This window comes from Stegostoma tigrinum, unplaced genomic scaffold, assembly GCF_030684315.1.
Source record: "Stegostoma tigrinum isolate sSteTig4 unplaced genomic scaffold, sSteTig4.hap1 scaffold_281, whole genome shotgun sequence".
Classification (NCBI taxonomy): Eukaryota; Metazoa; Chordata; class Chondrichthyes; order Orectolobiformes; family Stegostomatidae; genus Stegostoma; species Stegostoma tigrinum.
This window is the reverse complement of record NW_026728209.1, coordinates 101,836-243,655: the sequence shown is the minus strand read 5'-3', so window position 1 is coordinate 243,655 and position 141,820 is coordinate 101,836. Positions and strand designations below refer to the sequence as shown.

General features: G+C 45.8%; 1 long non-coding RNA gene across 2 annotated transcripts; it reads right to left on the bottom strand.

Annotated features, from left to right (window-relative positions):
- Positions 1-21,215: 21,215 nt before the first annotated feature.
- LOC132208081 (uncharacterized) lies at positions 21,216-95,678 on the bottom strand. Of its 2 annotated transcripts, XR_009444175.1 has the most exons (9): positions 95,398-95,678; positions 94,954-95,120; positions 93,689-93,791; positions 81,993-82,261; positions 31,347-31,615; positions 27,916-28,115; positions 27,271-27,417; positions 23,303-23,444; positions 21,216-22,743 (listed from the first exon to the last, which is right to left on the bottom strand). It is a non-coding gene; the product is annotated as an uncharacterized LOC132208081 (long non-coding RNA). The 2 variants fall into 2 exon arrangements; XR_009444174.1 differs by lacking the exons at positions 81,993-82,261; positions 93,689-93,791; positions 94,954-95,120; positions 95,398-95,678 and adding an exon at positions 41,379-41,841.
- Between the last annotated feature and the right edge of the window lie 46,142 nt (positions 95,679-141,820).

Genomic DNA, 141,820 nt, shown 5'->3' with positions numbered 1-141,820 from the left:
AAGGAGGAGGGGTGGGGGGTAAAAGGAGGCAGGGTGGGGGGGGAAAGGAGGAGGGGGTGGGGGGGAAAAAGGAGGAGGGGGTGGGGGGGAAAAAGGAGGAGGGGGTGGGGGGGAAAGGAGGAGGGGGTGGGGGGGAAAAAGGAGGAGGGGGTGGGGGGGAAAAAGGAGGAGGGGGTGGGGGGGAAAGGAGGAGGGGGTGGGGGGGGAAAGGAGGAGGGGGTGGGGGGGGAAAGGAGGAGGGGGTGGGGGGGGAAAGGAGGAGGGGGTGGGGGGGGAAAGGAGGAAGGGGTGGGGGGGGAAAGGAGGAAGGGGTGGGGGGGGAAAGGAGGAGGGGGTGGGGGGGAAGGAGGAGGGGGTGGGGGGGAAAAAGGAGGAGGGGGAGGGGGGGAAAAAGGAGGAGGGGGGGAAAGGAGGAGGGTGTGGGGGGAAAGGAGGAGATGGGGGGAAAGAGGAGGAGGAGGAGGGGGTGGGGGGAGAGGATGAGGAGGGTGGGAGAGGAGGAGGGTGGGAGAGGAGGAGGGTGGGAGAGGAGGAGGGTGGGGGGAAAAGGAGGAGGGGGGTGGGGGGAAAAGGAGGAGGGGGGTGGGGGGGAAAAGGAGGAGGGGGGTGGGGGGGAAAAGGAGGAGGGGGGTGGGGAGAAAGGGAGGAGGGGGGTGGCGAGAAAAGGAGGAGGGGGGTGGCGAGAAAAGGAGGAGGGGGTTGGGGGGAAAAGGAGGAGGGGGTTGGGGGGAAAAGGAGGAGGGGGTGGGGGGAAAAGGAGGAGGGGGTGGGGGGGAAAAGGAGGAGGGGGTGGGGGGAAAAGGGGGTTGGGGGGAAATGAGGGTGGTGTGGGGGGAAAAGGAGGAGGGGGTGGGGGGAAAAGGAGGAGGGGGTGGGGGGAAAAGGAGGAGGGGGTGGGGCGAAAAGGAGGAGGGGGTGGGGGGATAAAGGAGGGGGGGTGGGGGGATAAAGGAGGGGGGGTGGGGGGGTAAAGGAGGGGGGGTGGGGGGGTAAAGGAGGGGGGTGGGGGGGTAAAGGAGGGGGGTGGGGGGGGAAAAGGAGGGGGGTGGGGGGGGAAAAGGAGGGGGTGGGGGGGAAGAGGAGGAGGAGGAGGGTGGGGGAAGAGGAGGAGGAGGGTGGGGGGGAAAGGAGGAGGCGGCGGTGCGGGAAAGGAGGACTGGGCTCGGGGGGGAAAGGAGGACGGGGGAAGGAGGAGGGGGGGAAGGAGGAGGGGGGAAGGAGGAATGGGGGAAGGAGGAGGGGGGAAGGAGGAGGGGGGAAGGAGGAGGGGGGGGAAGGAGGAGGGGGGGAAGGAGGAGGGGGGGAAGGAGGAGGGGGGAAGGAGGAGGGGGGAAGGAGGAGGGGGGAAGGAGGAGGGGGGGAAGGAGGGGGGGGGGAGGAGGGGGGGAGGAGGAGGGGGGGAGGAGGGGGGTGAAAGGAGGGCGGGGAAAGGAGGGGGGGAAAGGGGGGGGAGGGGGGGAAAGGGGGGGAAAGGGGGGGAAAGGGGGGGAAAGGGGGGGAAAGGGGGGGAAAGGGGGGGAAAGGGGGGGAAAGGGGGGGGAGAAGGAGGGGGGAGAAGGAGGGGGGAGAAGGAGGGGGGAGATGGGGGGGGAGATGGGGGGGGAGATGGGGGGGGAGATGGGGGGGGAGAAGGGGGGGGAGAAGGGGGGGGAGAAGGGGGGGGAGAAGGGGGGGAGAAGGGGGGGAGAAGGGGGGGAGAAGGGGGGGAGCGGGGGGCGGGGAGCGGGGGGCGGGGGGGGGAGCGGGGGGGGAGCGGGGGGGGGAGCGGGGGGGAGCAGGGGGGGGAGCGGGGGGGGGAGCGGGGGGGGGAGCGGGGGGGGGAGCGGGGGGGGGAGCGGGGGGGGGAGCGGGGGGGGGAGCGGGGGGGGGAGCGGGGGGGGGAGCGGGGGGGGGAGCGGGGGGGGAGCGGGGGGGGGAGCGGGGGGGGGAGCGGGGGGGGGGGAGCGGGGGGGGGAGCGGGGGGGGGAGCAGGGGGGGGGAGCAGGGGGGGGGAGCAGGGGGGGGGAGCAGGGGGGGGAGCAGGGGGGGGAGCAGGGGGGGGAGCAGGGGGGGGAGCAGGGGGGAAGGAGGGGGGAAGGAGGGGGGAAGGAGGGGGGAAGGAGGGGGGAAGGAGGGGGGAAGGAGGGGGGTGGGGGGGGAAGGATGGGGGTGGGGGGGGAAGGATGGGGGTGGGGGGGGAAGGAGGAGGAGGGTGGGGGAGGAGGAGGAGGGTGGAGGGAAAAGGAGGAGGAGGGAGGTGGGAGGAGGAGGAGGAGGGTGGGGGGGGTGTACTTTTAAACTCCAATTTTCCTTCGGTATTATTGGAGAGGTGAGCCTTTTTGCAAGCACGGAAAGTCTCCACCAGTTTATGCTAAAACTTGAGGAACTGTAAGTTTCACAAATATGTTCCTATTAAACACTCATTCCTATTGAAGCAGTATTAAGCTAAATTTGTTCAACTAGACAGCAGAAATGGTCAATATTTTAAAAGCAACTAAGTACTTTGAAGAGGAGTCACTCTTCGAACTAAATTCCATCTTGGTGTGAGAGAGTCCATAGGTTCCTCACGCTCACCGAACCATTCAAACTGTCATGCAATTACTGAAACGCACAGACAAAAAACATGAATGTTCACAGTCACCAAGATTTTGACAGTGATTTGGAATTTGTATTCAATACCTGCTGGGGGAAATCTGTTCCAATCTGGATCGTACTCACTTATCGCCATCCCACCTACCTTCCCCAGCACCTCCTCCCTCTCCACACTATTTGTTTCTGAGCTCCCTTCCACCCTCCATTTTGGAGGAAGGGTCCTAACCCAAACCCTCAACTTTCTTGAGCTTCTGATGCTGCCTGCCCTGTTGTCTTCCTCCAGCTCTACAATGTGTTATCTCAGACACAAACATTGGCAGTTCTGACTATCTGAATAGCTCATTCTCACCTTGTAACAAGTGATTTATATTCATTTTCTTTTCAGATTACACATGTACATGTATATACATAAATATACATGTGACACTTTTATGCCTGAACCACTAACCTAGAGGATATTTCAAAATATTCTCTTCAAATCTGCATGCAAGAGAAATCATCAAGGTCATAATTTTCATTTTAGGAATCACTTCAACGTTCAAAGTACTCAGTCAGTGTCCCATTTCCTTGACCAGTCAATTTGGTGCGAATATTTCTTGCAAGAGGAAACTATAACAGCAATTATATTTTATCATCAAGTTCTTCATTGCATCACCAATATTTCCTTGTCTGTTTGAAACCTAAGATAATGAAATAATCATGGACAGATTGGCCAACAATGTAATTTCATGTGTGTTATGGCAACTGAAAATCACCACCATTGAAGAGTGTTCTTTTAAATGTTGTTATCATACAAGAGCACTTTTGGAGATGCAGTGATGAATTTAATATATGCTTAATTAATTCCAAAGTATAACTTTACAATTAAAAAGAAGCGAAGAATCTCTTTACATCGTCATGCTTGTCAGATTGCTACCAGTCAATGGAAATCGTTCAGAACAATTATTTATTTCCAGATCAAAAGGAAGGGTGCACATTTCATTTTTACATCTCATCCAAGAGAGAAAAAAAAACACCTTTACCAATGCATTGTCAAACAACAAGACTCACTAAAAATGTCATTTGGCACATTGAATTTCCTCCACCATTCGGTGAAATCATGGTTGGTCTCATTGCATTTATTATTATACAACATTTCCACCAAAGCCTCCTTATACCTCATACATTCCAATCCAAGTAACATCCTGGTAAATCTCTGTTTCTGTGTCATGCCTTGTCTTTCTAATATTTTTGAGTCATCTACTAATTTAGCCACAGCACATTCACCTCTTTCCTCCAAGTCATTAATAAACAAGCTCAAGAGCTGTGGTTCCTTCAGCGCTACCTCATTTCTTACTGACAAGCCAACCCTGACATCTCTGTCCATTCGCCTGTTCTTTCTAGAGGGCATGTATCATTGGATATTTAGTTGCCAAAACGTATCCCCTAACAACCACCTCTCTGTGACACCCAGAACAATGTATCTGTCAATTTCAATCGGCACCACAAACTCATTCACTTTGTTTCATACACTCCCTGCAATTAAATACAAGACCTTCAGTCTGGCATTTCCAGAGTGGACACTCTTCTTGTTTGCTGCACCTGAAAGGAGACTCCTGACCATTTCCATACTTTTTGTCCTATTACTTGCTCTGGAAACTTTGCTGAGCACTTACCAGCTTCTAACTTTTTCCATAATTTTCCATGCAACTGAACTCACCCACTCCACACTTTTTACTTTAATGCCCTACCCCGAGACCTAGCTATGTCTTTTGCCAGGACACTTGTCCCAAAATGATTCTGGTCGAGTCTGTACCACCGGAACAACTTCCTCCTTGCCCAAAGCGATGCCAATGTCCCATGAATTCAAACACATTTCTGCCATGCCACCATTTGAACAATGCATTTACATCTTTAATTTTGTTCACACCGTGCCAAATTGCTCAGATAAGAATCCAGAGATTATAACCTTTCGGGTTCTGCTTTCTCACCTCAGTGCTCATAATCCCTCAGCAGAACCTCTTTCCTCTTTCTTCCATATCAATGGTACATGTGTGTACCACGATAGCTGGATTTCTACTCCTCCCACTTCAAGTTCCTTTGTTGCTGAGATGGAATACCCTGAACCTGGGCACCAGGCAGGCAACACTACTTTCGAGACTCTCGATCCTAGTCACAACGAACAGTGTTCATTCCCCTAACTATACTGCCTCTGATTATAACTACATAGAACATAGAAAAGCACAGCATAGTGCAGGCCCTTCAGCCCACGATGTTGTGCCGTGGAATATTCCTAATCCAAAAATAAAATAACCTAACCTACATTCCCCTCAATTCACTGCTGTCCACGTGCATGTCCAGGAGTTGCTTAAATGTCACTACCGACTCCGCTTCCACGACTACCACTGGTAAACTATTCCATGCGCTCACAACTCTCTGGGTGAAGAACCTCCCTCTGACGTCTCCTCTATACCTTCCTCCGACCACCTTCAAACTATGACCCCTCGAGGCAGGCAAACCTGGCCTGGGGAAAAGTCTCTGCCTATCGACTCTATCCATGCCTCTCATTATCTTGTGATCAGGTCACCTCTCTTCCTCCTTCTCTCCAGAGAGCAAAGTCCAAGCTCAGTCAACCTCTCCTCGTAAGACAAGCCCTCCAGTCCAGGCAGCTCCTGGAAAGCCTCCTTTGCATCCTCTCCAAAGCCTCCACATCTTTCCTATAACAGGACGACCAGAACTGGACACAATAATCCAAGTGTGGTCTCACCAGGGTTTTGTACAGCTGCAGCATAACCTCGCGGCTCTTAAACTCGATCCCCCTGTTAATGAAAGCCAAAACACCATATGCCTTCTTAACAACCTGATCCACTTGTGTGGCAACTTTGAGGGAGCTATGCACTTGAACACCAAGATCCCACTGTTTCTCCACAGCGCCGAGAATCCTGCCTTTAATCCTATATTCAGCATTTAAGTTCAACCTTCCAAAATGCATCACTTCGCATTTATCCAGGTTGAACTCCATCTGCCATTTGTCAGCCCACCTCTGCATACTGTCAATGTCTCGCTGAAGCCTGCAATCGCCCTCAATACTATCAACGGCACCTCCAACCTTTGTGTCATCAGCAAACATACTAACCCACCCCTCAACCTCCTCGTCCAAGTCATTCATACAAACTACAATCAGCAGAGGCCCAAGAACAGAGCCTTGCGGGACACCACTCAGCACTGACCTCCAGGCAGAATACTTACCATCTACAACCACTCTCTGCCTCCTGTCAGCCAACCAATTCTGAATCCAGACAGCCAAATCACCCTGTATCCCATACCTCCTGGCTTTATTAATGAGCCTGCCATGGGGAACCTGATCAAATACCTCGCTGAAGTCCATGTACACCACATCCACTGCTCGACCCTCGTCAACCTGTCTCGTGACTTCCTCAAAGAATGCAATAAGATTTGTAAGGCATGACCTGCCCCTCACAAAGCCATGCTGACTCCCTTTAATCATGCTAGGCTTTTCCAAATAGTCATCAATCCTATCCCTCAGAAATCTCTCCAAAATCTTGTTGACCACAGACCTAAGACTGACGACTGACTGGTCTGTAATTTTCAGGGATTTCCCTATTCCCTTTCTTGCAAAAAGGAACAACATTTGCCTCCTTCCAATCTTCCGATACGACTCCCATGGAGAATGAGCAAGCAAAGATCTTCGCCAGCGGCTTAGCAACCTCCTTTCTCGCTTCCCGGAGCAACCTAGGATAAATCTGATCTGGTCCTGGGGACTTATCAATCTTAATGTCGGCCAAAATTCCAGCACATCAACTTCCTCAATCTTGATCTGTTCAAGCCTGTTTTCCTGCTCCTCAAAGTTCTCATTCACAACAACGTCCCTTTCCTTAGTGAAAACCAAGGCAAAAAACTCATTTAGGGCTTCCACTATCTGCTCAGACTCCACGCACAAGTTCCCTACGCTATCCCTGATCGGCCCTACCTTCTCCCTGATCATTCTCTTATTCCTCACCTATGAGTAAAATGCCTTCGGGTTCTCCCTAATCCTTCCTGCCAAGCCTTTTTCCTGCCCCCTTCTGGCCCTCCTCAGCCACTTTGGAGCTCCTTCCGAGCAAGCCTGTAATCCTCTAAAGCTGTGCTGGACCCTTGCTTCCTCCACCTTACGAACGCTGCCTTTTGCTTTTTGACAAGAAGCACCTCTGTACCCGTCATCCAAGGTTCTTTAATCTTACCCCTTCTTACCTGTCTCAGAGGAACAAATTTATACATCACTCGCAACCACTGCTCCTTAAACCGCCTCCACATGTCTGCTGTGCCCTTTCTGTGTAACAATTGGTCCCAATCTCTACTTCCCAACTCCTGTCTGATAGCGTCATAGTTTCCTTTTCCCCCGTTAAATATCTTCCCCTGGTAACTGCTCCTTTCCCTTCCCATGGCTATGGTAAATGTCAGGCTGTTGTGGTCACTGTCGCCAAAGTGTTCTCCCACCACGAGATCTGACACCTGTCCTGGCTCATTGCCGAGCACCAAATCCAAAATGGCCTCCCCCATCGTCGGCCTGTCCACATACTGAGTAAGGAAACCCTCCTGAACACACCTGACAAAAACGGCTCCATCCAAACCATCTGCACGAAGGAGGTTCCAATCTACATTGGGAAAGTTGAAGTCACTCATAACAACAACCCTGCTACGTTTGCACTTTTCAACAATAGGCCGGCCAGTGAGGTCTTCGATCTCCCTACTGTGATTTGGGGGTCTGTAGAACACCCCCAGTGAGGTGGCTGCTCCCTTGCTGTTCCTAACTTCCATCCATACTGACTCAGTCGATAACCCTTCCTCGGCAACCTCAGTCCATACCACCTCAATAGACGAGTCCTCCTCAAAAGTTCTTTCAGCCACCGTTATACTGTCATAGAACATAGATCATTACAGCACAGCACAGGTCCTTTGGCCCTCGATGTTGTGACGACCTGTCATACCGATCTGAAACCCATCTAACCTACACTATTCCATGTACGTCCATATGCTTATCCAATGATGACTTAAATGTACCTGAAGTTGGCAAATCTATTACTGTTGCATGCAAAGCATTCCATTCCCTTACTACTATTATAGTATATACTATTAGGCGCCCTATTATAGGAAAGATGTGGATGCTTTGGAGAGGGTTCAGAGGAGGTTTACCAGGATGCTGCCTGGACTGGAGGGCTTATCTTATGAAGAGAGGTTGACTGAGCTCGGTCTCTTTTCATTGGAGAAAAGGAGGAGGAGAGGGGACCTAATTGAGGTATACAAGATAATGAGAGGCATAGATAGAGTTGATAGCCAGAGACTATTTCCCAGAGCAGAAATGGCTAGCACGAGGGGTCATAGTTTTAAGCTGGTTGGTGGAAAGTATAGAGGGGATGTCAGAGGCAGGTTCTTTACGCAGAGAGTTGTGAGAGCATGGAATGCGTTGCCAGCAGCAGTTGTGGAAGCAAGGTCATTGGGGTCATTTAAGAGACTGCTGGACATGTATATGGTCACAGAAATTTGAGGGTGCATACATGAGGATCAATGGTCGGCACAACATTGTGGGCTGAAGGGCCTGTTCTGTGCTGTACTGTTCTATGTTCTATGTTCTACTCTCTGAGTAAAGAAACTACCTCTGACATCTGTCCTATATCTTTCACCCCTCAATTTAAAGCTGTGCCCCCTCGTGCTCGCCGTCACCATCCTAGGAAAAACACTCTCATATCCACCCTATCTAACCCTCTGATTATTTTATATGTTTCAATTGTCACCTCTCAACCTTCTTCTCTCTAACGAAAACATCCTCAGGTCCCTCAGCCTTTCCTCCATACCAGGCAACATCCTAGTAAATCTCATCTGCACCCTTTCCAAAGCTTCCACATCCTTCTTATAATGCAGCGACCAGAACTGTACACAATACTCCAAGTGCGGCCGCACCAGAGTTTTGTACAGCTTCACCATAAGCTCTTGGTTCCGGAACTCGATCCCTCTGTCAATAAAAGGTAAAACACTGTATTCCTTCTTAACAGCCCTGTCAACCTGGGTGGCAACTTTCAAGGATCTGTGTACATGGACACCAAGATCTCTCTGCTCATCTACAATACAAAGAATCTTACCATTAGCCCAGAACTTTGCCTTTCGGTTACTCCTACCAAAGTGCATCATCTCACACTTGTCTGCATCAAACACCATTTGCCACCTCTCAGCCCAGCTCTGCAGCTTATCTATGTCTCTCTGCAACCTACAGCATCCTTCGTCACTATCCACAACTCCACCGACCTTAGTGTCGTCTGCAAATTTACTAACCCATCCTTCTGTGCCCTCATCCAGGTCATTTAAAAAAATGACAAACAGCGGTGGACCCAACACCGCCCCTTGCGGTACACCACGAGTAACTGGTCTCCAGGATGAACATTTCCCACCAACTGCAGCCCTCTGTCTTCTTTCAGCGAGCCAATTTCCGGTCCAAACTGCTATATCTCCCAAAATCCCATTCCTCTGCATTTTGTAAAATAGCCTACTGTGGGGAACCTTATCAAACGCCTTGCTGAAATCCATATACACGACATCAACCGGTTTACTCTGATCTGTTTTTCACCAACAAAGCCACACCTCCCCCTCTTTTACCACCTTCCCTTACCTTAATGAAAGATCTAAACCCTGGAACCTGCAACATCCATTCCTGACCCTGCTCCATCCATGTCTCTGAAATGGCCACAACATCGAAGTCGCTGACTTGGGAGCAGGTCAGGACTGCAGAGTCATGCTGCTGTGAGCGGGTCAGGGCTGGAGGGGCAGGTCGCTGTGAGCGGGTCAGGACTGCAGGGGCATGTCGCTGGGAGCGGGTCAGGACTGCAAGGGCATGTCGCTGGGAGCGGGTCAGGACTGCAAGGGCATGTCGCTGGGAGCGGGTCAGGACTGCAGGGGCATGTCGCTGGGAGCGGGTCAGGACTGCAGGGGCATGTCGCTGGGAGCGGGTCAGGACAGAGGGGGCAAGTCGCTGCAAGCGGGTCAGGACAGAGGGGGCAAGTCGCTGTGAGCGGGTCATGGCTGCAGGGCAAGTCGCTGTTAGTGGGTCAGGGCTGCAGGTGAAATTTGTTCAGGTGAATTCAAATATGAAATTATACGAAAGACTGCAAGGAATTTAAAGCATCAAGAGGAAAGGGATTTGGAATAGAGCATTAGTTCGTGGGGATGGAGCAGCGCTTGGAATATTGCCTTCAGTTTTGGTCGCTTCATTATAGGGAGGATGTGGAAGCTTTAGAGGGGGTGTAGCGGAGATTTAGCAGGATGCTGCATGGAATGGACGGCACGTCTTATGATGAAACATTGAGGGGGCGAGGACTTTTTCCATTGGAGCAAAGAAGAATGATAGGTGACTTGGTAGAGGTATGCAAGATGATGAGAGGCATAGCTGGAGTGGATAGTCAGAGATTTTTTCCCAGAGCAGAAATGACTATTACGAGGGGGAGAAATTTTAAGGTGACTGGAGGAAGGAATAAGGGAGATGTCAGACCTAAGTTCTTTACACAGAGAGTGGTGTGTGTGTGGAATGCACTGCTGGCAGTGGGAGTGGAGTCAGATACATTTAGAGACTCTTAAGCGACTCTTGGATAGGCACATGAAGGATAGTAAAATGAAGGGTATGCAGGGTAGTTTGATCTGAGTGGGATAATAGGTCGGCACAACATTGCGGGCTGAAGGGCCTGTACTGTTCTTTGTTCTACGTTCAGCCAAAGGTTCTTTTCTTTTGAGGAGAGGGCAATTGATTGTAGTTTTTAAAGACAGAACTGGAGGACAGAGAAAGATATCAAGGAAGGTTGCACGTTAGTGACAGTATCAACAAGTCCACAGCAGATGCACTCTGAGTAACTACACTGCTTTCAAGGCGAGAGGATCAATGATATCAGTTAAGCCCCCCTTGTTTTTGTATTGCGTACTTCTGATGTATGCGCAAATGGACAACCTCACTCTCCTGCTAAGCTGCAGAATGAATAATGCTGCAATATTTGTCAACCCCCAAATGGGCATTGATACATTCGTAAATCTCACATCAATAAACTTACATCTCAAGGTTCTCACCTTCTAGGACTGTTTGTAGTGGTAAATAACCCAAGCGAGGATGTTTGGCAAAGTACTTCTTTGATCTGAAGTTATTTTTCAGCACCTTGGTGAAATCACACACATCGTCACCTGATGTGGTCTAAAAATGTAATAGAAATCAAATTTAGTAAAGAATTAATAATGAAACAATCTACTCAACTCACTCTATAATCCACGCTATCCCTGCTAAATGTCTTTGAGGATGTAAAATTAAAGAGTCCAGGCGGAATATGAGTTGCTGTTCCTGCAACCTACGGGTGGCATCATTGTGGCACTGCAGGAGGCCCATGATGGACATGTCAACTAAAGAATGGGAGGGGGAGTGGAAATGGTTTGCGACTGGGAGGTGCATTGTGGTACTGCAGGAGGGAACCTGGGAACCCTGCAGCCTAATGGTATCAATGTGGACTTCACCAGTTTCAAAATCTCCCCTTCCCCCACCACATTCCTAAACCAGCCCAGTTCGTCCCCTCCCCCCACAGCACCACACAACCAGCCCAGCTCTTCCCCTCCACCCACTGCATCCCAAAACCAGTCCAACCTATCTCTGCCTCCCTAACCTGTTCTTCCTCTCACCCATCCCTTCCTCCCACCCCAAGCCGCACCCCCATCTACCTACTAACCTCATCCCACCTCCTTTGCCTGTCCGTCTTCCCTGGACTGACCTATCCCCTCACTACCTCTCCACCTATCTTCTTTTCTCTCCATCTTCGGTCCGCCTCCCCCTCTCTCCCTATTTATTCCAGAATCCTCACCCCATCCCCCTCTCTGAAGAAGGGTCAAGGCCCGAAACGTCAGCTTTTGTGCTCCTGAGATGCTGCTTGGCCTGCTGTGCTCATCCAGCCTGACATTTTATTATCTTGGATTCTCCAGCATCTGCAGTTCCCATTATCCTTGAAGATGGCAGGACAGGTTAACACGATGATTAAGAATGCAGACTCAGAACTTGCCTTTATCAGTCATGGCACAGATGGTTTCAGCTGGAAGGTTACGTTGGAATTGTATAGAACTTTGGTTAAGCCAAAGTTGGAATACTGTATGCAGTTCTCATCACCACACTGTTGGAAGGATGTGATTGAATTGGAGACGGTGCAGAGATTATTCACTCCGATATTGCCTGGGGCGGAGCACTTCAGCTATGAAGACTGGCTGGATAAGCTCAGTTTGTTGTCTTTAGAGCAGAGAAGGCTGAGGAGGGACGTGACTGAGGTGCAGAAGATTAGGAGGGGCAAGGTTAGCAAGCAGCTGTATCCTTAGTTGAAGGGTCAATAACAAGGAGACACAATTATGAGGTGAAGGGCAGGAGATGTAGAGGGGATTTGAGGAAAAATATTTTTACCCAGAGGGTGGTGGTAATCTGGAATGCACTACCCAGAAGGGTCATTGAGACAAGAGAGCTCACAACTTGTAAAAAAGTACTGGGATGAGCACATGAAATTAAAGGTTATTCTCCAAGTGCTGCAAAGTGGGATTAGTGCAGTTAAGTTTGCATAGACTTGATTGGCTGAAGGGCCTTCTGTATGCCATATTCCCAAATTCAAATCATGTATCTATCTCCAAAAATCAGTGTCCTAATACTTGGGAAACTGCTAATAGCGATCTTCTAATCTATTTATCATAACTTGCTGCTTCTGTCCTTCAGCCATCTTTTTTAACCAAATTTGATAGTGACCTATATATTCCATGAATCTCAATTTTATAAATCAATCAGTCTTTTATGTGCACCTTCCCCTCATCCTTATCTAGGAAAGATTGCACTGCTTCATGAAGGCAGGCTAAAGTAATTCAGCATTACAGCCATACTCTGGTAGTATAATGACAGCATCAGTGACAGTACAATAAGTGCCTTATATCAATTGTTTCAAAACTGGGTTCTACAGTAGACAGGTAATTGGAGATCTACAAACCAAATCATCTGTCATAACTTTAGATTAAATATATTGGAAAAAAGCATACTAACTAACGCGAGCTTCAATGGTGATAAATTAAATGTAACTAATTGGAACAGTAATATTCCTCATCCAACCTTGCTAAGCAATGCCTTTCTGCACTGATAGGCTGGAAAGCTGCAGTCAAGAACAGATATTCACTATTTATCATCAAGTCGAAACAATTCTGGAATGCTTTTATCTGTCATGAATGTTTAATTACTGCAGTTTGAAACTCTCAACTATATGTAAATCATGAATATGTGATGTGAAAAATATACAAAAGGATCCAGCCCTTTTCTTGATTTATCAGGCTAACAATAGAAGAGCATTTGGATCAAGTGGATATACATTATGAGTGCCCGTATCAAACACCAGTCCAGCGACTGACAGATATCACAGTTAGAAGCAAACACACACATCGGGGCAGCACAGTGGCTCAGCGGGTTAGCACTGCAGCCTCACAGCACCAAGTACCCGGGTTCGATTCCAGCCTCAAGTAACTGTCTGTGTGGAGTTTGCACATTCTCCCCGTGTCTGCGTGGGTTTCCTCCGGGTGCTCCGGTTTCCTTCCACAGTCCAAAGATGCGCTGACTCGGTGGATTGGGCATGCTAAATTTCCCATGGTGTTCAGGGTGGTGTGTCGGTGATAGGGGGATGGGTCTGGGTGGGATGCTGCAAGGGCCGGTGTGGACTTCTTAGGCTGAAGCGCCTGTTTCCACACTGTAGGGAATCTAATCTCATCTCCATGATAAGCGTCAGGAAGGAGCTTTTTAAAAAGATGATTGGAACACTTCTTTACACGTAGCCCTTTGTATTACGAATATGCAATTAATAATAGATAGGTTAGTGATTGCTATTAATAGGTAGGCATTCAATCAAAAAGGTTTGAGAACGATTGCCTACCTTAAAAGGTTAAACACTGGAAGGAGCTCACATTTAGAAGGTAGAAGGAACTCTGCAAAACCCATCAGATACTTGGAGAATCACCAAGCAATACAAAATATACACTGCTCCTCAAACGGATTCAAAGAGGAAATTGGTTAATATGTTAGAGCATGTACGGTCATAGCAACAAGGAGCAGGAATAGCAAGGACAGTATTTGCTGCCCATCCATAGTTCCTCCAAATTGTTTGATATTTCAGAGTGCAGTTAAGTGTCAACCACATTATTGTGGATCTGGAGTTATATGGAGGTGAGATCAAATAAGAATGGCAGAGCTGCTTTCTTAAAGAACATCAGTGAATGAGTCAAGTTTTTATAACGGTGAATAGTTTAACAGTGACAGTGTAACCATCACTGAGACCAGCTTTGTTTATGATTATATCAATTTCAGCATGTGTTGGATAACTGGCCCCCTCAAGCCTGCTTCACCATTCAAGAAGGTCGTGGCTGACTTGACTGCAATGTCAGCTCCACATTCCCAACTACCCCCAAAATTATATTGAACTGAATTCAAATTCCATCAGCTGTTACAGTGGAATTTAAGCCGATACTCTACAGCATTGTCCCAGGCCTCCGGATTACTAATCCTGTTACATTAATAGTGCTTCACTGACTACCCCAGCATGTCAATCCCCGTTCTGAGCATACTTCTTGGCTGAGGCGCCACATTTTCTGGAGTACAGAATTACAAAGTTCACCTCTCTGTGAGTGAAGAGGTTCCTCATCTATCGCTGTTGTTACATTTTATTCTGAGATTGATCTCAGGTTCTACAGCCTGATCTCTTAATTCAAATTACAATAACTTGGCTTTTCAAATGCCCTGTCACATTATCCTTGCCAAGAGATTGAATGTTAATGTTATATATACAGCAGAACAAATGTCCATGTTGATTTTTCTTCATTAAAGTGCCGTCAACAATCTTATAGTCACCAATCTTATACAAGTGCATTTTGTCATGGGAGAGGTTGAATGAGCAAAATCGGACCTTCATTTCTTCCCCACCCCAGCCTCAAAAAGTTTTGTCTTCATTTCAAATTTTTCACATCCAATGGATAATTCTGTACCTTTCTGGTCCCTTCAAGAAGTGCATCCTACCCAAATTGTCCCGAATGTCTCATCTTAAAAATCGGAATATTTTTTGATATCCTCACTCTCGAACCAATCCATTATATACTTAACATAGGATTCAGGTCAAGTTTGTTTTCCCCCCCACTGCTGTTTAACTTCCTGGCCAATGTCCCACGATTTCTCAAGAAACTATTAGTCTCTCTCTGTATCAGAACATTCTTCAAAAAACTAATACTTTCTCCAAATCTTGATATAACAACTGGCCAGTTTCGGTGCGAGATGAGTTCCACAGCGCAAACTCATACTTGAACCTTTTAGCCATATAAATCATTTGACAAGCAGATTCTAGGGAGTCAATCTGCAGGATCAAGTGACATCTGAAATGCTGTACATTTACTGCAAACAGTCAAGTTCAGTTTTTCTGGCTTCCACAAATCTTTGACAGCATGGCCGTGGGTGTGAATCACCGAGGTCTGGCCAAAATCAGTAAAATCCCTCTCCTTTTCTCATCTGAACACTGCCCCAGAGCAATATCATGTGAATGCACTGCACTTTCCACAGACATGGTGGCAATGCCCAGGTCTATCTCACCACCCCCTCATTCATTTCTTCCACTGTCTCTACAGAACCGGACAGTTTCCATCTATTAAATCTGGTACAGAACAAAGCCATTATCTTTGGTCCTTGAAAGGACGTCTGCTTGCTAGCTACTGGTTTTCGTTGTACCCTTTGTTATTTTGACCCAGAGTTTAAATTCCGGCCACATAGGCCTGATGTCACAAAGTCTACTTATTTTCACATCCACAACATTTGGCCCCAGGTTAAGTCCGTTAGTTTTGAAACCCGACCGCATTGATTAACTCTGAACATGACCATTCTGATGAATATCAAGTTGGCCTCCCAAGTTCTCCTTTTCTTTAACATGGCATCATTTAAAAGTCCATTGACTCTGTCTTAACACGCACCAAGTTCCATTCACCCATCTTTCTCTGCGCACTCTGATCTACAATGGCTCACAGTTAAGCAGTGCCTTGGTTTTCACATTGCTGTCCTGGCTTTCAAATCCCTCCCTGACCTGGCAACACCCATGCACATCCCCTGACAATGTCCAACTCATAGCCCCTCTAGGCACATTTACGCCTTTAATTCCAGCCTCTCAACACAATTTGTGCTGTTCCATCATCGACAGCTTTACATTCAACTTCTTGGAGCCTAAGCTTTATAGAATTACCTTGCTGAACCTCTGCATCGTTCTTTCCTCCTTCAAAACAGTCCTTAAAATCTACCTCTGATGTGGTTTTAATCATCTACCTTCGGATCTCTTTCAGTACTCAGTATCAAATTTTACTCTTTCAAGCTCCTATGACATGCTTTGGGATGTTTTATAAAGTCATGTCATAGAAGCTGTTGTGGCAATTGCTCAGAATATGGTTATATTCTGGGCTGAAATTCTCCATGACACTCATCATTAAAGTATTTTTCTGTTATAAAATGGGTAAATAGTACAGTGACTTCAGGCCAAGGGATGATGTGGTTAAACGCCAAAGTTGCACTCCGTGCTTTTGGCATCATGAAGACAGTGTCTCCCTTTCATTTGAAGAAATCTTCTGTATTTTCTCAAATACTTTCTTCATTGTACTTTTGTTGTTGATGGTTTCCAATGAACATAAACCATTACTTGCCTTTTCAATTTCAACCTTCCTCACGTTCTCTTAATTTCTTTTGCTGTACCTGATTTGAAACAAACCATTCCTCTTTTAATTCACTGTCCTCCTCAGTCCTTCATGTGGTTGTTTCCCAATCGTTAAGAAGACATCCTGTTGCTTTCCTCATTCACTCTAGTCTAAGATGCCTGGCTGCCCTTATCAGATTGCATTTTCAGCAACTTTATACACAAACGTCCTTTGAGTGGAAGGTTGTAAGGTCATGCCGAACTGATGTCTCAACAACTGCAAAACCAAGCCAATTGTAACCAATGACATCTGACAACAGGCAAGCAAGGAAGCTCACAACAAAACACAGCACGAGATTACAAATTCTGCAATGTGTGAATGTACTCACAACAGAGCGCTTTCTGGAGTCGGCGGATCTTCATTGCTGGCCGATAGGCAGAAAAACGCACGGTGTTTAAATCACCTGCATTCAAAAAAATCTTTAGATACATTTTTCCTAACTGTTAGTACAAACCATTTCAATTGGAACACATTCTCAACTACTCTGCAATGAATACAGGGGGATAAATATCTGCTGAAGAATACAAGGCACAGTAAAAGGAAATGATAACTACTAGGTTCAATTTATTTCCACATATTTTCAAGGATGGGAACATCACTGACAGGACCAGCATTTGTTACCCATTCCTCATGTAGGTGGTCAAAAGCTACATGAAATTCATGTCATAACTGGCAAACAGCATCTGGTGAATACAGTGGAACTCACGGAAGTCTCACTGTCAGCTTTATAGTAGGAGAGAAAAGATTCAGATAATCATGCTTGGTGTAAAGTCTGCAATCTCGCCGCCTGGTTTTTCAGGGCCACAAAGGGTTTTGAGATCTGAAATGGTATATATGACTCATGAGCACACATCAAATGCAAGTTGCCATGGATGCTATTCTGACAATTCTATGTTGCATGCAGCAAATACCTGATGAAAGGATGTCGAGGAGGCAAGATATTGCCAATACTGTGATATCAGAGCTCAATGCTTCAAGTCCCTCAATGACACATTGCTGAACGTATGATCACCAGGAACATAAATAACCCCTCTGCCAGAGTTATTTAAAGACACTGTCAGCTACTTGCAGATCAATTACTGATGGATTCATAGAGCATACAAACATACAACAGTACAGCACAGGACTGGCCCTTCAGCACACAGTGTTGTGCTGAGCTTTTACCCTCAACCTAACGTCGAGCTAACCTCCACCCTTACCTTATACTATCATCCATATGCCTGTCTAATAGCTGCTTAAATGCTCCTAATGAAGCTGACTCCACTCCCCTCTCTGGCAATGCATTCCACGCTTCTGCCACTCTCTGAGTAAAGAACCTACTTCTCACGTTTACCCGATATCTACCTCCACTTACTTTAAAACTATGCCTCCTCATAAGAGCTACATTCACCCTCGGAAAAAGTCTCTGGCTATCCACTCTCTATCGATGTTCATACCAGTCATTGCCAAAATGTATGTGTGTTGATATTTTTTAGACTTCTTTAAAGTTGCCAAGGTCCACATCTAAGTTCTGAAGGACTCTGTGAAAACTGCAAGGCTGCTACGCAAATCATTCACAGACATGGATGCAGTAATAGACATCTGCAAAAAACCATGTAGGTCAATGCTTCACATCCTGGCCAATGTCATAATGCTTTCAAGTTGCAAGTCTGCTTTGCCAGCCACTTTTGGCCATCAAAAAATTAAGGGGTAGCTACTGAGCTAAAGAGCCAAGCCACTAACAATTGGCTTCTGACTCTTACACGCAACATAGAACATAGAAAAGTATAGCACAGTACAGGCCCTTCGGCCCACCATGTTGTGCCGTGGAATAATCCCAATCCAAAAATAACCTAACCTAATTTACATTCACCTCAATTCACTGCTGTTCATGTGCATGTCCAGCAGTTGCTTAAATGTCACTAATGGCTCTGCTTCCACCATTACCACTGGCAAAGTATTCCATGCACTCACAACTCTCTGGGTGAAGAACCTCCCTCTGACATCTCCTCTATACCTTCCTCCTAACACCTTAAAACTATGCCTCGCGGCAGTCAATCCTGCCCTGGGGAAAAGTCTCTGGCTATCGACTCTATCCATTCCTCTCATTACCTTGTATACCTTGAGCAGGTCACCTCTCTTCCTCCTTCTCTCCAGAGAGCAAAGTCCAAGCTCAGTCAACCTTCTCAACCTGGTAAACCTCCTTTGCACCCTCTCCAAAGCCTCCACATCTTTCCTATAATAGGGCAACCGGAACTGGACACAATATTCCAGTGTGGTCTCACCAGGGTTTTGTAGAGCTGCAGCATAACCTCGCGGCACTTAAACTCGATCCCCCTGTTAATGAAAGCCAAAACACCATATGCTTTCTTAACAACCTTATCCACTTGTGTGGCAACTTTGAGGGAGCTATGCACTTGAACACCAAGATTCCGCTGTTCCTATACACTGCCGAGCATCTGCCTTTAATCCTAGATTCAGCATCTAAATTCGACCTTCCAAAATGCATCACCTCGCATTTATCCAGGTTGAACTCCATCTGCCATTTCTCAGCCCACCTCTGCATACTGTCAATGTCTCGCTGAAGCCTGCAATAGCCCTCAATACTATCAACGGCACCTCCAACCTTTGTGTCAGCAGCAAACATGCTAACCCACCCCTCAACCTCCACATCCAAGTCATTTCTAAAAACTACAAACAGCAGAGGCCCAAGAACAGAGCCCAGCGGGTCACCACTGAGCACTGACCTCCAGGCAGAATATTTACCATCTACAACCACTCTCTGCCTCCTGTCAGCCAACCAATTCTGAATCCAGACAGCCAAGTCACCCTGATTTCCATACCTCCTGACTTTATGAAAATGCCTGCCGTGGGGAACCTTATCAAATGCTTTGCTGATGTCCATGTACACCACATCCACTGCTCGCCCCTCGTCAACCTGTCTCATGACCTCCTCAAAGAACTCAATCAGATTTGTAAGGCATGTCCCGCCCATCACAAAGCCATGCTGACTCCCTTTAATCACGCTCTGTGCATGTGCAACAGCACATCCACATGAAATTTGACAGGGCATGTCCTCGTCTTCCTGAAACAAATTTTCTGCTGTCTGGATAACGCTGGGGAGGCTTCCAGCGCTTGGCAGGGGCAGCAATTGACAGAGTTGCATGATTGGGACTACAGTAGGTGAAAATAAAGGCATCACCTACTCACTAACACTCAGTTGGGTTTCTACCAGGGCCACCCAGCTCCTGGCCTCATTGATGCCCTGGTTCAAAAATGGACAAAAAAGAGGTGAGGGAGTGAGGGCGACAGTGATTGTTCTTGACATCAAGGCCACATTTGACCAAATGTGGCATCCAGGGAACTGAGCAAAACTGGTTTTAACGGGATTGGGGGGAAAGCTCCCTGCTCGTAGGAGTCAGATTGAGCGCAAAGAAGATGGATATGTTTGTCTGGAGTTAGAATCTTGGTGGCACACTGCATGGAAATAAGCCTTTCTGCCCAACACATTATGCATCCAGAGATTGTGACATTGAAGGCTCTGCTTCATGGTGCCAAATTCCTCATTACAACTATTCACAAACTCCTTTTTTGTCCTGCCTACAATGTCTGGATTCTCCACCTCCCACCGCAAGGTCTTTTCCCGTCTGAGCAAATAAGACCCTAAGATATATGAGCAGAATTAGGCCAGTCTGCACACTGAGTCTGCTCTGTCATTCAAGCACGGCTGACATACTTCTGAACCCCATTCTCCTGCCTTCTCCCCGTAACCCTTGATGCACTTACTAGTCCACAAACCTATTTATCTCTGTCTTAAATACACTCAATGACTTAGCCTTCGCAGTCTTCTGTGGCAATGGCTTCCACAGTTACAGACTCTCACTCTTTGCTGCACAGAATAGTGTCAATCCCACTGATTATACTACGTTGCGTTTATCAAGCCCCTTTGAAAGTGTGTTTTTTACCACAGTGCGATAGTCAATTTGCACATCCACCCTAAAGCTCATGCATTCTAGTTCCGCTAGCAGCCTCATTCAGTCACAGAAGAACATGGAAACTAGAAGCAGGAATAAGCCAATCAGCCCTTCAAGCCAAGTCCACCATTCAATAAGATCTGCCTTTAATCCTAGATTCAGCATCTAAATTCAACCTTCCAAAATGCATCACCTCGCATTTATCCAGGTTGAACTATATCATATCATATCATATCTCGATATCATATTCCCACTTTCCTGTATACTTATTGAATCTTTTAACATCTAAAAATCTATCACAAAATCAAAGAATCCCTACAATGCAAAATGTTTTCAGCTGATTAAGTCGACACTGACCCTTCGAAGTGCATCGTGTCCAAGACTGGCCCCTCCATCCTTGCTCCATAACTATGCATTTACCATGCCTTATCCACTTGGCCTGCATATTTTTGGACTGTGGGAAGAAACCGGAGCACCTGGTGGAAGCCCACACTGACACAGGGAGAATGTACAAACTCCACATGGATAGTTACCCAAGGGTGGAATCAAAACAGGTCACTGGCACTGTGAGGCAGCAGTGGTGAGCCACCGAGCCACCTTGTCTTGTTCTTGAATACATTCAGTGATGGCTCCCATGGTCTTCTGTGGTTGAAAATTTCACAGATTCACTCTGCTTGAATGACGAGATGTTGTCCTCATCCTAGTCCTAACTGATCTACCCCAAATTCTGAGACTGTGACCCCTGGTCCCAGCACCACAAACAGGGAAAATAGCTTCCCTGCATTGAGTTCATCTGGCTCAGTTCCAACTTTCTATATTTCAATCAGATCCCCACCTCATCTTTTTAAACTCTCATGAACACAGGCCCAGTTGAATCCATAACTCACCACAGGACAGTCCTACTTTCCCCAGTATTAGCGTAATGAACCTCCACCATCGACCTCTCCTGCGCCTGAAGACTGACCAAATCAGACAAACACAAACTTAAGGGCTGTGACTGCCTCTTGGTGCAAAGAATCCAGGTAACTTGCTCCCCTCCTGATGTGTCCCAGCATCCCTAGATCAGCCTCCAGCTCATAAACACAAGCTACTCAAACATTAAGTGCTTACAGCAAACATGCTTGCACCAGACCATACTGGAACACAGGAGCTCTTACATGTTGTAGCCGAGTTCTAATTAATGACTTTGCTATTTTTATTTAATTATATATATTTACTTATGTTTTCATAAAGCTTATTAACTTTACCATCAGTTGCATCATGTTAAACCTTGGGAATAGAATAAGCCACAGTCACCACTTCTTCTCTAGCACTGGGAGAATCAATTACTGAAGGCTGAGAAGTTAGAAAAGGCAATCGTAATTTTTTTTCTTGATTCAATCTCGTCGAGGGCGTCACTGGCGAGGCAGCATTTATTGCCCAGCCCTGATTACCCAGAGGGCAGTTAAAAGTCAACCACATTGCTGTGGGTCTGGAGTCACATGCAGACCAGGCCAGGTAAGGATGACAGTTTCCTTCCCTAAAAGGCATTCGTGAACCTGATGAGCTTTTCCAACAAGCAACAACAGATTCATGGTCATCATCAGATTGTGAATTCCGGATATTTATTGAATTCAAATTCCACCATCTGCCACAGCGGGATTTGAATCCAGGTCCCCAGAACATGATTTGTCTCTCTGGATGAACAGTCCAGTGACAATACCGTGAGGCCATCGCCTCCCCTAAGATGGATAATTTATACATCCCTAACACAAAAGGCTGAGTTAACTCAGTTGAGACTTGGGTTCATCAAGCCCAAACGCTCTTCAAAGGTGAATTTGTTAAAACTCCACTTAAAATTGGGAACTTCTGAACTTAAACTGCACAATTCAGTTATTGCTAATAAATTACAAATAAAATTAGGTTTGTCCAAAGGGTTAAGACTTTCTTACCCACAAACCACCTGTATTCAGTTCAGTGGATCTACATTCTGGCCAACACTTAGCATTCAATCAATATCACAAAGTAAGTGGTCATTTTTACAGTTCTGTTTGTGAAAGCCTTCTGCGCATATATTTGTTGCTGTGTTTCCGACATTACAAACATACTTCAAAAACTTACTTCATTGGTTATACAGTGCTTTTAGTTGTTTAGTGCCTGTCGAAGCTGAAATATGAACCAAAGTTCTTTGTTCTTGTTTTTCATTTAATGTCACAGATGTTGTCTGTCACTCCTAATTATACATTATTTCAAGTATTTTTAGCCTACATGAATGCATCTAAATAGATCTAAACACATAGGTATATTTGCCTAGAATCCAGAATTTACTTTGGTACCTTTTGGAGTCGCAATGATCTGACAGTGGCACAGAACCAGAGTCCTATTATCAATCTACTTACCTAATGAGTGAAAATGTTCAGTCATTTTTGGATGGTCCCAACAGGTACTCTGAGTCTGGTGGCTAGATAGAGGATGCACAGAACATAGAAGCTTCCACTATAACACTCTGAAAACATTTCTTATCAGAAGTATTATCTATTAATATATGAGATTCAATGGCAAGCCATTCAGAACTGAAATCAGGAAGCACTTTTATCTTAATACAAACAACAGTCAAGATCTCAAATACTCTCTCATAAAAGAATGTGGGTGCTGGATCAATAAGAATGAGTGTGACTGAAATTATTTTTGATAGCTAAGGCTATGAAAGGATATAGAAGAAAGGGAGGTAAACAGACTGACGACAAAAAATGCCGGAGACCACAGTAGGTCAGGCAGCAGCCATGGAGAGAAAGCAAGCTAATGTTTTCAGTCGACATGCCTTTTCAGCAGGTAAACAGAGTTGAAGCTCAGACTAGCTGTGGTTTAACTGAATGGTTTATGCACAGAACAGCAAAACCGATCTGCTTCTGCACCCATTTAGAATGGTTCCTTCTGTTTTATGTACTGTTTTTCGAACCAAACTTCACAATTTTCTGTATTACATTTAATCTACATCATCAACTGGTGCCTCTCCTCACCTTGACCTCCAACTTGCAGCCTCTCTCCACTCCCAAACCTCTGGGTTGTGCCCTCTCCTGCTTCTCAATCTCCAAGTAAGAGCCTCTTTTCCTTCCCTCCGTGACCTCAGGGTTGCAGTCTCTGCCTCCTCACCTCCTGCTGCTATTCAACAATAAATAAAACACAGAACACAGAACATTACAGCACAGTACAGGCCCTTGGGCCCTCGATGTTGTGTCGACCTGTCGTACCGATCTCAAGCCCATCTAACCAACACTATTCCATGTACGTCCATATGCTTATCCAACGACGACTTGAATGTACCTAAAGTTGGCAAATCTACTACCATTGCAGGCAAAGCGTCCCATTCCCTTACTACTCTCCGAGTCGAGAAACTACCTCTGACATCTGTCCTGTATCTTTCACCCCTCAATTTAAAGCTATGCCCCGTCGCGCTCGCCGTCACCATCCAGAAAAAAGGCTCTCCCTATCCACCCTATCTAACCCTCTGATTATTTTATATGTTTCAATTAAGTCACCTCTCAGCCTTCTTCTCTCGAATGAAAACAGCCTCAAGTCCCTCAGCCTTTCCTCGTAAGACCTCGTAATGTGGCAGGGGGATGGGAGCCAAATGCACAGGTTAGTGGGCAGTAACAAGATAATAACTACAGCCTGTAAGGAACTAGATAATGAAGTCAGTGTGACCAAGAGGAAGAGTAGACACAGAGCAGATGATGAATGCTGACGGACAGGTGGTCTGAGGTGCATTTGTTTCAATGCAAGAAGTGTGTAGTGAGCTATCAACGCAAGGTAGCTCAACTGTGGGGTCCTTACAAAAGTTATCTCAAAACTGAACGAGTTGAACTGCTGGGACAGGACAGATTTAGCAAATATCATGTGTGGCACAGCACAATTTTTGACAAAACAAATCTGAATTCTCAGACAAAAATGCATGAAAACTGATGCTATCATAAATCAGGAACTATATTCAGAATTCTCATAAAGCTCAATGATAAACTATGAAGAACTACAGTAATATTTATATTTTATTATCTACATTCTGATTTAACTATTTCACAAACAATGAAAACGCATATTTTTTCACATTTTTCATTTCAGTGGTTCAGCCAGTTATTTTCTAACCACCATCTTTATCAGGCCGGAAAGCCATAACTAGTGGAGTGCCACAGGGATCAGTCCAAGGACGAGAATTATTTACTCTCTATATTCATAACTTAGAGGAGGGGACAAGGCATAAATTCATCCAAATTTGCTGATGCTACAAAAATAGAGTAAGGGAATGTTGTCATGAGGACAGAAAGAATCTGCAAGGGGATAGACAGGTCGAGCAAGTCGGAAAAAAGTTGGTAGAGAGAGTTTAATGTAGGAAAGTACACTTAGGTAGGAAGAATCAAAAGATAGACTCTTACTTAAATAGAGGGAGACACTAAAAAAAAAATGCAGGGTAGGGGACTTGGATGCTCTCGTCCATGAAACACATACTAGCATGCAGGTGAATGATTGCTTTGTTGCTGTCACATGTACTGAGATACTGTGAAAAGTGTCGATTTGCATGCTGTGTAGGCAAATCACACCGTACAAAGTGCAGAATAGTGTTACAGCCACAGAGAAGAGGCTGAGAGAGAGAGATCAGAATTAACACTTGAGAGGTCCGTTCAAAAGTCACAACAGGAAAGAGGCTGTTCTTAAATCTATTTGTACGCTTTTTCAATCTGATATCCTCTGCCCGACAGAAGAGAGTATAATCAGAGTGAGGGGGTATTTTGATTATGTTGGTTGCTTTCTCAAGGCAGTGGGAAGTGTAGATGGAGTCAATGGATGGAAGGCTAGTTTGCGTGACGGATTGGGCTGTGCTCATGATTCTCTTTCGCTTCTTGCAGTCTTGGGAACAGCAACTGCCATACCACACAGTGATGCATCCAGATAGGATGCATCTCCAAAAACAGGTAGGGTCCTCATGGACATGCTGAATTTTCTTAGCCTCCTTGACCATCATGTCGACATGGGTTGACCAGGACAGATTGTTGGTGAGCAACATTCCCAGGAACTTCACACTATCAACCATCTCCACCTCAGCACCATTGCTGCAGACAGAAGCTTCCTGAAATCAATGACCAGCTCCTCCATTTTGCTTATGCTGATGGACAGATTGTTATCTTTCCATCATGCCAGCAAGCACTCAATTGCTTTTCCTGTAATCTGACTTATTGTTGTTTGAGGTCCGACCTACAATGGAAGCGTCATCAGCAAACTTGTAAATGGAGTTGGGGCCACACAGTCATGATTGCATAAGGAGTATAGAGTAGGGGCAGCTTTGCTGGGCACCGGTGTTGAGGTTTACGGTGGAGCAAGTGTTGTCACCTATCCTTACTGATTGTGGTCTCTGGGTCAGGAAGTCGAGAATCCTGTTACAGAGAGGGATGCTGAGGCCGAGGTCTCAGAGTTCAGAGAGGAGTTTGTTTGGAATTACAGTGTGGAAGGTGGAGCTCTGATCAATAAGTAACAGCCTGATGTAGGTATCCTTGTTATCCAGACATTCCAGGGATGACTGTCAGGCCAGGGAGACGGTATCAGCTGGAGACCTGTTGCAGTGGTAGGTGAATTGCAAAGGATCAAAGCACTTTGGTAGGTTGGAGTTGATGTGAGCCATGACGATGGTGATGCAACTAATTTAGAAGGCAAATGGAATTTTGGCCTTTATTGTAAGGAGGTTTCAGTTTAAAAATGGGCAAGTTTTTTTGCAACTGATCAGGCTATTGAGGAGGTCACACTTGGAGAAATACAAGAAAGGATACACAGCCATAGGAAGCAGTTCAAAAGAGACTCACTGGGCCGATTCATCGGATCATGATTTATCAAGAATGGTTGCACAGAAGGTCTTTATTCATTCAAGTTTAGAAGAATGAGGGGTGATCTTACTGAAACACAAAATTTTTTGACAGGCTAGATGTGAAGACAATGTTTCCATTATTGTGGAAATCTCAAACTCAGCAACATAGTTACAGAAGAAGGGAACATTTATTGAAACCTGAGATGCAAAGGAATTTCTTCTTTCAGCAGGTAGCGATTGTTTAGAATACAAGAGAATTGTGAAAGGTAGATCACTGGAAGTATTTAAAGAAGGTGGTAGATAAGATTTTTGAAATAGAGAAGTTGAGCGCTCTGAGAAGCCGGTATGGAAGAGGAGTTGAGTCCCGGGCAGGTCAGCCATGTCTTATCGGATGGTGAGGTAGGGTCAAGAGGTAGAACATCCAGATCCTGGTGCTATTTATGTTTTTGTCTGCTTGCTAGAACCGATAAGGAGTTTTATTGCGCTACATGGCCAAGCGAGCTGCTGACACAGAACAAGACTGAAATAATTTGCTCAATAAAACATTTCATGCGGCTTTATGGGATAAAGAAAACTTTCATCTACTACTTGGCTGACATCAATCAAAATCTGCTCAATTGAAAGAAATACATGCAGTTCATACAACTTTATGTCATTCTTCCCTTCAATACATCAAGTATATCTTTGTTGCAATTCATTAAAGTATGTCTTTCTCAGGGACTTAAAATATGAAACAATACATAATACTGAAGTGTACAGCAGTGAGCACAATGGTCCAATTCCAAATTCTTTTGGATGGATCGGGAAAAATATCTGCCACCTGCAGCTTCATCCTGAATATATTCAAATTGTTCCAGTCCTGAACCATTTCAGACTGTAGTTCGGATGCTCACATGTCTCACTATTTGGATTTTGTTTTGCGATTACATTCTAAAGTGCAGACTACAGACAAGAACATTGTATTTTTGAAAACGTAATATTATAAAATTGGATAACTTCATAAACTATGATAATAAAATATTAATTGCTTGCTTCAATTGAAACGGTTCTTTATCTTGCTCATATATTTGAAGCCAAATTATCTGGACATGCTTTCTTCAACAGATTGGCTAGTTTAGAAAATGTTTTCACTGTTACCTGTATAAATTTCAACCTCATATTTAGGTCGTCAAGCTGGTGAGAAATCTTTGGAGAGAAAGAGACATCAAGCGGAGATAACTGACTGGCCAGATCATTTAATATTTTGACTTCTTGTTTGACTGGGGCAATTTCTTCTTTAAAAACCTAATGGAGAGGAAGCGTATAAAATCTGAGAAACATCCTGAAATTAATGATTAAATGTTAAGAAGAAATTAAGTTAAAACTAAAATCCTAATATTAAATATAATATACAAAAGCATCTGCTGGAAATGACATTTAATTCACAAAGATCTCGAGTTAAAAGTAACAGTGACGATGAAACTATCATAAATTATTGTAACAGAAAACTGAATTCACTAATCTATTCTTTCGGGAAAGGAATCTGCATCCCTTCACAATTCTGGTATCTGACTTCAAATTCACAGGAATATGGCTGACTCTCTACTGACTTCCAAAATGGCCTACCAAGCCATTCCTGGATGGGAAATGAATGTTAGCCTTGCCAGCAGTGCCCTCATCCTGTGAAAGAATGCTTTTAAAAAAGTGGATTTAATAAATGTAAAAGTAAGGAACAAAACAGGACAAATCAACTCAACAAGGCTTTGAAGGATAATACTACTTAGTCCTGTTCTTCTTTCTTACGTTACGTTCTCTCGCATGAAGGGTCGAGGCCCGAAATGTCAGCTTTTGTGCTCCTGAGATGCTGCTTGGCCTGCTGTGTTCATCCAGCTCCACACATTGTTATCTCGCATTCTCTAGCATCTGCAGTTACCATTATCTCTCGCAAGCAAAGGTTGATGTCTTTCAAAACCCAATCTCAGATTTTGCAGGCAGTCCTTACCCTGAAAAAATACAAAATATGTATAAAGAAGAAAACTGGAGGTGAAACCATTCAAACAATTTGCATTGGCACAACAAATGTTCAAACTGTAAAAGCAGGTTAAGCACCTGTATATGAGGAAACTGTACTCAAACTTTAAACAGACACTTACAGCCAACAAATGCGAGAAACATCCATTTCTTTCTGCATTACCAATTTTGCTGTTGGGAAAATAGGCCTAGACTTAGCAATGTAAATTCAAACAAGATAGCACCCTCTCAGATCTCAACACTCACAGTCGTAGAGTTCTGTTTTCACATGTTGGAGTATAATAGCATCAAGTACAATACACCAAATCTTTTTTGGTACCTTTTCCTTCCATAAAACTGCTTTTAATAGATGCGCACAGAATTCATTTTATACACATTTAAATGTTTCTAAGTTCAAGAGGCCAGTTCCAGCACTTGGACTTGCATCTTCTTCTTCATCACAACAGAACAAAATAAAGACCCACTCTTTCTAAGTCACGTTTTCAATTGTTAGTGACAAGGTGAAGTGCGAGAACTGCTCACTCGATGTTAAAATCTCTTAACTATGTACCTATATATTTCAATCCTGTGAAATATGTGGAATGAATTCGAGAAAAGGATTAATTTTGTTGCTCTGGGAGAGAGCTGGTACAGATAAAATAGGTTGAATGGCCTTCTCCCATGCTAAAAATGTCCATAACTGTTCTTGGTGCTGCTAAATTAAAGTGGGCATCCTTTCATTATGACTGTGAGGCGCAGCATGTTATGATAGATGGCATAATGGAGAAATCCTTTGTTATTAATAAACTTTTCAGCACGAGGCATCCTTCTGAAGTCAAATGTTCGACATATACCTGTTGCACTGACTTGGTTTCAAACACTTATAATGTGGAGGTGCTGGTGTTGGACTAGGATGGACAAAGTCAGAAGCCACATAGCATCAGGTTATAATCTGACAGGTTTATTTGAAATCATACAAGCTTTTGAAGTGCAGTCCCTTCATCACGTGTGGTCAGAGAGGAAAACACACAGGCACACAATTTATAAGCAGACAGATCAAAAGATCATACAACTGGTGTGAGTGGAGTGTCAGATAATAAGTCTTCATCCAGGATGTTTGTTTATTTGCAGATATTTTGTTGAAGAAACACACAGCTTGGAGTTACAGTCAGTGTGGTGTGTTATAAATAGTATCAGAGATAATGGGAACTGCAGATGCTGGAGAAGTCCAAGATAATAAAATGTGAGGCTGGATGAACACAGCAGGCCAAGCAGCATCTCAGGAGCACAAAAGCTGACGTTTCGGGCCTAGACCCTTCATCAGAGAGGGGGATGGGGAGAGGGAACTGGAATAAATAGGGAGAGAGGGGGAGGCGGACCGAAGATGGAGAGTAAAGAAGATAGGTGGAGAGAGTATAGGTGGGGAGGTAGGGAGGGGATAGGTCAGTCCAGGGAAGACGGACAGGTCAAGGAGGTGGGATGAGGTTAGTAGGTAGATGGGGGTGCGGCTTGGGGTGGGAGGAAGGGATGGGTGAGAGGAAGAACTGGTTAGGGAGGCAGAGACAGGTTGGACTGGTTTTGGGATGCAGTGGGTGGTGGGGGGGGGAGAGAAGGGCTGGGCTGGTTGTGTGGTGCAGTGGGGGGAGGGGACGAACTGGGCTGGTTTAGGGATGCAGTAGGGGAAGGGGAGATTTTGAAACTGGTGAAGTCCACATTGATACCATATGGCTGCAGGGTTCCCAGGCGGAATATGAGTTGCTGTTCCTGCAACCTTCGGGTGGCATCATTGTGGCAGTGCAGGAGGCCCATGATGGACATGTCATCTAGAGAATGGGAGGGGGAGTGGAAATGGTTTGCGACTGGGAGGTGCAGTTGTTTGTTGCGAACTGAGCGGAGGTGTTCTGCAAAGCGGTCCCCAAGCCTCCGCTTGGTTTTCCCAATGTAGAGGAAGCCGCACCGGGTACAGTGGATGCAGTATACCACATTGGCAGATGTGCAGGTGAACCTCTGCTTAATGTGGAATGTCATCTTGGGGCCTGGGATAGGGGTGAGGGAGGAGGTGTGGGGGCAAGTGTAGCATTTCCTGCGGTTGCAGGGGAAGGTGCCGGGTGTGGTGGGGTTCGAGGGCAGTGTGGAGCGAACAAGGGAGTCACGGAGAGAGTGGTCTCTCCGGAAAGCAGACAGGGGTGGGGATGGAAAAATGTCTTGGGTGGTGGGGTCGGATTGTAAATGGCCGAAGTGTCGGAGGATGATGCGTTGTATCCGGAGGTTGGTAGGGTGGTGTGTGAGAACGAGGGGGATCCTCTTAGGGCGGTTGTGGCGGGGGCGGGGTGTGAGGGATGTGTTGCGGGAAATCGGGAGACGCGGTCAAGGGCGTTCTCGATCACTGTGGGGGGAAAGTTGCGGTCCTTAAAGAACTTGGACATCTGGGATGTGCGGGAGTGGAATGTCTTATCGTGGGAGCAGATGCATCCCTCACACCCCGCCCCCGCCACAACCGCCCGAAGAGGATCCCCCTCGTTCTCATCCGCTTTTCAAAACATTGATCTATTCACGTGTACTATCCCTCTCGCTAACTTCATGAGAATTCATTCCAATCACTGAACTCCTCACGCTGACCCACCCCAGATCAAAAAATTCAGCTGAGATCAGGAACTGATCGAGCCTGTATGGCTGAGCTGGCTTTTAAAAAGTTTGCCAGTGAGAGAGTCCCATTGAGAAACATTCATTCAAAAAAAATATAATTGCATGGATTGCTCTCCAATCCTAAACTCTATTCAAATTCCGTGGGCTGAACGGTTGGTTTGTGATGCAGAGTGATGCCCTGCAGAGAGGGCTCAATTGCCACACCAGTGAGCTTACCACAAAGGATCTTCGCCTCAACCCCTCTACTTGCCCGAGGCATGGTGATCTTCAGATTAAATCATAACCAGTTGTCTCTCTCTAAGGAGTGGCCAAATGGTGTGGTAAGACTTCACCTTTAGTCCTGATAACATGGCAACAAGCAGATAACTCACCTGATGTCACTGACCAATAAAATCCTCAATTATACTAATATTACCAATGTGATATCATCAGAAGGCATGCTCAACTAAGTTTTAATTTACAAATTAAGTTAACAACCATTCAATCAATATTACTTCACTACTCATATTACTGATTGTCTCGATACAACATTGCGGTTACATCTGTTCATAAGTGAAGTGTAAAGTAATTGCACTTACTGTGGTTTTATCAATGTGATCCTGCAATGCGTCAATAAACAGGTCATTCACAGGTTGCCAATCAGTGTGGACCCCCTCAGCTGTTATCACATGAGACTCAAGATCATCCAGAGCTTTCTGCGGTTCTTGAAGTTTCTCTAACGCCTTTTCCACCTGTTTCTGCCAGTTGCTCGCATGGGTTTTCAATTGGTCCCAATTTTCCTTCACGTCAATTGACTGTTTGCAGACAGCTTGGGCAATTCTCTGGGCTCTCTCTTCCGGGGTAGATTCTGGAAATATGAAGTGCAAATAATTTATCAACTATTCATGACTTGGATCTATAGAACTTAAGTGTTCTTTCTAAACCCCTTTCCTTTAAAAGGTCTCTGGACTTTCTCCTGAAATTGGGAATACATAGTATAAGACTAAAGATTTTATGACAGGCACATCAATGATAAATTCTGTAATTAGCTAGCAGGTCGCGGAGCCATTAACGGGGAATCACGGAGAACCAATACAAAGCCGAATAAAATTCGGCCGATATTTGAAATTTATGACTACCAAGCAAACTTTAAAAAAGGAAAAGGATTAGAGTAACTAAACGGGTAAAATTCTCAACAAAAGATATGAAAAATCCTTTCAGGATATCTTTCATAGCTATGAAACAAACATCCAAAATAAACCAACTTTCATCTTTCAGGACAGGCAAGTTAGAATGACAAACCCTAAGTCTCCCCTGCATAGTTCTCTCCAGAACTCACTTAATGAGGTTGTTAAGACACATAGAGATAACAAAGTGTGCAGCTGGACGAACACAGCAGGCCAAGCAGCATCTCAGGAGCACAAAAGCGTAGATGTTGGGCAGAGACCTTTCATCAGAAAAGGGGGAGGGGGAGAGGGTTCTGAAATAAATAGGGAGAGGGGGGGAGGCGGATCGAAGATGGATAGAGGAGAAGATAGGTGGAAAGGAGACAGACAAGTTAAAGAGGTGGGGATGGAGCCAGTAGAGGTGAGTGTAGGTGAGGAGGTAGGGAGGGGATAGGTCAGTCCGGGGAGGACGAACAAGTCAAGGAGATGGGACGAGGTTAGTCGGTACGAAATGGAGGTGCGGCTTGAGGTGGGAGGAGGGGATAGGTGAGAGGAAGAACAGGTTAGGGAGGTGGGACAAGCTGGGCTGGTTTTGGGATGCAGTTGGGCTCGTTTTGGGATGCAGTGGGGGAAGGGGAGACTTTGAAGCTTGTGAAGTTCACATTGATACCATTGGGCTGCAGGGTTCCCAAGCGGAATATGAGTTGCTGTTCCTGCCCCCTTCGGGTGGCATCATTGTGGCACTGCAGGAGGCCCATGATGCACATGCCGTCTAAGGAATGGGAGGGGGAGTTAAAGGAGTTAAAATGGTGGGTGACTGGAAGGTGCTGTTGTTGATTGCGAACCGAGCGGAGGTGTTCTGCAAAGCAAACATGAGATTTTTGTCTTCTACCTTGCACTCACTGGAGCACTGCAGCAAGCCTGAGACAGAGATTTTGGCCAGGGATCATGATGGGGTGCTCAAGTGATAGGCAATTGGAAACCTGGGGCCATTTTTATGTACAGAATATAGGTGTTCAGCCAAGTGGTTGGTCAGTCTGTGTTTCGTCTCCCCGATGCAGAGCGAGACAATATTGTGAGCAGTGAATACAGTAGACTAGATTGAGTGAAGTGTGGGTAAATCGCTGCTTCCCCTGGAAGCCTTGGATAGTGAAGCCGGAGGAAGTAAATGGACAGATGTTATGCCTTCTGTGGTGGCATGGAAAGTGCTGTCGGGTTATGGGGAGGTGTTGCGAATGGATAAGGAGTGGACCGAGGTGTCCTGATGGAATGGTCCCTGCAGAAGGCTGACAAGGGAGGGGAGGGGAATATATGCCTGGTGGTGGGATCTTGTTGGAAATCGTGGCTGATGTTCTTCTAGATGTGGATATTGATGGGTTGGTCATTGAGGACCAGGGTACCTCATCAGGGGTGAGGCCAAAGTGTACGAGATGGGTTGGACATGGCCGAGAGCTCTGTCAACCACGAACGCAAGGAATGCTCAGTTGAGGAAGAATGCAGACATTTCGGAATCCCTCCAGCAGAAGACGATATCATGAGAACAAGTGAATCTGTCTGGACAGTCCTGTTTGAAGATTTTAGGAAGTAAGACTCTGTTGTTTGTCATAAAGGATATGGTTGAGTGATCATATTCAAACTGAAGAGACCAAGAATGTGAGCCTGCAGAATGGGTGGTGAACCATGCCTCTCGGAATTCCTCTGCGTGTCTACACTTGGCTTGGGCTACTATGGTTACCTTGTCCCAGTTTCGTATGAGTGGCGTGATCCTCCACCCATAATGCAACCAACAAACAGATACAATTGGACCGCACATACAAACCCATACAGATCAAAACCCGAAATGACAGTACTCATGGTAACTGACCGGACAGTATAAATTCCAGACAGAGTAAAGTAACATTGTTTCGTTGGAGGCTCTGCTGGTGATGTCACCAATCATGGTGACGAAACGTCTCAATGAAAACAAGCCAGCTCGGCGAGCAAGTCAACAACCTCAATTTGAGCTACCTTGTTCAAGTGTTTCATTTTTGATCTTGAATGTTAAATCTCGCTCCAACACAGGGACGGAGGATTACTGTTAACAGCTGCATTATAACTAATTCAAATCGAATCATTGTTTTGACCAGTCCAGAGATGTGCAGGTTCGGTGGATTGGGAATGCTGAATTACCCACAGTGCCCACACACGTGTAGGTTAGGTATATCAGCCATGGGAAATGCAGGCTGACAGGGATAGAGTAGGGAATGGGGATGGGTCTGGGTGGGATGCTCTTTGTAGGGTTGCTGTGGACTTCTTGAACTGAATGGCCTGTTTCCACACTGGGGATTCTATAAAACTAGGTTTTACTGAATTAGTGAGAAAGTGAGTTTATCAATTGCTAAATGCAAGAAGTCATAAGGCACCACAAATACACACAAGTTAGAAACAAGAAATTAGCTCAAAAAACATAAAAGTTAAGAGGGATACGGATAGTTCAGCCTTTGGATTGTTTGTGAGGAATAGAAAGTGGGATGTTGTGGCCACTACATTGGGCGATCCCCGGAATGCTTATGTGAATTCAGCAGTTAATTTTGAGATCCTTGTTGAAATTCTTTTGACCTTGTTTCCTTTTTGACATTGCCCTGGTTTGCAGAGCTCAGAGCAAGAGATTGTCTTTTCTTCTTAGCTGCAGCAGAGGCCTATGAAATGGCTGTCCAAGAACTGTGACCTCCACAACTCCGTAGACCACACGAGCATAGTCGCCCAGGAATACACACACACTGACATTAAAGAACTATTGGGATAACAATACTCAGCATGGGACTGGAAAAGACAGCATGTAGAAACAGAAAACAGCTGTAAATAGTGTCAAGAGGTGAAATAAAGTTATAAATCAAAATTAATGACTCTTTGCTTGCGTGCTCATTGTATTCAGAACAAAATCAACAAATTCATAGCACACATACAGGTTGACGGGCATGATTTGAGAGCTATTACAAAGACATGGTTATAAGGCGATCAACACTGGAGGTAAATGTGCAGGGCTACGTGACATTCCAAAAAGACAGGCAAGAGGGAAACTGACTGTAAGCGATGAAATTACTGTGAGAACAAGAAACGATCTTCAATCGGAAGACATAGAATCCAATTTTATTTATTTGCTAATGGGAGGAGGACATCACTAGCTCGGCAGTGTTTATTGTCCATCCCGAATTGCCCAGGGGACAGTTCAGAGTCAATCATCTAGCTGTGGGTCTGCAGTCACATGTAGGCCAGACCATGTAAGGATGGCAGTTTCCTTTCCGAAAGGACATCAGTGAAGCAGGTGGGTTTTTCTGACATTTGACAATGGATTCATGGTCATCATTAGATTCTTCATTCATGATTTTCTTTTGGATTCAATTCAAATTCCACCACCTGCTGTGCTGGGATTTGAACACCGGTCCCCAGAATGTTATCTAAGTCTCTGAATTAACAATCCAGCAATAATACCACTCGGCTATTTCCTCCCCAACCTTGGAACAAGAAAACCTGTAGTTGACTCCCACATGGGGGAAAACACTGAACCAGGAGCTTCTTCAACGGGGTGATCGCCTCTCCTTACATTTTAAGATAGCTATGAATAATCAGGACCTTGGGGGAAGCTACGAAATTGGGGGAAGGAAAATTACATCAGTATTAGGTAGGAGCTGAGCAGTATTAATTGGGAGGAGCTTTGATTGAACAAGTCGGCATTTGATACGCGGGAGATATTTAAAGACCTACTGATCAGCGTTCAGAACTGGCCTATTCCAGGGAAGGAGGAATGACAAGGATGGCAATCTAAGGACATATGGACAGAAGAAATAAAGGAGTAGGTCATCTGTCTCTTCCAGCTCGCTCCGCCATTCAATAAGGTCATCGCTGATCTTTTGGCGGACTCAGTTCCACTTACCCTCCCATTCACCATAACACTCAATTCCTTTCCTGTTCAAAGATCTATCTGTCTTGGCCTTTAAAACATTCAACCAGGGAACCTTGACTGTTTCACTGAGCAGAGAATTCCACAGATTCACAACCCTTTGGATGAAGAAGCTCATCCTCAACTCAGTCTGAAATCTGTTCACCCTTATTTTGAGGCTGTGCCGCCTAGTTGTAATTTCACCCATCAGTGGAAACAACTTCCGTGTTTCTTTCCTATCTATTTCTTTCATCATTTTAAAAGGTGCTATTAGAACACCCCTCATTCTTCGAAGTCTCAGAGAGTGCAATCCAAGTCTCCTCAATCTCTCCCCATACAGCAACATTTTCAATTGTGGAATCAATCTTGTGAAGCTCCTTTGCACCCCCTCCACTGCCAGCACATCCTTTCTCAAGTGAGGAGACTAAAACTGTACAAACTATTCGACATCAAGCCTCACCAGCACCCTATACAACTGGAGCATCCCCTCCCGATTTTTAAACTCAATTCCTTTGCTGTTCAAAGATCTGTCTGTCTTGGCCTTTAAAACATTCAGCCGGGGAATAGCAGCATGCTACAATTTTTCACCATTTAACTAATACTCCATTTTGCCCTAATTGCTACCAAAATGGATAGTCTCACTTTTACCATCGTTGCACTCCATCTGCCATTGTCCATTCACTTACACTTTCTGCGTCCTTCTGCAGATGTTCATTATCCTCTTCACACAACACTAAAATGAGTGGTAGAGTAATCTGTGAACTGTAACTGAACATAGAAGAACACAACGCAGAACAGGCCCTTCGGCCCTCCATGTTGCGCCGACCTGTGAACTAATCGAAGCCCATTCCCCTGCACTATCCTATTGTCAACCATATGCTGATCCAAGGGCTGTTTAAATGCCCCTCATGTGGCTGAGTTAACTTCATTGGCAGACAGGGCATTCCACACCCTTACCACTCTCTGAGTAAAGAACCTGCCTCTGACATCTGTCTTAAATCCATCACCCCTCAAAGTGTAGCTGCACCCCCTTGTACAAGCTGAAGTCATCATCCTCGGAAAAAAACTCTCACTGTGCACCCTATCTAATCCACTGACCATCTTGCATGTCTCTATTAAATCCCCTCTGAGCCTCCTTCTCTCCAATGAGAACAGACCCAAGTTCCTCAGCCTTTCTTCATAAGACCTTCGCTCCAGACCAGGCAACATTCTGGTAAATCTCCTCTGCACCTGTTCCAATGATTCCACATCCTTCCTGTAATGGAGCGACCACGCAATATTCAAACTGAGGCCGCACTAGCGTTTTGTAGAGTTGCAGCATGACATCACGTCTCCGCAACTCAATCCCTCTACCAATGAAACCTAAAACACCATCAGACTTCTGAACAGCACTATCAACCTGGGTGGCAATTTTCAGGAATCTATGTACATGGACACCACGATCCCTCTGCTCATCTCCACTGCCAAGAATCTTTCCGTTGACCCGGTGTTCTGCCTTCCTATTATTCCTCCCAAAGTGAAACACCTCACATTTATCCATATTAATCTCCATTTGCCAAATTTCGGGACAATTCTGCAGTTTATCCAAGTCTCCCTGCAACCTGCAACATTCTTCCACACTGTCCACCACTCCACCGACTTTAGTGTCATCTGCAAACTCACGAACCCATCAACCAATTCCTGCGTCCAAGTCATTTATACAAATGACAAACAGCAGTGGTCACAAAACAGATCCTTGAGGCACACCACGCGTTACCGGACTCCAGGCTGAATATTCTCCATCAACCACCACTTGTTGCCTTCTTACCGAAAGCCAGTTTCTAATCCAACTGGCTAAATCTCCCTCAATCCCGTGCCTCTGTATTTTCTCCGAGAGCCTACCATGGGGAAACTTATCAAAGGCTTTACTCAAGTCCATGTACACCACGCCAACTGCCCGACCCTCATCCACATGCTTGGTCACCTTCTCAAAAAACTCAATGACGTTTGTGAGACACGACCTGCCCTTGACGAATCCATGCTGACTATCTCCAATCAAGTTGTTGATGGTTGGATGATTATAAATCCTATCTCTTATAATCCTTTCCAAAATTTTTCCTGCAACACACCTAAGGCTCACAGGTCTATAATTGCCTGGGTCATTCCTACTGCCCCTCTTGAACAAGGGCACAACATTTGCAATTCTCCACTCCTCTGGTACTAAACCTGTAGACAATGAGGACTCCAAGATCAAGGCCAAAGGCTCCACCACCTCCTCCCTAGCATCCCAGACAATCCTCGGAAAAATCCTATCAGGCCCAGGGGCTTTACCTACCGTCACACGTTGTCGAATTGATGACACTTCCTCCTTACTAACCTTAACCCTTTCAATTCTAGTAGCCTCTAACTCAGTCACCTCCTCTACAATATTCTCCTGTCCCTCAGTGAAAACAGATGAGAAACATTCATTTAGCACCTCTCCAATCTCCACAGCGTCCACACACAACTTCCCACTTCTGTCTTTGACTGGCCCTATGCCTACCCAAGTCATCCTCTTATTCCTCACATACCTATCGAAAGCTTTCGGGTTCTCCTTTATTTACCTGCCAGTGTCTGCTCGTGTACCCTCCTTGCTCTTCTTAACTCTCTCTTTAAATCCTTCCTAGCTAATCTGTAGCTCTCCATCACCTCATGTGAACCATCTGGTCTCATCGTCACATCAGCGTCCCTCTTCTGCTTAACAAGAGATACAGGTTTTTTAGTAAACCACGGTTCCCTTAGCTGATCGCTTCCTCCCTGCCTGACAGGGACGTACCTATCAAGGACACGCAATATCTGTTCCTTAAACCAGCTCCACAATTCAATTGTCCCCATTGCCCTGCATTTTGCACACCCATTCTATGCCTCCTTAGTCTTGCCTAATCGCACTACAAGGGAGGAATGGAGAAGCCGATAGTGAAGGGGACTATCAGAGGTTACAGCAGAACATAGATAGACTGGAGAGTTGGGCAGATAAATGGCAGATGGAGTTCAATCCGGGAAAATGCGAGGTGATGCATTTTGGAAGATCAAATTCAAGGACGAACTATACAGTAAATGGAAAAGTCTTGGGGAAAATTGATGAACTGAGAGATCTGGGTGTTCAGGTCCATTGTTCCCTGAAGGTGACAACGCAGGTCAATAGGGTGGTCTCGAAGGCATATGGCATGCTTTCCTTCATTGGATGGGGTATTGAGTACAAGACTTGCCAAGGTCATGTTGCAGTTGTATCGGACTTTGGTTTGGCCACATTTGGACTACTGTGCACAGTTCCAGTCGCCACATTACCAAAAGGTTGTGGATGCTTTGGAGAGGGTGCAGAGGAAGTTCACCAGGATGCTGCCTTGTATGGAGGGTGCTAGCCATGAAGAGAGGTTGAGTAGATTAGGATTATTTTCATGAGAAAGATGGAGATTGGGGGGGACCTGATTGAGGTCAACAAAATCATGAGGGTATAGACAGGGTGAACAGCAAAAAGCTTTTTACCCCCAGAGTGGAGGACTCAATTACGAGGGGTCATGAGTTCAAAGTGAGAGGAGCAAAGTTTAAGGGACATATGCATGGAAAGTTCTTTACACAGAGGTTGGTGGGCACCTGGAACGTGTTGCCAGCGGAGGTGGGAGACGCAGACACGTTAGCGTCTTTTAAGATATATTTGGACAGGTACGTGGATGGGCAGAGAGCAAATGGACACAGACCGTGAGAAAATAGGTGACAGGTGAGACAGAGGATCTTGATCGGCGCAGGCTTGGAGGGCTGAAGGACCTGTTCCTGTGCTGTAATTTTCTTAGTTGTTTTGACTGACTAGAGGGAGCGAGGGAGGGAGGAATGGATGGCTGGTGGGAGGGAGCGAGGGAGCGAGGACTGACTGGAAGAAGGAATGGATGACTGGAGGGAGCAAGAGGAAGGGGGGGGAAGGGGCAGGAGGAGGAGGGGGGCAAAGGGGCAGGAGGAGGAGGGGGGCAAAGGGGCAGGAGGAGGAGGGGGAAAAGGGGCAGGAGGAGGAGGGGGAAAAGGGGCAGGAGGAGGAGGGGGAAAAGGGGCAGGAGGAGGAGGGGGGAAAAGGGGCAGGAGGAGGAGGGGGGAAAAGGGGCAGGAGGAGGAGGGGGCGGGGGGGCAAAGGGGCAGCAGGAGGAGGGGGGCAAAGGGGCAGGAGGAGGGGGGGCAAAGGGGCAGGAGGAGGGGGGGAACGGAGGAAGGGAGATGAACACAGCAGACAGGCTGACATCAGCTTCCCTGGCCTCTGATGCTGCATGTCCTGCTGTTTCATGCTCATGAACACCTCGTTACCTCCCATTCTCTTTTGTTTGTGTTTTATCACTCTTCCTCCCTCACTCTGATTCTCTCCCCCTCTCTCACCTCTGCTGGCCCTAATTTCACTCCCTTGTCATGCTCCTTTATTTCCATCTTTCTGTCCCTTTTCTCTCTCCCACCACAAACTCTCTCTCTTTCTCACTCTGGCTTTATTCACAGGGGGAGAGAGTACAAGAGCAAAGGAAACCAAAGCACGCAGCGCCTTCGGCTGAGAGAGAAATGAAGCACTGCCGGAGATTTTCCAAACCCTGACACGGGGGTTGCCTCTCTCTCTCTCTCTCTCTCGACAGTCTCTGTGACTGCCCCATCAAACCCCACACCCATTCCCTTACCATGGTGTCTCTCCACAAACCCACCTCCGGGTAGAAATGCAAACACAAGTTGCTGAAAATGCTCAGCATCTGTCAAGAAAAAGTCCCGAGGTAGCGTTTTGGGTGCGATGACCCTTTCCCTCAGAGCTCCGGCCAGAAATGCTCTGAGACAGGGTCCCCTTGTAGTCGGAGAGCTGCGGGTCGATCTCGGCTGGTCGCTTGGCGCAGGGCATCAAGAGCTCCCCTCAGCCCCTGGAAGGGGTCTGTTCAGCCCCTAACCTTATACTGACCCTGGTTCTGTCCTTTCCTCATCCCTGGGAGCCCCTCCTGCCTTCCCACCTTGTCGTCGGAGTGCTATTCGGCTACGGAGGGTTGTGCGATAAAGATCCTACTTCCCACAGCGGCGGGGCGAGGGGGCATCCCCTCGCTCCGAAAACACCTCCTCCCATCTCATCTTGTGGCAGTGGCTGTTCGGCTGAAGAAAGCAGCTCTGCCCGTGACCCCAAACCTCCCTACAACACCCCTCTCCTAAACCAACCCCCACCACGACCCTTTTGCAGTAGCTGTAAGCCATTCAGTCACTGGGCTGTACGATAGTGACTCTCCCCATGTCCTCTCACTTCCAAGACGGCTATCCTCGAAACCCCACCCCATTCCATCCCCCGCCTTCCCTTTACCTTGTAGTACGAGAGCAGTAGGCTGTTCGGCTACGGAAACCCGCGCAGGGCTGTATAATAGACACCCTCCCAATGTCCCCAGCCTTCTCTCACCCGGGGAGGGCTATTCTCACCCCCAAAACATACATTCCCAACCCCTCGCTTTGTGATAGGAGCGGCGCAGGATGTGAAACAGGGACCGTGCTCATGTCCCCAGTCCTCCCTTCACCCCAAACCCCGCTCTCACCTTGCAGTAGGAGATAGTTTTCGGCTACTCAGCCCCGGAAGGCGTCGCGGACCCGCGGCCGGGTGCTCGGGGAGCGCAGGCTCGGTGCCAGGCAGCTGTTCAGGCAGGTAGCTGTGCCCAGGAGCCGGGCGAAGAGGCCTTCTCCCACCTCGGATCCCCGCTCCCGGCAAAGGCGGCGCAGGACTGAGCCACTGAGCAGCGAGCGCTCCGGCAGCCCGGATGCCTGCTCCCAGCCCGGTGGTCATGCTGGAGGCCGCTGGAGAACAGGAGGTTGTAGGGGTCCGGGAGCGTCGTGCGATGATCCCCGCTGCCGAACCGCTGGGTCCTCAGCCCACGCCTGGGAAAAGGGATCCAGACAGCGGACTCATCGCCGAGGCAGAGTCGGGGGTGGGAAAAGGCTTGAGTAGGACCAAGAGAGGAAGGGGATTGACTGAAAGGGAGAAAGAGACAGACTGTGTGTGTATGTGAGGGAGGGAGGGAGGGAGGGAGGGAGGGAGGGAGGGAGGGGGAATTAAAAATGCAGTCTGATTGCGGATGGCTTGGGTTCAAACAGAGATCTTTAAACTTTGTTCGAAAGAAACTCACAACGCTCCCTGCTGAGCGGGTGGAGAGGCTCGGATTGAGAGTAAGAGAGATGGAGGAAAAGGCGGGGGGAGGGGCGGCGCAGAGACAGCACAGAACAGGCCCTTCAGCCCACAATGTTGTGCCGACCATTGATCCTCATGTATGCACCCTCAAATTTCTGTGACCATATGCATGTCCAGCAGTCTCTTAAATGACCCCAATGACCTTGCTTCCACAACTGCTGCTGGCAACGCATTCCATGCTCTCACAACTCTCTGCGTAAAGAACCTGCCTCTGACATCCTCTCTATACTTTCCACCAACCAGCTTAAAACTATGACCCCTCGTGCTAGCCATTTCTGCCCTGGGAAATAGTCTCTGGCTATCAACTCTATCTATGCCTCTCATTATCTTGTATACCTCAATTAGGTCCCCTCTCCTCCTCCTTTTCTCCAATGAAAAGAGACCGAGCTCAGTCAACCTCTCTTCATAAGATAAGCCCTCCAGTCCAGGCAGCATCCTGGTAAACCTCCTCTGAACCCTCTCCAAAGCATCCACATCTTTCCTATAATACGGCGACCAGAACTGGACGCAGTATTCCAAGTGCGGTCTAACCAAAGTTTTATAGAGCTGCAACAAGATCTCACGACTCTTAAACTCAATCCCCCTGTTAATGAAAGCCAAAACACCATATGCTTTCTTAACAACCCTGTCCACTTGGGTGGCCATTTTAAGGGATCTATGTATCTGCACACCAAGATCCCTCTGTTCCTCCACGCTGCCAAGAATCCTATCCTTAATCCTGCACTCAGCTTTCAAATTCGACCTTCCAAAATGCATCACCTCGCATTTATCCAGGTTGAACTCCATCTGCCACCTCTCAGCCCATCTCTGCATCCTGTCAATGTCCCGCTGCAGCCTACAACAGCCCTCTACACTGTCAACGACACCTCCGACCTTTGTGTCGTCTGCAAACTTGCTGACCCATCCTTCAATCCCCTCATCCAAGTCATGAATAAAAATTACAAACAGTAGAGGCCCAAGGACAGAGCCCTGTGGAACCCCACTCACCACTGACTTCCAGGCAGAATATTTTCCTTCTACTACCACTCGCTGTCTTCTGTTGGCCAGCCAATTCTGTATCCCAGCAGCTAAGTTCCCCTGTATCCCATTCTTCCTGACCTTCTGAATGAGCCTACCATGGGGAACCTTATCAAATGCCTTACTGAAGTCCATATACACCACATCCACAGCTCGACCCTCATCAACTTTTCTAGTCACATCCTCAAAAAACTCGATAAGGTTTGTAAGGCATGACCTACCCCTCACAAAGCCGTGTTGACTGTATTTGATCAAGCCATGCTCTTCCAGATGGTCATAAATCTTATCCCTCTGAATCCTTTCTAACACCTTGCAGACGACAGACGTGAGACTTACCGGTCTATAATTGCCGGGGATTTCCCTATTTCCTTTCTTGAAGAGAGGAATTACATTTGCCTCTCTCCAGTCCTCAGGTACGACTCCAGTGGAGAGCGAGGATGCAAAGATCTTCGCAAGTGGCGAAGCAATTGCATTTCTCGCTTCCCAAAGCAGCCGAGGACAAATCTGGTCCGGGCCTGGCGACTTGTCAATCTTAATGTTTGACAAAATTTTCAGCACATCAGCTTCCTCTATCTCTATCCATTCCAGCATGCACACCTGCTCTTCAAAGGTTTCATTCACTACAAAGTTTGTTTCTTTCGTAAAGACAGAAGCAAAAAAACTCATTTAGGTCTTCGCCTACCTCCTCAGGCTCCACACACAAGTTCCCTATGCTATCCCTGATCGGCCCTACTCTTTCTTTCATCATTCTCTTATTCCTCACCTAAGTGTAAAATGCCTTTGTGTTTTCCCGGATTCCTTCTGCCAAGCCTTTCTCGTGCCCCCTCCTGGCTCTCCTCAGACCATTTTTGAGCTCCTTCCTTGCCTGCATGTAATCCTCTCTAGCTGAACTTGACCCTAGCTTCCTCCACCTCATGTAAGCTACCTTCTTCCTTTTCACAAGAAGCTCCACCGCTCTCGTCATCCAAGGTTCCTTTATCTTACCCCTTCTTGCCTGTCTCAGAGGGACATATTAACTCATCACTCCCAACAACTGTTCCTTAAACAGTCTCCACATGTCTATAGTTCCCTTACCATGGAACAACTGCTCCCAGTCCATGCTTCCTAACTCATGTCTAATCGCATCATAGTTTCCTCTTCCCCAATTAAATATCCTCCCATTTTGCCTCATCCTCTCCTTCTCCATAGCTATGTAGAATGTGAGGCAGTTATGGTCACTATCACCAAAATGCTCTCCCACCACAAGATCTGATGCCTGCCCCGGCTCGTTTCCGAGCACCAAGTCCAGAATGGCCTCTCCCCTCGTCGGCCTCTCAACGTACTGCGTTAGGAAACCCTCCTGAGCACACCTTACAAAAACAGCTCCATTCAAATCTTCTGCTCGAAGGAGGTTCCCATCAATATTGGGAAAGTTAAAGTCACCCATTACAACAACCCTACTGCGTCCACACTTTTCCAAAATCTGTCGACCTATGCTTTCTTCAATCTCCCTGCTGCTATTGGGGGCCTGTAGTAAACCCCTAACGAGGTGACTACTCCCTTGCTGTTCCTAATTTCCACCCATACTGACTCAGTAGGCAGATCTTCCTCGACAATGGAAGTTTCTGTAGCTGTGATACCCTCTCTGATTAGTAGTGCTACACCCCCTCCTCTTTCTCCCCCCTCCCTATTCTTTTTAAATGTTCTAAACCCTGGAAGACCCAGCAACCATTCCTGCCCATGAGAAACCTATGTCTCTGTTATGGCCACAACATCATAGCACCAGGTACTGATCCATGCTCTAAGTTCATCACTTTTATTCCTGATACTCCTTGCGTTAAAGCAAACACACTTTAACCGATCCCTTGGTTCCTTCCCAGGAAAATCCTTCCCACTAGCTGGTCTACCTCTTGCTACTGCCTCACCTGCATCAACGCTCACCTCTGGTATACAGCTCAGGTTCCCACCCCCCTGCCATACTAGTTTAAACCCTCTCGAACTACTCGAGCAAACCTTCCACCCAGGACATTGGTCCCCTTCCAGTTCAGATGCAACCCGTCCTTCTTGTACAGGTCCCACCTTCCCCAGAAGGCATCCCAATTATCTACATATCTGAAGCCCTCCCTCCTACACCAGCTGCGTAGCCACGTGTTCAGCTGCGCTATATGATTGTTAATTGAGAGTACTGATGAATTTTGCTTATTGTTTCTGTGATCATCTCAACAATCCATTTGTCAACACAATAAAGTAGATATTGTTATTGTAAAACACCACTGTAAATCCAAAGAAAATTTCAAGAGGGGCCAAATAAGTAGTGTTGGGGAACAAAGAAATGGCAGAGGAACTGAACAAGTATTTTGCATCAGTCTTCAGGTTGGAAGGCACCAGTAGTAGAACTTTAAGGGAGTCTGAAGCAGAAGTGAGTGCGGTGGCCATCACTAAGGAGAAGGTACAGGGGAAGCTGAAGGGTCTGTGTGGAATTTGTACATTCTCCCCATGTCCGCACGGGTCTCCGCCAGGTGCTCTGATTTCCATCCACAGTCCAAAGATGTGCAGGCAAGGTGGATCAGCCATGGCAAATGTGAGCTTGCCGGGACACAGTACAGGGCTGGGTCTTGGTGGGATGTTCTTGACGGAGATGGTGCAGACCCAATGGCCTCTTTCCGCTCTGTCGGAATTCTATAATTCCGAGAAGATGGTAAATTACATGGACCAGATGGACTGCCCCCCAGAGTTCTGAAGGAGATAAGTAAGAAGACCATGCAGGTATTGATGATCTTTCAGGAATTACTGGAGTCAGGGTGGGTCCCAAAGGAGTACAAAATGGCAAATATAACACCCCTGTTTAAAATGGAGGGAGGCAAAAGACAAGAAATTAAAAGACGAGAAAAACCTGTTAGCCTGACGCTGGTCATTCGGTCAGATTTTAGAATCCATTATTAAGGATGAGATCGGAGAGTACTTGGAAGGACATGGTAATACTTGGAACTACATGTTAAATTGGGCTGAGAAAACACAACTTTGTCAAGGGAAGGTCTCTGTTAGATTCTTTGAGAATGTAACCAGTGGGTAAAAACAAAAGGGAGCCATTGAACTTTATCTGTTTGGATTTTCAGAAAGCCTTTGACAAGGTGCCACACAGGACGCTTCAAAATAAAAAAAATGAGCTTATTGTGTTAGGGAGTAGGTACTGGCATGGATAGAGGATCGGCTAACTGGCAGAATGCAGAGAGTGGCAATAAAAGGGTCTTTTGCAGGATGGCAGCCAGCAACTACAGGAGTTCCACAGTCATCAGAGTTCAGACAACAGCCATTCACGTTATACATCAGCAATCTGGACAAAGGAACTAATGGTATTGTAGTCCACAGGGGGTTGTTGCTAAGTTTGCAGATGACATTTCGATAGGTGGAGAGGCAAGTAGTGTTGAGGAAGTGGGGAGGTCACAGAGAGTCTGTAGAGAAGTGGCAGTACAGGCATAGGCTATTTTCTAAATGGGGAAAGGCTTCAGAAATCTGAAGCACAAAGATGCCCTAGTTCAGGATTCTTTTAACATGCAGGTTCAGTTGGCAGTTGGGAAGGCAAATGCAATGTCAGCATTCATTTCAAGACGGCAAAAATACAAGAGCAGAGATGTATTGCTGAGGCTGTGTAAGGCTCTGGTCATATTGCATTTGGAATATTAAGAGCAGTTTTTGGCCATCTGTCTAAGGAAGGATGTGCTGGCCTTTGTCAGGGTCTAGAGGAGGTTCTCAAACATAATCTTGGCGATGAAGGGACTGTCATGTGAGGAATGGCTGAGAACTCTGGGTCTGTACTCGATGGAGTTTAGAAGGATGAAGGGGGCACACTGAAGGTAATTCAGGCCTGGATAGAGTGGACATGGAGATGATGTTTCCACGAGTAGGAGAGACCAGGACCTGGGGGCACAGCCTCAGAGTCAAAGGGACTACCCTTCAGGATGGAGATGAGGAGGAATTTATTCAGTCAGAAAGTTGTGAATCTGTGGAACTCGTTGATGCAGAAACCTGTGGAGGCCAAGTCAGAGTTGATTTCAGGCATAGATAGATATGTTCTTGCTTAGTATGGACACAGGAGAATGGGATTGAGAATGATTGATCCCACTCAATGGGCTGAATGGTCTAATTCTGTTCTTAAATCTTCAGGTCTAAAACACTGGAATGAATCAGTTCAGTGTCATTTTTATTGCACTGCAAGGACAGTAGCTCTCCAAAAGACCGAACAGATTTTCTCACGCTGTTGTGGCAAACCTATTCAATAACTGGCAACAATGCTCCTATTGCGCCTCTCTCAGCCGATGCTAGTTAGTTCTCCTACTCATCGTAACTGGACCATCCTGGTATTACTGGCACTAGTGCCATGTTTAAAGGCTATTGTGAACCAGTAAAATGCTCAGAATCCAGAACTGCCTTGTACAGTTCATAGCATTTGTCCCAGACAGGGCAGGAAAGAGGAAATTAGCACCTTATTTTACAGTTAGGGACCTGGAAGTCCTGGTGGATGGATTGGTGCAGTGCAGAACTGTCCTCTTTCCCAAGGACAAGCACAGGAGGCCATGACACAAGACTCGGCCAGACTCATCTGAGGCCGTCCAGTGTCAATGCAGTCTCAACCACCAAAAGAACCATCCAGCAGTGCTGCAAGATCAGTGACCCCTGCTCCAACAGAAGAGCCTCATTGTTCTGTGCTACCTCACATTCACACTCTCTCTAATTCTGCACCACCCTTCAGCACAGCTCATGTAATACCATTCTCACCAAAGCATTCAATGTCTGTCTTCGCTTGCTCTCGTCTACTTGAGGCCCCAAGGCTATTATTCCTGTATGCTCTCTGTGCCTCTTGCTCTCACCCAGGAGACCTCACCTCCCTTCCCAAACATACATGAGCACGAACAAATGCACCAGCTCATTTCATCTCACTCAATCCCTCCCTTTGTTTCATTCCAGGAAAAACAGCCCACAGCAGGGCAGAAAGAGCCAACACAGGTAGAGATAATAAAATGTGAGGCTGGATGAACACAGCAGGCCAAGCAGCATCACAGGTAGTGAGGTGTCTAACGTTTGACTTCTCACAACCTATGAGGATAGTGTCCTGACCATGATCATTCTGAGCAGCCAACTGATTGCCTCCAAGGCCCTCGAGTGATATCAGACAATGCCCTGGAGTTACCTAGATCTGCTGCCTGGAACTGCCTCCCTTGACTACAGACCATTCCCCTCAGAACATGAAGCATGACCATGAGGTTGGAGACAATGCAACGCGTTCTGTGCTTCTGCAGCTGGCACATGCTGCAGGTGTGAGATCAACATATCACGGTGCTGAACGGCAACACATCCACTCCTTTGATTGCTGACTGCTGACAAACATGACAAGCTGTCTGGCTTGGTCTCGATGACAAAAAGTTAATCAATATACTAGCATTATGAGTCTGTGAGATGTGGCAGAGGGGGCAACCCATAAAAAGACAAGGCAAATGAAGACAAGGCAGAGGAGCTGTTAGCATTCATGCAGGGACAAAATGAGAGTGGAGAGCTCAAGCAAGGTGTCCTGATGTGTAACGTGGCCCAATACACGAATGGGTGCCTGTTCCTGCATATAAAAGTGCCCTGGCAGCAGCACTGCAATGAGGGGGGCTGCTGCAATCCAAAATGCAGCAATGAAGTACAGAAGAGTACTGAAAGCAGATCTGAGATGTGCCATGATGTGCTGAGGCTGGAACATGCCACATGTCAAAACTGTGGACATGGGGTGCTACTGATGGGTGTGGCTGGAGATGCTGGTGACTAGTGTCCAAGTTGGGGGTCCAGAGGAGCATTGAGCAATGTGGAAGCACCACACACCCACTCTGAATTTCATTTCGGTAATTCTCAGCATCTAGTTCCTGTCTGGCAGGTAGAAAAAGGGAATAATTATTAATGAGGGTGGTACTGAGAAATAATCTATGCCTTTCAGTGCTCCCTAGCGCGAATTTCAGCTCAATGTCTGCAATTTTACTGCAAAATGAAACATTTTGGTTTTGACATTCAGAAGGAACTTGAGCTGCAATCAATATGACGGGTACGCACCAAATGAAGAATGTCAAAATTGACAGTCGCAAAAATGATTTAATATTGGAACACATCTCATGCAGACAAAGCTCAACTTTATACAAATGAAAAATTGGAGGTCACGTGGGGTGCAGAGAAGGACACCGAAAGATTAACCCCGGACTTTCATCTCCAAGTCCTAGAATTATATCCAGCTTGGACTGAAGGAAAATAAAATTCTCTCCGCTTGCAAGGATTCCCCAATATACTGTCACAGTCTTAATACATTTCCAAGTGAAGTGCATAACATTATTCCTAAATGGAGCTTACTAAACAATCTGACTGAGATAAGCTGAACGACAATTAGCCTGGAAAATACCACAATGGCACAGTTAATGCTCTTCAAGATACTGGCTAGGTTAAAAAGTCTCAGTTATGAGATAGACTGGTATGCTGGGTTTGTTTTCCTTGGAGCAGAGGAGGCGGAGGTGTGGGTGGGGATCTGATTGAGGCATAGAAAATTATGACAGGCACGGGCAGAATACATGGTGAGAATCCATTCCCCATGGCACATGTGTCTAAGACCAGATGGCACAAGTTTAAGGTGAGGATTAAATGCTTTGGAGGAAGTCTGAAAGCTTTTTCATCTAAAAAGTGATAGACATATGGAGCACACTGCTTGAGAGGGTTTTTGATGCAGGTATTCTCAACATTTAAAAAGCATCTGGGATGAGCATTTAAAATGCTAGGTCAAAGTAGGCTCTGGACCAAGTGTTGACAAATGAGATTAGTGCAGCTTGGTGTTTGTTGGTAGGCATAGATATGGTGTTTCTATGCTGTATGACTCTATGAGATTGAGGGTCATATGAAAATTTATTCTACGTCTGGCCGTTTATTCCTTGACATTAACTGGATGATGTTCATATTGTGTATTTTATACATGTCATTCTCCAGCACTAACATTTGTCACCGTGAAGAGCATTACAATCAGAATGTCAAGATGTCTACATGATCCTGGGCAGATCTGACCAAATGGAATCAAAAGTATATCAGTTTCAATTTTATGATTTAAAACAAAAGTCGCTAAAACTGTCAACTACTTTATCTGTTGAACTGAAATGAAACTAGAACATACTGAAACCTTATGTCAACAATACTCGGATTGATTTTAATCAGTCCACAATCTTCACATTTACTTAACTGATCCTGTACATATCAAAATCCAATATGTCGCATGCAGTTTAGTGCACCTTAGGACAATCTGAACTTACATTAAAGTGTAAATCATACATAGGGATCAAAGACGTTCAGCAGCTAGTTCAGACACATTTCGACACAGAGTGGCACGTTGACCAAATCCTTGTGATTTTGTTCCAAACCATCATAAATGGTCATTAAACAGTTGATTACTTCAGTCACATTTAGAAGTTGCTCATTTTGTGTCAATTTGTGTTGATCCAAGACGCGTTGTGCTGTGTGCAACTCCAACAGATACACGACAAAGGAGGAAGAAAACTAACTTCGATTACAGTTTTAACTTATTGGAGCTATTAAATAAAACTAATTCCTGTATTTGGCCCAGAAATAAATACAAGGATTCACAAAAGTACTCTGGAATGATGGAAACAGGCCATTTCCTTCTCAAATGCAACATGTCAAATCCAACGAGGGAACCGTCAGTGATGCTGGTCATATTCTGTTGTTTGGTTCAGTAATTCCTGCAGAACAATGGTGGAGGAACAGTAGCTTTGTAAGTCATGAAGCCCTCCTTTATATTTATGAAGCAGGACTCAAAACAATTTAACCTGAAACATCCATCTTTTTCAAGCGATGTTCATTCTCACTACATCCAAATCCAAAGTACAATCTAATTGGCTCTTTCTCCGTTTCAAATAGTGGATCTTACAACCCTTATTTCACTTCTGGTCATCAGCATTCTTTTAAATCACACTATGCCACAGCTATTAAGTGTGTTAATTATATGTTCTTGTTAATTTTAAAAAGATGCTCTGTTACCTCGGTTTTGAACGAGATTTCTCTTGTAATTTTGCTATTTTGTCATACATATGGTATGTTCTACAGCGTCTACCAAAAATAATTAGTAGTTAAGCAAGTATCAATTCAACGTTAGTTCACATGATGCCAACAAAATCTGGCAAACTTTGTCAAAACATCGAATGCCAGTCAAACCACTCTAAATATAACAGAACCTCCATAAATAAAATCTAATGGCAATATGAGGAATGAAGCTCCCAGAGATATGCATTCATGTGACTGAAATCATTTATTTTCTCGGCTTCTAACCCTTCCACAGGCAGCAAGATCCTGGCCCATGAACCTTCACTGCTTTAAAAAAATTCCTCCGAACATCCCCCTACATCTTTTCCCCAAAACATCAATGCATTCCATTCTCCTTGTAACATCATCTATCAGCCATAGGAACACAGACTTTCCACGTTTATCTTACCCCAACCAATCATAATCCTTTATGTCTCCATTCACTACTTATTAATCCCCTGTACTCCAATGAAAATAGCATTAGTTAAATTTGTTGATAAAATGTCACATTCTTAAAACAAGTTGGGTAAATTTCATCATTATTACTCAACACTACCAAAATTATTACTCTTTAAGTTTAGTCACCAGATTTGGGTGTATCATTCCAGTCCTATTTCAAGGTTCAGGATAACTTCTTTGTTTTAGCACTGCATGAGCTACATTATAAAGCCCCATCCCACAGATACGAAGGTGGGAAGAAACACATAAAATCTGGAGGGCACTGTGTGTACATGTGTGGAAGTTCTGGGGAACTGTCAAGCAGCCTGCCTATCCTTTGACCTCCTGAGACTAATTGATGGCAATTTAAGGGATCCCCTCTATTGCGTAAGGAGATAGATGTCAATCAGAAAGGCAGTCAGGTTGAGATGCACAATCCAGCCTAGAAAAAGTGAGTTGGTAGGGGAACATCATTCACAGGTCCCTTGGCCTGATCCTAGGCACTTCACGCTCTTAAATGCTCATCCACCCTTTTAACAACCCCTAACAACCCTCAACCACTCCGTACCCCTCGTCGGGGACCCGCCATCCAGCCAACAGCAACTTCAGACTCTTCTGGCCTCTAAGTGGCCAGGATATCTACAAGGTAGAACTTCTATCCAAGACGGCACCCCGATGTCCTGCCTCCAGCCATTTAATGTTGCAGGGCAGCTGTGAAGAGCATGGGCAGGGTCCCATTTGGCATTTCAACTGGGAGAGACCTGAGCAGGAGCTGGGGCAACAGCACCATGTTGAGTACTATTTATCGGACCAAAAATTCCATATCCTAAGCATTCTCTCCAATGTTCTGCCAATTCAACAGTCAGTGCCCAAGGTTAGTGGAAAACCAGAAATAAGGAAAGAGTTCAAAGCCGAGAAATAGAAAAGAAACAGACAACAAAAGCGTATTTAAAGAAATGAAAAGAAAGAAAGAAGTCAAAGTGAACGCAGATCCCTTCAAGGATGGAGGCGGCAAAAATAATAATGGGGAATCAGGAAATGGCAAATGAGACAAATAAATACTTCATATGAGTCTCCATAGCAAAAGAAACAAATACAATCTCAAAATTACTTACTTAACAAGGTACAAAAAGCAGACAGGAAATATCACCAGAGAAAAGGTGCTCGGGAAACTAATGGGGCTAAAGGTCAATAGGTATCCTGGACCTGATGTACCCTGCACTAGGATATTAAAAGATGTAGCTACAGAGATACTGGATGCACTAGCAGTAATCTTCCAAATATCCCGGGAATCTGGAACATTTCAAGCAGTAGATTGGAATACTGCCAATGTAACAACTTCATATGAAAAGGAAGGATGACAAAAAATAGGCAACCTCTCATTAGGAAAATATTGCAGTCTGTTATAAAAGATGCAACAGCAGGTCATGTGGTCTGGCAATACTATGGCTTTAAGAGGTGTATTTTGTCCTGGTTTGTGTTCTTCTCTAAAGGCCCGAGAGGCCTTGGGGTTTTATTTTTTGAAGTTGTAACAACAAAAGCAGCATGAATGGGTAACTTCCGAAGAAGGGGCTCGACCCAAAACATCAGCTTTCCTGCTCCTCTGATGCTGCTTGGCCTGTTGTGTTCATGCAGCTCGACACCTTGTTATCTCAGATTCTCCAGCATCGGCAGTTCTTACTATCTCAGTATGAATGGGTCATGTCAGGCTCCCACAGAACCAAGGTTTTAGTTTAGATTTCGACAGTTGTTGAGGTTTGAAGTTGGCCGTGGAAGCTGTTATCTCTCTCCATATCTCCCCATCTCTCTCTGTGTTACAGCTAAAAGCAGGGGTTCTCTTTCTGTGACCAGAATCATGTGAGACAATCTGTTTTACTGTCTTTGCCTTTGCCAAGGTGTGTTTATGGGATATTATTATATTGGAACAGTTGTTGTTTGGTAGTTAAGTAATATATTATTCAATTAAGTTTTCCAGTAGAGTTAAACTAATCTCAATTCTTCTTTCTTTTGTCTGCATTTTAACTAGGGGGAAAGTGGTTTTGCTTAAATCTGAGTGGTGTGCCGAATCGATTTACATCTAGAACACAGCACCCTAGACTTGTCTTTAAATAAAAGTTGGAGTCTAGGTTATCTCCTTGATACATATTTGTTGGGGACTTGGTCTAGTCCATAACTGTGGAAGTAGATAATATAATCAAGCAAAGTCAGCATGGCTTCATGGTGGGGAAATTGTGCCTGACAATTTTTAAAAAATTCTTTGAGTAAGTAACAGACAGGATGGATAAAACAGAACCAGTAGAAGTATTGTGTTTGGATTTTAAAATGGCACTTGAAAAAATATCGCCCTAAGTTTACCTAATATAAGAAAAAAAACACATAATTTTGGGATAGTATATTAGCATGTTTTCAGAATTGGTCAAAGAATAGAAAATAGGCAGTTGGGCTGAAGGGAGAGATAATGGGAACTGCAGATGCTGGAGAATCCAAGATAACAAAGTGTGAAGCTGGATGAACACAACAGGCCAAGTAGCAGTGACAATGGGAACTGCAGATGCTGGAGAATCCAAGATAATAAACTCTGATGAAGGGTCTAGGCCCGAAACGTCAGCTTTTGTGCTCCTGAGACGCTGCTGGGCCTGCTGTGTTCATCCAGCCTCACATTTTATTGTCTAGGCCAAGTAGCATCTTAGGAGCACAAAAGCTGAAGTTTTGGGCCGACACTGTTCATCAGGGATGCGGAGAGGGTTCTGAAATAAATAGGGAGAGAGCGGGAGGCGGACCGAAGATGGATAGAGGAGAAGATAGGTGGAGAGGAGAGTGTAGGTGGGGAGGTGGAGAGGGGATAGGTCAGTCCAGGGAGGACAGACAGATCAAGGAGGCTGGATGAGGTTACTAAGTGGTAAATGGAGGTGTGGCTTGAGGTGGGAGGAGGGTTTAGGTGAGAGGAAGAACAGGTTAGGTAGGCGGGGATGAGCTGGGCTGGTTTTGGGATGCAGTGGGGGGAGGGGATGAGCTGGGCTGGTTTTGGGGTGCAGTGGGGGAGGGGGAGATTTTAAAACTCATGCAGCCCACATTCATACCATTGGGCTGTAGGGTTCCCAAGCGGAATATGAGTGGCTGTTCCTGCAACCTTCGGGTGGCATCATTATGGCACTGCAGGATGCCCATGATGGACATGTCGTCTAAGGAATGGGAGGGGGAGTTAAAATGGTTCGCAACTGGGGGGTGCACGTGTTTATAGAACAGAGAACATTACAGCACAGTACAGGCCGTTCGGCTCTTGATGCTGTGCCGACCTGTCATACTGATCTGAAGCCCATCTAACCTACACTATTCCATGTATGTCCATATGCTTATCCAATGACGACTTAAATGTACCTAAAGTTGGTGAATCTACGACTGTTGCAGGCAAAGCGTTCCATTCCCTGACTACTCTCTGAGTAAAGAAACCACCTCTGACATCTGTCCGGTATCTTTCACCCCTCAATTTAAAGCTATGCCCCCTCGTGCTCGCCGTCACCATCCTAGGATAAAGGCTCTAACTCTCTGATTATTTTATATGTTTCAATGAAGTCACCTCTCAAACTTTTTCTCTCTAACGAAATTGCGAACCGAGTGGAGGTGTTCTGCAAAGCGCTTCCCAAGCCTCCGCTTGGTTTCCCCAATGTAGAGGAAGCTACACCGGGTACAGTGGATACAGTATACTACATTGGCAGATGTGCAGGTGAGCATCTGCTTAATATGGAAAGTCATCTTGGGGCCTTGGATGGGGGTGAGGGAGGAGGTGTGGGAGCAAGTGTAGCACTTCCTGCGTTTGCACGGGAACGTGCTGGGTGTGGTGGGATTGGAGGGGAGTGTGGAGTGGACAAGGGAGTCACTCCGGAAGGCAGACAAGGGTGGGGATGGAAAAATGTCTTGGGTGCTGGGGTCGGATCGTAGATGGCGGAAGTGTTAGTTGGGCTGAAGGGAGGTGTAACTAATGGAGTACCACAGGGATCAGTGCTGGATCCATACTTATTGCCAATAAAATATTACTGACTTATATACTTGAAGCAAACATACTATTGCCAGGTTTGCAGATGACATAAAAATAAGTGGGAAGGCTATTCAGTTCCAAGAACGACCAGGAGGCTGAAATGTTCAAAAGCAGAAGCTTGATTATGAAACAAAAAAACTCAACAGGTCTGGCAGCATCAGTGAAGAGAAAACAAAGCCAATGCTTTGAGTCCAACAATCCAAAGTTAGAACATAGAACAGACAACAGTACAGCACAGAACAGGCCCTTCAGCCCACAATGTTGTGCCGGCCATTGATCCTCATGTATGTACCCTCAAATTTCTGTGACCATATGCATGTCCAGCAGTCTCTTACATGTCCCCAATGACCTTGCTTCCACAACTGCTGCTGGCAACGCATTCCATGCTCTCACAACTCTCTGTGTAAAGAACCCTCCTCTGACATCCCCTCTTTACTTTCCTCCAACCAACTTAAAACTATGACCCCTCGTGTTAGCCATTTCTGCCCTGGGAAATAGTCTCTGGCTATCAACTCTATCTATGCCTCTCATTATCTTGTATACCTCAATTAGGTCCCCTCTCCTCCTCCTTTTCTCCAATGAACAAAGTCCGAGCTCAGTCAAACTCTCTTCATCAGATAAGCCCTCCAGTCCAAGCAGCATCCTGGTAAGCCTCCCCTGAACCCACTCCAAAGCATCCACATCTTTCCTACAATAGGGTGACCAGAACTGGATGCAGTATTCCAAGTGCGGTCTAACCAAAGTTTTATAGGGCTGCAACAAGATCTCACAACTCTTAAACTCAATCCCCCTGCTAATCAAAGCCAAAACACCATATGCTTTCTTAACAACCCTGTCCACTTGGGTGGCCATTTTCAGGGATCTATGTATCTGCACACCAAGATCCCTCTGTTCCTCCACACTGCCAAGAATCCTATCCTTAATCCTGTACTCAGCTTTCAAATTCGACCTCCAAAATGCATCACCTCGCATTTATCCAGGTTGAACTCCATCTGCCACCTCTCAGCCAATCTCTGCATCCTGTCAATGTCCCGCTGCAGCCTACAACAGCCCTCTATACTGTCAACGACACCTCCGACCTTCGTGTCGTCTGCAAACTTGCTGACCCATCCTTCAATCCCCTCATCCAAGTCCTGTATCCAGACAGGTACGTTCCCCTGTATCCCATTCCTCCTGACCTTCTGAATGAGCCTACCATGGGGAACCTTATCAAATGCCTTGCTGAAGTCCATATACACCAGATCCACAGCTCAACCCTCATCAACTTTTCTAGTCACATCCTCAAAGAACTCGATAAAGTTTGTGAGGCATGACCTGCCCCTCACAAAGCCGTGTTGACTGCATTTAATCAAGACATGCTCTTCCAGATGCTCTTAAATCCTATCCCTCAGAATCCTTTCTAACACCTTGCAGACGACAGACGTGAGACTTACTGGTCTGTAATTGCCGGGGATTTCCCTATTTCCTTTCTTGAAGAGAGGAATTACATTTGCCTCTCTCCAGTCCTCAAGTACGACTCCAGTGGAGAGCGAGGATGCAAAGATCTTCGTGAGTGGCGAAGGAATTGCATTTCTCGTTTCCCAAAGCAGCCGGGGACAAATCTGGTCCAGGCCTGGCGGCTTGTCAATCTTCATGTTTGACAAAATTTTCAGCACATCAGCTTCCTCTATCTCTCTCCATTCCAGCAAGCACACCTGCTCTTCAAAGGTTTCATTCACTACAAAGTTCGTTTCTTTCGTAAAGACAGAAGCAAAAAACTCATTTAGGGCTTCCCCTACCTCCTCAGACTCCACACACACAAGTTCTCTATGCTATCCCTGATCGGCCCGACTCTTTCTTTGACCATTCTCTTATTCCTCACCTAAGTGTAAAATGCCTTTGTGTTCGCCCTAATCCGTTCTGCCAAGCCTTTCTCGTGCCCCCTCCTGGCTCTCCTCAGACCATTTTTGAGCTCTTTCCTCGCCTGCCTGTAATCCTCTAGAGCTGAGCTTGCCCCTAGCTTCCTCCACCTTATGTAAGCTACCTTCTTCCTTTTGACGACAAGCTCCACCGCTCTCGTCATCCAAGGTTCCTTTATCTTACCCCTTCTTGCCTGTCTCAGAGGGAAATATTTATTCTTCACTCGCAACAACTGTTCCTTAAACAGTCTCCACATGTCTATAGGGCCTTTACCATGCAACAACTGCTCCCAGTCCATGCTTCCTAACTCATGTCTAATCGCATCATAGTTTCCTCTTCCCCAATTAAATATCTTCCCATTTTGCCTAATCCTCTCCTTCTCCATAGCTCTGTAGAATGTGAGGCAGTTATGGTCACTATCACCAAAATGCTCTCCACCACAAGATCTGATACCTGCCCCGGCTTGTTTCCGAGCACCAAGTCTAGAATGGCCTCTCCCCTCGTCGGCCTGTCAACGTACTGAGTTAGGAAACCCTCCTGAACACACCTTACAAAAACAGCTCCATTCAAATCTTCTGCTCGAAGGAAGTTCCAATCAATATTGGGAAAGTTAAAGTCAGCCATTACAACAACCCTATTACGTCCGCACTTTTCCAAAATCTGCCGACCTATGCTTTCTTCAACCTCCCTGCTGCCATTGGGGGGCCTGTAGTAAACCCGTAACGAGGTGACTACTCCCTTGCTGTTCCCAATTTCCACCCACACTGATTCAGTAGGCAGATCTTCTTCGACAATGGAAGCTTCTGTAGCTGTGATACCATCTCTGATTAGTAGTGCTACACTCCCTCCTCTTTCTCCCCCCTCCCTATTCTTTTTAAATGCTCTAAACCCTGGAACATCCAGCAACCATTCCTGCCCCTGAGAAACCCATGTCTCTGTTATGGCCACAACAACATAGCACCAGGTACTGATTCATGCTCTAAGTTCATCACTTTTATTCCTGATACTCCTTGCATTAAAGCAAACACACTTTAACTGATCCCTTGGTTCCTTCCCAGGAAAATCCTTCCCACTAGCTGGTCTACCTCTTGCTATTGCCTCACCTGCATCAACTCTCACCTCCGGTATACAGCTCAGGTTCCCACCCACCTGCCATACTAGTTTAAACCCTCTCAAACTACTCGAGCAAACCTTCCACCCAGGACATTGGTCCCCTTCCAGTTCAGATGCAACCCGTCCATCTTGTACACGTCCCACCTTCCCCAGAAGGCATCCCAATTGTCTACATAACTGAAGCCCTCCCTCCTACACCAGCTGCGCAGCCACGTGTTAAGCTGCACCCGCTCCCTGTTCCTCGCCTCGCTATCTCGTGGCACCGGTAGTAAACGAGAGAACACTACTCTGTTCGTCCTGCTTTGCAGCTTCCATCCTAACTCCCTGAAATCACTTTGTATATCCTCAATCCTTTTTCTGGCTTTATCATTAGTGCCAATACGTAACACGATTTCTGGCTGTTCGCCCTCCCCTTTTAGAACCTTATACACCTGATCGGAGACGTCCCGGACCCTGGCACCAGGGAGGCAACATACCTTCCGGGAATCCCGATCCTGACCTTTAACATGCGTTTCCTTAGCTGTGATGGAGTGATGACCCTCATTCCCCACAGGAGACCTCCTCCTTGTATAGATAGTTCTAGCTTCCACGTGACAAATGGTTTCAGTTCCGGTTGCTCCCTTTGCAGTACCACACCCACCACTCACGTAGTCGTGGGTCATTTTGACTGTCTCTCTTAATTTGTCCTACCGTTGCCAGAGTGTTCCCTACTTGCTCGAAGTAGAAAATGTCTACATAGGGACTGTTCGTTGTCAACTCATTTGGCAAAGGTAATCTAAAATCCTTCAGCAATCTCTAAGTTTCTGATTTACAGCATCCCACAGTGAACTTCAGTTTTTACTTTTGAAGGGGGCTTGTATAATCCAACGGCATCAATGATATGGCCTTAGTATTGTATGGAAATTATTTTTAAAAATCATAGTCATTTTTCCTCACTTCTTCAAATCTAACTTGTGAGGATGCTCTTTTTTAGGTTCTCCCTGTGAGTAAAATATTGTCTTGGTAACACTAGACTCCTTTCAATCCACTTCAAATCTGATCCATGGCATGTTAGAATAATCCAAGCACAGATGGATTTCAAATGGAAATCTCTTGTTATTGAATACTACTTTACGTGTTACAATAATCAAGTATTTCCGTGACTCAGGAACTCTATTCATCTGGAGATAGATTTGACTAAGTTCAATCTTACTGAAAAGCAGACCTCTAGCTGGTCCAACAAGTATGTCATCAATTACAGGCAAAGCATACTGCTCAGCGCATAATGCTGGATTAGTAGCGAACTTGTAATCAGTGCAGATGCATAACTCCATCTATCAGTGGAATGATAGGTGTGGGCCAATCATTTTTGGATTCAAGGATTCCCATCTTGACCAGTGTCACTCAATTATGGTCATAATGTCATAGAGACGTACAGCATGGAAACAGAACACTTTGGTCCAACTCATCTACGTGAACAGAATATCCTTATTTTTCTAATCCCATTTACCAGTATTTGGCCCATATCCTCTAAACCCTTCCTATTCATGTACCCATCCAAGTGCTTTTTAAATATTCTCATTGTACCTGCTTCCGCCAGTTCCTCCGGCAGCTCATTCCTTACACACACCATCCTCGGCTTGGAAAACGTTGACCCTTACGTTCATTTTAAATCTTTCCCCCTCACCTTAAAGCTATGCCCTCTAGTTTTTGACTCCCCTACTCGAAGGAAAAGACCTTGGCTATTCATCCTATCCATGCCCCTCATGATTTCATAAACCTCCAAGTTCACCCCTCAGCCTCCAAAACTGCAGGGAAAGTAGTCTATTCAGCCTCCCCATAGCTCAAATCCTCCACCCTGGCAACATCATTGGAAATCCTTTCTGAGCCCTGTCAAGTAGGTTTAATTCTGCCTCAAGCTTTAGTCTGATTGCACGAGGCACTGATCCTGCCTTGCAACATTTTGCTGGACTCTAACACTTGATTTTCAATTCGACAGATGTCTTCTCCATGTCTCCCAGATCCCAATGAAAATAATTGCACACTTCTTTAGAATTTTCCAATGAATCAGTTTCAGAATCTGACAAGCAACTTAGTTCAACCCAAATGAGTTTGATTTTTTTTCCAGCCATGGTCCTCCCAGTGAAACTAGCAGATTATCCATGCTGTCATTGTTACATGTAGATTTTTTTCCTACTCTTCACTTTCAGTACTTTTGCTGTACACTGTTCATATTTCTTTCTCAAACACACCCATTCAATGGGCCCTTTATTGCCGCAGTTTCTGCATACGACTAATTTATACCAGCAATTTGCTGTTGAGTGAAGTGCTCTTTCACACCAATGGCAGTTGTGAGTCTGTGTTGGTGCTCATCTCTCAGCTGCCACTATTCCTACTATTTCTTCATAAGTTTTGAAACCCGGTTTCTCTAGCGGTACCAGGCTCCTCAGGCGACGAAGGACATTCCCACACCCTGCCATAATACCAGGAACAATGGATTCTCTGGGTGGAGGAATTTCAGGTCTCTTTACTATAAAGTATTTAACAGCTGAACTGTGGCATGATCAAACAGGGACAGCATGGATTTATGAAAGGGATAGAGGGAAATCATACTTGACAATCTTTTGGGATTCTTTGTGGATGTAACTCATTCAGTTGATGAGGGGGGAACCACTAGATGTGGCTTCTTTGGGCTTTCAGAAGGCTTTTAACAAAATCCCACATAAGAGATTAGTGCTTTAAATTAAAGCCCATGGGATTGTCGTAATATGCTGAGATGGAAATAAAACTGGTCAGCAAGTATCAAAGGATAGGAATAAATGGTCTTTTTCCAAAGGCAGAGACAGGTGGTGTGTCGCAAGGATCTGTGCTCAGACTCCGGCTACCCACCTATTCAAACGAAGGAATCAAATGCACTATCTCCACATCTGCAGATGACACAAAGCTGGATGAGAGGGTGAGCTGTAAGGAGGATGCAGAGATGCTTCAGTGTCATTGGGACAAGCTGAATGACTGGGCAAATGTGAGACAGATACAGTATTACACGGATATATGTGAGATTATTCACTTTGGGAGCAAAAACGGAAAGGCAGATCATTACCTGAATGGATATAAATTAAGACATGGGAATGTAGAATAAGATCTGGGCAAACCTGTACTTCAGTCATTGAAGGTAAGCATGCAGGTGCAGCAAGCAGTAAAGATGGCAAATAGCAGAAGGGCCTTCATAGTGAGAGAATTTTCATTCAGGAGTGGGGATGTCTCGCTACCATTACATACCAAGAATATTACGTGCAGTTTCGGCCTCTTTATCTGAGGAAGCACACTCTTGTTCTAGGGACAGTGCAGCAAAGGTTTAGCAGACTGATTCCTGGAAGGCAGACTGGCATATTAGGAGAGGTTGCGTCAGATAAGATTATACCACTGGCATTCAGAAGAATGAAGGGGCTTCTCATCGAAGCTTAAAATTCTTACAGGACTAGACAAGTCAAATGGAGGGCAGATGTTCTTGATGGCAGGGATGTACAGAACAAAGGAGTCACAGTCATTCTTCATACCCTTAAACTAAGACGAGGAGATATTTCTTCACCCAGAGACTGATGAGCCCACAGAATTCACTACCACAGAAATCAATCAATGCTAAAACATTGCACAGTTTCAAAAAGGAGTTTGGGTTTAGCACTTGGAACTAAGTGGATCACAGGATATAAGGTTAAAGGAGGAACAGGCTACTGTGTTGGATGATTGGATATATTCATAATGAATGATAAAGCAAGCCTGAAGGGCCAAATGGCCCATTTCTCATTCTACTTCTTATGTTTCCGTGGAAAGTGAATGGCCACAAACTTGGCAGATAGAATATAATGTGGAAAATGTCAGGTTGTGCACTTTGGCAAGAAGAATAAAAGAGCTATATGTTATTAAAATGGAAAAAAGATTGCAGAAAGCTGGAGTGCAGGAGGAATTTGAAGCTCCTCGTGCATGAATCATAAGAAGTTAGCAACCATGCTCAGCAACTAAGAAGGAGGTGTCCTGTTGGCCTTTAAAAGGAATGGAATAAAAGAAGAGGGAAGTATTGCTAAAACAATACAAAGTACGAGACAGACCACATCTCAAACACAGCAAATAGTTTTGGCCCTTCATCAAAGGAAAGAAATCTCAACATTGGAGGCAGTCCAGAGAAGGTGAACTAAGTTGATTCTAGGTACAGAAGGATCTTCTTTCTAAGGAGGTCAAATAGGTTGGACTTGTACTCTTTAGAATTTAGAAGAGTAAAAGGTTACCTTATTAAAACATACAGGATTCTTAGGGGACCTGTTAGTGTCGATGCAGAAAGTTTGGTTCCTCTTGGAGGAGAATCTACGACCAAAGGGCATCATCTCAGAATAAGGTGTGACATATTTAAGACAGGGATGAAGATGAATTTATTTCCTCTGAGGGCTTGATTTTGTGGAATTGTCTACTCCAGAGGCCTGTTGAAGCTGGGTTACTAAGAATATTCAAAACAGAGATAGCCATGATCTGATCGAATGGTGAAGCAAATTCAATGGGCTAAAAAGCCTACTTCCATTCCTTCATTTTATGGCTTTATGACCCCTACATTCCTGGGTTTTTCAGTCCTCACACACTCTTTGGAACAATATCTTTCGAGTATTTATTGTTTGCCACTATCCCTTTAGTTAAACTGCTTCACCTCATGCATCGTTTTGTTTTGCTTTTGACATTTCACATTTTATATGGGGTAACACAATGCAAGTTGATCAACAACAACAAGAACAAGAGCAAAGTTGCTGGAAAAATCCCAGTAGGTCTGGCAGCATCCGTGAAGGGAAAAATAGAGTTAACGTTTCGGGTCTAGTGACACGAACTCAGAACAGTGAGCAAAGATCACCACTCTTTGCAATTATCATCTTTTGATTTCGTAGATATATCTGCCACTAACCTAACCCGTCGATCCAGGCTGAGGATTCATTACCACACAGGTTTGCTTTCCTGCACTGAATACTGGGTCCTTCTGTCTTGGAGTGAGAATCACACCAACATTTCTGACTCAGGAGGAGGGCCACTGCTGACTAAACCACACTGTATCCCAGATCCCCTCACGTTTTGCTGTATTGAACTCTATCTGCCATGTCATTTCCCATTCTGTTGGCCTATTGCAGCTGATCAGAATCATCCTCATTGTTTGAGCTCCTGCAAGCTTGGCAATCGTGGTAAATTTTGGAACTTCACGCTCTATTACTCATGTTGAGGTGTGCAATAATAAGATGGTAACTATACCAGGGGATTTCAACTTCCTCAACATTGCTTGAGATAGTCATAATCAGTGAATCATACAATATATGAGGCCCTTCAACCCACTGAGTCTGCACTATCAAGGACATACTACTATATACACTAGACCCACTGTCAACACACTAGGTCATAGCCTTGAACGTAATGACACGTCAAGTGCTTTTTAAAGATTCTGAGATTTCCCGTCTCAACTATAATCCCAGAGAGTGCATTTTAGACCCCTCTGGGTGAAAAAGGTTTTCCCCTAATCCCCTTTAAACCTACTGCCTTTCATTTTAAAATAATGTCCACCTTGTTATCGAGTGTAAAGTGCACAGTGTAAAGAGGAGTTGGATTTCTAAATACGCGTTCAGCAGAGTTTATTGTGTCAACATATAGAAGGTCCATCAAGGGACAGTCCAGTCCCAGATCTAATTCTTGGGAACAAAGTTGCCAAGTTGTTTAAGGTGGTAGTGGGCAGAATTTAGTGATAACAACCACTGTTATGAAAAAGAAAATGGTAGTTTGCAAAAAAAATAATTTTGGATTGGAGGAAGGCAGATGCTATTAAAATAAAGCAGGATCTGACCAAAGTAGAACAGGTTCAGCTACGTCTGGCAAATTCTACAGTAGAAAGTGAAGGTGTGATTGAGAAGAAAATGGGGAAAGCACAGGCCCAACATGTTTTCTTTGGGATGAAATTTGGACATAACAAGACAAAGAACCCTGGATGTGTAGGAATATTCAGAATTGGTTAAGAACAAAAAAAAGGCTTTCAGTAGGTGCAAAGGGAGCAAATGATGGAGGCCCCAGTGGAGTATAGAAAGCTCAGAGGGAACTTAAAGCAGTTAGGAGGAAACAGGCGCATGAAAAAACATGAAGATAAAATTTGACAGATCCCAAGATATTTCACAAGTACATTTAGGGGAAGAAGATAACCAGAGAAAGAATGGGGCCCATTAGGGTCCAGGGGCAAACTTTATACCGTACAGAAGGACACTGGTAGAGTGTTTCACTTTAGTCTACATTCAAGAGGAGGAAGATGGACGTAGAGAACTCGGGGACAGGGACTGAGGTACTTGAGCAGACTGACGTAGGGAGTGAGGCTTTGCCAGGCCTAAAAGTAAATAATTCTCTAGGTCTGAAGGGGTTGTATCGTATGCTGCAATGAGAGATGAGAGGAAATTACAGGGGCTCTGACCCAAACTTTCAATTCTTCTCTGGCTACAGGGGAATTGGTAGAGGACAACTAATGTGGTACCATTTTTCAAGGAGCGAGAGAGAGATATATCAGGAATTACAGACCAATGAATCTCACATCAGTGGGAGGGAAACAACTGGGGAAATTCTGGAGGAGAGAATTCATCTCCACTTGGAAATGCAAGGTCTGATCAGCATGGCTTCATCAAAGTGAGGTCACACTTCACAATTTTGATACAATTTTGCAAGGTATGTAGGTGCCCAGATTTTCACAAGGGTTTTGATAAGCTATAACACATTAGGCTACTTAATAAGATAATAGTCCATGATGTTGCTGTCGTATATTATCATGAACAGAGGACTGGCTCACTCATAGAAGACAGAATTGGGACAGGGAGGCATTTGCAGACTGGCAACCTGCAGCTAGCGGAGCGCCGCACAGATTAGTGCTGGGGACACAATTATTTATGAAATACATTAATGCCTTGAATGAGGAAAGAGAATATACTGTAGCTGATGACACAAAACCATGTGGGAAGGCAATTAGTAAGGAATAATCAAAAAGTCTGCAGAGAGATATTGACAGGCTAAGCAAATGGGCAAAAACTTAGCAGATGGAATATAATGTAGGGAAATCTGAGCGAATGTATTTTGGCAGGAAGAATAGAAAAGCTGGCTATTATTTAATGGAGAATGACTGCAGAAAGCTACAGAACAGAGGGATTTAAATATTCTCGTCTACGAATCACAAAAAGCAAGTATCCAAGTTCATTGGGTAATGAGGAAGGCAAATGGAATGGAATATAAAAGTATAGAGGTTTTGTTAAAATTGTACGAGGCAATTGTCAGATCTCAGCTGTAACACCGAGAACAGTTTTGGGACACATATCTAAGGATGTGGAGGAAGTTCAAATAAGTTCCAGGAGGTTAAGAAGATTGAGTCTGTTCTCGTTGTAATACAGAAGAATGAGATGCCACCTTATTGAAACTTAGAAGATTCTTGACAAGTTAGATGCGGAGAGTTTGTTTTCCCTTGTGGGAGAATCTAGGACCAGACGGAATAAGGGGTCACACATTTAAGACAGAGATTGGGAGGAATTTCTTCCCTCTGAGGGTTGAAAATCTGTGGAATTCTTTGCCACAAAAGACTATTGAGGCTGGTCATTAAGTAAATTTAAGGTTGAGATAGACAGCGGATATTGGGAAAAGGCAGGAAAGTAGACTTGAGAATTAACTGTTCTGCCATGGTCTCTTTGAATTGCAGGGCAGATTCAAAGGGCTGAATGGCCTATTTCTGCTTCTGTGCTCTATGCTTATATTGCAGCTGATGTCGTTTGTATGGATTTCAAAAACGCCTTTGACAAGGTCCCACATGTGAGACTGATAATAAAGGTAAACACATCTGGCACCACTGGCTGTTGCGACAAGGTAGTTCTAAAATGGCACAGTGGTAAGAGACAGAGCACAGAGGTAGAAGGCTGTTTGTGCGACTGGAAGCTTGTGTCAAATGGCGTACTGCAATGTTCCATATTGGGTCCCTCACTGTTCGTGATATATATAGCATAATGAGATATAGATGGGTTGGTCAGATGAGCAGATCAGTGGCAGACAGAATTTAATCCTGAAACATATCAGGTGATGCACATCGGAAGAAGTCACAAGACAAGGAGGTACTCAATGAATGGCAAGACACTAGGATGCTTAGGGGACACAGACGGATCATGGGGTGCTTGTCCACAGAACCTTGAAGGTGGCAGGACACGTTAACACGATGATTAAGAATGCAGACTGAGAACTTGCCTTTATCAGTCATGGCACAGATGGTTTCAGCTGGAAGGTTACGTTGGAATTGTATAGAACTTTGGTTTCGCCAAAGTTGGAATACTGTATGCAGTTCTCATCACCATGCTGTTGGAAGGATGTGATTGAATTGGAGGGGGTGCAGAGATTATTCACTAGGATATTGCCTGGGGCGGAGCACTTCAGCTATGAAGACTGGCTGGATAAGCTCCGGTTGTCGTCTTTAGAGCAGAGAAGGCTGAGGAGGGACGTGACTGAGGTGCAGAAGATTAGGAGGGGCAAGGTTAGCAAGCAGCTGTATCCTTAGTTGAAGGGTCAATAACAAGGAGACACAATTATGAGGTGAAGGGCAGGAGATGTAGAGGGGATTTGAGGAAAATATTTTTACCCAGAGGGTGGTGGTAATCTGGAATGCACTACCCAGAAGGGTCGTTGAGACAAGAGAGCTCACAACTTTTAACAAAGTGCTGGGATGAGCACATGAAATTAAAGGTTATTCTCCAAGTGCTGCAAAGTGGGACTAGTGCAGTTAGGTTTGCATAGACTTGATTGGCTGAAGGGCCTTTTGTATGCCATATTCCCAAATTCAAATCATGTATCTATCTCCAAAAATCAGTGTCCTAATACTTGGGAAACTGCTAATAGCGATCTTCTAATCTATTTATCATAACTTGCTGCTTCTGTCCTTCAGCCATCTTTTTTAACCAAATTTGATAGTGACCTATATATTCCATGAATCTCAATTTTATAAATCAGTCTTTTATGTGCACCTTCCCCTCATCCTTATCTAGGAAAGATTGCACTGCTTCATGAAGGCAGGCTAAAGTAATTCAGCATTACAGCCATACTCTGGTAGTATAATGACAGCATCAGTGACAGTACAATAAGTGCCTTATATCAATTGTTTCAAAACTGGGTTCTACAGTAGAGAGGTAATTGGAGATCTACAAACCAAATCATCTGTCATAACTTGAGATTAAATATATTGGAAAAAAGCATACTAACTGACGCGAGCTTCAATGGTGATAAATTAAATGTAACTAATTGGAACAGTAATATTCCTCTTCCAACCTTGCTAAGCAATGCCTCTCTGCACTGATAGGCGGGAAAGCTGCAGTCAAGAACAGATATTCACTATTTATCATCAAGTCGAAACAATTCTGGAATGCTTTTATTTGTCATGAATTTTTACTTATTGCAATTTGAAACTCGCAACTATATAGTGATGTGAAAAATATACAAAAGGATCCAGACCTTTTCTTGATTTATCAGGCTAACAATAGAAGAGCAATTGGATCAAGTGGATATACATTATGAGTGCCCGTATCAAACACCAGTCCAGGGACTGACAGATATCACAGTTAGAAGCAAATACACACATCGGGGCAGCACAGTGGCTCAGCGGGTTAGCACTGCAGCCTCACAGCACCAAGTACCCGGGTTCGATTCCAGCCTCAGGGAACTATCTGTGTGGAGTTTGCACATTCTCCCTGTGTCTGCGTGGGTTTCCTCCGGGTGCTCCGGTTTCCTCCCACAGTCCAAAGACGTGCTGACTCAGTGGATTGGCCATGCTAAATTGCCCATAGTGTTCAGGGGTGTGTGTGGGTTATAGGGGGATGGGCTGAAGTGCCTGTTTCCACACTGTCGGGAATCTAATCTAATCTCCATGATAACCGTCAGGAAGTAGCTTTTTAAAAAGATGATTAGAACACTTCTTTACATGTAGCCCTTTGTATTATGAATATGCAATTAATAATAGATAGGTTACTGATTGCTATTAATATGCAGGCATTCAATCAAAAAGGTTCGAGAACGATTGCCTACCTTAAAGGTTAAACACTGGAAGGAGCTCACATTTAGAAGGTAGAAGGAACTATGCAAAATCCATCAGATACTTGGAGAATCACCAAGCGATACAAAATATACACTGCTCCTCAAATGGATTCAAAGAGGAAATTGGTTAATATGTTAGAGCATATAGGGTCATAGCAACAAGGAGCAGGAATAGCAAGGACAGTATTTGCTGCCCATCCATAGTTCCTCCAAATTGTTTGACTATTTCAGAGTGCAGTTAAGTGTCAACCACATTATTGTGGATCTGGAGTCATATGGAGGTGAGATCAAATAAGAATGGCAGAGCTCCTTTCTTAAAGAACATCAGTGAATGAGTCAAGTTTTTATAACGGTGAATAGTGTAACAGTGACGGTGTAACCACCACTGAGACCAGCTTTGTTTATGATTATATCAATTTGAGCATGTGTTGGATAACTGGCCCCCTCAAGCCTGCTTCACCATTCAATAAGGTCGTGGCTGACTTGACTGCAATGTCGGCTCCACATTCCTACCTACCCCCAAAATTATATTGAACTGAATTCAAATTCCATCAGCTGTTACAGTGGAATTTAAGCCTATACTCTACAGCATTGTCCCAGGCCTCCGGATTACTAATCCTGTGACATTAATAGTGCTTCACTGACTACCCCAGCATGTCAATCCCCGTTCTGAGCATACTTCTTGGCTGAGGCGCCACATTTTCTGGAGTACAGAATTACAAAGTTCACCTCTCTGTGAGTGAAGAGGTTCCTCATCTATCGCTGTTGTTACATTTTATTCTGAGATTGATCTCAGGTTCTACAGCCTGATCTCTTAATTCAAATTACAATAACTTGGCTTTTCAAATGCCCTGTCACATTATCCTTGCCAAGAGATTGAATGTTAATGTTATATATGCAGCAGAACAAATGTCCATGTTGATTTTTCTTCATTAAAGTGCCGTCAACAATCTTATAGTCACCAATCTTATACAAGTGCATTTTGTCATGGGAGAGGTTGAATGAGCAAAATCGGACCTTCATTTCTTCCCCACCCCAGCCTCAAAAAGTTTTGTCTTCATTTCAAATTTTTCACATCCAATGGATAATTCTGTACCTTTCTGGTCCCTTCAAGAAGTGCATCCTACCCAAATTGTCCCGAGTGTCTCATCTTAAAAATGAGAATATTTTTTGATATCCTCACTCTCGAACCAATCCATTATATACTTAACATAGGATTCAGGTCAAGTTTGTTTTCCCCCCCACTGCTGTTTAACTTCCTGGCCAATGTCCCACGATTTCTCAAGAAACTATTAGTCTCTCTCTGTATCAGAACATTCTTCAAAAAACTAATACTTTCTCCAAATCTTGATATAACAACTGGCCAGTTTCGGTGCGAGATGAGTTCCACAGCGCAAACTCATACTTGAACCTTTTAGCCATATAAATCATTTGACAAGCAGATTCTAGGGAGTCAATCTGCAGGATCAAGTGACATCTGAAATGCTGTACATTTACTGCAAACAGTCAAGTTCAGTTTTTCTGGCTTCCACAAATCTTTGACAGCATGGCCGTGGGTGTGAATCACCGAGGTCTGGCCAAAATCAGTAAAATCCCTCTCCTTTTCTCATCTGAACACTGCCCCAGAGCAATATCATGTGAATGCACTGCACTTTCCACAGACATGGTGGCAATGCCCAGGTCTATCTCACCACCCCCTCATTCATTTCTTCCACTGTCTCTACAGAACCGGACAGTTTCCATCTATTAAATCTGGTACAGAACGAAGCCATTATCTTTGGTCCTTGAAAGGACGTCTGCTTGCTAGCTACTGGTTTTCGTTGTCCCCTTTGTTATTTTGACCCAGAGTTTAAATTCCCGCCACATAGGCCTGATGTCACAAAGTCTACTTATTTTCACATCCACAACATTTGGCCCCAGGTAAGTCCGTTAGTTCTGAAATCCTACCGCATTGATTAACTCTGAACATGACCATTCTGATGAATATCAAGTTGGCCTCCCAAGTTCTCCTTTTCTTTAACATGGCATCATTTAAAAGTCCATTGACTCTGTCTTAACACGCACCAAGTTCCATTCACCCATCTTTCTCTGCGCACTCTGATCTACAATGGCTCACAGTTAAGCAGTGCCTTGGTTTTCACATTGCTGTCCTGGCTTTCAAATCCCTCCCTGACCTGGCAACACCCATGCACATCCCCTGACAATGTCCAGCTCATAGCCACTCTAGGCACATTACGCCTTTAATTCCAGCCTCTCAACACAATTTGTGCTGTTCCATCATCGACAGCTTTACATTCAACTTCTTGGAGCCTAAGCTTTATAGAATTACCTTGCTGAACCTCTGCATCGTTCTTTCCTCCTTCAAAACAGTCCTTAAAATCTACCTCTGATGTGGTTTTAATCATCTACCTTCGGATCTCTTTCAGTACTCAGTATCAAATTTTACTCTTTCAAGCTCCTATGACATGCTTTGGGATGTTTTATAAAGTCATGTCATAGAAGCTGTTGTGGCAATTGCTCAGAATATGGTTATATTCTGGGCTGAAATTCTCCATGACACTCATCATTAAAGTATTTTTCTGTTATAAAATGGGTAAATAGTACAGTGACTTCAGGCCAAGGGATGATGTGGTTAAACGCCAAAGTTGCACTCCGTGCTATTAGCATCATGAAGACAGTGTCTCCCTTTCATTTGAAGAAATCTTCTGTATTTTCTCAAATACTTTCTTCATTGTACTTTTGTTGTTGATGGTTTCCAATGAACATAAACCATTACTTGCCTTTTCAATTTCAACCTTCCTCACGTTCTCTTAATTTCTTTTGCTGTACCTGATTTGAAACAAACCATTCCTCTTTTAATTCACTGTCCTCCTCAGTCCTTCATGTGGTTGTTTCCCAATCGTTAAGAAGACATCCTGTTGCTTTCCTCATTCACTCTAGTCTAAGATGCCTGGCTGCCCTTATCAGATTGCATTTTCAGCAACTTTATACACAAACGTCCTTTGAGTGGAAGGTTGTAAGGTCATGCCGAACTGATGTCTCAACAACTGCAAAACCAAGCTAATTGTAATCAATGACATCTGACAACAGGCAAGCAAGGAAGCTCACAACAAAACACAGCACGAGATTACAAATTCTGCAATGTGTGAATGTACTCACAACAGAGCGCTTTCTGGAGTCGGCGGATCTTCATTGCTGGCCGATAGGCAGAAAAACGCACGGTGTTTAAATCACCTGCATTCAAAAAAATCTTTAGATACATTTTTCCTAACTGTTAGTACAAACCATTTCAATTGGAACACATTCTCAACTACTCTGCAATGAATACAGGGGGATAAATATCTGCCAAAAAATACAAGGCGCAGTAAAAGGAAATGATAACTACTAGGTTCAATTTATTTCCACATATTTTCAAGGATGGGAACATCACTGACAGGACCAGCATTTGTTACCCATTCCTCATGTAGGTGGTCAAAAGCTACATGAAATTCTTGTCATAACTGGCAAACAGCATCTGGTGGAACTCAAGGAAGTCTCACTGTCAGCTTTATAGTAGGAGGGAAACGATTCAGATAATCACGCTTGGTGTAAAGCCTGCATTCTTGCCGCCTGGTTTTTCAGGGCCACAAAGGGTTTTGAGATCTGAAATTATATATTTGACTCATGAGCACACATCAAATGCAAGTTGCCATGGATGCTACTCTGACAATTCTACGTTGCATGCAGCAAATACCTGATGAAATGACGTAGAGGAGGCCAGATATTGCCAATACTGGGATATCAGAGCTCAACGCTTAAAGTCCTTCAATGACACATTGCTGAAAGTATGATCACCAGGAACATGAATAGCCCCTCTGCCAGAGTTATTTAAAGACACTGTCAGCTACTTGCAGATTAATTACTTACGGATTCATAGAGCATACAAACATAGAACAGTACAGCACAGGACAGGCCCTTCAGCACACAGTGTTGTGCTGAGCTTTTACCCTCAACCTAACGTCGAGCGAACCTCCACCCTTACCTTATACTATCATCCATATGCCTGTCTAATAGCTGCTTAAATGCTCCTAATGAAGCTGACTCCACTCCCCTCTCTGGCAATGCATTCCACGCTCCTGCCACTCTCTGAGTAAAGAACTTACTTCTCACATCTTGCCTATATCTACCTCCACTTACTTTTAAACTCTGCCTCCTCATAAGAGCTACCTTCACCCTCGGAAAAAGTCTCTGGCTATCCACTCTCTATCGATATTCATACCAGTCATTGCCAAAATGTATGTGTGTTGATATTTTTTAGACTTCTTTAAAGTTGCCAAGGTCCACATCTAAGTTCTGAAGGACTCTGTGAAAACTTCAAGGCTGCTACACAAATCATTCACAGACATGGATGCAGTAATAGACATCTGCAAAAAACCATGTTGGTCAATGCTTCACATCCTGGCAAATGTCATCATGCTTTCAAGTTGCAAGTCTGCTTTGCCAGCCACTTTTGGCCATCAAAAAATTAAGGGGTAGCTACTGAGCTAAAGAGCCAAGCAACTAACAACTGGGCTTCTGACTCTTACACACAACATAGAACATAGAAAAGTATAGCACAGTGCAGGCCCTTCGGCCTACGATGTTGTGCCGTGGAATAATCCCAATCCAAAAATAACCGAACCTAACTTACATTCCCCTCAATTCACTGCTGTCCATGTGCATGTCCAGCAGTTGCTTAAATGTCACTAATGGCTCTGCTTCCACCACTACCACTGGCAAAGTATTCCATGCACTCACAACTCTCTGGGTGAAGAACCTCCCTCTGACATCTCCTCTATACCTTCCTCCTAACACCTTAAAACTATGCCTCGTGGCAGTCAATCCTGCCCTGGGGAAAGGTCTCTGCCTATCGACTCTATCCATTCCTCTCATTACCTTGTACACCTCGATCAGGTCACCTCTCTTCCTCCTTCTCTCCAGAGAGAAAAGTCCGAGCTCAGTCAACCTCCTCAACCTGGTAAACCTCCTTTGCACCCTCTCCAAAGCCTCCACATCTTTCCTATAATAGGGCAACCGGAACTGGAGACAATATTCCAGTGTGGTCTCACCAGGGTTTTGTAGAGCTGCAGCATAACCTCGCGGCTCTTAAACTCGATCCCCCTGTTCATGAAAGCCAAAACACCATCTGATTTCTTAACACCCTTATCCACTTGTGTGGCCACTTTGAGGGAGCTCTGCACTTGAACACCAAGATCCTGCTATTCCTATACACTGCAAAGAATCTGCCTTTAATCCTATATTCAGCATTTAAGTTCGACCTTCCAAAATGCATCACCTCGCATTTATCCAGGTTGAACTCCATCTGCCATTTCTCAGCCCACCTCTGCATACTGTCAATGTCTCGCTGAAGCCTGCAATAACCCGATACTATCAATGGCACCTCCAACCTTTGTGTCAGCAGCAAACATACTAACCCACCCCTCAACCTCCACATCCAAGTCATTTCTAAAAACTACAAACAGCAGAGGCCCAAGAACAGAGCCCTGCGGGTCACCACTCAGCACTGACCTCCAGGCAGAATATTTACCATCTACAACCACTCTCTACATCCTGTCAGCCAACCAATTCTGAATCCACACAGCCAAGTCACCCTGATTTCCATACCTCCTGACTTTATGAAAGTGCCTGCCGTGGGGAACCTTATCAAATGCTTTGCTGATGTCCATGTACACCAAATCCACTGATATAGATCTCGAGTTAAAAGTAACAGTGATGATGAAACTATCATAAATTGTTGTAACAGAAAACTGAATTCACTAAACTATTCTTCAGGGAAGGGAATCTGCTTTCCTAAGCAATTCTGGTATATGGCTTCAAATTCACTGGAATATGGCTGACTCTCTACTGACTTCCAAAATGGCCCACCAAGCCATTCCTGGATGGGAAATGAATGTTAGCCTTGCCAGCAGTGCTCTCATCCTGTGAAAGAATGCTTTAAAAAAAAGTGGATTTAATAAATGTAGAAGTAAGTAACAAAACAGGACAAAACAACTCAAAAAGGCTTTGAAGGATAACACTACTAAGTCCTGTTCTTCTTCCTTACTTTATGCTATCTGTACGCAGAACTGTATTTGAAATTACAATTTGACACCTGCCTGATGCACATCACACATAAAGACATCCTGAGGCATCCCAAAACTCAATCTGTTAACCAGTTCCAATTCAAGCCATTAGGAAATCAACCTCTGGATGTCGGGTATGGGTTGCCTGAACAAGCATAAACTCTTCCCTTTTTATATATACCACCAAGCAAATAGCAGACAATTAGGTTTAATGCAGAAACGGTTTTAGGTTTTGGTTGGCAAAATCAGGGCAGAACTTATACACTTAATGGTGAGGTCCTCAGCAGTGTCGCCAAACAAACTTGGGGAGCAGGTTCAGAGTTCCTTCAAAGTGGAGTTGCAGGTAGAGAATAAGGCGTTTAATATGCTTGCTTTTGTTGGTCACAGCACTAAATATAGAAGTTGGGAAGTCATGTTGCAGCTACAAAGGACATTGGTTCGGCCATTTTTGGAATACTGCATTCAATTCAGGTTTCCTTGCTATAGGAAAGTTGTCGTGAAATTTGAAAGGGTTCAGAAAAGATTTACAAGAACATTGCCAGGGTTGAAGGGTTTGACTGTAGGGAGAGGCTGCTTTCTCTCAAGTACCTGCTTCAAAATCTTCCCACCCCCCAGCCTCATCTCATATCCAGCCCGACTGATCCAGACTGATCACAAGGTAACAATGTGACCACCTCTGAATGGCACTTCTCACAAGACATTCGAAAAAAGTCGCTCAGCCACATCATTTCTTTTTCTGGCAACAGAAGTTTTAATTGCAATAAATTACAAAGAATTAACGAAAAGAAAAGCATGCTGCTGTTCGACTCTTCAGAAATATGACAAATCCCAAATTTCCAGTTAAATCTTGGTAAAAATGGAGTGACGAAAATCATCTGCACGCAACGGGGTGGCCTGTTCTTGAATCCATAGTATTTATGTAGCCGATCTTGTTCAGTTTCTGGTTAATAGTAACACCTCTGATGTTGACAGTGGGGGATGCAGCGATGGTAACAGCAATAAATATCAAGAGATGATGGCTGAATTCTCCCTTGTTGGAGATGGCCATTGCTTGGCACTTGTGTGGTGCAAATATTACCGAGCACTTATCAGCCTAAGCCTGGATAATATACTGGTCTTGCTGCATTTAAACATGGACTGCTTTATTATCTAAGGAGTTGGAAATGGTACTGAACATTGTGGAGTCATCAGTGAACATCCCCACTTCTGACTTTATAGAGAGAAGCTGAAGCAGCACAGATGTTTGGGCCTTGGATGCTGCCCTGACGAACGCTGAAAGAGATGTTCTGGAGGTGAAATGACTATGTCTAACAATCACAAACGTTTTCCTTTGTGCTTGGTATGACTCCAATTCACAAAGACCTTTTCCCTGCCTTACAAGAATCTAAGTCCACCTTAAAATATTCAATGACCCCAACTCTGTCATCTTATGAGGCAGCTAGTTCCAATGTCATACAACTATCAGAGAAAAAATGCTCTGCTCATCTGTCCTGAAGTGGCAAGTCCAAATTTTGCATAAGTGTCCCGAGTTCAGCGCACGCCAAAGGAGAGGAAAAATCTTTCTACATATTCCTCATGAAGACCATTCGGAATCATACATACTTCAAGGAAATCACCTCCTTACTCTTCTCAACCTCAGCAAAAACAAGCCCAGTCCTTCTAAGACAACAAAGTGTGGAGCTGGATGAACACAGCAGTCCAAGCAGCATCCCTGGAGCACAAAAGCTGATGTTTCGGGTCTAGACCCTTCAGCCTCTCTGATGAAGGGTCGAGGCCCGAAACGTCAGATTTTGTGCTCCTAAGATGCTGCTTGGCCTGCTGTGTTCATCCAGCTCGACATATTGTTATCTCGCATTCTCCAGCATCTGCAGTTACCATTATCTCTCCAAAATAAAGGCTGATGTCTTTCAAAACCCAATGTCAGATTTTGCAGACAGTCCTTACCATGGAAAAATACTAAATATGTATAAAGAAGAAAACTGGAGGTGAAACCATTCAAACAATTTTCATTGGCACAACAAATGTTCAAACTGTAAAAGCAGGTTAAGCACCTGTATATGAGGAAACTGTACTCAAACTTTGACCAGACACTTAGAGCTAACAAATGCGAGAAATATCCATTTCTTTCTGGATTACCAATTTTGCTGTTGGGAAAATAGGCCTAGACTTAGCAATGTAAATTCAAACAAGATAGCAACCTCTCAGATCTCAACACTCACAGTCGTAGAGTTCTGTTTTCACAGGTTAGAGTATAATCGCATCAAGTACAATACACCAAATCTTCTTTGGTACCTTTTCCTTCCATAAAACTGTTTTTAGTAGATGCGCACAGAATTCATTTTATACACGTTGAAAAGTTCAAGAGGCCAGTTCCAGCACTTTGACTTGCATCTTCTTCATCATCACAACAGAACAAAATAAAGACTCACTCTTTGTAAGTCACGTGTTCAATTTTTAGTGACAAGGTGAAGTGCGAGAACTGCTCACTTGATGTTAAAATCTCTTAACTATGTACCTATATATTTCAATTCTGCGAAATATGTGGAATGAGTTCGAGAAAAGGATTAATTTTGTTGCTCTGGGAGAGAGCTGGTACAGATAAAATAGGTTGAATGGCCTCCTCCCATGCTAAAAATGTCCGTAACTATTCTTGGCGCTGCTAAATTAAAGTGGGCATCCTTTCATTATGACTGTGAGGCGCAGCATGTTACGATAGATGGCATAATGGAGAAATCCTTTGTTATTAATGAATTTGTCGGCACTAGGCATCCTTCCGAAGTCAAATGTTTGACATGTACCTGTTGCACTGACTTGGTTCCAAACACTTATAATGTGGAGGTGCTGGTGTTGGACTAGGATGGACAAAGTCAGAAGCCACATGGCATCAGGTTATAATCTGACAGGTTTATTTGCAATCACACAAGATTTGAAGTGCAGTCCCTTCATCACGTGCGGTCAGAGAGGAAAACACACAGACACACAATTTATACGCAGAGAGGTCAAAAGATCATACAACTGGTGTGAGTGGAGTGTCAGATAATAAGTCTTCATCCAGGACGTTTGTTTATTTGCAGATATTTTGTTGAAGAAGCACACAACTTGTAGTTACAGTCAGTGTGGTATCTTATAAATTCTTGCTTTTGAAATAAAGTTTAAAACTCTGAGACAGATTCTGAACACAAGCCTCTAAACTACAAGTCAGAGTCTGACCTGAGATGTCACCTTGTACATTCCTGTTGCGCTGCCTGATTATCATGACAACACAGCACTGACATTGACTTTATAAACACTTCACTTGCCTTTAACACTCTTGGTCGCCTGGAAAGAGTTATTATCTGACACTCCACTCAGGCCAATTCTATGATCTTTTGATCTCTCTGCTTATAAGCTGTGTGTCTGTGTGGTCACCTCACGAACTGCACCTGATGAAGGGGCTGCACTCCAAAAGCTTGTGTGAATTGAAATGAACCTGTTGGACTATAAGCTGGTGTCATGTGACTTCTGACTTCACACAGTTGTAGCATATGTTTTCAATCCTACCATGACTTGACAATAAGCCAACTTCTTAAAATTTATAAAATGAGAAGTATGTCTAACCTTGAGCCTTTAAAAAAGGAAATATTACAACCATAGTATTCCCCATGGTAGTCTCATTCAGAAGGTCAGGAGGAATGGGATACAGGGGAACTTAGCTGCTGGGATACAGAATTGGCTGGCCAACAGAAGACAGCGAGTGGTAGTAGAAGGAAAATATTCTGCCTGGAAGTCAGTGGTGAGTGGGGTTCCACAGGGCTCTGTCCTTGGGCCTCTACTGTTTGTAATTTTTATTAATGACTTGGATGAGGGGATCGAAGGATGGGTCAGCAAGTTTGCAGACGACACAAAGGTCGCAGGTGTCGTTGACAGTGTAGAGGGCTGTTTGTAGCCTGCAGCGGGACATTGACAGGATGCAGAGATGGGCTGAGAGGTGGCAGATGGAGTTCAACCTGGATAAATGCGAGGTGATGCATTTTGGAAGGTCGAATTTGAAAGCTGAGTACAGGATTAAGGATAGGATTCTTGGCAGTGTGGAGGAACAGAGGGATCTTGGTGTGCAGATACATAGATCCCTTAAAATGGCCACCCAAGTGGACAGGGTTGTTAAGAAAGCATATGGTGTTTTGGCTTTGATTAACAGGGGGATTGAGTTTAAGAGTCGTGAGATCTTGTTGCAGCTCTATAAAACTTTGGTTAGACCGCACTTGGAATACTGCATCCAGTTCTGGTCGCCCTATTATAGGAAAGATGTGGATGCTTTGAAGAGGGTTCCGAGGAGGTTTACCAGGGTGCTGCCTGGGCTGGAGGGCTTATCTTATGAAGAGAGGTTGACTGAGCTCGGTCTCTTTTCATTGGAGAAAAGGAGGAGGAGAGGGGACCTAATTGAGGTATACAAGATAATGAGAGGCATAGATAGAGTTGATAGCCAGAGACTATTTCCCAGGGCAGAAATGGCTAGCACGAGGGGTCATAGTTTTAAGCTGGTTGGTGGAAAGTATAGAGGGGATGTCAGAGGCAGGTTCTTTACACAGAGAGTTGTGAGAGCATAGAATGCGTCGCCAGCAGCAGCTGTGGAAGCAAGGTCATTGGGGTCATTTAAGAGACTGCTGGACATGCATACGGTCACAGAAAATTGAGGGTGCATACATGAGGATCAATGGTCGGCACAACATTGTGGGCTGAAGGGCCTGTGCTGTGCTGTGCTGTACTGTTCTATGTTCTATGTTCTATGTTCATAGTACAGTCTGGCAGTAAGGACAGAACGAATGATTTAATCGACTGTGTTTGACACCTCACAATTAATCCCCCTGATGGAAGAAAGGTTGGCTGTGTTCTCTTTCTTCAGGAACATCCAGCTAATACCACCTTACTACTGCTTGTTTTATTCATCTGGTGTTCCATCTAATTCCTTTCAGTCTTGGTCAAACCTTCATGTAATTTATTTTAATTTTCAATAAAATAAATTTAACTTTATATTCCACAATTTCAACATTTCCTTTGAAGGTTTGAATGGTTCACTTAGTACACTGCACATGTTGTGTTCATAATTGGAGAAGATGGTGGAAAAATCAAGATATATTGACAAGTAAACAAATGGCTAACTTCTGCTTTCTTGTCAGTAAAGCCTTTTGAACAGAACATAAAGTTGCGCAACTACGTAGAGATAACAATTTAAAAGTGGGAAGACCACTGTTTGTGGTCCCCACACCAATCTCTGTTCACTACCTACGGACTGCATTACTCCTCCTTGGCAACAATGTTATGTTACGCTTGTCTCAGCACAACCTTGGCATCTTGTTTATCCCACGATGAACGTCCGACCACACATTCATGCAATCCCTAAAGCTGTCTCTTTACATCTTTTTAATACTGCCTACCTGTCTCTTGTCTTGGCTCATTAGCAGTGAAACCTTCATCTGGAACTACTTCACTTCTGGACCTGACAACTCCAATGCATTCCCTGTTTGAGTCCCACATTTGCCCATTGAAAGCTTGATGTCGTCTAAAACTCCACTGCCCGAGTCTCATCTTGAACCAAATCCTATTCTCTGTACTTTCTACCTGACTGACAGTATTAACAGTAATTTTATTAAATTCTCATTTTTGTTTACAAATCGTTCCTTGGCTCTGCCAATCGCTATTTTCGTAATCTCCACCAGTCCAACCATAATTCAGGATATCTGCACTCGTCTAATTATGTCCTCTTGCCCACTCTTGATTTCAAACGGCCCACTACTGGTTGCCAAACATTTAATTGTGTAGGCTTCAAACCCAAGAAGAGACTTCCTACACCTTCAGCGAGCAAACTCACATCCAGAACCTCAACCTGAGCAACAAATCTTCGCAAAACTCACTAACTTCCGACACCTCTTAGCCTCTGTACATTTCCTCTTTTAAGGCACTTTTTAAAAGAATCCTCTTTGATCAAGCTCTTGATCATCAGAACTAACTACTTAATAAGGCTCAGTTGTATTCTGGGATCGTTAATACTCCTTTCAGATGTCTTCAAAGTTTCTCTCCAATAAAGAGATTACATAAGTGGTTGAAGTCATTGCCAAGCAGAGGGGGGCGAATTGGGGAGTGATTTCAAAGAGCTATGATATGCCAGGAGACCGCCTTCCACACGCCAACTCTGATTCTACAAAAGCAAAAATGATTTTCAGACTTGGGAAGATCCTTCAAAAATGTCACAAGTAACCAGCTTTTGGGCAGAGTCGAGCTGCTGAGATGATAGACCAGGATTTAGGGGTACCAGTAGTGATAATATGCTGAACACAATCAAATTTTGAGGTTGTAGAATGATGTGGTCTTCAGCATTTTTGACACTTTGACCATTTTCCTTCCTTTCCACACAACAAGTCAAATAGCAGCAGCACAATGTTGCATGGCCGCTCAAGCCTGCTCCACCGTTGATGATGATTGTGGCTGGTCTTCCACATCAATTAAACTATTGCTCATATCTCATCCGCTTTTCAAAACATCGATTTATTCACGTGTAGCATCCCTCTCGCTAACTTCATGAGAATTCATTCCAATCACTGAACTAACGCTGACCCACCCCAGGTCAAAAAATTCAGCTGAGATCAGGAACTGATCTCGCCTGTATGGCTGAGCTGGCTTTTAAAAAGTTTGCCAGTGAGATAGTCCCAGTGAGAAACATTCATTCAAAAAAATAGAATTGCATGGATTGCTCTCCAATCCTAAACTCTATTCAAATTCAGTTGGCTGAACGGTTGGTTTGTGATGCAGAGTGATGCCCTGCAGAGAGGGCTCAATTGCCACACCAGTGACCTTACCACAAAGGGTCTTCGCCTCAACCGCTCTACTTGCCTGAGGCATGGTGATCTTCAGGTTAAATCATAACCAGTTGTATCTCTCTAAGGAGTGGCCAAATGGCGTGGTAAGGCTTTACCTTTAATCCTGATAACATGGCAACAAGCAGATAACTCAGCTGATGTCACTGACTAATAGAATCCTCAATTATACTAATATTACCGATGTGATATCATCAGAAGGCATGCTCAACGAAGTTTTAATTTGCAAATTAAGTTAACAACCATTCAATCAATATTACTTCACTACTCATATTACTGATCGTCTCGATACAACATTATGGTTACATCTGTTCATAAGTGAAGTGTAATGTAATTGCACTTACTGTGGTTTTATCAATGTGATCCTGCAATGAGTCAATAAGCAGTTCACCCACAGGTTGCCAATCAGTGCGGACCCCTTCAGCTGTTATCACATGAGCCTCATGATCATCCAGAGCTTTCTGCAGTTCTTGAAGTTTCTCCAACACCTTTTCCACCTGTTCCTGCCAGTTGCTCGCATGGATTTTCAATTGCTCCCAAGTTTCCTTCACTTCTATTGACTGTTTGCGGACAGCTTTGGCAATTCTCTGGGCTCTCTCTTCCGGGGTAGGTTCTGGAAATATGAAGTGCAAATAATTTATCAACTATTCATGACTTGGATCTATAGAACTTAAGTTTTCTTTCTAAACCCCTTTCCTCTAAAAAGTCTCTCTGGACTTTCTCCTGAAATTGGGAATATATAGTATAAGACTAAAGATTTTATGACAGGCACATCAATGACAAATTCTCTAATTAGCTAGCAGGTCGCGGAGCCATTAACAGGGAATCACGCAGAGCCAATGCCAAGCCGAATAAAATTCTGCAGATATTTGAAATTTATGACTCCCAAGGAAACTTTAAAAAAGGAGAAGGATTAGAGTGACTAAATGGGTAAAATTCTCAACAAAAGATACGAACAATCCTTTCAGGATCTCTTTCGTAGCTATGAAACAAACATCCAACATAAACCAACTTTCATCTTTCAGGGCTGGCAAGTTAGAATGATAAACCCAAAGTCTACCCTGCATAGTTCTCTCTAGAGCTCACTTAATGAGGTTCTTAAGAGATATAGACACAACAAAGTGTGCAGCTGGATGAACACAGCAGGCCAAGCAGCATCTTAGGAGCACAAAAGCTGACATGTTGGACCGAGACCTTTCATCAGAAAAGGGGGGGGGTGAGGGTTCTGAAATAAATAGGGAGAGGGGGGAGGCGGATCGAAGATAGATAGAGGAGAAGATAGGTGGAGAGGAGACAGACAAGTTAAAGAGGTGGAGATGGAGCCAGTAGAGGTGAGTGTCGGTGGGGAGGTAGGGAGGGGATAGATTTGTCCGGGGAGGACGAACAGGTCTCGGGGGTGGGAAGCGGTTAGGAAGTAGGAGATGGGGGTGGGGCTTGAGGTGGCAGGATGGGCTAGGTGGGCTGGTTTTGGGATGCGGGAGGGGGAGGGGAGATTTCGAAGCTTGTGAAGTCGACATTGATACCACGGAGACGCAGGGTTCCCAAGCGCAATACGAGGTGCTGCTCCTGCAACCTTCAGGTGGCATCGTTGTGGCACTGCAGGAGGCCCAGGGTGGACATCCTATCTGAGGATTGGGAGAGTCAAAACAGTTCACGACTGGGAGGTGCAGTTCTTTAATGCATTGAGCATAGGTGATTGGCAAAGCAGTCCCCAAACCTCCATTTGGTTTCCCCGATGTAGAGGGGGCCACAAAGGGATCAGCGGATACAGTATACCACATTAGCAGATGTGCAGGTAAACATCTGTTTGATGTGGAAATTCTTCCTGGGGTCTGGGATGGGGGTGAGGGGGGAGGTATTGGGACAAGTGAATTTTAAACATTATGCTGACAATATTTGTGGATATATAGGGAAAAGTGCTGGGTGTAGGGGGTGCTGGAGGCGAGTGTGGAGCGGATAAGGGAGTCACCTAAGTGTGGAGGGAAAAATGTCTTTGGTGTGGGGTCGGATCGCAGATGGCAGAAGTGTCGGCGGACGATGCATGGAATCCGGAGGTTGGTGTGGTGGTAGGTGAGGGTGAGGAGGACACTGTTTTGGTAGTTATTATGGGGAGCGGGTATGAGGGATGAGTTGTGGGAAATGCGGGTGACACGGTTGAGGGCGTTTTTGACTATTGAGGAGGGGGATGTTGTGGTCCTTGAACAACCCTCAACAATTTCTCTTTCAATTCCTCCCACTTCCTACAGACAAAGCGGGTGGCCAGTGTACCCACCTGGGCCCAAGCTACGCCTGCCGCTTTGTAGGTTACATGGAACGCTCCCTCTTCCGTACCTACACTGGCCCTAAACCCCACGTCTTCCTCCGTTACATTGGTGACTGTATCGGCACTGCCTCGTGCTCCCACAAGGGGCTCTAACATCCACTTCAGCAACACCTTCCTCCCGAACTTTAAGTTCACCTGGACAATCTCTGATACCTCTCTCCTTCCTGGACCTCTCTATTTCCAACCACCAAGAAACAAATATCCATTTCAAGTCCACCAACTCCCACCAAATTCCCGCAACAATTCATCCACTTTCCCCATTCCTTTGACTCTGCATCTGCTCCCAGGATGAGGGATTCTACTCTCGTATATCTCAGATGTCCTCATTTTTCAAGGACCACAACTTCCCCCGCTCAGTGGTTGATAACGCCCTCGACCGTGTCTCCAGCATTTCCTGCAACAAATCCGTCTCACCCCACCCCACAACAACAACCAAAACAAAGTCTCCCTCGTGCTCACGTACCACCCCACCAACCTCCGGATACAACGCATCAGTTCCTTCGAAACTTTGATATTCCCTGGGAGGCTACAGAGGAGGTGGTGGAGCCTTTGGCCTTCATCTTTGAGTCCTCATTGTCTACAGGTTTAGTACCAGAGGAATGGAGGGTTGCAAATGTTGTGCCTTTGTTCAAGAAGGGCAGTAGAGATGACCCAGGTAATTATAAACCATTGAGCATTACATCTGTTGTCGGAAATGTTTTGGAAAGGGTTATAAGAGATAGGTATTATAATCATCGAGCAAGCACCAATTTGATTGGAGATAGTCAACATGGATTTGTCAAGGGCAAGTCATGTCTCACAAACCTCACTGAGTCATTTCAGAAGCTGACGAAGCATGTGGATGAGGGTCGGGCAGTTGACGTGGTGTACATGGACTTCAGTAAAGCCTTCGATAAGGTTCCACATGGTAGGCTACTGGAGAAAACATGGAGACATGGGATTGAGGGAGATTTAGCAGGTTGGATTAGAAACTGGCTTTCAGTAAGAAGGCAACCAGCCGTGGTTGATGGAAAATATTCAGCCTGGAGTCTGATTACTAGTGGTGTGTCTCAAGGATCTGTTTTGGGACCACTGCTGTTTGTCATTTTCACAAATGACTTGGACGGAGGCATTGGTAGATGGGTTACTAAGTTTGCAGATGACACTAAAGTCGGTGGAGTGGTGGGCAATGTGGAAGAATGTTGCAGGTTGCAATGGAAACTTGGATGAACTGCAGAATTGGGCTGAAAGGTGGCAAATGGAGTTCAATGTGGATAAATGTGAGGTGATTCACTTTGGGAGGAATAATAGGAAGACAGAATATTGGGTCAATGGAAAGATTCTTGGTAGTGTTGCTGTGCAGAGGGATCTTGGTGTTCATGTACGTAGATCCCTGAAAATCGCCACCCAGTTTGATAGTGCTGTTAAGGCGGCTTACGGTGTATTAGCTTTTATTGGTAGAGGGATTGAGTTCCAGAGCCGTGATGTCATGCTGCATCTGTCCAAAAAGCTAGTGCGGTCTCACTTGGAATACTGTGTACAGTTCTGGTCACCCCATTCCAGGAAGGATGTGGAAACATTGGAAAGGTGCAGAGGAGATTTACCAGGATGTTGCCTGGTCTGGAGTGAAGGACTTCTGAAGAAAGGCTGAGGGACTTGGGTCTGTTCTCGTTGGAGAGAAGATGGTTCAGAGGGGATTGAATAGAGACATACAAGATGATCAGTGGATTAGATAGGGTGGACAGTGAGGGTCTTTATCCGAGGATGATGATGTCAGCTTGTATGGGGGGGGCACAGCTAAACATTGAGGGGTGATAGATTTGAGATAGATGTCGGAGGCAGGTTCTTTACTCAGAGTGGTAAGGACGTGGAACCCCCTGCCTGCCAATGTAGTTAGCTCAGCCACATTAGGGGCACTTAAACAGTCCTTGGGTATGGATGATAATGGGATCATGTAGGGGGATGGGCTTAGATTAGTTCACCGGTCCGCCCAGATTGTTGCAATGGGCAAAAAAGCACACCATTGTCTCTACTTCCCAGGAGGCTAAGGTCATTCTGTGCGTCCACAAGGACAACTTTCACTGATGTACCACAGAAAGCATCCTATCTGGATGCATATCACAGCACGGTTCCTTCAGCTAAACAATCACAAGTTATTATGGCTCCTGCCTTTCTTCTTCAAGGCAGAATTGGTTCTGCTTTGTCATAACTATATTGGGAGAAAATCCATGCTCAGTCCAAGTTAATTCTTCCAACAATTGAGATACCATGGAATACTGAGCAATGAGTTGGTGTGAGAGAGAGAGAGAGAGAGACAAAGACAGAGAGGTTGGTCGGCGGGGCCGGGGGTGGAGGGAGACAGGGACAGAGAGAGAGAGAGAGAGAGAGAGAGAGAGAGAGAGATGGGCGATAAGGGAGAGAGAGAGAGAGAGACAGTCAGACAGACAGAATGGGTGACAGAATGTGAGCGTGTGAGTGCCTGCATCAGACAGTGTGAGAGATGTTGCTGAGGTGGAGATAGTTGAGAGTGTCAATCACCAACGATCTCTCCTGGTCCACCCAGATCGTTGCAATGAGTGAAAACAGCACACCAATGTCTCTATTTCCCCAACAGCAGCTTCTTCACCGCTGCTATTGGACATCTGACAAAGGAAGTCAGGAAACATATCAAAGAAAAAGAGACAGCCTATAAAATGGCCAAGAGCACTGGGAAATCAGAAGATTGGGAAGGCCACAAAAACAGACAGAGGATAACAAAGAGAGCAATCAGGAAGCAGAAGATCATATATGAAGGTAGGCAAGCTAGTAATATTAGAAATGACAGTCAAAGCTTTTTTCAATACGTAAGAAGCAAACGAGAGGCAAAAGAAGATATTGGGCCGCTCCAGATTGATTCTGGAAGGCTATTGATGGGAGAAAAGGAAATAGCTGAAGAACTTAATAAGTACTTTGCGTCAGTCTTCACAATGGAAGAAATGAGTAGTATGCCAACAATTAGGGAGAGCCGGGGGCAGAGTTGAGTACGGTAGGCATTACAAAAGAGCAAGTGCTAGAAAAGCTCAAGGGTCTAAAAACTGATAAATCTCCTGGCCCCGATGGGCTACATCCTAGAGTTCGGTGGGAGGTGGCTGAGGAAATCGCAGAGGCTTTGGTCGTGATCTTTCAAAAGTCACTGGAGTCAGGGAAAGTCCCAGATGATTGGAAAATTTCTGTTGTAACTCCCTTGTTTAAGAAAGGATCAAGGCAAAAGATGGAAAATTACAGGCCGATTAGCCTAATCTCGGTTGTTGGTAAAATTCTAGAATCCATTGTCAAGGATGAGATTTCTAAATTCCTGGAAGTGCAGGGTCAGATTAAAACAAGTCAGCATGGATTTAGTCAGGGGAGGTCATGCCTATTCGAATTCTTTGAAGAGGTGACAAATATGTTAGACCAGGGAAACTCAGTAAATGTTGTCCATCTAGACTTCCAATAGGCCTTTGATACAGTGCCTCACGGGAGGCTGCTGAGCAAGGTGAGGGCCCATGGTGTTCGAGGTGAGATACTGGCTTGGATTGAGGATTGGCTGTCTGACAGAAGGCAGAGAGTTGGGTTAAAAGGCTCTTTTTCGGAATGGCAACCGGTGACGAGTGCTGTCCCGCAGGGTTCAGTTTTGGGGCCGTAGCTGTTCGCCTTATATATTACTGATCTGGATGAAGGGACTGGGGCATTCTGGCGAAGTTTGCCGAAGATACGAAGATAGGTGGACAGACAGGTCCTACTGAGGAGGTGGGGAAGCTGCAGAAAGATGTAGACAGTTTAGGAGAGTGGTCCACGAAATGGCTGATGAAATTCAATGTGAGTAAATGTGAGGTTTTGCACTTTGGTAAAAAGAATACAGGCATGGACTATTTTCTAAATGGTGAGAAAATTTGCAAATCAGAAGTGCAAAGGGATCTGGGAGTGTTGGTCCAGGATTCTCTACAAGTTAACTTGAAGGTCGAGTCCGTAATTAAGAATGCGAATGTAATGTTGGCGTTTATCTCAAGAGAGTTGGAATATAAAAGCAGCCATGTGCTTCTGAGGCTTTATAAGGCTCTAGTTAGGCCCTATTTAGAAAACTGTGTCCAATTTTGAGCCCAACACTTCAGGAAGGACATAGTGGCCCTGGAGCGTGTCCAGCGGAGATTCACACGGATGATCCCTGGAATGCTAGGTTTAATGTATGATGAACGGCTAAGGATCCTGGGATTGTCCTCGTTAGAGTTTAGAAGGTTGAGGGGCGATCTAATAGAAACTTACAAGATAATGTATTGTTTAGAAGGGGTGGACGCTCGGAAGTTGTTTCTGTTAGGCGGGGAGACTAGGACCCGTGGGCACAGCCTTAAAATTAGAGGGGGTAAATTTAAAACTGAAATGAGACGACATTTCTTCAGCCAGAGAGTGGTGGGCTTGTGGAATTCATTGCCGCAGAGTGCAGTGGAGGCCGGGACGTGAGATGCCTTCAAGGCAGAGATCAACAAATTCTTGATCTCAAAAGGAATCAAGGGCTATGGGGAGAGTGCAGCGAAGTGGTGTTGAAATGCCCATCAGGCATGATTTAAATGGTGGAGTGGACTTGATGGGCCGAATGGCCTTACTACCACTCCTCTGTCTTAAGGTCTTATGGACAGGTACATGGATGGGCAGGGAGCAAATGGACACAGACCCTTAGAAAATAGGTGACAGGTTAGACAGAGGATCTCGATCGGCGCAGGCTTGGAGGGCCGAAGGGCCTGTTCCTGTGCTGTAATTTTCTTTCTTCTCTTTATTTGTACTCTTGCCTCTCTCTTACCTTTATAGCTGAAAAAAAACTCCTGCAATTTTTTTTTAACATTACCCTCATTAATATTGCCCTCATATTTCATCATCTTCCCCCTTATTGCCTTTTTAGTTGTCCTCTGCTAGTTTTTGAAAGGCTTCCCAATCCTCTGGCTTCCCACTCACCTACACCACATTTTATCCTTTTTCTTTTGCTTTCATCCTGTCCCTGACTTACCTTGTTAGCCATGGTTGCTGATCTTTTCCTGATCTCAACTCCACTCTCCTGCCAGCTCCCCATGGCCCTTGATCCCTATTTTTCATCAGAAACATATTTATTTCTTTCCTGGATCGGTCGATTGGTGCTGCCTCCATTGCATTCAGGGGCAATGAATTCCACAGATTCACAACCCTCTCCTCATCTCCATTTTGAACATTCCATCTCTCACTCAACAGCCACAGCTTCTTGTTTGAGACTGTTCCACAATGCAGAACATGTGCTCAATGCCCATCTTTTCAATCCCCTTTACTATTTTATATATCTCAATCAGAACCACCCCCTCACTCTTTCGAACACCAGCAAGTACAAGCGCAAGCTACTTAGCCACTTCTCATACGACAGCCCTTTTATCCCTGGAATCAGTTAAACCTCCTCCGAACTGCCTCCAGTACAAACGTATCTATCCTCAGTGAGGGGATCTAAACTGGACACAACACTCTGGTCTCACCAACGCCCAATGTATGAGGAAAAACACTTTGTTACTTTAATGATCCAGTCCTTTTGTGACAAATGCCAGAGTTCCATCTGCCTTTCTTATGCTATGCTATACCTGCATACCCACTTTCGGCTATTCATGCACAAAGGCAGCCAGATAACACACTTTGAATCTTCCTTCCATTTAAATAATAATTCGCCCTTTTTTCCCCTGGGCAAAATAGGCAAGCCTTGTGCTTATCCACATTAACCACCTGCCAGATTCTGGTCCATTCTCCTCGCCTGTCAATGTTCCGCTGTGTATGTTCTATTTCACATCACAGGCTGTTGTCCCACCTATTTCAGAATCATCCATGCATTCTGTTATGTTACATTTTGTCTCTGCTTACATATCATTTGTATAGGTTACAAATAGTTGAGGTCAGAGAACTGAACCCGCAGCACCCAACTAGTGACAATTCACCATCCAGGCAAAGACTCATTTATCCTGACACTCAGCTTTCTGTCAGTTAGCCAGGCCTTTGTTCAAACCAATATTCTACCCTTCATCCCCTTGGATCTAACGTTCTGGTTCACATTTTTATGCAGCAACTGGTCAAATTCTTGCTGGAAATCTCAATATGCCACATCCCTCGGATCCCTGTACAAGGTCCTCAATTCTGCCACCTCATCAGTTCCTGACTTCATTCCAGCTTTTGTTCAAACACGGTCAAAAGACTTGAATTCCGGAGGTGAGCTAAGGATGGCTACATTTGACCGAGTGTGGCATCAAGGAGCGCTACCAAAACTGCAGCTGATGGGAATCCAGCAGAAACTCACCACTGGTTCGAATAATATCTGCACAGAGGACGATATTTTTTCCATTCTTTCATGGGAAAGAGGGCATTGCTGGTTAGACCAGCTTTTATTGCCCATCCCAAATTGCATAACTGATATCTGGAGTTCCATGTAGGCCACACCAGGCCACGCAGTTTCCTTCCCTAAAGAACTTAAGTGAATCAGATGGGTTTTTCCGACAATTGGCAATGGATTTACGATCATCATTAGACTCTTAATTCCAGATTTTCATTGAATTCAAATTCCATTATGTGCCATCGTGGAATTTGAACCAGGTCCTCAGCACATTACCTGAGTGTTTGGATTAATCGTCTAGTCATAATACCATTAGGTCATCGCCTCTCCTAATGGGAGGCATTTTGGTTGTTGGAGGTCACCTGCAGGAGGTCCTGAGAGTACAGTCCTAAGCCTAACCATCTTCAGCTGCCTTATCAATGACCTTCTCTCCATCATAAGCTCAGAAGTGGGGATGTTCACCAGAGATAGCAGAATATTCAGCATCATTCACCACTCCTCAGATAGTGAACCTGTCCATGTCCAAATGCAACAAGGCCAGAACGATGTCTAGGCTTGGGCTGCTAAGTGGCAAGTCGCATTTATACTTTAAAAATACTAGGTAATGACCATCTCCAGTAAGAGAAAATCCATAAATTGTCCCTCGACATTCAATGGTGTAACCATCACTGAATTGTCCGCTATCAAAATCCCAGGTTTTACCAGTGAACAGAAATTCAATTGGACTTCCTATTTAAATGCAGTGGCTACAAGAGCAGGCCCAAAGTTTGGATTACTGCATCAAGTAACTCACCTCCTGATTCCCCAGGCCTGTCTACCAGCTACAGGAACAAGTCAGAAGAATGGTGGAATACTCCCCACTTGCCTAGATGGGTGCAGATGCAAAAGCACTCAACAAGTTCAACACCATCCAGGAAAAAGCAGCCGACTCCCTCCAGTGCTCATTAGCAGCAGTGTGTACCATCTATGAGATGCAGTGAGAAATCTGCAAAAGATCCTGAGATAGGACTTTCCAAACCTATGACAAATTTCAGCTACAAGGGCAAGGGTAACAGATATATGAGAACAGCACCACCTACAACACCCTGTCTAAGCCACTCACCATCTCAACTTGGAAACATATTGCTGTTCTTTCACTATCGCTGGGTCAAAGTCCTGGAAATACGCCCCGACTGACTGAGTCTACCTACAGCACATGGACTACAATGATTCAACAATGACAAGGGTAACTAAGGATGGGAAGTAAATGCTGGCCCAGTTCGTGATGCCAGTGGCCCAGAAACAAATAACAATTAAATATCACCTACCTCCTCTTAATTCCAGTTTCTCATGCAGCACCATTCTGATTAATCTATAAAACATGGTCTTTCTATAGCAATGCTCAAAGCTACACACAGTACTCAGTTGTGATCAAATCATAGTCTGCACAATATTAAGAACCATCACTGGCTGATGAGTATGATTGCCCAGCTAGGAAATTCCATATCACAGGTCCTGAGCTCTGTGCGGGTTGATTAGCCTGAACTGGAGCCACATATCTGACCACACGTTTAGGTCGTCTTTCGGAGTGGTGGAAGTGGTCTCGGCCTTGAGAACATTGGCATTCCTTTCTCCAGTTCCTTTCCCACACTTGAACTTCTTGTCTGGTGTTCATGAAGAATTATGTGCCTTCATACAGGAGATTCCCCCAAGTTGGTTTCTTCTGAATGGGGATATCCATACTTTGACCTCCAAGTACTACTTCTTGAAGGAACATTTCAAGGTCTTTGAAATGCTTCCTTTGACGACTTCTTGTTCAGATGCCTTCCTTGAGTTGGCAAAAATTTACTTTGGTAGTCATAACTTCGGCATCCCAAGTACATGGCAATCCCAATGAGGTTTGTTTCAAATCATCATGGCGTCAATGCTGATGCTGGGAGGTTTTTCCTCCTCGCTGATGTGGAGAATCCATGACAAAACTGTGCTGAAAGGGTCTTGAAGTGGCAGCTCTATGTTATCCAGGTTTCACAGTCATATAGAAGAGGCTGAACGATGCATGCCTTGAACTCAAGGATCTTGCGATCAGCACAGATGTCACAATTGAGCATTCTCATCCTTAGGAGTCCAAAGGTGCCACTCGCAGATTGGACGTAATGTTAGAATCTCTGTATCGATGTCAGCCTTAAAAGAGAGAGAGCGTCCCATCTAAGGGAAATGTTCTACATTTGGGAGGATTTCTCTATTAATTTTGATGAAAAGATGGACCACAACATGACAGATTGGTAAAGGATTTGAGTCATCTTGAGGTTCGAACACAGAACATAACAGCGCAGTACAGGCCCTTTCGGCCTTGATGTTATGAAACCAACCTGAAGCCCAACAAACCTACACTATTCCATTATCATCCATATGTTTATCCAACAACCATTTAAATGCCCTTAAAGTTGGCAAGTCTACTACTGTTGCAGGCAGAGCATTCCACGCCCTTACTACTCTCTGAGTAAAGAACCTACCTCTGACCTCTGTCCTATATCTATCACCCCTCAATTTGAAGCTATGTCCGGCCCGTGTCAAACATGGCCATCCGAGCCAAAAGATTCTCACTGTCCACCCTATCTAATGCTCTGATCATCTTGTACGGTTCCATTAAGTCGCCTCTTAATTTTCTTCTCTCTAACGAAAACAGCCTCAAGTCCCTCAGCCTTTCCTCAAAACGCCTTCCCTCCATACCAGGCAACATCATGATAAATCTCCTCTGCACCTTTTCCAATGCTTCCACATCCTTCCTGTGATGCGGTGACCAGAACTGTACGTAATATGCCAAGTGCAGCTGCACCAGAGTTTTGTACAGCTGCAACATGCCCTCATGGCTCTGAAACTCAATCCCTCTATGAATAAAACCTAACACACCGTATGCCTTCTTAACAACCCGATCAACCTGGGTGGCAAATTTAAGGTTGAGGCTAATTCTTCAGTATACTTCTGCAAAGGCCTTAAGGGAGATTTGAAGACTTCTGAGAGCGGAAATGACATTGTGAACCACATACTGAAGTTCCATATGCGAGGTCAGTGTCATTTTCTTCTTCGATTTCAACTGGTTGAGGTTAAAAGGTTTTCCATCAATCCTGTCCAGGCCACTGGGAAGCTTGTTCTTCACGAGATTAAGAATGGCGGTGGCAAAGCTGGAGAAAAGGGTGGGCGTGATGGCACATTCTTCCTTGAGCCTCAACTTGACCTCAAAGAGCTTCTGCACAATATTGCATTTCTGGTATTGAAGCCTGATTTAAGCTGTTGGCCTTTTATCATTTTAGCAAACTACTTCAACTTTGAGGGAAGATTGTATTTAAATGGTTAAATCCCTAAGTTTCCACTGATTGGAACAATTCTATCAAGTGGAATACTATATTACTCACCGGAGTGCAGTACTCCACCATGGGGCAATGTAACTTGTGTCCCTTTGATGTGCGCCCCGAAAACAAACAGCTTTGGCAGATGTCAGAATTGAAGTGCTTGAGACTGCGGTACATATAAAGAAGTAAGAGAAATGTTCATTTTTGTTTAGATATTTTCAACCTTTGAAGGAATGCAAGTTAAGTAGTTAAATTACATATTTCTTTTTATTTTGAAGAAACGGTAAATTGTTTGGGGAGAAACAAATGCTAGGAAAGTCGGGGAAAACTGTCCCAACTCCCCCAGTCAATTTTCATAATGCAATATCTCATCCCTGGAATCATTCCTGTAATTTGGTCCTGCTCTGTCTCCAACATTTTCACAAAGTTCCCTTCGCATGGAAGGTTTTCATCTGCCATGGTGGCATAAACCTATTCAGAAGTAATCTTGCCAGAATCTTCCCAGCAATGGAAAGGCTGGTGATCCCATGGTTCTTTGAGCAATCTGACATTTCTCCTTCAGTTTTGTACAAGATATGGCATCTGAAAGATTCTGTGAAATCCTGCCCTGTTCCTCATAGTCCATGAAAAGCAAACAGATCTTGGCCTTCAGAGTTAGGCCACCATTCCTCAAGCTTCAGATGGAATTCAATTGACTCCGGGTCGCTGTTGCTCTTTACTTAGTTATGGTAGTCATAGTTTCATCCACAGTTGGGGTCTCACTTCTTAGACAGGGAGTTGTTTGGTCAGATCAATGGCAGTAACACGCACCTTTTCCAAGATGGTCAATCTTAGAAATGTAGGAGAATAGTTAACCAAAAAGGTTCAATTACCCCGTAGAAATCCTGTCCAAATATGCATTTTAATTTACTAATTATGGACAAGAAGTTTTATCGATCATTTAGCAACACCACAGCAATCACTTTCATAGGATGCACACACACTGATTACAGGACTAATAAAAAGGCCTTTCTGTAAATTCCCAATAATTGCAAATTACAGAAGCAACCGCAAGTCGAGTTACAATCCGTTCTGAGCCACAGTGTCTGTGATCAATGCAACTGTGAACAAAATACCAAAAACATGCAGCATTCACCTCTCACAAAAATTAAGGTAAAGAAGTTGATACTTAATTTGTCCTAATTACTTCTCTGGTCCATAAATTTGTTGGGATTTTTGATGATTTCAGTTGTATCATTTACTGACAGAGTTTCCAATAGAACATCGAAAGTTAAAGCTTTCTTTAAAAACTAATTCCCACTAACTTTCTGCTGGTTTGCACATCTCACCTGAAACCTACGATTGGGTACTCTTTGCAGATGTTACACTTAGCCTGATGTTTTGCAGTTTCAGCAGCTGCCACACGGTGTCGAACAGGCAGCCACACCATGGACTGAGGCTCCAATCTCATCCACTCGACAAAGCGTTCAACGTCAATCTCTGGTTTGTTCTGGCCCTGGAGGGAAATAAAAGATCAGCTGCATGATTAATTATGTCAAGCTTACGTCCGCTATCCTCAGTGATATGGTATCTCATACACTATCACTGGGGTTTCTGACATTGTTTTTTGTCATTAATCTAATAAAAACATTGACTACTTATCAACATGATAGCCTTGGATTCGTGGTGGTACATGTTAGCCTCTGGAACTAATTCAAACCGAAAATGAGCACAAAAATCATACTGGCAAGTGGACCCGCTTGACCTTATGAATTGGTGCAGAGCACACTTACATGTTGGAAGCAACTGCAGATACTTGGTTCAATGTTGCAGCCTCCAAATGAAGCTACCTCACCCAGCTGCCAAGGGATCTGGACTGCATCGTAAAGCAAAAGACTCAGGCTTCGTTGGTCACATAAATCTGTGGGTTCAGCGACTTGTTTGAAGAGATCTGCCAAAGTTATCCAGAAGAAAAATATTGATATTCCTCAACTTCAGGGAGGTAGTTGAGAGTTCAATACATCCAATACATCTTCCTCAATTGCCTTGTTTTGTAAATTATGTTGAAAGATTATTTTATGATCTTGATTGGCTATTTGCAAACAACTGTGGAAACAAAAACTTCTGTTTGTTGACAACAATGGACAATGTATGTTGTATGATTCTCCAAGGAAGTCATTTTGTCAATGTCTTTCTTGATTGTAAATCTCAAAACTCTCTGATATCTCCTCATTCATTTCACAGAGGCAATCTTTGTGTGGACCTGGAAAACATGGGCACTGTCCTCAATGAATATTTTGCGTCAATCTTTACAACGGAGAAGGACACTGCAAGTATAGATATCAGGGCAGAGGACCTCGGAACATCAGAGGTTAAGACATAGGGAGATGCAGCTGGTTTAGCAACTTTAAAAGTGGATACATCTGCAGGCCGAACTGAAACGTATACCAGTTAGCGAGGGAAGTGAGGGAGGAGATATCTGGGCCCCTGGCACCAATTTTCAAACCCTTGTCAATCACACGTGAAGTCATGAAGGACTATTAACATTGTCCCACTATTATCAAACGGACAGAGAAACAGACCAGGAAATTAAAGACCAGTCAGAATAATCTCAGCACTGGAGAAGCTACAAAGAGGCATTCTTAGGGGTAGAATGTACTTGCATGAATTAATCAGAGATAGTCAGTATGGATTTGTTAAGATGAGGTCACATTTCAGAAATTTGATCCAAATTTGAGGAGATGTTGGAAGATTGATGAACTTCTGCATTTGATGTTGACTGAGTAAAGTCCCCCTTGGCAGACTGATCAAGAAAGCAACAGTCAACGGGATCAAAGGCAAAGAGGCACACTGGAGCCAAAACTGGCTGAGGCAGAGAGCACAGGGTGATTGATGGTAGAGGGATATCTATTTGACAGGATGTTTGCTTTCAGTGGGGTTGTGCAGGGCTTGCCACAAGGGCCCTTGAAGTTCGTCATGTATATTCTTCATTTGGGCTTAAACACAATTTGTATGACCGTGTCGCTAGCAAATCACTAATTCAGTGAGGAGGATATCGGTGGAATGGTCATGTAAATAACAGCCATGGGATCAAAGGCAAATTGGCAAATTGGTTGACAGACAGGAAGAATAAACTTCAGGAGGAGATCAACAGACTGGTCAGCGGGACACAGCAATTGGAACTCAACCAGGAAAAGTGTGAGCTAACGAACTCGGGAGGGCTAACAAGGCAAGGGATCACACTATGAAGTGTGTGATCCTGGAGATTACTGAAAAAACCAAGATGCTGCCTGGGCTGGGGGTTCTCATGGAATCATAGAGTACAGAAGAGGTCCTACAGCCCACTAAGGCTGTACCTCTAAAAATACACTGCGACATATACTAGTCCCATTTTTACACACTGGACCATTCTCAAAAATATTATGACATTACAAGTGCTCATCCAAGTACTTTTCAAAGGTTGTACGGTTTCTTGTTTCAACTTCCCTCCCAGGCAATGCATTCCAGACCTTTACCACACTCTGAGTGAAAATGATTTTCCGCAAAGCTCCTCTAAATTTCCCGTCTTTCTCTTTAAAATTGTGCCCTACCGTTATTGATGCTTTAACTAAGGGGAACAATGCTTTCTACTCAACCTATCTATACCTCTCATAATCTTCTATGCCTCTATCAGGACCTCCACTCACCCCGCCAAACGTTCTCTGCTTCACAGAAAATAATCTGAATTTTTCCAGCCTTTCTTCACAGCTAAAATGCTCCAACACATGCAACATCCTTTTCATTCCCTCCAGTGCAATCACATCCTTCCTCATGGGTGGTGACCAAAACTCCACACATGACTCCAGCTGTGGCCTAACCAAACTTTTAAACAGCTCCAAAGTGACCTCCCCACTCTTACAATCTATGCCACGACTGATAAACGGAGATGTCCTATATGTCTTTGTAACAACCCTTACTAGCCTGACCTGACCCCTTCAGGAATTTATGAACAAGTACCCCAGGATCCCTTTTCTCCTCTAAGCTTCCCAGTGTCCTGCTATGCATTAGATTTAGATTTAGGTTTTATTATCACATGTATTCAATACAGGGTACAAGAGTACAATGTCACCTCAGACGGTGCCATCTCAGGTACAAAGTACCTCGGTACGAAATTTTAGATGCAGATGTAGAAAATTTATCCACCCTTCTTTACTCAGAGTCGTAGGGGAGTGGAATGCAATGCTGGAGAGGGTAGTGGAGTCAGCCTCATTAGGGGCATTTCATCGGCTATTAGTCAAGCACATGAATGACAGTATAAGGTAGGAGTGGAGGTTAGATAGACCTTAGGATGAGGGTAAAAGTTCGGTACAACATCGTGGGCTGAAGGGCCTGTACTGTGCTGTACCGTTCCATGTTCTATGTTAGAAAAATAAATGAATAAGTTAACAAGTTCAGCACGACAGTCTTCTTAATATAACAGTAGAAAAATAAAAACAAAAGTTTAAAAAGTCAAACATTACAGTCCTTTCTGAAGCCACGAGTTTGCAGACACTCTGAACGAGGGCTCCACAGTGACGGCTCGTATTCCCCTGTGCTGGGCTCAGGCCCGCCCATCCTTGCCAGTGGACTTCACTGCTGACGGCCGTTGCTGTCCTCCATCGGGCATGACAGGCTTTGCCACATTAAGTACTCTCTTATCTTATTCCTTCTTCAGGCTATATCAATTTGCCACTGACCTGCCCAACTGACCGATGCCAAGATTGGAGCAGACAAGGGGACCTGGTAAAGGTGTTTAAGATTTTGAAGGGCTTAGAAAGGATAACTGGAAGTTGCTTTTTCCATTCGTAGACAGGGGAGGGGAGTTGAGGAGAACCTATTTACCCCAGTGTGGTGGGAGTCCCGAGCTCACTGACTGAAACTGTGACTGATTCAGAAAGTGTCTGAATATTTAAGCAGTATTTAGATGTTCACTTGTGTTGCCGTAGACTCCAAGGCTATGGGCCAAACAGTCAAAAAGGAAATCAATGCCATGTGAGTTCAATGTAGACAGATCTTTGTTGAGTAGTGCAGGAACTACAGACCACATGGCCTCCTCTTGTGCAACAAACATCCATGAGTCTATAATTACACAGCTTTTCTTGGAGGTATTTCTCCACTTGACTGATTCTTTGTAAAAGCAAGGCTAACAAAATAAATCCTTTTTATTAAAAGCTTCCATCTCACTGAGGAAGCTTCAGGCCAATTTGATAATCTGCTCTCAAAAATCTGCTCATATTTTGATAGTTGGGACAAATTCTACTGTCATGGCTGACACAATCCACAACATTCGAAATCAATCAACAATATTCCAGAAAGATGATCATTTGCCTATCCGACCGATTTTAACTGATGCTTTAAAAAAAGAGAAATAAATCTGGATCTGTCAAAAACTAATCAGTTCTTCCTTTGACCATACCCATACATACCAGCTTTCATGAAATATGCCCATCAGTTTGTGAGATACATTGTTGACAAACAGTACAACAAATGGGGAAAAACATGCCCTCACATTAAGTGTTATCACTGCTGCAAGTGAGCAGTAGAGTCATACAGCACTTCTGAATATTTTTCCCAGTATTCTAATGACGAAAACATTATTGGTAACAAAAACAGCAGCTAAGGTTAGTGTCTTTGAGAAACAATAGCATCATACATATGTAGCGCATCATTTATCTTGTAGGAATGTACTGTGCAGGATCTGCACAGACCAAGTTATGACTTAACATTCATAGTGGCAGTGACTAAATACAGAAATATACTAATACAGCAAACCTTTTGTTAAACAGCACCCGTGGTACCAGGAATGTGCTGAGTAATCAAAAATTCCAGTCGATCAATAGGTCCACACGCACAAAAAAAACACACACTCAATAATAGGAACATAATGCACAGGATATATGCATCACTGTTCTCCTTCATTTACAGTATAAATAACTTCAGTAATGAAGCAACTTTGCCTTAACTAAAACTTACTGGCAGGGAGCCTTCTCACTTGCACCCTCACCAGACATCACAGAGATTATGAGAATACAGTAAACATCTGGTGTATAATTTTTGTCAGTTTATTGAGTGTGCTAGTTTGTTAAACAAAGTTTACATACAGTTAAATCGACAGTTTACATGTGTATCAGCAATGATAGATTTAGTACTGACACTTGTATTTTTCCTCCAGATGATCCTTGAAGAGTCACGTCAAGCGAATTTTCAAAGAAAGCACTCTGATTCTTCCACTCATACCCCTGGAAAAGGAAGTTGCAGAATGTCATGACTGACTTTACTTATTTGAATACAGCATAACATACATAGAACATTGAACAGTACAGGCCCTTCAGCCCACAATGTTCTGCCGAACTTTTACCCTAAACCTCAGGTCTATCAAACCTCCACCCCTATCTTATATTACCATCCATATGCCTGTCTAATAGTCACTTAAATGCCCCTAATGAGGACGACTCCGCGACCCACTCGAGCTGAAACAAAGATCTCTTTGAATTGTCATTTGTCAGACATGTATTGAATCAAAAAACAAATTTCTCACTTCCATAGATTTCTACAGCATCTTAATATGATTTGTGAAGATTATACTCCACCCTTTCATTTAATAAATACAACTTTAAACAAAATGCCACTATATAGAACTTGTATGTTGGTATTTGTGCATATGCCATTTCAGTTTGTGTGATCTGTTTCGATGCAACGAGTGATAAACACTTTGATTGAAATGGTTGAGAGCAGTATATGTGAGATTTAATACCATGTTTAATCTACAGATAGTCCATCTGCAGGTAGTTATTCATGAGACTCAACTGACATCATGTCTCAGGGGAGCTTGTGATCTCTGGGTTACGTACTGTTTGACCATTGCCGACTGGTCACTAGTTGAGTGGAAAGAGAACTACTAGCTGCTATCCATTTTCAACAAGTGATCACGATAATCTACCTGCGTTTCAACGTCCCATCAACATTCAAGAATTATTGCTCGAAGAGGCTTCTGTCTAACAAATAGGAGCAGAATCAAGATCAGCCGTGTTGTTTTCCCTATCTGAACAAGCTGCCAACACCATACATAAAGGGACCGTCTTAATCATTCTTATACAATTAACTTTTACAATAGACAACAGGGGCAGGATAAGGCCATTCGGCCCTTCGAGCCAGCACCACCGTTCATTATAATTATGGCTGATCATCCACAATCAGTATCCTGTCCCTGCCTTATCTCCATAACCCTTGATTCCACTATCATTAAAAGCTGTATCTATCTCTTCTTGAAAGTGTCCAGAGACTTGCCCTCCACTGCCTTCTGGGGCAGAGCATTCCATATATCCACCACTCTCTGGGTGAAGAAGTTTTTCCTCAACTCTGTTCTAAATGCCCTATCCCTTATTTTTAAACTGTGTCCTCTGGTTCTGGACTCAATCATCAGCAGAAACATGCTTCCTGCCTCCAGAGTGTCTAATCCTTTCATAATCTTATACGTCTCAATCAGACCCCTTCTCATCCTTCTAAGCCATGTCCCGGTACAGCTGCAGATGGACCTCTTTGCTCCGATACTCAATTCCTCTTGAAGGCCAGCATGCCATTGGCTTTCTTCACTGCCTGCTGTACCTGCATGCTTGCTTTCATTGACTGATGTACAAGAACACCTGCATCTCGTTGTACTTCCCCTTGACCTAACTTGACTCCGTTTCGATAGTAATCTGCCTTCTTGTTCTTGTCACCAAAGTGGATAACCACACATTTATCCACATTAAACAGCATCTGTCATGCATCCGTCCACTCACCTAGCCTGTCGAAGTCACCCTGTATTCTCATAACATCCTCCTCATATTTCACACTGCCACCCAGCTTTGTGTCATTGGCAAATTTGCTAACATTACTTTTCATGCCTTCATCTATATCATTAATGTATATTGTAAACAGCTGCTGTCCCAGCACCGAACCTTGTGGTACCCCACTGGTCACCACCTGCCATTCTGAAAGGGACCCGTTTATCACTAGTCTTTGCTTCCTGTCAGACAGCCAGTTTACAACCAAAGTCAGTATTTTGCCCACAATACCATGTGCCCGAATTTTGCTCACTAATCTCCTAAGTGGGACTTTATCAAAGGCTTTCTGAAAGTCCAGGTAGACTACATCCACGAGTTTTCCCTCGTCCATTTTCATAGTTACGTTCTCAAAAAATTCCAGAAGATAAGTCAAGCACAATTTCCCCTTCGTAAATCCATGCTGACTCTGACCTATCCTGTTGCTGCTGTCCAAATGAGTCGCAATTTAATTTTATAATTCTTTCCCACCACTGACGTCTGGCTAACCGGTCGATAATTTCCATTTTCTCTCTCCCTCCTTTCTTGAAAAGTGGGACAACATTAGCCACCCTCCAATCCGCAGGAACTGATCCTGAATCTAGAGAACATTGGAAAATGATTACCAATGTGTTCACGATTTCTAGAGCCACCTCCTTAAGTACCCTGGGATGCAGACCATCAGGACGTATCAGCCTTCAGACCCAACAGTCTATCCAACACCATTTCTTGCCTAATATAAATATCCTTCAGTTCATCCATTACCCTAGGTCCTTCAGCCACGATTACATCTGGGAGATTGCTTGTGTCTTGCCTAGTGAAGACAGATCCAAAGTACCTATTCAACTCTTGTGCCATTTCCTTGTTCCCATTAAATAAATTCACTCGTTTCTGTCTTCAAGGGCTCAATTTTAGTCTTAACCTTTTTTTTCCACACACCTAAAAAAAACTTTTACTGTCCTCCTTTATATTTTTCGCCAGTTTTCCTTCGTACCTCATTTTATTCTCTGCGTATTGCCTTTTTAGTTATCTTCTGTTGCTCTTTAAAAGCTTCCCAGTCCTCCGGCTTCCCGCTAATCTTTGCTCGGTTATACTACTTCTCTTTTATCTTTATAGAGTCCTTAACTTCTCTCGTCAGCCACGGCCATCCCTGCCTCCCCTTAGGATCTTTTTTCCTCCTTGGAATGAACTGATCCTGCACCTTTTGCATTATATCCAGAAATACCTGCCATTGTTGTTTCACTGCCATCCCGGCGAGGGTATTGAACCATTGAACTTTGGCCAGCTCCTCCCTCATAGCTCCCTAGTTCCTACAATACTGACACTTCCAATTCTCCCTTCTCCCTCTCAAATTGCAGATCAAAAATTATTGTATTATGGTCACTACCTCCTCACGGCTCCTTTACTTCGAGGTCCCTGATCAAATCCGGTTGTTTGCACAACACCAGATCCAGAATGGCCTCCTCCCTGGTAGGCTCCATACTGACTCTACATCTCCTGATTCTACGTCTCCACTCGCAAGGGACTGGAGATTTTATATTTCTTCACATTCATAATTTCATATTTTTTCACTATTTTTATTATTACTTCATTTCATATTTCTTTACTTCTGACTATTTTAAACACTACACATTGTCTTATGCTACATCAGTGACGACATTTCAAAAGTAGTTTAGCTGCCTATAAAGTACTTTTTAATGCCTGAGACCATAAAATGTGCTACATAAATGCAGTTCTTTCTTTTATTAACTGCTGTAGTTGTGTGTTTCTTTGCCAATGGAGGATTGGCTACAATTACGCAGAGTAACATAAGTGAAATACATTTCCATGACAAAATTCCAAACCATGGTTACTCAATTAGAACAATAAAATATTGGCTGTTTGCAACCGAACACTGTAGATGAGCGAAGGTCACTTAGTCAGTGAAGTACCAAATAAATATGTTCCCGACATGGAGAATACAAATGAAAACTACGGTAATGCTCACAGGAATTTGGACAATGTTCTATTTTATGATCACAGCAATGCCATATCATCAACACATGCTTTAATAGATAATAAGTCACTCTGCGATATTTATTCATTTGTTTTTCATTCTCAAGATCATCTTGGCAAATCCTGTGAACCGGGACCACTTAGTTAGGACTTAGTTAGCATTTTTTTCCACCTATAATATCCATGGTTTATCCATCTCCACTCTATGTTTGTCTGCTGGAAGATGAGTTGACAGGGGGTTCACAGTTTTAATTCATACAGATGTATGTCCAATGTTTGTAAATATCTGTCTGTAGCTAGAATCTATGCTGTTGTAATAAATAGGTATTCTTGTTAAGAACAGAAAAGTGAAAACTGCCGGGTTAGAAAGTTCCAGCTACGTGCTTACCTGATGGAAATGCATTGACTGTGATATTAATATATATAATTGTTAAATGAGAATACTGACGAATTTTGCTTATTGTTTCTGTGATGATCTAAACAATCCATTTGTCAACACTATAAAGTAGATATTGTTATTGTAAACACCCCTGAAAATGCAAAGAAAACTTCAAGAGGGGCCAAATAAGTAGTGTTGGGAAACAAAGAAATGGCAGAGGAACTGAACAAGTATTTTGCATCAGTCTTGAGGTTGGAAGGCACCAGTAGTAGAACTTTAAGGGAGTCTGAAGCAGAAGCGAGTGTGGTGGCCATCACTAAGGAGAAGGTACAGGGGAAGCTGAAGGGTCTGTGTGGAATTTGTACATTCTCTCCATGTCTGCATGTGTCTCCGCCTTGTGCTCTGATTTCCATCCACAGTCCAAAGATGTGCAGGCAAGGTGGATCAGCCGTGGCAAATGTGAGCTTGCCGGGAAACAGTACAGGGCTGGGTCTTGGTGAGATGTTCTTTGCGGAGATGGTGCAGACCCAATGGCCTCTTTCCGCTCTGTAGGAATTCTATAATTCCAAGAAGATGGTAAATTACATGGACCAGATGGACTGTCCCCCAGAGTTCTGAAGGAGGTAAGTGAGAAGACCATGCGGGCATTGGTGATCTTTCAGGAGTTACTGGAGTCAGGGTGGGTCCCAAAGGAGTGCAAAATGGCAAATATAACACCCCTGTTTAAAATGGAGGGAGGCAAAAGATGAGAAATTACAGACCCGTTAGCCTGGCGCTGGTCATTGGGTCAGATTTCAGAGTCTAATATTAAGGATGAGACCGGACAATGCTTGGAAGTACATGGCAATACTTGGAAATACATGGTAAATTGGGCTGAGAAAACACAACTTTGTCAAGAGAAGGTCTCTGTTAGATTCTTTGGGAATGTCACCAGTGAGTCAAAACCAAAGAGAGCCATTGAACTTTATCTATTTGGAATTCCAGAAAGCCTTTGGCAAGGTGACACACAGGAGTCTTCAAAATAAAAAATGAGCTTATGGTGTTCGGGAGTAGGTACTGGCATGGACAGAGGATCGGCTAACTGGCAGAATGCAGAGAGTGGCAATAAAAGGGTCTTTTTCAGGATGGCAGCCAGCAACTACAGGAGTTCCGCACTCATCAGAGATCAGACTACAGCCATTCACGTTATACATTAGCAATCTCGACAAAGGAACTGATGGTATTGTTGTCCACAGGGCGTTGTTGCTAAGTCTGCAGATGACATTTCGATAGGTGGAGAGGCAAGTAGTGTTGAGGAAGTGGGGAGGTCACAGAGAGTCTGTAGAGATGGGCAAGTACAGGCATAGACTATTTTCTAAATGGGGAAAGGCTTCAGAAATCTGAAGCACAAAGATGCCCCAGGATTCTTTTAACATGCAGGTTCAGTTGGCAGTTGGGAAGGCAAATGCAATGTCAGCATTCATTTCAAGACGGCAAAAATACAAGAGCAGAGATGTATTGCTGAGGCTGTGTAAGGCTCTGGTTATCTTGCATTTGGAATATTAAGAGCAGTTTTTGGCCATCTATCTAAGGAAGGGTGTGCTGGCCTTTGTCAGGGTCTAGAGGAGGTTCTCAAACATAATCCTGGGGATGAAGGCACCGTCACGTGAGGAGTGGCTGAGAACTCTGGGTCTGTACTCGATGGAGTTTAGAAGGACGAAGGGGGTCACACTGAAGGTCAGTCAGGCCTGGATAGAGTGGACATGGAGATGATGTTTCCACGAGTAGGAGAGACCAGGACCTGAGGGCACAGCCTCAGAGTCAAAGGGACCATCTTTCAGGATGGAGGTGAGGAGGAATTTCTTCAGTCAGAAAGTTGTGAATCTGTGGAACTCATTGATGCAGAAAGCTGTGGAGGCCAAGTCAGAGTTGATTTCAGGCATAGATAGATATGTTCTTGCTTAGTGAGGACACAGGAGGTTGAGAATGACAGATCCCACTCAATGGGCTGAATGGTCTAAATCTGTTCTGAAATCTGAAGGTCTAAAACACTGGAATGTTAGTTCAGTGTTATTTTTATTGCACTGCAAGGACAGTATCTTTCCAAAAGACCTCACAAATTTTCCCACTCTGTTGTTGCAAACCTATTCAATAACTAGCAACAATGCTCCTATAGTGCCTCTCTCAGCCGACGCTAGTTAGTTCTACACTCATCGTAACTGCACGTGTTTGCCACCACTGAAACATCCCGGTATTACTGGCACTAGTGCCATGTTTAAAGGCTATTGTGAACCAGTAAAATACCCAGAATCCAGAACTGCCTTGTACAGTTCATAGCATTTGTCCCAGGCAGGGCAGGAAAGGGGAAATTAGCACCTTATTTACAGTTAGGGACCTGGAGGTCCTGGTGGATGGATTGGTGCAGTGGAGGACTGTCCTCTTTCCCAAGGACAAGCACAGGAGGCCACAACACAATATTCGGCCAGACTCATCTGAGGCTGTCCAGTGTCAATGCAGTCTCAACCACCAAAAGAACCATACAGCAGTGCTGCAGGATCAGTGACCTCTGCTCCAATGGAAGAGGATCCTCATTGGTCTGTGCTACCTCACATTCACACTCTCTCTAATTCTGCACCACCCTTCAGCACAGCTCATGTAATACCATTCTCACCAAAGCATTCAATGTCTGTCTTCGCTTGCTCTCGTCTACTTGAGGCCCCAAGGCTATTAATCCTGTATGTTCTCTGTGCCTCTTGCTCTCACCCAGGAGACCTCACCTCCCTTCCAAAACATACATGAGCACTAACAAATGCACCAGCTCATTTCATCTCACTCAATTCCTCCCTTTGTTTCATTCCAGGAAAAACAGCCCACAGTAGGGCAGAAAGAGCCAACACAGGTAGTGAGGTGTCCAATGTTTGACTTCTCACAACCTATGACGACAGTGTCCTGACCATGGTCATTCTGAGCAGCCAACTGATTGCATCCAAGCCCCTCGAGTGATATCAGACAATGCCCTGGAGTTACCTCGATCTGCTGCCTGGAACTGCCTCGCTTGACTGGAGACCATTCCCCTCGGAACCTGAAGCATGACCATGTGGTTGGAGACAATGCAATGCCTTCTGTGCTTCTGCAGCTGGCACATACTGCAGGTGTGAGATCAACATATCACGGTGCTGAACGGCAACACATCCACTCCTTTGATTGATGACTGCTGACAAGCATGACAAGCTGTCTGGCTTGGTCTCGATGCTAAAAAGTTAATCAACATAGTAGCGTTATGAGTCTGTCAGATGTGGCGGAGGGGCAAACCTTAAGAAGACAAGGCAAATGAAGACAAGGCAGAGGAGCTGTTAGCATGCATGCAGGGACACAATGAGAGTTGAGAGCTCAAGCAAGGTGTCCTGATGTGTAACGTGGCCCAATACACGAATGGGTGCCTGTCCCTGCATATAAAAGTGCCCTGGCAGTAGCACTGCAATGTGGGGGGCTGCTGCAATCCAGAATGCAGTAATGAAGTACAGAAGAGTACTGAAAGCAGATCTGTGATGTGCCATGATGTGCTGAGGCTGGAACATGTCACATGTCAAAACTGTGGACATGGGGTGCTCCTGATGGGTGTGGCTGCAGATGCTGCGGACTAGTGCCCAAGTTGGAGGTGCAGAGGAGCATTGAGCAATGTGGAAGCACCACACACCCACTCAGAATTTCATGTTGTTAATTCGGAGCATCCAGTTTCTGTCTGGCAGGTAGAAAAAGGGAATAAGTACTAATGAGGGTGGTACTGAGAAATAGTGCATGTCGTTCAGTGCTCCCTAGCGAGAATTTCAGCTCAATATCTACAACTCCCCTGGAAAAGGCAACATTTTGGTTTTGACATCCTGAAGCAGCTTGAGCTGCTATCAATATGAAGGGTACGCACCAAATGAAGAATGTCAAAATTGACAGTCGCAATAACGATTTAATATTGGAACACATCTCATGCAGACAAAGCTCAATTTTATATTAACGGTAAATTCAAGGTGATTGGGGTGGATAGGAGGACACCGAAAGTTTAACCCTGGACGTCCATTGCCAAGTCCATGAATTGTATCCAGCCTGGACTGAAAGAAAATAAAATTCTCTCCGCTTGCAAGGATTCCCCAATATACTGTCACAGTCCTAATACATTTCCAAGTGAAGTGCATAACATTATTCCTGAATGGAGTTTACTAAACAATCTGACTGAGATAAGCTGAACGACAATTAGTCTGGAAAATACCACAATGGCACAGTTAATGCCCTTCAAGATACTGGCGAGGTAAAAAATTCTCAGTTATGAGAGAGACTGGTATGCTGGCTTTGTTTTCCTTGGAGCAGAGGAGGCTGAGGTTGGGGTTGGGATCTGATTGAGGCAAAGAAAATTATGACAGGCACAGGCAGAATACATTGTGAGAATCCTTTCTCCATGGCACATGTGTCTAAGACCAGATGGCACAAGTTTACGGTGAGGATTAAATGCTTTGGAGGAAGTCTGAGGAAAAGCTTTTTCATCTAAAAAGTGGTAGACATATGGGGCACGCTGCCTGAGAGGGTAGTTGAGGCAGGTATTCTCAACATTTAAAAAGCATCTGGGATGAGCATTTAAAATGCTCGGTCAAGTAGGCTGTGGAACAAGTGCCGATAAATGAGATTAGTGCAGCTTGGTGTATGTTGGGAGGCATAGACACAGTGTTTCTATGCTGTACGACTCTACGAGATTGAGGGTCACATAAAAATTTATTCTACATCTGGCCGTTTATTCCTTGACATTAACTGGATGATGTTCATATTGTGTACTTTATACACATCTTTCTCCAGCACTAACATTTGTCACCGTGAAGAGCATTACAATCAGAGTGTCAAGATGTCTACATGATCCTGTACAGATCTGACCAAATGGATTCCAAAGTATATCAGTTTCAATTTTACGATTTAAAACAAAAATCGCTAAAACTTTCAACTACTTTATCTGTTTAAGTGAAATGAAATTAGAACATACTGAAACCTTCTGTCAACAATACCAGGATTGATTTTAATCAGTCGACAATCTTCATCTTCACTGAACGGATCATGTACATATCAAAATCCAATATGTCGGATGCAGTTTAAATGCACCTTAGGAGAATCTAAACATACTACATTAAAGTGTAAATCATACATACGTATCAAATACGTTCAGCAGCCAGTTCAGACACATGTCGACACAGAGTGGCACATTGACCAAGTCCTTGTGGTTTTGTTCCAAAACATCATAAATGGACGTTAAACAGTTGATTACTTCAGTCACATTCAGAAGTTGCTCGGTTTGTGTCAATTTGTGTTGATCAAAGACGCGTTGCGCTGTGTGCAACTCCAACAGATCCACTACAAAGGAGGAAGAAAACTAACTTTGATTACAGTTTTAACTTATTGAGCTATCAAATAAAATTAATTCCTGTATTTGGCCTAGAAATAAATACAATGATTCACAAAAGTACTCTGGAATGAAGGAAACAGGCCATTTCCTTCTCAAATGCACGATGTCAAATCTAACTAGGGAACCGTCAGTGATAATGTATGGTTTAGAAGGGGTGGACACTAGGAAGTTGTTTCCGTTAGGCAGGGAGACTAGGACCCGTGGGCACAGCCTTAAAATTAGAGGGGGTAAATTTAAAACTGAAATGAGACGACACGTCTTCAGCCAGAGAGTGGTGGGCTTGTGAATTCATTGCCGCAGATTGCAGTGGAGGCCAGGACGCTGGATGCCTTCCAGGCAGAGATCGACAAATTCTTGATCCCAAAAGGAATCAAGGGCTAGGGGGAGAATGCAGGGAAGTGGTGTTGAAATGCCCATCAGCCATGATTTAAATGGCAGAGTGGACTTGATGGGCCGAATGGCCTCACTTCCACTCCTATGTCTTATGGTCTTATGATGCTGGTCATATTCTGTCGTTTGGTTCAGTAATTTCTGCAGAACAATGGTGGAGGAACAGTAGCTTTGTATGTTATGAAGCCCTCCTTTATATTTATGAAGCAGGACTCAGTACAATTTAAACTAAAACATCCATCTCTTTCAACCGACGTGCATTCTCACTACACCCAAATCCAAAGTACAAACTAATTGGCTCTTTACTCGTTTCAAATAGTGGATCTTACAACCCCTATTTCACTGCTGGTAATCAGCATTCATTTAAATCACACTAGGTTGCAGCTATGAAGTGTGTTAATCACACATTCTTGTTCATTTTAAAAAGGCGCTCTGTTACCTCGGTTTTGAACTAGATTTCTCTTGTAATTTTGCTCCTTTGTCATACACATGGTATGTTCTACAGCATCTACCAAAAACAATTAGTAGTTAAACAAGTATCAATTCATTTTAGTTCACATGATGCCAACAAAATCTGGCAAACATGGTCAAAACATGGAATGCCAATCGAACCACTCCAAATACAACAGAACCTCCATAAATAAAATCTAATGGCAATATGAGGAATGAAGCTCCCAGAGATATGCATTCATCTGAGTGAAATCGTTGATTTTCTCGGCTTCTAACCCTTTCACAGGCAGAGAGATCCTGGCCCATGAACGTTCACTGCTTGAAAAAAATTCCCCTCTACATCGCCCTACATCTTTTCCCCAAAACATGAATGCATTCCCTTCTCCTTGTAACATCATCCACCAGCCATGGGAACACAGCCTCTCCACGTTTATCTTATCCCAACCAATCATAATCCTTTATGTCTCCATTAACTACTTATTAATCCCCTGTACTCCAATGAAAATAGCATTAGCTAAATTTGTTGATAAAATGTCACAATCCTAAAACAGGTTGGGTAAATTTCATCATTATTACTCAATACTACCAAAATTATTACTCTTGAAGTTTAGTCCCAGATTTGGGTGCATCATTCCAGTCCTATTTCAAGGTTCAGGATAACTTCTTCGTTTTAGCACTGTACGAGCTCCATTATACAGCCCCATCCCACAAATACAAAGGTGGGAAGGAGCACATAAAATCTGGAGGGCACTTGTGCGTACATGTGTGGAACTTCTGGGGAACTGTCAAGCAGCCTGCCTATCCTTTGGCCTGCTGAGATCAATTGATGGCAATTTATTGCGTAAGGAGATAGATGTCAATCAGGAAGGCAGTGAGCTTTACATGCACAATCCAGCCTCGAAAAACTGAGTTGGTAGGGGATCCTCATCCACAGGCCCCTTGGCCTGATCCAAGGCACTTCACGCCCTTAAACTCTCATCCAACGTTTCAACATCCCCGAACAACCCTCGACCACTCCGAACCTCTCGTCCGGGACCTGCCATCCAGCCATCAGCAACTTCAGACTCTTCTGGGCTCTAAGTGGCCAGGAGTTCTACAAGGTAGAACTTCCATCAAAGAGGCGCCCCATGTCCTGCCTCCAGCCATTTAATGCTGCAGGGCAGCTGTGAAGAGCATGGGCAGGGTCCCATTTGGCATTTCAACTGGGAGACACCTGAGCAGGAGTGGGGGCAACAGCACCATGTCGAGTACTATTCACCAGACCAAAACTTCCATATCCTCAGCATTCTCTCCAATGTTCTGCCAATTCAACAGTCAGTGCCCAAGGTTAGTGGGAAACCAGAAATAAGGAAAGATTTCAAAGTCGAGAAATAGAAAAGAAACTGACAATAAGAGCTTATTTAAACAAATGAAAAGGAAGGAAGAAGTCAAAGTGAACGCAGATCCCTTAAAGAATGGAGGCTGCAAAAATAATAATGGGGAATCAGGAAATGGCAAATGAGACAAATAAATGCTTCATGTCAGTCTTCACAGCAAAAGGCACAAATACCATCTCAAAAATATTTAGTGAACAAAGAGCAAAAAGCAGACAAGAAATATCACCAGAGAAGAGGTGCTCGGGGAACTAATGGGGTTAAAGGTCGATAGGTATCTGGGACCTGATGTACTCTGTGCTAGTATATTAAAAGATGTAGCTAGTGCGGCCTGACTTGAAATACTGCGTGCAGTTCAGGTCGCCCCATTACAGGAAGGATGTGGAAGCATTGGAAAAGGTTCAGAGGAGATTTACCAGGATGTTGCCTGGTCTGGAGTGAAGGTCTTACGAAGAAAGGCTGAGGGACTTGGGTCTGTTCGCATTGGAGAGAAGAAGGTTAAGAGGGGATTTAATAGAGACATACAAGATGATCAGTGGATTAGATAGGGTGGGCAGTGGGAGTCTTTTTCCGAGGATGATGACTTCAGCTTGTACAAAGGGGCACAGCTACACATTCAGGGATAATAGATTTGAGACAGATGTCAGAGGCAGGTTCTTTACTCAGAGAGTGGTAAGGGCGTGGATCGCCCTGCCAGCCAATGTGGTTCACTCAGCCACATTCGGGGCATTTAAACAGTCCTTGGGTAAGCAGATGAGCGCTGATGGGCTGGTGTAGCGGGGTGGGCTTATATTAGTTCACTGGTCGGTGCAACAACAAAGGCCGAAGGGCCTGTTCTGCGCTGTATCGTTCTATGTTCTAACCCCCCACCAGCACTCATCTTCACTGGTTTCATCCTCGCCGCTTCGAACTGTCTGTCTCCTCTCCAACTATCTTCTCAGCTATCCATCTTCAATCCGCCTCCCCCTCTCTCCATATTTATTTCAGAATCCCCTTCCCCTGCCCCATTTCTGAAGAAGGGTCCAGATTCCAAACATCTTTTCTGATTTCAAACACCTTTTCTGCTGTAGATTCGCCCTCAACTAACTTCCCAAAATATTACACCCAGATCCTGCCTTGTTTCAGTCAAATATGCCTTACCCCAAACCAAAAACATTTTTTTTTAAACAGATCTCCTCTCCCATGTTGAAAAGTCTGTTGTCGTGGTCACTATCACTAAAGCACTTAGCCACTGTCACCTTGAACACTGCCTTTGTGTCCCAGAAGTAGGTCCCTTACAAGCTCGTCTACATGGTGATGTTAAATAATCTCTCAAATGTATTTAAAGAATTATTTCCCAAGTCAAACTTTTATGTTATCTCAATTAATGTTGTGCAGTTGAAATCCACTAATATAATCTTTATATTATTATTTTCTCACCCCTCAGTGAATTACCTGCTCTTCAATTGCCCACTGCTTGGAGGCCGACAGCTTAAATTCCTCACCACATTAGCAAACCCTTGTGCAAGGATTTTGGTTCCTTTCTGCTTCAGCTGCAGACCAGCCAACTTGTAGAGGATATACCATCCCCACAAATTGTCCTTCAGATCCATGTGTCTAAATCCCTCCCCAAACACAAACACTTGAGCCAAGCATTCATCTGTTTTCTTCCCCTTTTTCTTGCCTTCTCAGCATGTGGCACCAGGAATAATCCAGAGATTGCAACTTTAGAGGTTCTGCTATTTAATCCACTGCCTAGCTCTCGGAACACTTGATGCAAGACCTCATCACTCATCTTACCAAAGTGTACATCGAGCTGCGTCTTACAGTCCTCCTCCTTCAGGATATTTTTAATGACATTGTTGATCTGGTTAACACGCCATAATGGAGTCACATCAATGACTGTGAAAAATCTGGTCCACCCAGATCGTCGCAATGGGCAAAAAAGCACACCAATGTCTCTACTTCCCAGGAGGCTAAGGCAATTCAAATATAAAGGGCAACTTTCATTGATGTACCAGAGAAAGCATCCTATCTGGATGCATATCATAGCATGGTTTGGCAACTGTTCTTCCTAAGAAAACAACAGACTCCACAGTCATGAACACAGCACAGTGCATCATGCAAATCAGCCTTCCACTCATTGATTCCACCTATACTTCCTGCTGCCTCGGGAAAGCAACTGACATTATCAAAGGTCTTTCTCACCCGCCAATTACACTCTCTTCTACCCTTTTCTGAAGGGAAGGTGTCAAAAAGTTTGTATTCATGTGTGAACAGATCCCAGAAAAGCTTCTTCACCACTGTTATTGGACATCTGAATAGAACACTTAAAATTTTAAATCTAATTTTGATCTTGCTCTCTGTGCATCTTCTCTGTTGCTGTCATTATGTTCCATTTCACTAATGCACCTTGTATGGTATGATCTGTCTATACTGCATGCATCACAGAACTTTTCACTGTACCTAGGCACATGTAATAATGAATACTCTAAATCAAATTGACTGTGTGCAAGAGAGAGGTGAACATATGATTGTGTTCAAGAGTGCAAAGACAGTGCACAAAAGTGTGAGCGTGCGCAGGACAGAATGTGTGCGCCAGTGACTGTGCTCAAGAGTGTGTAAACGAGAGTCAGCACAAAAGCGAGTGTAACAGCATGCATGAGGCAGTGAGAGTGTCTGTGAGAGCGAGTGAGCTTGAGAGCAAGTGAATTTGTAAGCCCAAGTGTGTGAGGGAGAGTTTTGTGTGTGTGTGTCTGTGTGTAGTTGAGAGTATGAACATTGGCAAAAGATCCTGCGAACAGGGCATGCAAGTGTGCCACGGAATGTGTGCAAGACCATGCATGATTGTATGACAGTATGGAGTATGAATGAGTGAGAACGTGACTCTGTGTGTGTGTGTGTCTGTCCGCGTGTGTCTGTCCGCGGTCAGTGTGTGTGGATAGTATGTTTGTGCATGAGGGATAGGATATGCATGTGCAACATAGTGTGACTGTGAACTTCTGTTTGTGCCTGAGTGAAGTGTTGGGGGAGAATAGGGAGAGGAGAGATCGAGAGAGCGTATGTGAGAGAGATGAGATGAGGAGAGGAATAAGAAATGATGAGTGGTCAATACCTGGAGGAAAAAAAGAACAGTGTGTGAGTGTTAAGAGAAGCCGCTGGATAGAATATGGAGGCTAAAATAGTATCAGAGATAATGGGAACTGCAGATGCTGGAGAATTCCAAGATAATAAAATGTGAGGCTGGATGAACACAGCAGGCCAAGCAGCATCTCAGGAGCACAAAAGCTTCATGAATGGTCTAGGCCCGAAACGTCAGCTTTTGTGCTCCTGAGATGCTGCTTGGCCTGCTGTGTTCATCCAGCCTCACATTTTATTATCTTGGAATATGGAGGCTATTGTTTTACTGATGGTACTGAATGAAAAGCAAGTGACACCTCTACTTGTTAGGGGACAGGAGATGTGCATTAGAGAAGGAGATACAGTCAAGCCTTGTTAGAGACAGCAGACACATTGAAAATGCACAGAAACTGAAATTAAAGCTTTCTTGTCAATGTGTCAAGAGGTGAGACAAATATGACGGGCTAATATTGTACCTTTGTGCTCAGTAAAATCATAGAATCATGAATCAGAGAATCCTTACAGTGTGGAAACAGGTCCGTCAGTCCAACACATCCACACTGCCCCTCAAAGCATCCCACCGAGACCCATCCACCCATAACTCACCTAACCTACACATCACTGAACTCCTTGGGAAATTTAGCATGGCCAATCCACCGAACTTGCACGTCTTTTGACTGTGGGAGGAAACTGGAGCACCCAGAGAAAACCCATGCGGACACATGAAGAATGTGCAAACTCCACACAGATAGTCAAAGGGTGGAATTGAACCCAAGTTGCTGGTGCCGTGAGGCGGCAGTGTCAAGCAGAGCCCCTGTGCTCTTTATTATGCCAATTAAGCTGCAAGCATTATTTTTAAAGGAAGGAAACGTACCATCGTCACAGGATGCCAGTGCTTTCAATTTTCTATCAGCTTTGAGAACTTTATCCATGTCTGTCTTGACAAGGGCAAGGTGATGGCAATGGTGTGAACAGCAATTTGATTCACTCTAAATCAACTATAACACTAATTTCCAAAACTTTGAAAACTCAATGTCCTGTTTTTCGAAGATGTCTGCATGTTCCATGGAAAATCATGTATTTTGCACTGCCTACCAGGCCAATCATTTCTTCACTCTGATCTCTGTCTCTCTCGCTCTCGCTCTCTGTGTCTTGCCCTCTTTGATTTCTGTAATTCCCGCCCTCCCTACCCTCAGCTACCTGTACTCATATGCTCGAGGCTTCTCCAATTTTCTGATGTTCATGCTAAAGCTTTAAGATCCCCGCACTGAACGTCAGCAAATTTTTCCAGAAGCCTCAAATGACTGCTGCCCAGTGGCTCTTACATCCATTTTCATCACTATGAAGTGCTTTGAGAGGTTGGTCATGGGTCACATCAACTCCACCCTCCCACATTACCTTGATCCACTGCAATTCACCTACTGATGCAGCAGATCCATCGTCGATGTCCTCTCTTTGGCTTTACACACATCTCTGGAACGTCCAGATAACAAGGGCATCTACATCAAGCTCCTACTTATTGACCACATCTCCACCTTCAATACCCTAATGCCAAACAAACACATCTCCAAGATTTTGAGTAGGATTAATTTCTTATATTTTTATGCCAATTATATGACTGAATTAATTAAGTCGATTTAATTTTCAAACAAGTCTAGGTTTCTTTGTATTTCACCAGAGTCCAAATGTAAATTTATTCACATGCAAATTACATGAATGGCTTCAACATACAAATAAGTTCAGAGCTGATACACATTGTCATATAGGTTATGACACTCAGGAAACTTGATGTAGCAAAGACACCTAACATGTGCTGTCTCCATGATAACAAGGTGTCGAGCTGAATGAGCACAGCAGGCTGAGCAGCATCAGAGGAGTAGGAAAGCTGACGTTTTTGGTCCAGATCTTTTGTCAGGAATCGGACACAAAAGAATCTGAGATAACAGGTGTAGAGCTGGATGATGCTGCTTGGCTTGTTGTGTTCATAAGACCATAAGACAGAGGAGTGGAAGTAAGGCCATTTGGCCCATCAAGTCCACTCTGGCATCTGAATCATGGCTGATGGGCATTTCAACTCCACTTCCCTGTACTCTCCCCATAGCCCTTGATTCATCCAGCTCTACACTTTGTTATCTTAGACTCCCCAGCATCGGCAGTTCCCACTATCTGTGTGGTCCTCCTCTACGTCAGGGAAACCAAGCGGAGGCTTGGTTCACACTAAACAACTGCACCTCCCAGTCGCCAACCATTTTAACTACCCCTCCCAATCCTCAGATGGACTGTCCATCCTGGACCTCCTGCAGTGCCACAACGATGGCACCCAAAGGTTGCAGGAACAGTACCACTTATTTTGCTTGGGAACCCTGCAGCCTAATGGTATCAGTGTGGATTTCACAAGCTTCAAAATTTCCCCTCCCCACCTACATCACAAAAACAGCCCAGCTCATCCTCACCTCCCTAACCTGTCCTTCCTCCCACTTACCCACTCTCCCACCTCAAGCCCTACCCCCATCTCCTACCTACCAGCCTCATCCCACCCCCTTAGCCTGTTTGTCCTCCCTGGACTGACCGATCCCCTCCCTAACTCCCCACGTACACTCATCTTGACTGGCTCCATCCACCGCCTCTTTAACCTGTCTGTCTCCACTCCACCTATCTTCTCCTTTATCCAGAGATAATGGGAACTGCAGATGCTGGAGAATCCAAGATAACAAAGTGTGAAGCTGGATGAACACAGCAGGCCAAGCAGCATCTCAGGAGCACAAAAGCTGACATTTCGGGCCTAGACCGTTCATCAGAGAGGGTGTTGGGGAGAGGGCTCCGAAATAAATAGGGAGAGAGACGGGGAAGCGGACCGAAGATGGAGACAACAGAAGATAGGTGGAGAGGAGAGTATCGGTGGGAAGGTCGGGAGAGGATAGGTCAGTCCAGGGAGGACGGACAGGTCAAGCAAACAGGATGAGGTTAGTCAGGAGGAAATGGAAGTGCGGCTTGAGGCGGGAGGAGGAGATAGGTGAGAGGAAGAACAGGTTAGGGAGGCGGGACAAGCTGGGCTGGTTTTGGGATGCAGTGCGGGGAGGGGATGAGTTGGGCTCGTTTTGGGATGCAGTCGGGGAGGGGAGATTTTGAAGCTTGGGAACTTCACATCGATACGATTGGGCTGCAGGGCTCCCAAGCGGAATATGAGTTGCTGTTCCTGCACTCTTTGCGTGGCACCATTGTGGCACTGCAGGAGGCCCACGATGGACAAGTCGTCTGAGGAATGGGAGGGGGAGTTAAAATGGTTCGCGACTGGGAGGTGCTGTTGTTTATTGCAAACCGAGCGGAGGTGTTCTGCAACGCAAACATGAGATTTTTTTCTTCTAGCTTGCACTCACTGGAGCACTGCAGCAAGCCTGAGACAGAGATTTTGCCCAGGGATCATGATGGAGTGCTCAAGTGACAGGCAATTGGAAACCTGGGGCCATTTTTACGGACAGAATATAGGTGTTCTGCCAAGCGGTTGGTCAGTCTGTGTTTCGTCTCCCCGATGCAGAGGGAGACCATATTGTGAGCAGTGAATACAGTAGACTAGATTGAGTGAAGTGTGGGTAAATCGCTGCTTCTCCTGGAAGCCTTGGATAATGAAGCGGGAGGAAGTAAATGGACAGATATTATGCCTTCTGTGGTGGCATGGAAAGTGCTGTCGGGTAATGGGGAGGTGTTGCGAATGGATAAAGAGTGGACTGAGGTGTCCTGACGGAATGGTCTCTGCGGAAGGCTGACAAGAGAGGGGAGGGGAATATTTGCCTGGTGGTGGAATCTTGTTGGAAATCGTGGCTGATGTTCTTCTAGATGTGGATATTGATGGGTTGGGCTTTGAGGACCAGTGCACATCATCAGGGGGGAGGCCAAAGTGTAGGAGATGGGTTGGACACAGCTGAGAGCTCTGTCAACCACGAACGCAAGGAATGCTCAGTTGAGGAAGAATGCAGACATTTCAGAATCCCTCCAACAGAAGACGAAATCATGAGAACAAGTGGATCTGTCTGGACAGTCCTGTTTGAAGATTATGGGAACTAAGACTACGTTGTTTGTCATAAAGGCTATGGTTGAGTGATCATATTCAAACTGAAGAGACCAACAATGTGAGATTGGAGAATGGGTGGAGAACCATGCCTCGAGAATCCCTCTGCGGGTCTATGCTTGGCTTGGGCTACTATGGTTACCTTGTCCCAGTTTCGTATGAGAGGCGTGATCCTCCACCCATAATGCAGCCAACAAACAGATACAATTGGACCCCCACATACAAAACCATACAGATCAAAACCCGAAATGACAGTACTCATGGTAACTGACCGGACAGTATAAATTCCAGACAGAGTAGAGTAACATTGTTTCGCTGGAGGCTCTACTGATGATGTCACACATCATGGTGACGAAACGTCTCAATGAAAACAAGCCAGCTCGGCGAGCAAGTCAACAACCTCAATCAGAGAGCTGGCTGTTTTGAACTACCTTGTTCAAGTGTATCATTTTGGATCTTGAATGTTAAATCTCGCTCCAACACAGGGACGGAGGATTGCTGTTAACAGCTGCATTCTAACTAATTCATATTGAATCATTGTTTTGACCAGTCCAGAGATGTGCAGGTTAGGTGGATTGGGAATGCTGAATTACCCACAGTGCCCACATACGTGTAGTTTAGGTATATTAGCCGTGGGAAATGCAGGCTGACAGGGATAGAGTTGGGAATGGGGATGGGTCTGGGTGGGATGCTCTTTGCAAGGTTGCTGCGGACTTGTTGAACTGAATGGCCTGTTTCCACACCGGGGATTCTATAAAACCAGGTTTTACTAAATTAGTGAGAGAGTGAGTTTATCAATTGCTAAATGCAAGAAGTCAGAAGGCACCACAAATACACACAAGTTAGAAACAAGAAATTAGCTCAAAAAACATAACCATTAAGAGGGATACGGATAGTTCAGCCTTTGGATTGTTTGTGAAGAATAGAAAGTGGGATGTTGTGGCCACTAAGTTGGGCGATCCCCGGAATGCTTATGTGAATTCAGCAGTTAATTTTGAGATTCTTATTGAAATTCTTTTGACCTTGTTTCCTTTTTGACATTGCCCTGGTTTGCAGAGCTCAGAGCAAGAGATTGTCTTTTCTTCTAACCTGCAGCAGAGGCCTATGAAATGGCTGTCCTAGAACTGCGACCTCCACAACTCCACAGACCACACGAGCAGAGTCGCCCAGGAATACACACGATCTGACATTCAAGAACTATTGAGATAACAATACTCAGTGTGGGATTGCAAAAGACAGCATGTAGAAACAGAAAACAGCTGTAAATACTGTCAAGAGGTGAAATAAAGTTATAGAGCTAAATTAATGGCTCTTTGCTTACGTGCTCATTGTATTCAGAACAAAATCAACAAATTAATAGCACACATACAGGTTGGCGGGCATGATTTGAGAGCTATTACAAAGACATGGTTATAAAGAGATCAACACTGGAGGTAAATGTGCAGGGCTACGTGACATTCCAAAAAGACAGGCAGGAGGGAAACTGACTAAGCGATGAAATTACTGTGAGAACAAGAAACAATCTTCAATCGGAAGACGTAGAATCCAATTGTATTTATTTGCTGACGGGAGGAGGACATCACTAGCTCGGCAGTGTTTGTTGTCCATCCCTCGTTGCCCAGGGGACAGTTCAGAGTCAATCATATGGCTGTGGGTCTGCAGTCACAAGTAGGCCAGACCTCGTAAGGATGGCAGTTTGCTTTTCTAAAGGACATCAGTGAACCAGGTGGGTTTTTCTGACATTTGGCAATGGATTCATGGTCATCATTAGATTCTTCATTCATGATTTTCTTTTATATTCAATTCAAATTCCACCATCTGCTGTGCTGGGATTTGAACACAGGTCCCCAGAATGTTATCTAACTCTCTGAATTAACAGTCCAGTAATACTACCACTCGGCCATTTCCTCCCCAATCTTGGAACAAGAAAACCTGTAGCTGACTCCCACATGGGGAAAAACACTGAACCAGGAGCTTCTTCAAACGAGGTGATCGCCTCTTCTTACATTTTAAGATAGCTATGAATTATCAGGACTTTGTGGGAAGCTACTAAATTGGGGGAAGGAGTATTAGGTAGGAGCAGAGCAGTATTAATTGGGAGGAGCTTTTATTGTACATGTCGACATTTGATACGTGGAAGTTATTTAAAGACCTACTGATCAGCGTTCAGATCTGGCCTATTCCAGGAAAGGAGGAATGACAAGGATGGCAATCTAAGGACATATGGACATAAGAAATAAAGCAGGAGTAGGTCATCTGTCTCTTCCAGCTCGCTCCGCCATTCAATAAGGTCATCACTGATCTTTTTGCGGACTCAGCTCCACTTACCCTCCCATTCACCATAATCCTCAATTCCTTTCCTGTTCAAAGATCTATCTGTCTTGGCCTTTAAAACATTCAACCAGGGAACCTCAACTGTTTCAGTGGGCAGAGAATTCCACAGATTCACAACCCTTTGGATGAAGAAGCTCATCCTCAACTCAGTCTTAAATCTGTTCACCCTTATTTTGAGGCTGTGCCCCGGAGATGTACTTTCACCCATCAGTGGAACCAACTTCAGTGCTCCTTTCCTGTGTATTTCTTTCGTAATTTTAAAAGTTGCTATTAGAACATCCCTCATTCTTCGAAGTTTCAGTGAGTGCAATCGTAGTCTCCTCAAACTCTCCCCATACAGCAACATTTTCAATTCTGGAATCAATCTTGTGAAGCTCCTTTGCACCCCCTCCAGTGCCAGTACATCCTTTCTCCAGTGAGGAGACTAAAACTGTACAAACTACTCTACATCAAGCCTCACCAGCACCCTATACAACTGGAGCATCCCCTCCCGATTTTTAAACTGCATCACTCGAGCAATAAAGGACACTATTCCATTTGTTGCCTCAATTGCCAGCTGCATCTGCAAACGTTTTGTGCTTCATACACAAGGCTGCCCAGCTCCCTCTGCATAGCAGCATGCTACAATTTTTCACCATTTATGTAATACTCCATTTTGCCCGAATTGCCACCAAAATGGATAGCCTCACATTTTCCATCATTGCACTCCATCTGCTAGACCCTTGTCCATTCACTTACACTTTCTGTGTCCTTCTGCAGACGTTCATTATCCTCTTCACACTTAACACTAAAATGTGTGGGAGAGTAATCTGTGAACTGTAATAGAACATATAACAACACAGCGCAGAACAGGCCCTTCGGCCCTCCATGTTGCGCCGAGCTGTGAACTAATCTAAGCCTATGCCCCGACACTACCCCATCGTCAACCATATGCTTATCCAAGGGCTGTTTAAAGGCCCCACATGTGGCTGAGGTAACAACATTGGCAGGCAGAGCATTCCACGCCCTTAACACTCTCTTAGTAAAGAACCTACCTCTGACATCTGTCTTAAAACCATCACCCCTCAATGTGTAGCTGCACCCCCTTGTACAAGCTGAAGTCATCGTCCTCGGAAGAAGACTCTCACTGTCCACCCTATCTAAACCACTGATCATCTTGTATTATCTCTATTAAATTCCCTCTTAGCATCCTTCTCCCCAATGAGAACAGGCCCAAGATCCTCAGCCTTTCTTCACAAGACCTTCGCTCCAGACCAGGCAACATCCTGGTAAACCTCCTCTGCACTTGTTCCAACGATTCCGAGGCCGCACTAGTGTTTGTAGAGTTGCAGCATGACATCACGTCTCCGGAACTCAATCCTTCTACCATTGCAACCTACCACACCATCAGACTCCTGAACAGCACCATCTACCTGGGTAGCAATTTTCAGGAATCTATGCACATGGACACCAAGATCCCTCTGCTCACCTACACTGTCAAGAATCTTTCCGTTGACCCGGTGTTCTGCCTTCCTATTAGTCCTCCCAAAGTGAATCACCTCACATTTATCCGTATTAATCTCCATTTGCCAACTTTAGGGACAATTCTGCAGTTTATCCAAGTCTCCCTACAACATGCAACATTCTTCCACAATGTCCACCACTCCACCGACTTTAGTGTCATCTGCAAACTTACTAACCCATCCACCACTGCCTGCGTCCAAGTCATTTACACAAATGACAAACAGCAGTGGTCTCACAACAAATCCTTGAGACACACCACCAGTAATCAGACTCCAGGCTGAATATTCTCCATCAACCAGCACTCGTTGCCTTCTTACCGAAAGCCAGTTTCTAATCCAAATGGCTAAAGCTCCCTCAATCCCGTGCCTCTGTATTTTCTCCAATAGCCTACCACGGGCAAACTTATCAAAGGCTTTACTCAAGTCCATGTACACCACGCCAACTGCCCGACCCTCATCCACATGTTTGGTCACCTTCTCAAAAAATTCAATGAAGTTTCTGAGACATGACCTGCCCTTGACGTATCCATGTTGACTATCTCCAATCACATTGTTGCTTTCTAGATGATTATAAATCCTATCTCTTATAATCCTTTCCAAAATTTTTCCTACAACACACCCAAGGCTCACAGGTCTATAATTGCCTGGGTCATTCCTACTACCCCTCTTGAACAAGGGCACAACATTTGCAATCCTCCACTCCTCTGGTACGAAACCTGTAGACAATGAGGACTCCAAGATCAAGGCCAAAGGCTCCACCACCTCCTCCCTAGCTTCCCAGGCAATCCTCGGAAAAATCCCATCAGGCCCAGGGGTTTTATCTACCTTCACACGTTGTCGAATTGATAACACTTCCTCCTTCCTAACCTTAACCCTTTCAATTCTAGTAGCCTCTAACTCAGTCACCTCCTCTACAATATTCTCCTGTCCCTCAGTGAAAACAGATGAGAAATATTCATTTAGCACCTCTCCAATCTCCACAGCGTCCACACACAACTTCCCACTTCTGTCTTGGACTGGCCCTATGCCTACCCCAGACATCCTCTTATTCCTCACATACCTATCGAAAGCTTTCGGGTTCTCCTTTATTTACCTGCCAATGTCTGCTCATGTACCCTCCTTGCTCTTCTTAACTCTCTCTTTAAATCCTTCCCAGCTAATCTGTAGCTCTCCATCACCTCATCTGAACCATCTGGTCTCATCATCACATCAGCCTCCCTCTTCTGCTTAACAAGAGATACAAGTTTTTTTTAGTTAACCACAGTTCCCTTAGCTTATCGCTTCCTCCCTGCCTGAAGGGACGTGCCTATCAAGGACACGCAATATCTGTTCCTTAAACCAGCTCCACAATTCAATTGTCCCCATCCCCTGCATTTTGCTAACCCATTCTCTGCCTCCTAAGTCTTGACTAATCACCTTATAAGGGAGGAATGGAGAAGCCGATAGTGAAGAGGACGATCAGAGGTTACAGCAGAACATAGATAGACTGGAGAGTTGGGCAGATAAATGGCAGATGGAGTTCAATCCAGGCAAATGCGAGGTGATGCATTTTGGAAGATCACATTCAAGGACAAACTATACAGTAAATGGAAAAGTCTTGGGGAAAATTGATGAACAGAGAGATCTGGGCGTTCAGGTCCTTTGTTCCCTGAAGGTGACAATACAGGTCAATAGGGTGGTCAAGGCGGCATATGGCATGCTTTCCTTCATTGGACGGGGTATTGAGTACAAGAGTTGGCAGGTCATGTTGCAGTTGTATCGGACTTTGGTTCGGCCACATTTACAGTACTGTGCCCATTACCAAAAGGACGTGAACGCTTTGGACAGGGTACAGAGGAGGTTCACCAGGATGTTGCCTGGTATGGAGGGTGCTAGCTACAAAGAGAGGTTGAGTAGATTAGGATTATTTTCATGAGAAAGATGGAGATTGGGGGGGACCTGATTGAGGTCGACAAAATCATGAGGGTATAGACAGGGTGAACAGCAAATAGCTTTTGCCACCCAGAGCGGAGGACTCAATTACTAGGGGTCATGAGTTCCAAGTGAGAGGAGGAAAATTTAGGGGAGATATGCATGGAAAGTTCTTTACAGAGAGGTTGGTGGGCACCTGGAACGCATTGCCAGTGGAGGTGGGCGACGCAGACACATTAGCATCTTTTAAGATATATTTGGACAGGTACACGGACAGGCAGGGAGCAAATGGACACAGACCGTGAGCAAACAGGTGAGAAGTTAGACAGAGGATCTTGATCGGCGCAGGCTTGGAGGGCAAAAGGGCCTGTTCGTGTGGTGTAATTTGCTTTGTTGTTTTGACTGACTGGAGGGAAGGAGGAAAGGATGGCTGGAGGGAGGGAGGGAGGGAGGAATGGATGGCTGGAGGGAGGGAGGGAGGGAGGAATGGATGGCTGGAGGGGGGGAGTGAGGCCTGACGGGAGGAAGGAATGGATGAATGGACGGGGCAAGGAGCAGGAGGACGGGGTGGGGGGGGGTGAAGGAGAAGGAGGACGGGGGTGGGGGAAGGAGGAGGACGATGGTGGGGGGGGAAGGAGGAGGAGGAGGACGGTGGGGGGGGAAGGAGAAGGAGGACGGTGGGGGGGGAAGGAGAAGGAGGACGGTGGGGGGGGAAGGAGAAGGAGGACGGTGGGGGTAAGGAGAAGGAGGACGGTGGGGAAGGGGAAGGAGAAGGAGGACGGGGGGGGGAAGGAGAAGGAGAAGGAGGACGGGGGGGGGGAAGGAGGACGGGGGGGAAGGGGAAGGAGAAGGAGGACGGTGGGGAAGGAGGAGGAGGACGGGGGGGGGGAAGGAGGAGGAGGAGCGGGGAGTGGGGGGGAGGAGGAGGAGCCGGTGGGGGGAGGGAGTTGAACACAGCAGACATCCTGACATCAGCTTCCCTGGCCTCTGATGCTGCATGTCCTGCTGTGTTCATGCTCATGAACACCTCGTTACCTCCCATTCTCTTTTGTTTGTGTTTTCTTGCTGTTCCTCCCTCACTCTGATTCTCTCCCCCTCTCTCACCACTGCTGGCCCGAATTTCACTCCCTTGTCATGCTCCTTTATTTCCATCTTTCTGTCCCTTTTCTCTCTCCCACCACAAATTCACTCTCTCTCACTCTGGCTTTATTCACAGGGGGAGAGAGTACAAGAGGAAAGGAAACCAAAGCACACAGCGCCTTCGGCTGAGAGAGAAATTAAGAACTGCCGGAGATTTTCCAAACCGTGACACAGGAGTTGCCTCTCTCTGTCTCTCTCGACAGTCTCTGTCACTGCCTCACCCAACCCCACACCCATTCGTGTCCCATGGTGACTCTCCACAAACCCACCTCCGGGTGGAAATGCAAACACAAGTTGCTGGAAATGCTCAGCATCTGTGAAGAAAAAGTCCCGAGGTAGCATTTTGGGTGCGATGACCCTTTCCCTCCGAGCTCCGGCTAGAAATGCTCCAGCCTCTGGGACAGGGTCCCCTTATAGTCGGAGAGCTGCGGGTCGATCTCGGCTGTTCGCTTGGCGCAGGGCATCAAGAGCTCCCCTCAGCCCCAGGAAGGGGTATGTTCACCCCCTAACCTTATACTGACAGTGGTTGTGTTCTTCCCTCATCCCCGGGAGCCCCTCTTGCCTTCTCACCTGGTTGTTGGAGTGCTATTCGGCTACGGAGGGCGGTGCGATAAAGATCCCACTTCCCACAGCCGCGGGGGAAGGGGGCATCCCTTCACTCCTAAACCTCCTCCCATCTCATCTTGTGGCAGTGGCTGTTCGGCTGCAGAAAGCAGCGCTGCCCGTGACCCCAAACCTCCCGACAACACCCCTCTCCGAACCCAACCCCCACCACGCCCCTTTTGCAGTAGCTGTAGGCCACTCAGTCACAGGGCTGTATGATAGTGACTCTCCCCATGTCCCCTCGCTTCCAGGACGGCTATCCTCCAACGCCTACCCCATCCCATCCCGCTCCTTCCCTTTACCTTGTAGTCGGAGAGCTGTAGGCAGTTCTGCTACGGAAACCCGCGCAGGGCTGTATAATAGACACCCTCCCAATGTCCCCAGCCTTCCCCTCACCCGGGGAGGGGTATTCTCACCCCCAAAACATACATTCCCAACCCCTCGCTTTGTGATAGGAGCGGCGCAGGATGTGAAACAGGGACCGTGCTCATGTCCCCAGTCCTCCCTTCACCCCAAACCCCACTGTGACCTTGCAGTCGGAGATCGTTGTCGGCTGCTCAGCCACGGAAGGCGTCGCGAACCGCGGCCAGGTACTCGGGGAGCGCAGGCTCGGTGCCAGGCAGCTGTTCAGGCAGGTAGCTGTGCCCAGGAGCCGGGCAAAGAGGCCTTCTCCCACCTCGGATCCCCGGTCCTGGCAAAGGCGGCGCAGGGCCGAGCCACTGAGCAGCGAGCGCTCCAGCAGCCCGGATGCCTGCTCCCAGCCCGGTGGTCATGCTGGAGGCCGCTGGAGAACAGGGGGTTGTAGGGGTCCGGGAGCGTGGTGCGATGATCCCCGCTGCCGAAACCCTGGGTCCTCAGCCCCTCCCGGGAAAAGGGATCCAGACAGCGGACTCGTCGCCGAGGGAGAGGGGGAAAAAGGCGTGAGTAGGAACAGGAGAGGAAGGGGATTGACTGCGAGGGAGAAAGAGACAGAGTGTGTGTGAGAGAGAGAGGGGATTAGAAATGCAGTCTGATTGCGGATGGGCTGGGTTTAAACAGAGATTTTTAAACTTTGTTCGAACGAAACCCAGAACGCTGCCTGCTGAGCGAGTGGAGAGGCTCGGACAGAGAGGAAGAGAGACACAGGGAAAGACAGGGGGGCGGGGGAGAGGGGACAGAGAGAGGTCACAGGGAGAGACGGAGAGACAGGGGAGAGAGAACGGCAGAAGCACACACAGAGGGAGGCAGAGACAAGAGGAGAGACAGAGAGGGGCGCACACACACACAGACCAAAGAGACAGAGAAAGAGAGAGACAGAGAAGTGCACAGCGAAGTGGCAGAGACAAGACGACAGAGAGAGAGATACAGAGACAGAGAGTGAGGCACACACAGAGAGATGGAGAGACAGAGATTGTGTGTGTGGGGCAGGGGGTGGGTTTGGAGAAAATGGGAGAGAGAGAGAAAGAGACAGAGTCGTAGAGTTGTACAGCAGTGAAACAGACCCTTCAGTCCAACTCCTCCATGCCGACTGGGGGGCCGGGGCACGTGGGCGGGACAGGGCCGCGGGGGGCCGGGGCCCGTGGGCGGGACAGGGCCGCGGGGGGCCGGGGCCCGTGGGCGGGACAGGGCCGCGGGGGGCCGGGGCCCGTGGGCGGGACAGGGCCGCGGGGGGCCGGGGCCCGTGGGCGGGACAGGGCCGCGGGGGGCCGGGGCCCGTGGGCGGGACAGGGCCGCGGGGGGCCGGGGCCCGTGGGCGGGACAGGGCCGCGGGGGGCCGGGGCCCGTGGGCGGGACAGGGCCGCGGGGGGCCGGGGCCCGTGGGCGGGACAGGGCCGCGGGGGGCCGGGGCCCGTGGGCGGGACAGGGCCGCGGGGGGCCGGGGCCCCTGGGCGGGACAGGGCCGCGGGGGGCCGGGGGCCGGGGCCCGTGGGCGGGACAGGGCCGCGGGGGGCCGGGGCCCGTGGGCGGGACAGGGCTGCGGGGGCCCGTCCCCGTGAGGGGGACAGGGCTGTGGGGGCCCGTCCCCGTGAGGGGGACAGGGCTGCGGAGGCAAATCGCCGTGAGCGGGAGAGGGCTCCGGGGGCCGGTCCCTGTGAGCGTCTCAGAAATGCAGGGGCAAGTTGATCCGGTGAATTCAAGTATGAAATTACACGAAAGACAGCAATGAATTTAAAGCATCAAGAGGAAAGAGATTTGGAATCCAGCATTCGTTCATGGGGATGGAGCAGCGCTTGGAATATTGCCTTCAGTTCTGGTCGCTTCATTACAGGGAGGATGTGGAAGCTTTAGAGAGGGTGCAGAGGAGATTTAGCAGGATGCTGCATGGAATGGACGGCAGGTCTTATGAGGAAGGGTTGAGGGGGCGAGGACTTTTCTCATTGGAGCAAAGAAGAATGAGAGGTGACTTGATAGAGGTATACAAGATGATGAGAGGCATAGCTGGAGTGGATAGTCAGAGATTTTTTCCCAGAGCAGAAATGACTCTCACGAGGGGGAGAAATTTTAAGGTGACTGGAGGAAGGATTAGGGGAGATGTCAGACCTAAGTTCTTTACACAGAGAGTGGCGGGTGTGTGGAATGCGCTGCTGGCAGCGGTAATGGAGTCAGATACATTTAGAGACTTTTAAGCGACTCTTGGATAGGCACATGAAGGACAGTAAAATGAAGGGTATGCAGGGTAGTTTGATCTTAATGGGATAATAGGACGGCACAACATCGTGGGCCGAAGGGCCTGTACTGTTCTTTGTTCTATGTTCAGCCAAAGGTTCTTTTCTTTTCAGGAGAGAGTAATTGATTGTAGTTTTTAAAGACAGAACTGGAGGACAGAGAAAGATATCAAGGAAGGTTGCACGTTAGTGACAGTATCAACAAGTCCTCAGCAAATGTACTCTCTGAGTAACTACACTGTTTTGAAGGCGAGAGGACCAATGATATCAGTTAAGCCCCCCTTGTTTTTGTATTGTCTACTTCTGACATATGCGCAAATGGACAACCTCACTCTCCTGCAAAGCTGCAGAATGAATAATGCTGCAATATTTGTCAACTCCCAAATGGGCATTGATACATTAGTAAATCTCACATCAATAAACTTACGTCTCAAGGTTCTCGCCTTCTAGAGCTGTTTGTACTGGTAAATAACCCAAGCGAGGATGTTTGGCAAAATATTTCTTACTTATTTTTCAGCACCTTGCTGAAATCACACACATCTTCACCTGATGTTGTCTAAAAATGTAAAATAAATCAAATTCAGTTCAGAATTAATCATGAACCAATCTACTCAACTCACTCTATAATCCATGCTATCCCTGCTAAATGTCTTTGAGGATGTAAAATTAAAGAGTCTGCAATTCTGAGGGATAAAGTCGCTATCTTTCTGTAAGATTATGATAAAGGTTAGATATGTCTGAATGTGAGTTTCGAACAATTAAGCTTGAGTTTCATAGAGTCATACAGCATGAAAAAAGATCCTTTGGCCCAACCAGTCTATGCTGATCACAATCCCAAACTCAACTAGTTCCACCTGCCTGTGCTTGGCCCATATTTCTCCAAACATTTCTATCATCTTTCTATCTTCTGGCTACAACATCACCTGAACAGAATTCTCCATCTTGTGGTCAAATACTAAAACTATACAATTAAGTAATTTCAAATGATACACAGATCCAGGATTCACATTAGTGGCCTTTCTGGTTGAATTGCTAATTATTTTAACAACAGTGCATTTTCTGTCAAATTATGCCATGTATAATTACTGATCCAAAATTCATCTCATTGGGTTTCATTTTTTTGGTTTTTTGTATTGAGTCAAAGATGAGATCAACACAGTGGGGGAGAAGGGAGCAGGACGAGGGGGGGAGAAGGGAGCAGGACGAGGGGGGGAAAAGGGAGCAGGACGAGGTGGGGAGAAGGGAGCAGGACGAGGTGGGGAGAAGGGAGCAGGACGAGGTGGGGAGAAGGGAGCAGGACGAGGTGGGGAGAAGGGAGCAGGACGAGGTGGGGAGAAGGGAGCAGGACGAGGTGGGGAGAAGGGAGCAGGACGAGGGGGGGAGAAGGGAGCAGGACGATGGGGGGAGCAGGGAGCAGGACGAGGGGGGGAGAAGGGAGCAGGACGGGGGGGAGAAGGGAGCAGGACGGGGGTGGGGAGAAGGGTGCAGGACGAGGCGGGGAGAAGGGAGCAGGACGAGGGGGGGAGAAGGGAGCAGGACGAGGGGGGGGAGAAGGGAGCAGGACGAGGGGGGGGAGAAGGGAGCAGGACGGAGTGGGGAGAAGGGAGCAGGACGGGGGGGGAGAAGGGAGCAGGACGAGGGGGGGAGAAGGGAGCAGGACGAGGTGGGGAGAAGGGAGCAGGACGAGGTGGGGGGGGAAGGAGGAAGGGAGATGAACACAGCAGACAGGCTGACATCACCTCTACACCCAGAATATTCAGACCCTTCAGAAGCGTTTCTCCCTGCGACTCCTGAAACAGACACTCGCAGCCATGCGCCGGCACCTCCACACACTGCAATCCAGCCTGCCCCAGCTCAGAGCCTCCCTCTCCCAGACCTGCACAGGACCCCTGCTGTTTTTTATCCGCCGCAGGATCCACAGACTGAACACCCAGTTCCACTCAGCTTTACTGGACACCAAAAATCCTAAGTACAACCAACTCACGGGCCCCTGCCTCCCACAAGAGGATTCCTGCGCCTCCCAAATCCCGAGTCTGTACCTGCCCCGCCGCCATTGAACATGAAGACACGGCCGGAGACCCCACCGATGACGTCACATCCGCCTCCGCCGGCCACACCACTTCCGGAACCGCTGCTGCACTCACCACCTCCACTTCCACAGATACAACACCTCACACACCACCCTCACCGCAGCTGCTGCCGCCTCCCCCGATACTCCAACTGCCGACGGAACCCCGCCCACGGCCGACGACCTCATCGCTCCGCCCACAGCCTCCACAGCCAGCAACCCCAGAGGAGACAGCCACACTGAGCCCTGCCACATGTTCACCGTCTCCCCAGACCTCCCACTGACTGAGGACGAACGGTCAGTCCTCAGTAAGGGGCTCACCTTTGACCCCCTACAACCACACATCAACCAATACCAGTCACGATTGGACATAGAGCAGTTTTTCCGCCGTCTTCGCCTCCACGCCTACTTCTTCAACCGGGAGCCTAACCCTCCCTCCACTGACCCCTTCACCCTCTTCCAACACAAGTCCTCCTCCTGGACACCACCCCCAGGCCTCCTAACCTCCCTCGACCTCTTCATCTCCAACTGCCGTCGAGACATTAACCGCCTCAATCTCTTCACCCCTCTCACCCACTCCAACATCTCCCCTGAAGAACGGACAGCCCTCCGCTCCCTCCGCTCCAACCCCAACCTCACCATCAAACCCGCAGACAAGGGTGGCGCAGTGGTAGTAGGGCGCACTGACCTCTACATCGCCGAGGCCGGACGCCAATGCACCGACACCACCTCCTACTGCCCCCTCGATCATGACCCCACACCCGAGCACCAAACCATCATCTTCAACACCATTCATGACCTCATCACCTCTGGGGACCTCCCACCCACAGCCTCCAACCTCAGTGTTCCCCAACCCTGCATGGCCCGTTTCTATCTCCTTCCCAAAATCCACAAACCTGCCTGCCCTGGTCGACCCATCGTCTCAGCCTGTTCCTGCCCCACCGAACTCATCTCCAGGTGGACTCCATTTTCTCCCCTTTGGTCCAGGAACTCCCTACCTACGTCCGTGACACCACCCACGCCCTCCACCTCCTCCAGGACGTCCAATTCCCTGGCCCCCAACACCTCATCTTCACCATGGACGTCCAGTCCCTATACACCTGCATTCTGCATGCAGATGGCCTCCAGGAACTCCGCTTCTTCCTGTCCCGCAGGCCCGATCAGTCCCCCTCCACCGACACCCTCATCCGCCAAGCCGAACTCATCCTCACCCTCAACAACTTCTCTTTTGACTCCTCCCACTTCCTACAGACTACGGGGGTGGCCATGGGCACCCGCATGGGCCCCAGCTATGCCTGCCTCTTTGTAGGTTCCGTGGAACAGTCCCTCTTCCGCACCTACACAGGACCCAAACCCCACCTCTTCCTCCGGTACACTGATGACTGTATCGGCGCCGCCTCTTGCTCCCCAGAGGAGCTCGAACAGTTCATCCACTTGACCAACACCTTCCACCCCAACCTTCAGTTCACCTGGGCCATCTCCAGCACATCCCTCACCTTCCTGGACCTCTCGGTCTCCATCTCAGGCAACCAGCTTGTAACTGATGTCCATTTCAAGCCCACCGACTCCCACAGCTACCTAGAATACACCTCCTCCCACCCACCCTCCTGCAAAAATTCCATCCCATATTCCCAATTCCTCCGCCTCCGCCGCATCTGCTCCCACAATAAGACATTCCACTCCCGCACATCCCAGATGTCCAAGTTCTTCTCGGACAGCAACTTTGCCCCCACAGTGATCGAGAACGCCCGTGACCGCGTCTCCCGTATTTCCCGCAACACATCCCTCACACCCCGCCCCCGCCACAACCGCCCAAAGAGGATCTCCCTCGTTCTCACACACCACCCCACCAACCTCCGGATACAACGCATCATCCTCCGACACTTCCGCCATCTACAATCCGACCCCGCCACCCAAGACATTTTTCCATCCCCACCCCTGTCTGCCTTCCGGAGAGACCACTCTCTCCGTGACTCCCTTGTTCGCTCCACACTGCCCTCCAACCCCACCACACCCGGCACCTTCCCCTGCAACCGCAGGAAATGCTACACTTGCCCCCACACCTCCTCCCTCACCCCTATCCCAGGCCCCAAGATGACATTCTACATTAAGCAGAGGTTCACCTGCACATCTGCCAATGTGGTATACTGTATCCACTGTACCCGGTGCGGCTTCCTCTACATTGGGAAAACCAAGCGGAGGCTTGGGGACCGCTTTGCAGAACACCTCCGCTCAGTTCGCAACAAACAACTGCACCTCCCAGTCGCAAACCATTTCCACTCCCCCTCCCATTCTCTAGATGACATGTCCATCATGGGCCTCCTGCACTGCCACAATGATGCCACCCGAAGGTTGCAGGAACAGCAACTCATATTCCGCCTGGGAACCCTGCAGCCATATGGTATCACTGTGGACTTCACCAGTTTCAAAATCTCGCCTTCCCCTACTGCATCACTAAACCAGCCCAGTTCGTCCCCTCCCCCCACTGCACCACACAACCAGCCCAGCTCTTCCCCCCCCCACCACCCACTGCATCCCAAAACCAGTCCAACCTGTCTCTGCCTCCCTAACCGGTTCTTCCTCTCACCCATCCCTTCCTCCCACCCCAAGCCACACCGCCATCTACCTACTAACCTCATCCCACCTCCTTGACCTGTCCGTCTTCCCTGGACTGACCTATCCCCTCCCTACCTCCCAACCTATACTCTCTCCACCTATCATCTTTTCTCTCCATCTTCGGTCCGCCTCCCCCTCTCTCCCTATTTATTCCAGAACCCTCACCCCATTCCCCTCTCTGAAGAAGGGTCTAGGCCCGAAACGTCAGCTTTTGTGCTCCTGAGATGCTGCTTGGCCTGCTGTGTTCATCCAGCCTCACATTTTATTATCTTGGATTCTCCAGCATCTGCAGTTCCCATCATCTCTGACATCAGCTTCCCTGCGTCTCTGATGCTGCTTGTCCTGCTGTGTTCATCCGCATCAACACCTTGTTACCCCCCATTCTCCTTTGTTTGTGTTTTCTTGCTCTTCCTCCCTCCCTCTGATTCTCACCTCTGCTGGCTCTAATTTCACTCCCTTGTCATGTTCCCTTATTTCCATCTTTCTGTCCCTTCTCTCTCTCTCTCCGCCCACAAACTCACTCTGGCTTTATTCACAGGGGGAGAGAGTACAAGAGGAAAGGAAACCAAAGCACGCAGCGCCTTCGGCTGAGAGAGAAATGAATAACTGCCGGAGATTTTCCAAACCCTGACACGGGGGTTGCCTCTCTCTCTCTCTCGACAGTCTCTGTGACTGCCCCATCAAACCCCACACCCATTCGTGTCCCATGGTGACTCTCCACAAACCCACCTCCGGGTGGAAATGCAAACAGAAGTTGCTGGAAATGCTCAGCATCTGTGAAGAAAAAGTCCCGAGGTACCGTTTTGGGTGCGATGACCCTTTCCCTCCGAGCTCCGGCTGGAAATGCTCCAGCCTCTGAGACAGGGTCCCCTTGAGGTCGGAGAGCTGCGGCTCCATCTCGGCTGTTCGCTTGGCGTCAGGAGCTCCCCTCAGCCCCAGGAAGGGGTATGATCACCCCCTAACCTTATACTGACAGTGGTTGTGTCCTTCCCTCATCCCCGGGAGCCCCTCCTGTCTTCTCACCTTGTCGCCCGGGTGCTATTCGACTACGGAGGGCTGTGCGATAAAGATCCTACTTCCCACAGCGGCAGGGGGAGGGGGCATCCCTTCGCTCCTGAAACACCCCCTCCCATCCAATCTTGTGGCAATGGCTGTTCGGCTGCAGAAAGCGGCGCTGCCCGTGACCCCAAACCTCCCTACAACACCCCTCTCCTAATCCGACCCTTTTGCAGTAGCTGTAGGCCACTCAGTCACTGGGCTGCACAATAGTGACTCTCCCCATGTCCACTCACTTCCAGGACGGCTATCCTCCAACCCCGACCCCATCCCATCCACCTCCTTCCCTTTACCATGTAGTACGAGAGCTGCAGGCTGGTCGGCTACGGAAACCCGCGCAAGGCTGGATAATAGACACCCTCCCGATGTCCCCAGCCTTCCCCTCACCCGGGGAGGGGAATTCTCACCCCCAAAACATCCATTCCCAACCCCTCGCTTTGGGATAGGAGCGGCGCAGGATGTGAAACAGGGACCGTGCTCATGTCCCCAATCCTCCCTTCACCCCAAACCACCAACCCCAGCTTACCTTGCAGTAGGAGATAGTTGTCGGCTGCTCAGCTACGGAAGGCGTCGCGGACCCGCAGCCGGGTGCTCGGGGAGCGCGGGCTCGGTGCCAGGCAGCTGTGCCCAGGCGCCGGGCGAAGAGGCCTTCTCTCACCTCGGATCCCCGCTCCCGGCACAGGGCCGAGCCACTGAGCAGCGAGCGCTCCAGCAGCCCGGATGCCTGCTCCCAGCCCGGTGGTCATGCTGGAGGCCGCTGGAGAACAGGAGGTTGTAGGGGTCCGGGAGCGTGGTGCGATGATCCCCGCTGCCGAACAGCTGGGTCCTCAGAACCCTCCCGGGAAAAGGGATCCAGACAGCGGACTCGTCGCCGAGGGAAGTGGGGGGGAAAGGCGTGAGTCGGAACAGGAGAGGAAGGGGATTGACTGAGAGGGAGAAAGAGACAGACTCTGTGTGTGTGTGTGTGTGTGTGTGTGTGTGTGTGTGTGTGTGTGTGTGTGTGTGTGTGTGTGTGTGTGTGTGAGTGAGAGAGAGAGGGGATTAGAAATGCAGTCTGATTGCGGATGGGTTGGGTTTAAATAGAGATTTTTAAACTTCGTTCAAAAAACTCACAACGCTCCCTGCTGAGCGGGTGGAGAGGCTCGGATAGAGAGAAAGAGAGAGACAGGGGGGCGGGGGAGAGGGGACAGAGAGAGGTTCACAGGGAGAGACGGAGAGACAGGGAGAAGGGGAGAGAGAACGGCAGAAGCACACACAGACGGAGCCAGATACAAGACAAGAGATAGAGAGGGGCGCACACAGAGACCAAAGAGACAGAGTGAAAGAGGAGAGAGACAGAAGTGCACAGCGAGGTGGCAGAGACAAGACGACAGAGAGAGACAGAGACATAGAGTGAGGCACACACAGAGAGATGGAGAGACAGAGATTTGTGTGTGTGGCGGGGGGTGGGTTTGGAGAAAATGGGAGAGAGAGAGACAGAGTCGTCGAGTTGTACAGCAGGGAAACAGACCCTTCAGCCCAACTCCTCCAGGCCGACCAGATACCGGAACTGACTAGTTCTGTTTGCCAGCCTGTAGCCCATATCCCTCCAGCCCCTTCCTATTCATGTGTCCCTGCAGGTGACTTCTAAATACTGTGAGTATAACAGCCTCTGTCACTCCTCTGGCAGTTCATGCCACACACAGACTACACTCGGGAGAACACGTTGGCGCCAAATCCATCTCCCATCCTCTGAGAAAAGGAAGCGGAAATGACATTACCAACCCAAGGAAACCGGAACACTTAAAGAGAAGGCGGGACCTAACTCCAGCGCTTCCCCGGATGCTCACTGATGATTTTACCTGGAATGGTGCCGAAACGTCTGCAAAATAACCTTCCAGCTCAGTGAGCAATCTTACATCCAGAACCTCAACCCTGAGCTACAAATCTTCTCAAAACTCGATAATGCTTTGCCACTTGATTAACAGATGCATCCTATTTTTTGAAAAAAATAAACGTTTTTTGCTGGATGTATGACTGACTGACCAATGTTTATTGTCCTTCCTTAACTGAGCCTTGGGAGCTCTGCAGACCAATGCTATCAACGTGGATTTCACAAGCTCCAAAATCTCCCCTCCCACCACTGCATCCCAAAACCAGCCCAGCTCGTCCCCCAATCTGTTCTTCCTCTTACCGATTCCCCTCCTCCCAGCTCAAGCCAAACCCCCATTCCCTACCTACTAACCTCTTCCCACCCCCTTGACCTGTCCGTCCTCCCCAGACTTGACCTGTCCGTCCTCCCCAGACTGACCTATCCCCTCCCTACCTCCACACCCACACTCACCTCCACTGGCTTCATGTCCACCCCTTTTACTTAAGACCAGAAGACATCGGAGTGGAAGTAGGGCCATTCGGCCCATCAAGTCCACTCCACCATTTAAATCATGGCTCAGGGGCATTTCAACGCCACTTCCCTGAACTCTCCCCGTTGCCCTTGATTCCTCGTGAGATCAAGAATTTGTCAATCTCTGCCTTGAAGGCATCCAACGTCCTGGCCCCGACTGCACTCCGTGGCAATGATTTCCACAAGCCCGCCACTCTCTGGCTTTACAAATGTCATCTCATTTCCATTTGAAATTTACCCCCTCTAATTTTAAGGCTGTGCCCATGGGTCCTCGTCTCCCGGCCTCACGGAAACAACTTCCTAGCGTCCACCTCTTCCAAGGCAGACATTATGTCGTAAGTTTCTATCAGATCTCCCCTCACCCTTCTAAACTCTGATGAGTACAATCCCAGGATCCTTAGCCGTTCATCGTATGTCAAACCTACCACTTCAGGGATATTCTGTGTGAATCTCCACTGGACACGCTCCAGGGCTAGTATGTCCTTTCTGAGGTGTGGGGCTCAAAATTGGACACAGTATTCTAAATGGAGCCTAACTAGAGCTTTATAAAGCCTCAGAAGCACATCGCTGCTTTTATATTCCAACCCTCTTGCGATAAAGGACAACATTACATTCACTTTCTTAATTACGGACTCTACCTGCAAGTTAACCTTTAGAGAATCCTGGACCAACACTTCTAGATTCCTTTGTACTTGAGCTTTACGAATTTTCTCACCATTTAGAAAATAGTCCATGCCTGTATTCTTCTTACCAAAGTGCAAAACCCCACATTTACTCACATTGAATTTCATCAGCCATTTCCTGGACCACTCTCCTAAACTGTCTAACACTTTCTGCCGCCTCTCCACCTCCTCAGTACTACCTGCCTGTCCACCTGTCTTCGTATCATCAGAAAACTTCGCCAGAATGACCCCGGTCCCTTCATCCAGATCATCAATACGTAAGGTGAACAGCTGCGGCCCCGACACCGAAACCTGCGACACCAATCGTCACTGGCTGCCATTCCGAAAAACAGCCTTTTATCCCAACTCTCTGCCTTCTATCAGACAGCCAATCCTCAATCCAAGCCAGTAGCTCATCTCAAACACCATGGGCCCTCACCTTGCTCAGCAGCCTCCCGTGAGACACTTATGAAAGGCCTTTTGGAAGTCTCGATAGACAACATTTACTGGGTTTCCCCAGTCTAACATACTTGTTACCTCTTCAAAGAATTCTAACAGGTTTGGCAGGCACAACCTCCCCTTACTAAATCCATGCTGACTTGTTCTAAACTGACCCTGCACTTCCAGGAATTTCAAAATCTCATCCTTGACAATGATTCAAGAATTTTATCAACTACCGAGGTCAGGTGAATCGGCCTGTAATTTTCCATCTTTTGCCCCGATCCTTTCTTAAACAAGGGGGTTACAACAGCAGTTTTCTAATCATCTGGGACTTTTGAAAGATCACATCCAAAGCCTCTGCTATTTCCTCAGCCACCTTCCTCAGAACTCTACAATGTAGCCCATCGGGGCCAGGAGATTTAGCAATTTTTAGACCTTTTAGCTTTTCTAGCACTTTCTCTTTTGTAATGCCTACCATACTCAACTTTGCCCCCTGACTCTACCTAATTGTTGGCATACTACTCATGTCTTCCACTGTGAAGACTGACACAAAGTACTTCTTAAGTCCTTCAGCTACTTCCTTATCTCCCATCACTAGCCTTCCAGCATCAATTTGGAGCGGCCCAGTGTCTACTTTTGCCTCATGTTTGTTTCTTATGTATTGAAAGAAGCTTTCACTGTGATTTCTAATATGACTAGCTAGCCTTCCTTCATATTTGATCCTTTCCTTCCTTATTGCTCGTCTGTCTCCTCTGCACCTATCTTCCCCTCTGTCCATCTTCAATCTGCCTTCCCCCTCTCCCTGAAAATTGATGTTCAGGGAGATCTGGGTGTTAAGGTCCATTGTTCCATGAAGTTGGCAATGCAGGTCAACAGAGTGGTTAAGAAGGCATATGGTGTGCTTTCCTTCATCAGACGGGGTATCGAGTACAAGTGTTGGCAGGTCATTTTGCAGTTGTATAAGACTTTGGTTCGGCCACACTTGGAGTACTACGTACAGTTCTGGCCGCCTCATTACCAAAAGAATGTGGATGCTTTGGAGAGGGTGCAGAGGAGGTTAACCAGGATGTTGCCTGGTATGGGGGGTGCTAGCTATGAAGAGAGGTCGAGTAGATTAGGATTATTTTCATGAGAAAGACGGAGACTGAGGGGGGAACCTGATTGAGGGCTACAAAATCATGAGGGATACAGACAAGGTGGATAGCAAGAAGCTTTTTCCCCCAGAGTTATTGACTCAATTACAAGGGGTCATGAGTTCAAACCGAGAGGAGGAAAGTTTCAAGGAGATATGCAAGGGAAGTTCTTTAGGAAGAGGGTGGTGGGTGCCTGGAATGCGTTGCCAGCAGAGCTTGTAGACACAGACACGATAGGGTCTTTTAAGATGTACCTGGACAGGTACATGGATGGGCAGGGAGCAAAGACCCTGACAAAATAGACGACAGGTTTAGACAGAGGATCTCGATTGGCGTAGGATTCGAGGGCCGAAGGGCCTGTTCCTGTGCTGTAATTTTCTTTGTTCTTGGATCAGATAAGAAGGAAAAGGGAGGTGTATAACAGTTATCAAGGGAATAAATCAACAGAGTCCCTGTAGACACACTAACGTCAACCAGGCCAACATCCCCAGCATTGAGGCACTGACCATCCTCGATCAGCCACAATGGGCTGGACACTTCATCTGTATGACTGACACGAGACTCCCCGCATGTTCTAATCCCAGCTTCAAAACAGCAGGCGAGACCCAGATGTGCAGGGGAAGCACTCGGTGATAAACTCAAGGCCTCAACGGTGAAGTGGAACATTCCTGCACACACCGAGAATCACCGGCCCAAGACGGTCCGATGCCTGAGGAGCACCTGGGAAGGCATCAACACCTCGAGGCTTGATTTGGAAGCAGCGGAAGCCATGCAGCTACATCAACAACGCCCTCACCCCTTCCCACGACCACCTTCTGCCCCAAGTGCAACAGAGCCTACGGTAGCTGCATCGGTCTGTACAGCCACCCGTAGATTCAGCCTGAGAGTGGGAGACTGTCATCCACATCTGCGAGAAACCACCATGATGATGATGTATAGTGTGCAGGGGGATCTTGTCATAGCAATTAAGAGAACAAATAGAGGGCAACAGAACGCTGGTGACCAGGATTAGGATCAGGGAGAATCTCAAAATCTTCTACAAGTGTCTCAGAGCGAAAGAGAAAATCCAGGGAAAACCAGGTCTCATGAGGGATGAAGAGGCAAATGTATGGTTTGAACTGGACAGCAATTGTCAGGTGTTAAACGAGAAATTCACATCACCTTTTACATGTGAGAAGGAGCATTTCGGCACACAATTCCTGAGCAGAATTAACAGAGACTGGGGACATGTAAGGTGATCCGGTGAATTTAAAATCAGAAGAATTACCTGGAGAACAAGTAACATAGTTCCACTTAACAAAATGCATGACAAACATAAAGCAGAGTATTACAGTCTGGTGAGTATCACATCAGTAGATAGGAAAATATTGGAGAATATTCTGAACGGCAGGCTTAATTTCCTTGGAAAGAAGCAGGGTTTGATCAGCAACGGTCAGCATAGCTTTGTCAGAGGGAGGTCATGCCTCACAAACCTAGATGATCCTTTCAAAGAGGTGACGGAGTGTGTAGATGGGAATTGATGCAGTGAAAACAGATTTCAGCAAAGACTTGGACAGGATCTCACATGGGAGCCTGGCAAAGAAGGTAAAAGCTCGTGGGGTCCAGGAAAATACAGCAAGTTCAATCCAAAGTTATACATTGGTCAAATGGGCAGGTCAGTGGTAGATGGAGTGTTAACACTGATAAGTGTATGGTAATGCAATTTGGAAGAACTAACATGGCAAGGAATCTTTCAATGGATGCCAGGACACTAGGAAGGTCAGAGCAATGGTGTGATCTTGGGGTGCTTGTGCACAGATTGCTGAACATGGCATGGCAGCTTAAAGGGACAGTTAGGAAAGCAAATGGCTGAAGAGCTGTGCAGGAGTTTGATTAGGCCCCAGCTGAAGGACTGAGTGCAGTTCTGCTCTCGCTTTAAATTGAAGGGTGAAAGAATAGCTTTAAATTGAGGGGTGAAAGATATAGGACAGATGTCAGAGGTGGTTTCTTTACTCAGAGAGTAGTCAGGGAATGGAACGCTTTGCCTGCAACGGTAGTAGATTCGCCAACTTTCGGTACATTTAAGTCGTCATTGGATAAGCATATGGACGTACATGGAATAGTGTAGGTCAGTTGGGCTTCAGATCGGTATGACGGGTCGGCACAACATCGAGGGCCGAACGGCCTGTACTGCGCTGTAATGTTCTATGTTCTAATGGTCTCTTCATTATAGAAAAGAGGTGATTGCATTTGAGCATGTGTGGAGGACATTCATCAGGATGGTCTGAGGGGGTGAAGCATTTTAACTCGATGGAGAGTCTGGATAAGTTTGAGATAACAAGAACTGTCAATGCTGGAGTCTGAGATAACACAGCGTGGAGCTGGAGGAACACTGCAGGCCAGGCAGCATAATAATAAAATGTGAGGCTGGATGAACACAGCAGGCCAAGCAGCATCTCAGGAGCACAAAAGCTGACGTTTCGGGCCTAGACCCTTCATCAGAGAGGGGGATGGGGGGAGGGAACTGGAATAAATAGGGAGAGAGGGGGAGGCGGACCGAAGATGGAGAGTAAAGAAGATAGGTGGAGAGGGTGTAGGTGGGGAGGTAGGGAGGGGATAGGTCAGTCCAGGGAAGACGGACAGGTCAAGGAGGTGGGATGAGGTTAGTAGGTAGCTGGGGGTGCGGCTTGGGGTGGGAGGAAGGGATGGGTGAGAGGAAGAACCGGTTAGGGAGGCAGAGACAGGTTGGACTGGT